This window comes from Lissotriton vulgaris, chromosome 4_1, assembly GCF_964263255.1.
Source record: "Lissotriton vulgaris chromosome 4_1, aLisVul1.2, whole genome shotgun sequence".
In the NCBI taxonomy this organism is placed as follows: Eukaryota; Metazoa; Chordata; class Amphibia; order Caudata; family Salamandridae; genus Lissotriton; species Lissotriton vulgaris.
The window spans coordinates 1,167,740,698-1,167,884,876 of record NC_141691.1 but is presented as its reverse complement, the minus strand read 5'-3'; positions in this window follow the sequence as shown (position 1 = coordinate 1,167,884,876).

Sequence of the window (144,179 nt, the reverse complement as noted above, 5' to 3'; positions counted from 1 at the left end):
ACACATGTGCGGACTGCCCTTGGGAGACTACAGTTGTGCACAGTCTGGCAACTGTGCACTGGAAACCAGGCGCAGAGGGGAATCAGTAGGAGTAGATATTGACCTGGGGTATGCCTTATAATGTTCGTGTACGCTAACAGGGAAAGTCAGTGTGATGTATTTGTTTGCCTGTAGTGATACATTACGTACCTAAAGAGAGAGAGCTGCCTTAGAGTGCAGTTGTGCTTCCTTTTGGTCTACAGAGACCAGTGGCATATCCAAATCGGGTGTACCCTATGTGAGAACATCAATCCTGCAATTTCCAAAAAGATATCTGTATCATTTGTGAGTCATCATGACTGTTTTGTGTCTCTGATTCAGCTCAAGATCTGAGCCCAGGCCTTCTGTGGCCCTGTTGTGTCAGGTTAATTACATTTCTCCCCAGCAGCAAGCACAAAGCCCACCCACACACAAAGGGAGCAATTAACAGTTCCTAATGCAGCTCCTGAAGAGAAGAGGGGTGGGGCAGAAGGAGCTGCATCAATCAATCAATCGGCTGCCACACTATACCAAGCCCACTGAACAAAGGAGGGAGCTTAGACCTTGTGAACCAACACAGGTGGTGACTCCCCTTTAAAAATCTAGTGAAGAAGGCCCTGGCTGTGATGTCAGCGAGGGGCTAAAGGGTTGAGACCCCCAGAGGAGATGTGACTAGTGAGTTCTGGATAATGCCAGTTTGAACTGTCCCAGCAGGTTGTGCAGGAGGGTTGGGATAGTGGTGGAGAGGTGATTTGGCAGCCTAGGATTGACCAGCGGGTCCTGTCTTCTGGAACCTTCCTCTCCCCTTTAAAAACTCTTGCACGAAGGGGAAACTCTCACTTGCTTGGTGATTTCTCTGTGCTTTTCTGCTAGAGCCTGGGGCTGCCGTGGGCAACTGGGGCAGAGAGGGATGGATTGCCTCAGCTACCTCTAATGTTGAGGAGGCATGGGGGCATTCGGTGGAACTGGGCACCCACCCAAATAAAGAAAAAACAGAAAAGGAAAGATTTGCACCTCTCCCAGCACTAAGAGAGAGCTGCTGTTAAAATAAACACTTCTCTGGCTGGAGTGACACATAATGCCCAACAGTGCTTTTTCAGGACATATGTTTTTCCACTTGTGATTGCTCTAAATTAGGCAGAGGCACCATCAAAAAGTCAAGGAAACATGCAGGGGGGGGGGTGAATGAGCTCAGCAGCCCCTTCCAAAAAGCTTTTATGTAGAATTGACCCTTATGTTTGTGAGGACATAAAAACCAGGTCCCCAGTAGATTTATTTTTACTAATCTTTTAAAGCAGTCTCAAGGCTAGAGCGTTGGGTCTACAGTTGGGAGTACATTGCACATTAGGGGCCTGTGTATAGCTAAATTTATGTTAAACTGAATTTTTTTTTAAAAGGTACATGTTGGACAGTGCCCTGTATGTGCTACGTCTATGATTGCATGTTAATATAATCAAAATGTGATATCCTTAAGGGGCTGTTTTTATGATTTCATTTTCAGGATTTAAAAGTCTACAAAAAGCACACAGACAAATGTTTTGTTCATTTTAAAATGATGAATGATTATAATAATGGTGGCAGTGAATATGTATCACAGTGAATATGCTTTATGAACAGCGATAAGGGTATTTACACACATTACTATGATTGATGATTGCATATCTATATATCTATATATATATATATATATATATATATATATATATATATATATATATATATATATATATATATATATTCACTGAAAAAACCATAGGTTTCACACCAGTTATAGTTAGGAATTAGCATTTAAAAAACCTATTAAATTCACTAAAAAAACCATAGGTTTCACATCAGTTATAGTTAGCTGGAAAATTTTACTGACATAAAACCATTGAAATTCAACGTTATAGTTAGTTGGACTCACTATAACTTGCGCGTGTAATGCACTGCTGCACTGCTGATGACGTCACATATTACATCACTCATGACATGGTCAGTGACATCACTCATGACATCACTGATGACACCATCCAGTGAATGTGTGGCTTTCTGAAAAATAAATATATTTTATATATGTATATGTAAAGGTCGATGGAACAATAAATGTTTAAATAAGTGTGTAAATGGATGTTTTTTTTTTTTAAAAATGATTGATTAACTGGCTTATTAAGTGTATCTTAGTGAATACATATATTAACGATTAATGTTTAAATATTTAAATATATGTATCAGTGTTTCACTTTGTGTATAAATGGCTGCATGGGTTGGTGAGTAGCTACATATGTGTGTATATAGATTATTAGATGTTTTTTTAGTATCAGTATGAGTGTCTGTATGGTTTGGTGGGAGTGTTACTTAGCACATAGATGCATCAATGACTGACTCACTGTATGTTTTTTGAAGACGGCATATGTGCAGGACTGTATGGGTGGATGAGTGTGCATATGCGTGTGTTAGTGAGTGAATGACTGTCTCATTAGTGTCTTTATCAGTAAGTACATATGTTTTAATCTAGTGTATGTGAGTATTGATGTATATGAGTGAGTATATGTGAGAGTGAGAGATTAAAAGAGTTCATGTTTAAATAATTATGTGTTTCTATAAGTGATTGTTTAAGAGAGTAAGTATATGTAAGTTTCCTTAGAAGTAAGGTGGTAGTGTGTGTTTAGCTGTATATGCAAATAAATGGATGTTCAATAGTTTATTTGCATGTGTGAGTATGTGTGTGAGTAACGTTTGGATGACTGTCGGTGTGTAACAGGATGTATAGGTGTATTACTACATATGATGAGTGTATATATGTATGAGTGACTATATAGAACTGTTGGTGAATGACTGAATGTGTATATAGATGGTGGAATTATTGAATTGGTTGTTGTAACTGGTATGGGTATCTACATTTTTAAAAATGTTTTAATTTATATTTTTCAATATGTGTTTTCATGGGTTACATTACAGTGAAAGGAGGTCTGTCACTCTGTCACAAGGATGATGTCATCAGTGATGTCATGAGTGATGTCACTGACCATGTCATGAGTGATGTAATATGTGACGTCATCAGCAGTGCATTACACGCGCAAGTTATAGTGAGTCCAACTAACTATAACGTTGAATTTCAATGGTTTTATGTCAGTAAAATTTTCCAGCTAACTATAACTGATGTGAAACCTATGGTTTTTTTAGTGAATTTAATACGTTTTTTAAATGCTAATTCCTAACTATAACTGGTGTGAAACCCATGGTTTTTTCAGTGAATTTCATAGGTTTTTTAAATGCTAATTCCTAACTATAAGTCTCACTTTATAAGTAAGACTGTTAGCGCTCTAGTTGTTTAGAACACTCTGATACATTCTGTCATTGGGCTACAGTTGGGCTATATTTGAGCTATATTTTTTTTTGTCTCTGGTGGCCATCTTTGGGCTACATTGGGCTACATTTGGGCTACATTTTTGCTCTAACATATATAAAGCCCAATGTAGCACAATACATTTTTTTCCAAAGTTAATTTTCGTAAAAAGCACTTCAGAATAGGGCTACCTGTCCCTACAATTTCCCTTTTTTTTTTGTGCGCTCCTGATGCGCGCCCCGGGGAGCGCCCCGAAAAGCGTACTTCTATAAAGTGTCCCGAGGCGCGCTCCGGGGAGCGTCCCGAGAGCGGCAATATCGCGAACGAAAACCTGATCGTGACGTATCGCGTAGCCGCGTCCGCGTGATACGCACGGCGTAAGCGCACCCGGAAGCACTCGAGCGAATACGATCGCGCAACGTAGGCGTCTGACACGCTTACGCGTCGCGCTTCTGGCCGCGCCCCGCGGCGCGTCGCGTAAGCGCGTCGGGTCATGTGACCAGAAAATAACACTTTTCATTGGTTCATAACAGTTTTGGTTTCATAATGATGAAGCCCATGGTCATGTGACCTGTAAATAACACTTTTCATTGGTTCAATAATTATTTTTTTCTAAATTTAGAGAAACCCACCCATTTCTCTCACTAATGATTTGCACTTGGAGAGAGCAAGAGGTGTTTTGTGAATTTTGAACTCATTACTTTCCTGATCTACAGCAATGACTGCAAGGGAGTCATCCAGCAGTGATTCACATGGATTTGTGCAAGAGGACCCTCCTCACCAGAAAACAAAGAACCACTTCATCTGGAAATTTTATGACATCCCTGAAGGACAAAAAAAAGTTAATGCAAGTAAAGTAACTTGTAAAATAAGTGGAAGTATTTTATCCAGAGGCAATCCTCTAAAAAAATACGGCTTTGGAAATGCCAATTTAATTAGGCATGTCAAAAGAAGACACCCCAACAATTACTCCAGGGAGAGTGTCAGGGAGCTGGCAGAGAAGGCACGAAGAGATGGCAGCAGCACCTCCACTGGTGGAGCAACACCTTCAGGTTCAACACGTGCAAGAATGGTCCCTAACGTCCAGCCGGTATTTGCAGGAATAAAATTTTTATGCAAGGACTGTGACGAACTACTCTGTTACGGGGAGCAGAGCGTTGAACTCATTGCAATAAAGAAACAGGAACACCAATGCTCTCCCCGTCCCTAAATTTTCTCATTTTTTTGCTCCTGTTGAGCATTTTTTGAATCCCTGTTTTTGTTTTTCCCCTGTAAAAAATCCCAAAAAAATATAAAATCGTTTCAAAAAGTATAAAAAAAATATAAAACAACAAAAACAAAAAAAAGTTATTTTCAGAACTACCTCCAATTTATAAAAAAATGCTATTTTTTTAAAAAAAAGTGTCATTCTTTTTCTCAATCGTACGCTCATCGGTGCGCGTACCAGGCGCTCCCCCGGCGCAAATTAAAAATACATTTTTTTTTTTGCCCCGTACGGCCCTTTTATGACCCCCACATCAAACCTAGGGGGTCAGGGGGGTGTACCCTGCCCCCTTTTGCTCATTTCCCCCTTTGATTTATACCACCTCAATCCTACCGAGGTACAAGATGGCGGCCGCTGCGGACTGTTTCGAATGTTTACAGACACCCGAGAGCCAATCAGCTTTCCGTACGCAAGTCGCGTGGCGCGCTTTGAGCGCTCCCCTGCGCGCGTACCGGGGCGCGGCTCTAGATATATATATTTTTTTGAACCTAAATTACTCAAAATCCACTGGAGCACATATCTCGAGACATAGCAAAGGCACATCGGGCTACCAGTCCCTACAATTTTGACAAATTAGGTGGAAATCCATTCAGCCGTTCGGGCTAAAAGTGACATTGACCGCCCTATGGAAATTAACATGGGGAAAACGCGTTTTGGGACCCCCCTTTTATCTCGGCCCCCGCTTGACGCATCCCCCCCAAACTTTCAGGGAAGGACTGGAGCTCCACGAGGCCATTTTGAGGAAATTTTCAGGCAGATTCGTCAACCGGCGCCAAAGTTATTTCAAATAGAATTTTGAGATTTAACATTGAAAAAAATCCTAACTATAACTACCTACTGGCGACCGCCAGTAGGTAATATATATATATATATATATATAAAGTGATGTCTTTAACATGTGGATTGTTTATCTTGAACCTTCAACCAAACCAGTAGACTTATTGTATATGTTTGCATGACCCCTCAAGGGGGTCAAACTTGATTATGTAACGTGATCTATGGAATTTTCCACCTTGCAATTTACATATTTATAAACTACTGTGTAGTATTTAGTAGTGTGTATATAATAAATGTACTTTGCCTTTTTCTAAAGAAAAAGCATTGACTGGACAATCATGTATTGAGTGCTATTTTTGTTTGCCAGTGATTACTAGTCCACACCACCTCCCCTGAGTAGGCCTTAGACTGGTCTGCTTGTGGCGCTTATCTGAGAGAGTCAAGCGCTACAATTTAGTGCTTGGTTCCCAGCAAGAATCTTGGACCTATTACTTGTACAAGTCACACAACTAATAACCCAGGGACATATTATCAAGGGGGTTTATCTCCGCTTTTTTGGCTTTAAAAGCCAAGAAAGTGGAGATAAAATGATCTCACTATTACCTAGCTGTCGCTAACACCAGTTAGCGACAGCTAGTAGGAGATAGCGACCATCTTGGGTCCCACTTTGCATGTCAGTGATATTTATCACTAATGGCATGCAAAGTGGGCGTGCCAAGATGTTAGCGACTGGAAGCAGTCGCTAACATCGCTATCTCCTATTACCAACTTTTGGAGATATTCGCACTAAGCGCGAATATCTCCAAAAGCTAACACCTGCCCTGAGCAGTTCTTGGCCATGTTATCCAATGGGAGGTGGATAACATGGCTAAGAGCATTAGCTCGGTAATGCATGAATATCGCTGACTTTTCAGCGATATTCATGCATTGCGGCCGATTTTTATCGCATTTGCGATAAACCTTGGTAATACCAAGGTTTATTTGCGATAAAAATCGCCGCAGCTCAGCTGTAAATTTTTGTCTCTAACCAAGCAATAGCGATAATTATCGCTATTGCTTGGTAATATGCCCCCCAGTTTCCTACAATTGTCTTGTCTTGAAATAACGTACCACTCTTTTCATTCCTGTTTTCATGTTCCCTAATGAACCTTCCCTATTTATGACTGTATTTCTGTATATACTTTTGCCAAGAATGATTCCATATTAATCAATGCTACAGAAGAATATTCAGCATTTTCAATGGCAAAATCAAATTTTGTTCATAAGTAAAATTCTTCTCATTTTCAGGTTATTTGTAGCTATAGCACTTGCTTTACCATTACTTGAATTTGATCTATAGTTTGTTATAGACTCATCATCAGGAAAGGACAAGGTGCTTCCGAAATATGTTCTATCTGATTTCAAAACTGCAAATTGATGTGATCAGTAAAGCCATCTACTGTCTTTTCACTCCTAAAACGAAATGCCTCCCGTTGCCAATAGCTCTTTTAATCATTAACAGCTCTTTATCAGTATCTGAAGAGTTTAACTTTACTTGAGGAAACCTATGAGAAAAGAATGCCATTGGATGGATTTGCCTGATTTCCAGATTTCTTTGCAACATCTCTCCCCTTCTCAAGACGTGAAGCATCCATTTCAACAATAAATAGCAACTCTACGTAAGGATGTCACAAACATAGGTCCAATGGATATGCACTTCTTTAATAAACAGAAAGCTTCGTTAAAAGTCCAGTTATTAGTTTTATATTTTCTGAGAACTGATGGATAAATTCCCAACACCCAGAAATGTTTTTATGCCGTTTATTAATTTGGGAGCGGGCCCCAGAGCTACTACTGACCCTTTTTCTAAATTATCCAAATATCTTCAGGTGTGATAATGTAAGCAACATTCCATTGTAGTAGCAGAAATGACTCATTCATCTCCCTTAGCAAAAAGTTGATAACGTCTCTCTACCACTGAAGGGCGGCCTTAACAGGTAATATGTGTGATTGAAAAGACTATAAATACTAAATTGCATGCAAACAACTGTTTGCAATACTTTACCTCAAGGACTCTGACTAAACAATATGCTCTTCCAAGATCTAGCTTGGTGAAACTGTTTGCATGTCTAATCTCTTCCTCAGAACAAAAAACAAGGGAGAGGAGGCAGATGACATGGTAAGCCTAATGAATCCTTTAGCTACATTCTCTTGTAAATATGTTTTAAATGTTCTATTTTGACTGTGTGAGTGTGTATGAAATAGGGTATTAGTTGAGGGGGTAAGTACTCACTTTGAATAATAATCATAATATTTGATAGGGTGAACAACTTTATGATAAATGAACATGAGCTTAACCCCCTGGTAGCTAGGGCACAGAGCAGAAAGGCCTAACTTAAGAGCAATGCCTAAAATAATGAAAATCGCATAACACATGGATAGGTAAAAGGGCACCCTGGATTTCAGCTCTTCAGGAAATCTTTCCTGGTCATATGGGGACTGACAATGACCCTCCTGTGGGGCACTCCCCCCATTACAGGGATACCAAGGCTATAGGGCAGATACTGCTCTGGGAAAACCACCATACCTACCATCATTGTCTGACTAGCAGTGACAGGGACAAATTCACTGAGATATCCTGGAAGTGACAGCTATCCCCTTTCAGGATTACCAGATTGTCTTTGGGCTCCAGCTTCCAACTAAGGGATATCAGGTCATGCTCTACCCTCTCCTCCACATTGGTTATGCGCATGGAGTGTCTGCCTATGGGTACTTTCATGGAACAGCCAGAGTCACCCTTCTTATGCCCTGACTGGTGGCAGTCATAACACCCGGGAAGGAAAAGGGCTGGAATGGGCTTCGGCCCACTAGATCCTCCTCCCTTGTGCTCTGGAGTATTTTGGGAATCCTTTCTGTTTTATCCTGTTTTTCTTCCTCTCTGTCTCTGCTGAGGAGGAGTTGAACCACTGTTCTTGAGATCACTCCCAGGTATATTTTTGGGATACCCTTGTGTTAATCCATAGGTATATTTCCTTCCCAAGCTGGCTGGATACAATAACTTGGAATGAATTAGGTGCTAGAGAAACTCTGCAAAACAATTACTTTTAATAAGTCCTCAAAGTCTATCAACACATGATTGGTGTGCCTGCTTCTGGCTATTCCTGAACCCTAGGTGATACATCTCAGGGGTCAGACCAACCATGGTGATAAGTTTCCTTCATGGGGGAATACATAATCTGGTCAGCTACCTATAGGGCCAATAGGGTATCCCTCCCTGCAATGGGCATGTGCTTCCACAGACTAGCCCCCTTATCCACATTGAGGACGCTATGCATACGCAGAGCCAAATCCTATGCTGCACACCATTTGTTAATCCCATCTCCTTTAACATAGCTTTGCTCCAGTCTTTGGGGATGTGGACTCCACTGTCACTGCCACCATTCTCACTGGACTCAGTAGCCCAAATTGGCACATAGGTCCAGTTCTCGCTGGCCTTGCTTTTGGGTCAGCAGGACCTTCTTATCCTTCAAGGAAGAGGCCATTCTTTTTTCTTCCAATACCATTTCTGCTTCTCTCTTCTTCTCTTCAGCATTCACCTCTTTTTCTCCAGGACAAGGGTTGCTAGTTGCCTTTTCAGAACCCTCTCTGCCGGTCTGTTCCATACCTCTGCTGGGGTCAGCTTATGAGAGGACATACTGCTACCTCCTATGGGCAAGGCAGGTGACCTGGATCTGGAGGGAACCTCCTTTTCCCCATCTGTATCTGGGGTCACTATAGTCCTACAGAATTTGTTCTACTACTCTTCATTATCCTCTTACTTCTCTGTGGAGGGCTGTAGCATGCAGACTTCCTCCCATGCTCTAATGGCTATCTGGTAGTCCTCCTTCTTAGACCCCTTTGCCAGATTCTGCCCTCTTCCTTACGTAGCTTCCTCAGAGGTGACAGGCTGAGGCCCTCAATGGTGTTAAGATACTATTTGATCCTTTAGAAAAATGAAATTTAGAAAGATCAAAAATGGCAAATTAAAAATCAAATGTCAATTTTTAAAACCAAAAGCTGATTTTGAAGTCAGATTTATAAAAGTTTTTTGATTATGAATTAAATCTTTAGTGGTACTGCAAAACACAAGTCCTGCACCCCACAGGTGAACACTAATGTAAGAAATTGGAGTTTCAGCTGAGGGGTATATGTCCTGACCCCAAGTTACAAACACAATCCTTGTCAGGTGAACCTCTAAATGCACTAAATAAACCTGAGCTCGACCCCCTGATAGCTATGGCACATAGCAGATATGCTTAAAGACAATATGTACAATATGTTTGATGCACTAAACAGTAATAAAGTTGACATGCAGAACAATAAAAATCCCAACTAATTTTTAAAGTTTTAATTAGAAATAGTGCCAAGAAGCCCAAAGGACCAATGACAGTCAATGGCTGTGTTAGAACAGTACCCAGGCAAATTTGACATAGACTGCAATGAGGTGTGGGTTAGAGACAATAACTAGGCTCGTACTTGTCAAAGATTTTACCTTCTGACTTTAGTCCTTTAAGTCCCAATCCATCACATTAGTACACTTTCATAGCCCCGTGTATCCCAGGGCAGGCACTCAGAAATACTCAATAACCTGTCACCACAAGGCATAAACAACATGTACCATAACATCAGGGCATGAACTGCAGCACTTAGGTAAAGGTGCAATACACATGAATGACCTGATCACTATAGAGACATTTATCACATAGATCTAGTCCAACCAGCGCTTCAATTACAAGCTCTATGGTAATGTTGATTCGCCCACGTGGATACAGGCACACCTGCCCTCCTCCTCCTGGGAATAGGAGAAGCCCCTACTTGAGGTACAGCAGCTCCAGTGCTTTCCTTACCTATAATAAGGTAATTTGTCAGGTTCCTGCATGAGTCTGATTCCTAAGAGCCACCGGGACCTCTGCTGAGGTTTCACCCAGTATGAAACCCAAGCAAATACCCCAATGTGGGCATGCACACAGGCAGCAGCCCGCGACCAGTCGGAGCAGCTGCTAAACCAAAACAGTGTTTCAAACTCACCCGCAAAAGCACTTATACAAATGCAGGGGAAGTCTGAAGCCATCCGGGGCCAGGCAAACCACTGACCAGCCCTGCCAACATGAATCTGCCCGGGAGCTTCAGTGCCCCCAAAGGCATGTCCACAGAACTGGGAATGGGGCACATCCGTGTCAAAATCAAGCAGGCTGTAATGGGGTCAGCAAAAAGCAACTGCCCGTATCCAAGTGAGGCAGTTGCTGTCTACACAGCCTCCAAGTGCAATTTGTAATTGGAAGCGCTAGCTGACTCCCCACTCTCCTGGGCCAGACTGACCCCTGAAACTTGGTGTAGGACGGCTCATTTGCTGCAGTCGGGTTGGCGGCCTTGCAAACATGGCCCATGGCATCTCTCTCTCTCTCAGACCGCTCCTGAATCCAGGAGGGTGAGACCGAACAGATGCATCCCAGGTATCCAGGCTGTCTTGGCTTGGGTTGCAAGGCAATCCGTCCATGAAGGCCGCGCTGTGAGGTGCTTCAGTTCCGCCAGTTGGCAGTCCTCAATCTTGCAGAGCCTCGATTGGGGTTGCAAGCAGCAAGTGAAAAAGTGCTGACCTGAGATTGTATCCCGGGACTCGGCCTCTCTTATAAGGGGTGGTGCAGATCCTGATACCCAGTTAGCCAGGAACAATGCTTAACACGTGCCATACTTCAGGATAAGATCACTGAAGCATAATGTGTTCACCAAGCGCTCAGAAATGAAAATGAATGTGCACTTTATCTTCTGACAGAAACAGAAGGCTTGCCAATAAGCCCTGGGAAATCCCTGGGGGCACCAAAGCTGGATTACAGGCAGTAGTCCAGCACACAGGGTCCTTTTGGGCAGGTCAGCACAATAATCAAAGTCCCATGGTGGTTTCTCCTAGCAGCATTATAGCTCCCCCTGGCAATGGGTAGTTTGTAGAGCCGGCAGTGTCTAGTTATAGGTCCTTGAAGGGTCTAAAATCATGGGGCCGCAGCCCCTGTACTTATGCTATCAAAGTCTTTATTTAGGGGCATTTCAAACAAACTTTAGAAGTACACAACCCCCCATTCAATCCTCAGCTCTAGCTCCGGATACTCTACAGGGGGTGGATACAGCATTGAAAAAAGGAAGTCAAAGCCCTATTCAGGCGCTAGTAAAACTCCTCCCACCACTCTAAATGCACACCAGGCCTATTTAGCCCACTTATTAGTCACCCAAGAACAGCAGGACACACCTCAACCCCTGTGTCTGTCTACGATAAATGCACAGCCCCAGCTCCTGTCAGTCTAAACCAGCCTGTGAATACACAATCAGGCAGGGCACCAGGAGTCATAAGCTTACAGAAATGCCTACTTCTAAAAGTGTAATTTCTAAAATAGTCATAAAAAATCTGCCTTCACCAAAAAGCAGGATTTATTGCTACTACCACAGAAGCATATATCAGGGAATTACCAATGCATACTTATGAGAGGAGCAGTCTTACAACAGTGAGAAACAAAATAGGCTGTTTGTCACTACCAGGACATGCCACACAACAAAGGCACATGTCTTACCTTTTATCTACACTTATCCTTCCCATAGGGCTACTCAGGTTCTACCTTAGGGGTGATCTATATGTAGTAAAAGGGGAGGTTCAGATCTGGCAAACACTTTAAATGCCACGTAATTGTGGCAGTAAATTGCACACGCAGGCCCTGCAGCAGGCCCGAGACAGGTTTGAAAGTCTACTTCTGTGTGTGGCACAAGCAGTGCTGCAGCCACACTAGGAGCATTTAATTTGCAGGCACTGGGTATATGGGATACCACAGTACAAGGGATTTCTAGGTAAATTAAATATGCCAAACAGGTGTAGAACAATCTTACCAAGTTCACAGGAGATAGCAAATGCACTTTGGCTTTGGTCAGCAGAGGTAATGGGCCCAGAGTAATAAAACCAACAAACACAGGTCAGAAAAAATACAGGCGGAAGGCAACAAGATTGGAGATAACCCTACAAAAAAAAGGGCCATTCCAACACTAACCCTACCAACTTTGAATATTCGCAAGATGGGTAACGTCTTGGCCACATTACGCCTGTCCATTGGGTACTGAGATGATGTGGGAAGTGTACTATGGTAATCCTTATGTTCTCCCACGACTAACACTAAAATCCAGTTTCAGGCAGTGCATGTACCCACAACAACTTCAAAGACAGAAGTCTGATAGATTAAAACTGAGTTTATGCAAAGAAACAGGGCAAACACAAGAATTGTTTTGGCATCCTGTGTACCTCCTTTGAGGTGTGCCTCCAATATTATATGTAAACCCAGCAGACCTGACAAACAGGCTTTGGCACTATAATGTAAAAAAGAGGCCCACCGTATTTGCGGCCTGTCTGCTGGGGGGGAGAAGTACCCTGCCCAAGAGTTAGCTAACATTTGCCAAAGGCAAGGGGGCCTCTTCGAAGTGGTCCCTGTTCTCATATGAATGTGGCATTCAAACAGGATTAAACACTTTAATGTGAAAATTGATCTTCAAAGCCCTACCCTGCATATTCTGTTAGGTTCAAATTTGGTCACCCTGCCTATCCAGGTCAGCCTACTATTTTTTCCTGGGAACAGGTTCACACCTCATTCACAATTGTTTAAATGGTTATTACTGGCTGGCAGAAATGGGAGAACTAAGTGCATATTTAGATTCCTGGAACTTCAGGAACTGCAAAGGTAACTTAGTCGTCGCAAAGGTAACATTCTAAAAGTCCCCTTTCTGAACTATTTATTAAAAATCCAACTTCACCAGTAAGTAGGGCTTGTAATGAATATGCTTAAAGTCCAAAAGTTACATTTATTGCTGTTTCTTAGCCCGAGATACCCTTTATTTAACTTAAAATTGCATCCCTTTGCCTCACTATGGAACAGCAATCCCTGACATAGTGAAAATAGCTGTTAGGGCATTTTCACTGTAAGGACATGACTGACATTAAACCTTTATAACTCCTAAATTTAAATACCATGCAACCTGCCTTATGGCAATACGGTCAACTTGGCAATGACTTATTATTTATTATTTAAAACAAATGTTGAGGCTTGTTAAAAGGGGTTATGTAACAGGTCAAATTTGTAGTTTTAAAACAGTACTAGCCTATAATGGTAGACCTGGAGATGTTTTGGTGCTACTGCAGTGGGTGGCACATTGAGTACAGCAGCGGACCACTTGTGGCATTCAATTTACAGGTGCTGGGTACATTTAGTAACATACACTGGTGATTTGGGAGTAGATTAAATATGCCAATCAGGAGTATATCAATGTTTACATGTTGGAAGGAGAAGCACAATCATCTTACCATTGGTTATCAGGGAGAAAGTACACAGAGTTCTATAGCCAGCAGCCATCAAAAACACAGGTGCAGCAAAAAGGCAAAAAAGTATTCAGGGTGACCCCACAGAAAAAACACATTACCTACAGAGTTTATACACATGACTACACAATATTGCATATTAGGTTCCAATCAATCTTACAATCATCGTTCCTATGTGTTGGAAATGGTCCTTTTTGCAGGGTTATCCCCAAACTTTTCATTCTTCCTCCTATTTTTTTCTTGATGACCTGTGTTCATTGGCTATAGGACTCTGGGCACTTTACCACTGTTGATCAGTTCTAAAGGGCATATGCTCTCTGTGCAACTTGTTATTGTGATTGGTTGTCCCTGATTGGCACATCTGTTTTACCAGTAGGTCCCTAGTAAATTGCACTAAGTGTGCCAAGACGGGTATACCAAATGCTACTAGTGGGCTTGCAGCACTGATAGTGCCACGCAAATGAGTAGCTTTGAAAATATGTCTCAGGCCTTCCACTACAGTGCCTGCGCGCAGTTTGTTAACTATCATGTCAACCTGGAAAGTGCACCAACTTACCAGGCCTTACACTTTCCTTTTTTTTTACACATAGGACACCCCTGTGGTAGGCCCTAGGTACCCCCTGGGCAGGGTGCAATGTATGTGAAAGGTAGGACATGTACTGGTGTGTGTAACATGTCCTGATAGTGAAATACTGCCAATTTCGTTTTTCACTATTGAAAGGCTATCTTGCCTATATGACCGAATGGGGAATGCTTTGTAACATTTTACGAGCATATCTTCCCAAAGGGATAAGGTAGAAAATGTAGTTTGGTACCCCTGAACTCAGAATTGAATAACACATCTTTTAGAAAAGATGTTTTTTAAATTGTGTGTTTGAAAATGACACTTTTAGAAAGTGGCTATTTTCTTGTGAAACCTTCCTGTGTGTCTCTGCCTGTTTGTGGATTGACTGTCTGGCTCTGGGGTGACCTGGGCTGAGGAGTTGCAATGGCTCCAGGAGTCTGAATGAGTCAACACTAGTCTGAATAGGCTTGATCTGCATTATGATTGGTGGGAGAAGTAGCACTTGCACCTGAATAGGGCTGTGCCTGCCTTCTACAATGCTGGCTCCACCCCCCTGTGATGTGTCTGGGACCAAAGTCCACACTAACAAAGGAAGTTGTAGTGCACTGGCAGAATGCCTCCAGAACTGGTTTGAACTGAGCTCAGAGCCCTTGCACAAAGAGAACAAAGACATTTTGGGGTCTAAGTATCAGACCCAAAACCCCTGAACTTTAGATCATTCCTGGAATTCAAGAGGAACCTTTGCCAAGGAGAAGAGCTGGAGAGACTGAGGAGAAGAACTGCCCTTGATGTGTGTCTGGGGTTGGCCTGCAGTTGCTGTTTCTGCCAAGGAAAGGAGAATAACTTTGCTGTGTGCTGTGTCCCCTGCTTGAAGAAGATCTCCAGGGCCTGAAGTGTACTGACCCCCTGTTCTGAAGTCTCAGGGACACAAAAGACTTCCTGCAAATGTGCAGGTGCTGCTGAACTCTGCCATTTGTGAGTCTCACTCTTGCCTGAGGTGCCTCCTTCCAGTTACAGGACCTCAGAGGTGGGGTTTGCAGCTAATCTCTGCAAGAACCACCAGGAAACATCGCAAAGCGGTGCGCAGTCTCTCGGAACAGACGCCAGACGACGCAAGCCTCGGCGAGTCTCGCGCGGTGACGTGACGTTTCACTGCACAGCCCCCAGCACAGACGGCGCGAAGTCTCACAGAGCGAAGCATCACCTCTGGTGTGTCATGCATCGTACCTCTGAACCAAGTATTTCCACGTGTCACTGGCAGACCAGAATCGTCTTGGATTTCGACACCTCACTTCCCCCCACAGTCTGGATTTGACCCATCACTTCTCCTGGGAGGGAGAGTGGAGAAAAGGTGCCAGGTACCTGGGGCTACTACCCCTACTTTTTGATGCCACAGAGGTTAGAGAGGCCTGAAAGGCTTGAACCCTGGCACTCATCACAGACAGCTATTAGTGGTCACTGTGACTAGCTGTCCTGGTGGACAGAGGTGACCCTGGGAGGGGGGCAGGAGTCACACCCTGGGGGTGGACTGTGGGTACTGTCTACCTGTTCAGACACATCTGTGAGCAAAGTAGGTTTAGGCGCTGCACAGATGGGGTCCACAGGTGAGGAGGAGGGTCCCCCTTGGGTTAGCCTAGTGGGCCCTGAGAGTATGGATAGAGGTATCCAACTGGGTTCAGGAAGGCGTAGAACAGGAATAACCCCTTCTATTCGGGCCATGTTCCATGTTCTGTCGCCCCAAGCAAGGAAGCTCAGCAAGGTATTGATTGATCTACAATGGCTTTAGGTTTGAAGGGGGTTGTGTTGGAAATGTCCCTTTGTGCAGGGCTATCCCCAATCTTTTTGCTTCTTCCTCCTATTTTTTTTCCTGACCTGTGTTTGTTGGGTATAGGACTCTGGGCACTTTCCCACTGCTGATTAGTGCTAAAGTGCATATTCTCTCTGTGTAAATTGTTATTGTAATTAGTTCTCCCTGATTGGCATATTTGTTTACCAGTAGGTCCCTAGTAAAGTGCACTAAATCTGCCAGGGTGTGTAAATCAAATGCTACTAGTGGGCTTGCAGCACTGATTCTGCCACCCACAAGTAGCCCTGAAAAATGTCTCAGGCCCCCCACAGCAGTGCCTGCACACAGTTTGGTAACTGCCATGTTGACCTGGCACGTGCATCCACTTGCCAGGCCTTACCCTTCCCTTTTCTTACACGTAGGACATCACTATGGTAGGTCCCGGGTACCCCCTGGGCAGGGTGCAGTGTATGTGAAAGGTAGTGCATGTAGTGATGTGGGTAACATGTCCTGATAGTGAAATACTGCTAATTTCATTTTTTCACCTATGAAAGGCTATCTTGCCCATAGGACAGAATGGGGAATGGTTTGTAACATTTTACAAGCTTATCTTCCCATAGGGAAAAGGTAGAAAATGGAGTTTGGTACCCCTGAACTCAGAATTAAATACACACTCTTTTAGTAAAGATGGTTTTTAAATTGTTTGTTTGAAAATACTACTTTTAGAAAGTAGCTATTTTCTTGTTCAACCTTCCTGTGTGCCTCTTCCTGTTTGTGGTTTGACTGTCTGGCTTTGGGGTGTCAGAGCCTGAGGAGTAGCAGTGGCTCTAGGAGTCTGCATGAGTCAGCATTCAGCTGAATAGGCCTGATCTGCATTTAGAGTGGTGGGAGGAGTAGCACTTGCATCAGAATAGGGCTGTGCCTGCCTTCCACAATGCTGGCTCCGCCCCCCTGTGGTGTGTCTGGGACCAAGACCAAAACTAACAAAGGAAGTTGTAGTGCACTGACTAGTGCCCACAAATCTGGTTTGAACTGGGCTTAGAGCCCATTGCACAAAGAGAACATAGACTTTTTGGGGTATAAGTATCAGACCTAAAACCCCTGAACTTTAGATCATTCTTGGAATTCAAAAGGAACCTTTGCCAAGGAGAAGAGCTGGAGAGACTGAGGAGAAGTACTGTCCTTGCTGTGTGTCTGGGGTTGACCTGCAGTTACTCATACTGCCAAGGAAGTATGGAATTTGCTGTGTGCTGTGTCCCCGGCGTGAAGTGTGCTGGCTTCCTATTCTGAAGTTTCAGGGACACAAAAGATTTCCTGCAAATCTGATGGTACTGCTGGACTCAGCCATCAGTGAGTCCTACACTTGCCTGAGGTGCCTCCTTCTAGTTACAGGACCTCAGAGGTGGGTTTAGCGGCTTATCTCTGCAAGAACCAGCGCAAAGCATCGAAAAGCTGTGCAAAGTCTCCCAAAAACGGTTCCGCGTGATGCAAGCCCGCCGAGTCTTGCCAGGTGACCCAAAGTCTCACTGCGCAGCCCCCAGCACCGACGCTGGATGGCGGGAAGTCTTGCTGAGCGAAGCATCACCTCCGGTATTTCACGCATCGTACCTGTGCTCCAAGTTTTTCCACGCTTCACCCGCAGATCAGAATCATCTTGGATTTCGACACCTCACTTCCCCCTACAGTACAGATTCAACGCATCACTTCTCCTGTGTGCAGAAGAACTGTTGCCTCGCCTCTCCAAGGACTCCGGAATTGACGCATCACTGTGTTTTCCAACGCTTCCTTTCTCTGCGGCTGTTTGGCCTTTTGAATTTTGACGCATCATCAGGTACTTTGTTTAAAAGTCACGCATGCATAGTTTTCTATGATACAAGTTCGTGAAACCTTTTTAAAGTCATAGTTTTTAACTGTGCGTGTTGGATTTTTGTTGTTTTGGTCTTGGTAAGTTCAGATAAAGATATTTTATTTTTATAAACTGGTGTGGTGTCCATTTGTGATCTTTCCACTGTGTTACTGTGAGTGTTGGTGCAAATACTTTACACATTGCCTTTGGGATAAGTCTGTCTGCTCATGCCGAGCTACCAAGGGGGTGAGCAGGGGTTATTTAACGTGTGTATCCCCTTACCCTGACTAGAAGCAAGGGTCCCTATTGGTCAAAGGTACCTCCTCTGCCAAATAGAGACCTCCATTTCTAACACTATGTGGAAGGAGCATATGTGTTTTCTCATTGTTGTAAATATTACTATGTTACTAGAAGTTTCATTACAATATGGCAAGAGCAAGGCATTAACAAAACCAATTGTTTTAGATACAATCAATCCTGCTGATGCCTTGGAAGGGCGACTCTTACAACTTTCACCTAGTATCCGTCTTAACAATTATCTGATTTCAATTCTCCTATTCTAGCCACCCTATGGATTGTAGATTTATGCAAGGTTAAAGATGGAATTCTGAAAATGATCTTTAACTGAGGTCCAGCTATAAAGTAAAAACAAATCTTTTCACAATGAGTTCCAAACCATGCCAATGCAATTATGTGTGTGTAAAATAGCACTGAACCTGAAGCCACAATAGAACTGTCTATGTTTTAACCTCTCCAGGAGCTTACTAATTAATTATGGATATCTGTAACTATTTAGCAAACTTAGGCCCTGATTTAGAGTTTGGCAGATGGCATACACTGTTGCAAACGTGACAGTTATCACATCTTCCATATTGAAAATGCCATAGATGTAATGCACATGTAATACGGTGGTCGGGATATCCATCACACTTGTGACAGTGTATCATATCTGCTAAAATCTAATTCAGGCCTTTAGTATGCATGTAATTCAGTAACCCTCCTGAATTTAAAAGTCTTGAAGTATTTTCCTTTCAATCCAAGAAAGTCATTTTTATTGGGAATATCAAATGTTCAACATGAGGCTGCATGATATTCACTGTCTAGTTGGGGACTGACAACTTATTTTTCAAGGGACAAGCCATCTTCCTTTACTGTGAAGGACACCAGTTTTCCAACAGTGTTTTTCCTGTAGATGCTATAGTGAATGCATAGATTTGAGAACTTTTAAGTTATTCTCATCAGAATTTAGACATGCTGAAAGAACTGTAGTATCGCTTCCATTTTTGGTGAACATTTTTCACCAGAATGATTGTCTAATTGCAATATTTAGGCCTCATTACGAGTTGGCCAGAGTTCACAACAGAGATACTCGATATCTGATATTAAGTACACCCACTGCTATAAATTCTGCAAAGTCCGACTATAAATGGGAAATATTTGCTCCCAACTGGATTTTCTGGGTGCTTTTGGCACAAAAAAAACACTGATATGTGGAAAATGTCTGTGGGGCTGCTAATTGCTCGTGGAATTGTTGAATTGGGGGAAGGGGCAACAGGCATGCTTGTTGCTAAAAGAGCTTTTGACCCCAAAAATGAATAGATTCAGCAAGACCTCAACAACAAATATCCAACTTTGAGGGATCCTTGGCAGCCATTAGGCTACGGAATTTGAGCTTCCATTTCAGAGCCTAAATCAGAAGGTAAACATATTGACCAGGCTGGCCCAATTGTGTTTTTCTGGCTGAAATCAAGCCTAGGTCCCAGTCACTGGCAAACAGTTTCTCTACAACTGCCCTTTATAATGTTTTGCAACTTTTTGACTTAAAATAACAAAAAATAATAATTCTGGTTATTTCTCCTCATTATTTCCTCTTTCCGCATGTGTTGTATTCGCAGCACAACTAGAAGGAGTAAAATACCACTAAGGATTGTTTTTATCCCCGGAGGTTTCCCTTTTCCGCACAAAACCAATCCTGCACATAATACCGGTACCCTTACATAATGGCGCCGAGTGCAAGGAGAGAGCAGAAATGTTGCATATCTTTGAAAATATGGAGCATTTCTGCTGTCTCCCTTTCACACATCACAGCGCAGTGCAACAACTTTGCGTGCTGTCCTGCGTTGCATGAAACATTAGTAAATGTGCCACTTAGTTTAAATCATTGATAAAATTGCTGTTGATATCAATTAGGTAAATACTGTTTTATTAGATGAACTTTGCTTGCTCTCTCTCCTCTTTGTTCACCTTACAATTCTCTCACAGCATATCTTTTACCCAAGGAGGAGGTAACTTGTATAATGTTAAAATTTGTCACGATAAACCAAGTTCTTACTAAAAAATCATGTTTATGTGATTCACTCTGCAACCCAATTGGTGTTGCTTACGTCATAAACCTGGTAATAAACAGACCTAAATAAATATATCATTTTCTGTTTTATTTTCTATATGGGCTTTCTGAATGCAAAACCTGATCTCAAATGTTAATTTAGTTTTTTTGAGGCAAGGCTGTGAAAGAGGACTGTGCCATTGATAGGTTCAAAAAAATATTGTAAAATAAACATTTTTGAATGAATATGTTAATCACTGCTTCTTATTTTCTAATAAAAGGCACGGTGGAAGTGTAATAAACTGTTTTTGTCAGCCTTATATGCACTGCGGGAGGTTATGTTAGTGCCTAGTCTTTAGGATGTAGAGGGTATAGATTGCCATACTCCAGCATATGGCAATGAAACTCATCAGAGAGACTCCAACAGTAGCTCATTGGCAGAGGTTTGGATTTCGCTGTTTGCCATGCCCAGAATTGGACCTCTTTCACAAGCTGGTAAACGATTGTTCAGTGCCTAGTCATATGGGCAGGGGCGGGTAAGTGACCCTTGACAGAGGGGGGCTATTGATTGGACCGAGAGCCAAAAGCAGTGTGAGGCATTGCAAAAAATCACAATGCCTTTAGGATCAAACTCCAAAGCTCTCAATCATGGCTGTTAACAGATTGTTGTTTATAACGGCCATGTTTTCTTGATGAATGCCGTCTACGCACCAGCACTTCATGGATCCTCAGCCAACTCACCTCCCCAAATCCTGATGCTGCTATAACAGCTGCAGATGATCAGCAGGAGGCAGTGCCACCATTTGCTGAAGCGGACTGCTTTGATGCTCCAGCAGACACTGGGGCCTGTGCCTGCTCTCCACCGATCTGTCTAAGGCAGCTAGATGGAAATATTTAAAGTGGATATGTCAGAATGGCCATCGCAAGGCAGCCGTCTGAAGTGATATGAACACCTTAAACTGGACTGAGCACCACTCCGCTGCTGCCAGTCAGCCAGCTGTAGAGGATACTGCAGTAAGCATTCAAATCCCCCACTTTTGAGATGTCTCTGGATCATAAACATGCCCTATTGCTATACTCTAAAAAGTGTTCTCCAAGCGCTGATCCTCTGCTTGTTCTTGTGTCATAAGGGCCACTTATGTTTCAGACATCATCCCATATATCACCATAATGTGTAATCCACAGATCCTTGTGTTATTGCAGGGGCAGCATCCAATTATGGAAACATGACTTCTTTCAGCAAGATATGATTGTGAGGTGTTCTGCCATTTGTGTGGGGATGTGAATTCATTGGTGATCTCCTTGCAAACTTCCAATGCAAAAATTGTAATTCTATGGAGAATCATGATGTCTAATATGGTTTTATCACAATGGGATTTATTTTGCTTCTATAAGTTTTGCAGGTAGATTCAGGGCTGGACTGGCCGCAGCGGGCGCCGGGCAATCCCCCGGTGCGCCGCACTGGTGGGGGGTGGTTTTGGGCCCCGGGGGCCGTTTTTTGCTATAGGGACATTTTTGCAGCATAGCTGCAAAATCGGCCCTGTACTAAAATGGGCTGAAAACCGGCCCTGGCAAAGAGCTCGGCGGCACCTCCAACCCCCACCGCCCCCCGAGTGGGGAGGGGGGGGCCGGCCGAGCACTTTGCCAGGGCCGGTTGTGGTTCCCAGTCCAGCGCTGGGTAGATTTACAAACATATGCATCCTGTTTCTTCTTGCGTGAAAGATAAAGTTTGCATTGCTGAAGTGGGGCGCAGTGGCAATTGCAAACCAAATATTCTATGGGCCTTTGTTGCTGTAATGCCTAATGCTTGCAGTTTACTGAATGAAGCATCTATGGAAAATTGGCTACAGCCCAAACTGATGTATTACCTTATGCCTGCTCAGAATGAACTGTGGTGTGGTGATGAAATCTTGCTCCTAGATGTTGAGACATCAGAGTAACATGTGAAAGTTTCTGCGTGGGCGTGGCTAGGCAGCAAATGGTATGTTTTAATGCCAGTGGTCAAACGGAATAGGTAAACAGGGTTGGAATGGGAACCACAAAGCAGACCTGGAAAGTTTGTCAGACCAGCTCCCTGGTTTGCAAGTGTGAAGCACAGCTGCTTCTTTTACTGGGGGCCGATATTGCAGCACTGCAGCGGAACCGACCGCGAGTAACAAAACCAACCCCCTCCACGGCAAAACCAGCCTCCACTCTTGCAGCCACCCGGGAAAATGCCCCATTCCCGCTACTGCAAGTCCGGCTGTGTAAGCAATTATCCATGAACTGCAGAACACCAAGTTCCTTCACATGGGCATGGATGGCCTGGAGTAGACAGGCTACGGTGTCAGTTTTACACGTCCAAGATCTTGATTATGCCCAAAACTCCATGTGTTTGGAAACTCTAACTTCCAGTCTTTTGCATTTTTTGCCTATATACCTTCTCTCTCATTCTTTTTTGGACCTAAATATGGGGGCCACAGAGGATTCTGAATCTGTAGCCTTTAACAAAATCTCAACAAAGGTACATGTTGCTCTTATGTGTTTCACATCAGCTGGACTGGTGTGAGGGACAATGTGCATTGTGTTTGGAGTGAACATCTTTTACAGATAAGTTATGAAAACACCTTTCTGGAGATGGAAATATGTGAGAAGAAAGTTTGTGCATGTGTGTTTTGTGTCGTTGTGTTATGGTACTTGATGTGCTCTGTTATGTTTTGCTCTGCTGTGTTTTTGTGCTGCAATATTGCAATGATAAATTGTGTTGTACTGCAGTTGCTGTGTTCCATTCACTCTTTCGGTGCTCTGTGCCATTGTTTTAATTGTGTTTTTATGTTGCGTTGTGCAGTGTACTGTGTCATGTTCTGTTGTAAACCGTAGTGATGATAACAAACACTAACACACGTATAACCACAAGCAGCACATGACTTTAAAGTTTGAAAGACTTTTAACTATTTACTGCTCTCTAAGGTTGTAAAATAGACCTCTCCAGAGCCTAAAATATGTAAGACACCAGGGAGCCCAAACCTGTAGTAGAGACCTGTCTTAAACTTGCTCCTGCACTCTTCACTTTATGTGATACAGTGTATTGTGCCTGGTTGCGATGCTCGCCAGCCATTTGCAGTACTTATGACTTATGATGTCTGCAAATTTCTTAAGGGCTGGATAGCAACACATTACCATTCAGTGATGGCTTTAGGGCCCTGTACCGGTGACATCATACCGGGTGCCAAGCTCGGGGGCGCTTGGCTTGAAAATAACTTACTGGGTTACTGGCACCTGCCACAGAGCTCGCTGTCAGGCGATAGTAAATATGTTAAAGTTGCACTGATGATTAATGTACTTTGCTGGAGAGACCTGAGTTTTCTCTAGTCACAGTTTTGACTCATTATAAAGTAGCACAGAGGGTTATGATGCCTGCTGCAAATCCCAACGTATAAGCGCATATCAGATTATTTTTAATGTAGATACTGCTCATATGTAGGTACTGCTTTTACCACAATGATCATTTTATTACTTGCAGTTCAGTAACTGCACTCCACCAAATCCAAATATAGCACAGTGAGCTACAAACAGGGCCACTGGAATTATGTGGCAAGGGAGGGCCAAATTATGGTACATTGTTGACTTGATTATCCAGCAAGAAGAGGCAAATTATGCAGCATAATGGGGCACATTTTGTGATAGTATTGCTACAATAATTCATCATTTTCCCTCATGGTAAAATGTCTGGGCAAAGATTTCACCTTATTAGCACCTGTTTAACAACTAAAGTGCAACAATGATCAACTGATAGATAACTTGTCACCTTTTGTAAAGGGCTTTCCACTGAACCTGACACATAATGCAGTTTGTGATAACTTTTGATCCGTTTGCACTAGTAACACATTTGTTTGTTAAAATCTACAGATTATGCAACATTATTATGGATTATGTGTCAAATGCGCCAAATCCATAAATATGAACAATCTCATAATTCCAGTGGCCCTGGCTATGAACCGACATCAAAGAGCTGCTTTCAAATAGCAAAGCCTTTATACAGAAAGTAATTGTAATTTTTCGCAGTTGTTCATTGTTCTAAGGTTGCTAATGATGACGCTGGGATTCACATACAGATTTTTCAGACCAATCCTTGGAATCCCTGGCTGACTAGATCTCTGTAGTCTGCAAAGAAGTGTAAAGGGAAGTTCTCTATCTTCATACTTATAGCAGTTTACCAAAGGCCAAATACATCTCAGCCCAAAGGACCACTTACTATGAAATGAAGTTTAAAGATGTATTACAAAGCCAAAAATAACTGAATATACAAGCACCTCAGCAAGAGGTTCAAGAAATAAACCGGCACTAATATAAAGATAATACTACGCAGAAGTCTCAGACAACTCAAAATAAAGAGCAATCTGAGTTCCAAAAGCATTAGACAAGCAATAACAGTTCCCACTGGAAGTCTCAACTGCATCTGTTCCAAAGGGAAAGAAAGGATTAGTCTGTCTCTACACTGACTCTAAGGTGACATCCCTACATAATATACCTCCCAGTCAAGAGGAAAAGGTATCAGCTGTGAAGGCTCCCTGAGAAGCACACTCACTTTTTCCAGGTAAGTAGCCCAAGCTACCGAACTCGTTCTAAAATGCTCCTTAATTTCTCCTGCCTGGCTCCCACTGAGACCCCTTTCTAACTACATTTCCAATTGCACTGCCTTAGACAGACTCAGTCTGACTCCAACCAACTCTAAACCTAACTCCGACTACAACCCTCACTACAACTGCAACTGACTCTTCTCCCTCGGGGCACTTTCCCTAATACAAAACCCCAAAACAGTAGGCCCCCCATGGCACAAATCCTTCAGGCAGGTGCAGCCCCTCGTACTTTTCCAGCACAGATTTGTCTCCTTCCAAAAACTGTTGCTGTGTCCTTGGGTCCCAGACACCCTCTCCGCCAAATGTTGCATATTCCATTCCAATAGACTTCCTTTGTTCCTACTCCTACCAACCTAAATCCTAAAACAATGGATTATTATACCTAACGAGCTATGTGGCCTTGCACCTGCAAAAGAAATGCATGAGAAACAATCTTACACACGCTCTAAGTTACATTTTGAATTCAACTGTGAACAGGAGCCTTTTCCCAAGGGATAACATTCTAAACTGCATCTCTGGTTATGCTAAGAAAATTACTGTTTGGCCTCTGCTGGCAATCTCATGTCTCAGGCCTTTACACTTTTGAATGTATTTCTAATACAACAACATAAACAACACATTTAAACCATTCTAAAACAATATTTCATTACATTTCTAAACATTATTCCTTCTCATGTTAGCATCACGCATTTCTTAAATGGACAACCTATACGTGCAACTTTAATATGGCACTTTCCATTCTAATGCAACAATTTAACCATGAAGTAATAATTTCTACATTATTTAAGACAAATTTTCGAAAATGGCACTACATCAATCTTTAAATGATATAAGCACACATCTACCTATTGCACTGATCCCCGGCCTAGTACTACATTATAAATCACTCAATAACATGGTTCTCTAAATATGCAGGTGCTGACTACGAGTGATTATGATGCACCCCTACAATTTTCAAAACAACATGGCGCTCTATCACAAAAAATGGTTCCTTTGTGTAGTAACACATTCATCATGGTGCAGATAACCCAACCACAGCGTTACATTTTAAAGTCTGTTTTTCTGTTTCTGCAGACAAAGCACCCCTAACACAAAGTCTACCAGCAAGGATGATATGTAACCCTGGCACCTTGTAGCCCTGGTTGTCTTACGTAACTTTTTCTGTACAGTGATTTACGGACTTGTATAATTCATTGTCTTTGTAATATGTGTGTATGATGAAAAGCCTCTGACACACCTCTTTGGATGTGTAGCCCTATATAAGAAATTAAAAGTGAAAGATGGGCTATTAAGAGATGAGAAACACTCTTGGCGAGAGGTAATTAGGCATGTGTATAAAAGAAGGTCATTGGAAGGGTGCAAACAAAGATTGTCGCACCAGGCACCACCAGCGCTAAAACTGACCCTATTGTGACTAGATAAGAATTGAGTAGGCTTAAATTAGCTTTTTTTAATTGGCTTTTCTGCTGCCTGAATATTTCTTTTGTGCATGTGCTCTTTGGAATTCATTACCTCCCCTGGTCACTGCTTCGCATTTCCATTTACAATTCCTTTTTTCCATGGCGAGCCTCTATGCTTTTTGAGAAATCAATTGGTAACACATACTTCTGCACTGCCTTTGTATATTTTCGGTTGCAGAACTTCCACACTCACAGCAGAAATTGTGCATTGGTGGATATGCACATATATGGACACAAGCATAGATTCTCCCAGTTGTGAATAGCAGAAACGAGTGCAATACTTATGTATGACACTTTTGACACATCCGCTTTGCATAAACCATCTCAAGTCCATTCTGGATTTTGTGAATGTTTTCCTAGCTGTCTGACCAGTCTAGTATTCGTGGCTTAGGATCACATTATAACTTCAAGACTGTGTAAGGATTACTTAAAACAATTACAATGATAGCGGGATCAAAGTCTGTTATCATCACTCCCTGCAACATCACCAGGGGCACAGGATGTGATGCACCTTTGGCACATGTCGTATTTTGGTAAAATCATGCCACCAGTCCAGAATTCCATAGTGACCGAACGCACCCTGCTTGATGCCTCCTTTGTGGAGAGTGAAATGTATGCTTTATTTTTCACCATATTCAAATACGTAAATAGCCTATATTAAAAATAAAAAAGATACTTTGTCATATCCTTGAATCAACGCATGTATTGTAAAACCTAGTTAATTGGAAATTAACAATATATTGTACCCTGGATGTAATTTGCTAAACGTTCGCTCGCATGAGGCATTGCTATTTAGCACTGTGCACGCTGAGTCTTTAAAATGGAAACTAAATTGACGCTATCAATTGCGTCTCACTCTGTTTTGCAAATGATCACTCAAAACTTTATCAAATGAGGGCCAACTGTGTGGATCACAGCCTGTTTTTCTTGTTTGATGTTTTTTTTTTAAATATTTGTATTATTGGGTTCAACATACATCCTAACATTAGTGTTATAAACTAAAACCCATATTGTAAAGGGAGTTGTAACCGTAATTATAATTGCATTTATATAGCACTTAGTACCCCAGATGAGGCTTAGAAGTGCTTTGCATCAAGTTTCACTCTAGTCTGGAACCTAAGGTTAGTGTTGGGTGGTCAGCTAGTTTGGCTAATTCTTTTTAAGTAAGTAAGTGACTTGGTAAGTTATTGTGTTCTTGAAAACCTCATGCATGTACTGCTATTTTGTGTGATATAGTTGGTGAATAGTTTGTGTCAAATGTAAGTTGGTCGAATAAAATAGACTAAAGGAAGCTAGAAATGTGGTTATTAAAGGTCATTCAAATCTTAAAAGCATCAGGATAAGTGGGGCAGTGGGGACACAAGATTAGGGGCAGATTTATTGAAATGTTATGCAGCACAGCAATACCAGACACCTTACTGCGCTGCATGACAAGGAGAGGGCAGGAATATTCCATGTTTTACATTATATTGCATATTTCTGTCCTTGTGATGCAGCAATGTGTTCCACCTAACACCAATGGAGGCCGGATTGTTTTTGAGCAAGAAGGAACTCCTTCCTGCACAAAAAACAATCCTTTGAGGTTTTTTCCTTTTTGTATGAGGGCTGTAGAATTCATCATGACTAGAAAGATAAAAAGGCAAGGAGAAATAGTGATATTTCTCCTTCTGACATCGCCACGGGTAAGGCCTAGCATTTTGATGCATTCCCAGGACTACTACTCATGGTAAATCTGGAAATGCTCCATATTCCATGGGTGGATCAATGGTAACCCCCACATTCCACCTATGGAATGTCTCCATGGGGTACATTAACACATGGTAGCGATTTGTGGTGCATTGCTTTGCTCCAGATTCACCAATCCATGCAGGACTTGCGAAGCCTTGTGTGGCGTTCGTAAATCTCATCTAGGTTTTGCGTCACCCTGCGCCTCCTTGCGTGGCACACGGATCATGCAAAACCTTTGATATTTATTTATTTTTAATTATTTAGAAGTTTATAGAGTGCACAGCTACCTCCAACTGGGGTGTCCTGGCGCTATGCCAGCCGACAGAGGTAGAATCCAGAAGGGGACTAAGGGCAGGAAAACAACCAGGTCTTAAGAATGCGTCTGAACGTGGTTTCAGACTCAGCGGTACGTAAAGCGAGTGGCAGGCTATTACAAATCTTGGCAGTGATTATTGCAAAGGCTCTGCCACCCACTCATAACGGCAAAAGTGAGGAGTCACCAATAGGCAAAGATCATTGGATCTGAGAGCACTGGTATGTTGACGTTGCTTGAGTTGAGCTCTGAAGTAAGCTGAGCCCCTTTCTTGGCAGGACCTTAAAGCCAAAACAAGCGCCTTGAACTGCACACGTTTGGCCACAGGAAGCCAATGGAGCTTCCTCAAGTGAGGGGAGATAGAATGGCGTTAAGGGATATTACAAATCAACCTGTCAGCCGCGTTCTGAATGATCTGTACACGTCTTATCAAACAGACTGGTGCCCCAAGATAAAGACTATTGTCCAGATGTAGGTAATCCCAGATTACCGATTCTTAAATACCGAATCATACCGATACGGTATTTAAGAACAGGCAAATGGGATGTAGGTAATTTTACAGAAAAAAATACTGAATCGGTAAGTTTCGGTAATTATCGAATCGGTATTTACCGATTCGGTAATTGCCATACATTCCTATGGGCCTGGAGACCCCTAGGAATGAATGTCAATTACCGAATCGGTAGAAAACGATTCAGTAATTAGGGGAAATATTGAAGGGTGGCAGGGTGTCACTTTGACACCCTGTTGCACCCCTCAATTGTGTATGGGTGCACATGTTGCAGACATACATGCCCTAAGGGCATGTATGTCTGCAACATGGCACTGAAGCAATTTGCATAAAATTGCTTTTTGTTTTTTTTTCTTTATTTACCACCAACTTGTAGTTGGTGGTAAATAATGAATCCCAAAAAAGGGAAAGCACTCATGTGAGTGCTCCTTACATTGCTAATTCCGTAATTTACCGATTCGGTATGTTAAGGTATCAGTAATTTACCGAGTCCTTAAAATACTGAATCGGTAAATTACCGAATTAGCAATTTGGGCACCTACATCTCAGTAGCCTAATTCCGGTCGGTAACGGCCGAAATTCTGTAATTTTGGCCGTTACCGACCGGAATTAGGCTTCCTACATCTGGCCCCAAATGCATAGTTCAGGTGTGAGGTAATTAAGGCATGGACAACGGTCCTGCGGGACTCTAGAGGGAGAAGTGGAGACATTTTCGAAGCATATGCAGCTTACCAAAGCAAGAGGAGGACACCTGACTAATTTGGGATTTACAGGACAACTCATTATCAAAACGGAAGCTGAGGTTTCGAGCTGAGTCCACAGGCTTCGGAGGAGGAATCATTACTGACGGCCCCCAGAGTGCCGGAGAAAGGGGGCTTTTTTGGTTAATAAACAAACCTCGTTTTTTTCCGAGTTGAGCTTGAGTGCATTCAGTGCCATCCATGACGAGATATTACATAGGCAGTGTCTGAAGTTAGCGAATGCCACTTCTGAGTGATCTTCAAAGGAAAATACTAATTGAGTATCATCGGCGTAAGAGATCACGCTCACTTCATAAGACTCTATGAGCGCCGCAAAGGGGCAGAGATGCACATTAAAAAAGAGAGGGCTTAGAGCGGAGCACTGGGGGACCCCACACCTCAATAGTTTCTCGACAGAAAGAAAAGGATGGATCACTACTAGTTGAGTCCGGCCACTGAGACAGGACCTAATCCAAGACTGAGGAGTGCCTTGGATCCCTAAGTTATAAAGTCTCTCTAGTAGAATGAAATGAGAGACCATGTTGAATGCCCTTACATTTGGATTGAGAACTTGGAGTGCATGAAAAGAGTGGGTTGCAGAAAACGAGTGTGGCTGAAAGTGTGTTTTTGAAATAATATCTATACATGAATAAAGACACACATGCCTGAATATGTGCCATTTGGTATCAGGTTCTTTCTGCTTCTGTAAGTTGTTTATTTATTTGTGAATAAAGTCTTTTTTAGGTTCAGCTCTTAGCCTGTTTTCTGACATTTATTTGGTTCTCTATATCCCTTATCATTGCTGGTAAAGAGTTCAACCATTTAGCTGCTTCCACACACAAGAGCATACAATCAACATATTTTTCTTGTAAACTGGAATGATTAGACTAGATGCTCATATACAGCATAGGTTCCTTGGTTGGATGTCTTTGGTGACTTCCTTTCTAAGGAATACTTGACCTTTAAAATATATTGGCTTGTAGACCATATATAGAAGCTTGAATGTTGATGTTCTAGCAACTGGTAACCAATGAAGGTTTTTCAAAGTAGGGGTGATATTGGCTAGTGATTTTACACATAGGAGTAGTACGGCAGCGCAGTTCCGAATTTTTGTAATCTGATCCTCATTGACAAAGGTGAGCCATGAATATAGAGCATTAGCGAGCTCCAATTTGGTAGGATAAGAGATATTGCTGTCTGAACCTTATGAGGGATTCTTAGGTATTGGTATTGGTTTTCAAGGAAAGAAAAGCTGATTTGCATAGTTTATCGATTTAGGGGTTCGTGAACTGTCTAGAGTCCATTGTAATGACACGTGTCCATACAACCTTAGATTTTCTTGGAGATGGACCTAGATTGGCTGGCAAGGTGCATAGAGGATCAAAGATTTTCCAGTTCCCACATTCATTCCAATTACACACAGCATCACCACAGCATTGCATTGTTGATTGTTGATATTAAAAATCAGAACTCAGCTACAGAAACTGCCTTTGCAAACTACAAACCACTATTTTTTTATCAACAAAACAGATGCTTTCCTAACGTCCTCAACTTCTTTCCATTTAAGTTTCTCCTAAACAACCTTCTTTCGTTGCCTTTGCACTTTACCAAATGATTTAGCATTCTGCGGTGTCTTCGCCTGACATTTTAGAGTATGTTCAGCAAACACGCAGCATTTGTGTGCACTTTCCTCTCCTTCCTAGGCTTACTCTTTTTAAAACCCTGAACTCGAAGCAAAAATGCTGATGAAAACAATTTTAATACACTTCACACATGCTACTTGAGGAAATGATCTATGGCAAGGAATTCCAGTGCAATAGTCTTCAAAAGCAGTTTTGCTCACAATTTATCATCCAATAGGGAGAGCCCCGAGGTCCTTGGATATAAAAACATAATTCATGTCAGCAACTGCAAAAGCCTTTTTCCTCTGCGTTGCAACTTGGGACAAAGACGTATCAAAAGTTAGCCTCTGAAATTCCTCAAACTTGAAACTTTCAAATAAATCCCACAATATAAGAGCACATTTCCTTGAATTAATAGTACACAATGTGTATTCATATTGTTGATTTTAATATTGAAAAACCACCTGGTAATTTGCCGGGTTCTGTTCATCGATATCATTGTAACAGTACATCATTTGTTCATCATTTTAACATGTTCTGTTCAATTAGGCAGCAGTTCTCAATGTGTAAAAAAAATTATAACAAAGGTACAGAGGCCTACGTTTCTCCACCAGCCTCCCGCCAGTGCACTAGAATAATCTTCACTGATGTCTCTTCCTTCATCCCCTTCCTATCAACACATTTCATTTCTCATCATCTCTTTCCTGAAGGTGCTTTCACGTTTCGTCCTTATTTTCATATCTTGTTCTACCTCTTTCATTCTCTCTTTCAGCCTCTCGCACTTTTGCTTTGACTCAAAGGCTTATGATGAAAAATAATTTCTGGTCCCCAAACATGAGGTCTGGCTCCCTCGTCGTTCACTGTCAACAACACGCTGATAGTGTATTATATTTATGACGTTATTTTTTACTAAAGCAATTTATGTGGCGATTACAGTGGGTATAACAGATATAATACTTCTCGGTTGCTTTGCCAATTTTGGGTGTTGGTCATTACATGTATGAGGGCATTGTAATATCTGAAAAGTTCATCAGAGAGTGAAAGAGCCAGTGTGGAGACATTCCATGGGTCTTCGTGTCCTGCCCGTTTGAATGTTTGCTGTTCTACAATGGCGTTTATTTCGCTTCCAAAGTTAACACCCTGCAAAGGTCTTCTCCCGTGTTACGAGAACATGTTCCGTCCCTACAATGAGCCACCCAATGGTGTGATAACATGCGCTGCTTTCTCCGCATTCCAGTGTTATTTTGGAATTGGTATGACTAAAAGATCAGCAGGAAAGATGGCTCAGGGAGTTGAGCGCTTGCTGTGGAAATCTTTGGTGAGCTGTAGATCACAAATTCAAAAGACAGCCAAATCGGTCTTTCACTCCTCACAAGCAACTAAATATTATTGATGTATTTATTTATTTATTTTTTAATCTTGTAAAGCGCGACAGCTACCCAAAAAGGGTTTCCCGGCGCTGGGCGGGTAGGGAGTTGAATGGACAGGTGATCAATGCTGATTACTAGTTAAAAAGCCAGGTTTTGGTGAGCTTCCGAAATCGGGCAAATAGAGTAGCAGTCTATTAGGCAATAGTATTAGCTGGTAACTATAGCCCAGAGAAGTGGCAACAACGGAAATTTAAAGTGCTATAAAATTACAGACCCATGGATAGTGTATTTTCTCATAATAAATATCCGCACGTTGCTGCAATAAACATCACACATCTATAAACAAGGGCAAGCAGGTCTTACGGACAACTAGGACAAATCCTTGTTGACACGTTGTTGTTACCTTCTCTATATAACCCTTAGCCCAGACATTCATTCATCAAATAAACCAAAATAAATCTTTTGTTTATCATCCCAATTCTTTGTCAGGACTGGAGACTCCGTTTATGCTTCTCATTTTCTTTACTGAAAATTCTCAGCAGCCAATCAGAAAGTAAAAACCAAAATAAACACTACAATGCCCATAAACGCTAGTGGGTATGACATGCCAACCATACAGTAGACCCCTATATAAGGAGTATAAGAGAATACTATGTCCTCTTTCTTTGCTGCTCCACCACTGGTTAAGTGCATTACTTTGTTCATAGTACTTTGTACTTCATAACCCTTTATATAAAGTTTATGCTTAATCGCTTTGCATTTATTTGCTATGCTCACCTGTTTATGGTATGTGTACTCTCTGTGTCGTGCTGCTCGCGCTCTGGGGCTGGCTCCTACTGTGAGCCTCTAGCGCTGTTAGCGCCCTCGTCTGTTTTCCCCGGAGCACTGCTTTCCCACTGATTTTGCTGCTTTCTATTGCGACTCTGTTTCCGTTTTGCAATTATTTCCCTTTGTGTTCCCTTTACGCGGTTGGTGCGCTCGCATCTGTACTCCACGATTGTCAGCATTTTTTCCTTTTGTGGTTCCCGGGCGCTGATTGTGCGCTTGGCTGCTTTATTGCCGCTTTCCTTCTTCGGTTTTCTTTGGGAGCGCTGTTCGCCTCCCCGACGGGCGCAGGGTGCCTGTGTTGTTCAGGTGGAGCGGGAGACGAGGGTGAGGACGAGCGTCGTTCCGACGCTTTGTCGTTTTTCTGGCATTACTACCTGGATATTTTGCGCATGCATGGCGGCCATTTTGTTTTTTACCAGATTTTGTCCATTTATTTCGTGATTTAATGAGCGCAGGGGCAGCGCTGGTCTTGCTCTATACCCACCTTGTATGCCAACCTTCACTTGACGCTCAGGTCTGCATTTAAAGGCTTGGGCTGTATACTGCTGCATAGGCTTTTCCTAGAGTGGTGTTCTTAGGCAAATCCTCCCTCCACATTCAAATATTGCTGCACACTGTGGATCTTGCGTCCAGGTGTTGCTGTAGCTTGCCTGGGGTGTGCCACTCCCCCTTATTGTGTCACTGTCAGTCCACAGAGTTTACAATGTCTTTTTCTGCGCAGACAGTGCGTATTTGCTCCAAAATATTTCCTCTGGTGGGTTTATTAGTAACTTTTACGTGACATTATGTCTGACTATTACTATGATGAGGGATACTTTGAAGAGGAACCCTCTGGGTCTTTGGAGCATGATCTGGTCAAGGCTCTTGATGTGGGAGTCCAGCACTCCATAAATAAGGCCATGGCTCAAGATTCGACATCTTCAGAAAGGCCTCAAGTATTCCGATCAGATTCCTCTCTCAGAGGAGGAAAGGTGGGAGATGTTATGGTGGCTCGAACATATGGAGTCGTGGAATGGTCAAGCCCTATTCGGCACCACTCCAGAAGTGGTGATTGAATCCGATGCCAGTCGATGGGGTTGGGGAGCCCGGTGCGGTCAAGTGTCCACGGGCGGCCGTTGGTCTCCGGAGGAATTGGATCTCCATGTAAATTGCCTGGAGCTTCTGGCAGGCTCCTTTGTGATTTGGTGCCTCTCGCCCCATCAGACGAATTGTTGCATCCTTCTCTGCATGGATAACATGCTGCGGTTCCTTATGTGAACAAGTTGGGCGGGACCCGGTCCCGTCTTCTAGCAGAAATTGCAAAAGACTTTTGGCACTTTTGCCTTCAGAACAAATTGTTTGTAGTAGAGTATCTTCCAGGGTGCAGAAATCAGGTTGCCGATTGGAATTCCCGACATCTCCGGGATTTCATCGATTGGAGGCTTCACCCTCGAGTGTTCCGATTCTTGACCAAGATGTGGGGTCCTTGCCAGATCGATATTTTTGCCTCCAGACTCAGCAAACAGATTGCAGTGTTCTTCAGTTGGTGTCCGGATCCGGAGGCTCCCGCCACGGATGCTTTTCTGTAAGTGTGGTCTCCAGCTCTTTGTTATGCATTCCCTCCATTTGTGATTATTCCAAGGGTCCTGGCCCGAGCCAAGTATTATCAATCGGAGTTGATTCTGATCACTCCTATCTGGAGGGCTCAAGTGTGGTTCCCAGTACTTCTGGAAATGGTATGTGCGATTCCGGTCCTTCTTCCCCAGAGGTGGAATCTGTTGTTAGACCCTCTCAAATCTCCGCATCCGTTGATAATATCAGGTCAACTCATGCTGGTCGTTTGGCAAAATTCGGGGATCGCTGGAAAGTCCCAGGCCTTTCAAGAGACGCTACAAGATTTATTAGCGAGGCTTGGTCGCCCAACACACACAAGCATTATGCTACAGCATGGAAATGATGGTGTGATTGATGCTCTCATCAGGAGGTGGATCCCATTACATCAGATGTTTCCTTGGTAGTAAACTTTCTTGCATCTTTAGCCGCTTCAGGTCTTGCTTATCGCACTGTCAATAATTTCCGGTCGGCCATCTCGGCGGGTCACGTACCCATTGCAGGCAAACCAATTGGTGAACATCCATTATTATGTAAATTACTCAGAGGTATCCGGTTGGTAAAACCTCCATGTTCTAAATACTCAGAGCTTTGGGATGTCTCAATTGTCCTCCGTTTCTTGGAATCCTGGCCTGTAAACCAATGTTTGTCTTGTAAGCAATTTCTGCCAAGCTTGCTATGCTACTTTGCCTAATTTCCTGCAAAAGAGTTTCTGATATTCGTGCTCTAGATTTAGGGGCTCGCCGATTCACTCCAGAGGGGGTTACTTTTGTGGTCACCAGATGCACTAAATGTAACATCTCTTCTGTCACTTATCCTGCATTTCCTGAGAATCTAAAATTGTGTGTGGTACAATGTATCCGGGACTATGAGGTGAGTACTGCAGGTTTTCGCCGGGATATGGCGGGTCAATTGTTGATTGCTCTGCAGAAACCTTTTTCGCCCAGGGACCAAAGCTACACTGGAAAGATTGGTGCATTGGCTCATGGGCGAAGCTGGTATTAATGTCTCCAAATTTGGTTCTCATTCTGCTCGTGGTGCTATGGCATCCAAAGACTCTTCTGTGGGAGTTAGTTTACTGGACATTATGAATGCAGCTGATTGATCCTCTGATTCTACATTTAAATCTTTTTATTATAAACCTATTGTCAATGTTACATCTGTTGTGGTGGCGCAGTTTGAACAAGCATAATCAGAGCCTCCGATCCTGACAAAGTATTCAAAATTTGTGAACATTCGTGACAAGAATTTTCAATTCTATTAAGGACACGGAGGTGAGGATTATCCCACCGTAATTCGGTACTGTGATGTCTAATTTGAATTGTTTATATACTGCAATGTATATTTATACTGTTTCTTACCCTTCCCTTATGTTCTGGCTCTTCTTGAGAGTTCAGTATTACGGCTTTATCTCTCACTTTCAGGTTCTGATCTCAAGTAAAGTTTGCTGCCTTTCACCTTTGAAGAAGATACTCGTCGTCTACGAGAAGATGTTGTTTTGTTGAAACAGACTTCAAGTTTCGTTGCTGCCCATTGGCCTGTGGATTTCCTTCTTGAATGGATTGTTCTTTCCGGTTGTTACCAGATGTCAGACTGTATTTATTCCTGGACTTAACTGCTATTTCACAGAAAGAAAAAGGATAGAGTATTCTCTTATACTCCTTATATAGGGGTCTACTCTATGGTTGTCATGTGATACCCACCTGGGTTTATGGGTATTTTAGTGTTTATTTTTGTTTTTACTTTCTGATTGGCTGCTGAGAATTTTCAGTAAAGAAAATGAGAAGCATAATCCTCGCCTCCGTGTCGTTAATAGAATTGAAAATTCTTGTCCACCAATGTTCTCAAATTTTGAACTGTTCCCTGCAGCCAAGTCTATCTCTCTTCCCCTCTCTCTTTCTCACTCTCTCTGGCTCTCTCACACACACACACACTCTCACACACACACACACACACACACACACACACACACTTCAACAACGATCAATCAAACTCCTATCATAGAAATCAGGTAATTGTGGTGATGCTGGAGACTGTAATGGCGGTGTTTCAAAAGCAGCCACGACTTAGTGTGAATGTGTGACCTTTGTGATCTTCATCCGATGCTGTATTCCTATGATACACATTTTAAATTAGTAACTGGATGGAAATATTTAGAATAAGGATACAAGAAATAGCCAATGTATTAAATATATTTGAGACATTTTCTTTTTTTTGTTTTCATTTGATCGCACTTTGTACACTTTTTCATTAGAAAGCCAAGTGGTCATGGGCCTAAAACTCTAAAAGGAATCCGTTCTTTGGAAAGGTAAGGAATGCTGAGTCAAGTTTCTAATCTTCCATGACGTATTCAGCAACATGCACTGCGTGCATCCAGTCTGGACAAGCATCTAAAGTCAATAGTTGACATATAACGTGTCTGAAAATCCCGTTTATTTATTTGCTCTTGTAAGATCTTTGAATATTTGAAAATAGCCATAGTTTAAACCCCTGACCCACCCATGCACTGTAACAAAAGACTCTGCCCAGGTTTAATGCGAATCGTGCATAAAGACACTCCACACTATTCTGCTCATATCATAAAAGGTCACTTTTATTAGTAGGACAGCCAAAGACAGACTCCGCACTTAACGTTTGATTTGAAAACCCAAAACTTGTACATTTTCCAAAACCTTTCCCCCAACTGTTTTTATCACCATTCCGCAATGATTTTCCATTATTTTGCCAAAACCCTAAAACCGTTTTAATACCAACTAAAGTTTTCCTTCCAACTTTTCTTTCCCTTATTCACCTAACCCTCCCCCCACCCTCAGAGAGAAAGGATATATCCGCTTGAGACAATCCTAACCCCCAAAACACGCCTAAACAAGAAACACATAACAGAAAAGGAGCACTGCCCATGCTGCCCTAAAGTGACATGTCTTCTTATATAATTTCTTCTTTTTTTTATTATAAAAAAGACAACACAAAAAACTAACAAAAACAAAAAACACCCTATTGATCAACCTAACAAAAACAAAGGGCGGGCGGGTGGGTCAAAAAACTCGCCACCGCCGCCTCCTCACTCGCTGCGAGTGATGTAATCCCTCCCGCTCCCACCCCGAGCGCCGCTAAGCCCCTCCAGCTCCCAGAACAACCAATCGCCTCCTGTGTGAGGCCGCATTGCGCGAAATCCCCCGGGGGGACACTGGCTCGTGCCAAGTCCCCGGGGGACCCATCGCGCAATAAAGACACTCCACACAATTCTGCTCCTAGCATAAAAGGTCACTTTTATTATTAGGACAGCCAAAGACAGACTCCGCACTTAATGTTTTGTTTGAAAACCCAAAACTTGTACATTTTCCAAAACCTTTCCCCCAACTGTTTTCATCACCATTCCCCAATGATTTTAAATTATTTTGCCAAAACCCCAAAACCGGTTTAATACCAACCAAAGTTTTCCTTCCAACTTTTCTTTCCCTTATTAACCTAACCCTCCCCCCACCCCAGAGAGAAAGGATATATCCGCTCGAGACAATCTTAACCCCCACAACACGCCACCCAGGAAAATCCCAAGAGTTTTCCTGCCCCACCCAACCTCTGCAATAAAAGGACAACATTTAAACTTGTGTATTAGAACACCACAAATCAACCCCCCACAACTTTGCCGACACATCACGCAGTTCCATTAAATAAGAAGATTGGCCCATCTGCGACAGGTGCACCCCATCGCACCTGAACAGGTGAAGCATCTCACTTGAAAAATGTTCATGCACCAATACTGTGATACCCATTGACTTACAGAAAACTGACATTGCTCTGTTCAATTTTCTACGGGCTTTTTCCACCGCTGAGTGTATTCTAGCCCCTCTCCATTGGTGTCTGTATACAAATTCAGTCCACACGACCATTGTTCCAACCCAATTATTTTTTATAACTGCTAGATCCAACTTCATTTGTTTAATCAAGGTGAGGCCTGACAATTCCACTAAGTCGTTCTCTCCCAAGTGTAGAACTAGCAGATCAGGGATTCCCCATTCAGCATACAGTTTTGACAGCAAAGGGAAAAGGTCCTTCCATCTCATACCACTCACACCTTTCCACAGGACTTCGTGATCCTTCCCATACAAACCCAAACCCCTACCACAGATTTGCTGCTCCGCAAAAACCGATTACCATTTAACCAAGGAATGGCCCACAATCCATGTTCGTTTTTTCCTGGGGAAATCCAAGACTCGACCTAATGATAAAAAACCCACAATTAACTAATATATGTAAGAGGGATGGATTTCATAAACAAACATATCTGTAACAGCAGTTGGACTTCCACCTCCCAATGCGCTGAAACTCCTCCTTCCCCCAACCCAATCTGGCAGCCTCTGTTGCAGCTCCTATTCTAAAGGAATGTGTTCCAAAGCATTTAGGATTTCCCCCCACCAATGAAAGTCCTTTTCTCAGTACTGATAAAAACTGAAAAACGGACAACTGCCCCCCCCCTGCTCATGGCAAAAAATTACCCCAGAACGGAAAAAATCTGACTTTAAAAAGGAATCCCACTCCCCCAAAGGACAACAACCCACCACCCCACTCGCTCTCAACTGAACCAAGGTCCCAACCCCTGTTTGGTCTGTCCTTGACTGTCTCAACCTGATCCGTAAATCATCCCCATTCACAATCCGTATGTCCGATGTCTGAATCCCAGACTGATTTCTTAACCCAAATAGTTCTGAAATCCGAAAAGCCCCGAAGAACAACCATACCATGCACAACTTGAACCTAACGAATTCCCATTTGCTGTAGCAGCAGCTAGGCAAAACATTTAAAATCCTTTGCAACAACTCAAAAGTAATAGGTTCCCTCAAAGATTTAAAAGCAACTTTGCTACGCCCAAACCCCTTCAGCATCTTCCTCAACAAAAACCCCACCCGAGCTACCTTACCCAACAATAACTGACTATAAAAGGAAATACCCGCAAGCTTGCCGGAAATCGTTGTGTGTGACAAACCCTTGTCTAACAGTTGTAATACAAAGTTTAACATAAACTGTTCATTCTCCACTGCAGCGCCATCCTGATCGTGAGCCAAAGCATAAGATACAAATTCAGACCACTCTTGCTGGTAACTCCTACGCGTGGACTTAGCAATGAACTGCTCCACCAATGCCACAATCCTCACTCCCCCAGGTGCCAGATGGTCGAAGGAATCGCCGTCTTGCATCGTCTACTTTTGGCACCAACAACCGGAACTTCTGCCAATTGCAACGAGACAGAGCATCGGCGATTGAGTTGTTCACCCCAGGAATATGCCTGGCTCTAAACACAAAGTTCAACTTGAGGATTTGCAACATGAAAACACGGAATAATTGTAGTACTCTGACATCTTTTGCCTTTTGACCATTAACCAAGCTTACCACAGCCATGTTGTCGATGTGAAATAACACGCAACGGTCCCTAAACTCCTCTCCCCACACCTGCAAAGCCACTAGTAGCGGAAAGAATTCCAAAAAGGCAATACTGTGGCCTTGCTCCACCCAATGCTTCGGCCAACTCTCTGCGCACCAGCGCCCTTCCCAAAATAAACCACAGCCTTGAGCCCCCGCAGCATCCGACAAAATCTGGACCTGCCACACAGTGTCATCCTCCACAAAATTAATTGACACACCATTAAAATCTTCCAGGAACCTCAGTCAAATGGCCAAGTCTTCCTTCACCTTGTTGGACAATCTAATGTGGTGGTGCGGCAAGGAGGCTCCTGGCAAGGCAAAGCCAAGACGTCTGCAAAAGGTTCTTCCCGCTCTTACCACTCTACAGGCAAAATTGAGGTAACCCAACAGCCGCTGAACCTGCCTCAATTGCAACTTCTTTGCACCCAAATCTTCTTCCAAAAAAATCCTGATCTCCTGCACCTTAGCCAAGGGCAGACGAGCCTTCATATCCTCAGTATCGATCTCAATGCCTAAAAAGACTAACTGTGACGTTGGACCTTCCGTTTTGTCTGGGGCCAAAGGGACTCCAAAATCGCCTGCCATCTCCTGAAAACATGTTAACACTTTGGTGCATTGCTCACTCCCCGCCTGACCTATAAACAAAAAGTCATCCAGGTAACAGCAAACAGCTTCATGTACGGATTTGCGTTTCACACACCATTCCAGAAATGTGCTAAACGTCTCGAACAAGGAACAAGAGATGGAACAGCCCATGGGCAATACACAATAAACATAAAACTTCTCTTCAAAATACATTCTGAGTAGTTCAAAATCCAAAGGATGGATGGGCAACAACCTAAAAGCCGCCTGAATGTCACACTTGGCAAGTTGCACCCCCATTCCAGCCAAACGAACCAAATGCAAAGCATCGTCTACAGAAGCGTATGACACCGCCGTGTCCTCTGCAGAGATGAAATCATTTACCGAATGGCCACCCGGCCAGGACAGATGGTGAATGAGACGAAACTCACCCTGGGCTTTCTTTGGAACAACTCCCAAAGGCAAGACCATCACATTGGGCAGTGGACAGCTATCGAAGGGACCCACTATTCTACCCAGCTCTAATTCCTTCACCAGCTTAGCCTTAACCACATGGGGGAATTCCTTTGCAGACTTAAGATTATCGGCCCAACGCTGCACCCGCGGACCTTGGTAACCTATTCGAAAACCTACCCGAAAGCCCCAGAGCAATTTGACCGCTGCTGGTTTATCCGGGTAATCTTCCAACCAGTCCAGCATGACCTGAAGCTTAACTGGGGTAGGCACCTTTTGGAATAAGAGGTGAAAGGGTCCCCTGCCCCTCTGCCCTCTCCCTTGGTCCCCTTGGTGGTGACTGGGGAAACACTGGAACATGGCATGCCGACCCCCACACTGTGCACACTCATGCTTGAACTTGCAGTATTGGCGGATACAGGTACCCCTATTAAATCCCCAACATGCTCCCATGGCAGGCAACTGTCCCCGTCCCATCCCATCCGCCCCCAATGGAGCGGTACGCTGGAGAAAGGGCCGGTACTGTATTGGAAGGCCACTAGCTATATGTATGGTAGCTGATACCTGAAGCCCCGACATCCATTGGAGCCACAGCTCCTGGTCCACCTCTCCCCATGGTTTATCATTAAACAAGCTCACTCTGGCTCTGAACTCTTCGTCCTAGTTCAACTAGGCATAGCCTCCCGCCTGTAAGTGTGCCCTCCTGATGATGTATATGTACCTAAATAAGGACACCGCCCGCTCTGGGTACCGCTCACAATACACACTTGCATAGATTATAAAGGCGGCCGTCCAATTTTCGATGGTCTTTGGTACATTGGGGCAGCGGGACAACTCTAGCTCCTCCTCCTTTGACCCTTCTCTAGCCTGCAAATCTCCATTTAAGAGACGGAAAACGTCGACATAGTCGTGACTCCAAATTCTCTGTCTCGTCCTTTGCGACAAGTGCATGCCCAAAGGCATGGCCACACCCATATAAGGTAACTTGGTGTGACCACACCCCTGACCCTCACCCAGCACAGAGCTTACTATGGACGTAGCAGGACTTGCACCCCCAACCTGATCCAACTGACCCCCAGACCCACTAGTGGACTGTGGTGTTTCCTGAACCACATTACCCAAATCGCTCTGAACCTTTGCCCTCCCTTCAGGCACACACTCCCTTGGCTCCACACCTGAGCCGCCCACCAAAGGCCGCGTCCATGCAGTCCACCAGTCTTCCTTACCTGACGGCAGCTGTGTAGCCCTTTATTGATAATCCTTCAGTCCATCACGCTGATGATGACCGCCACGCCTTCCCCGATCAGCAGAGAAAACTGCTCCAGTTCTCTGAAATGCACTAGAAGATGTAAGACGACCCCCCCTCTAACCCCAAAATCTTGACCACCCCAGCCCGGAGCCACCTCCCTCGACCCCCAATCCCCATGATTATGCACATTTTCCTTATTAGTGTCATCATAAGCACCAATGTAATCATCATGAAATGTAGTATCATCGCTACTTGTGCCCGGCATAGCACCATCGCCAATGCAGCCATCGTAATTTACCCAAGTGGACACAGGCCTCAGTTGTGAGCGCCCGGCCGATGATTCAAACTCCGCACCAGAATCGCTACGGGTCTGCTGCACAGGACCCAAAGCCGCACCATGCTTTGCCACAAGATTAACACCATCGCTGCTGCAGCAATTCCCCTCCTGTGCTGCATGAGGCTCATTCCCATTGTTCATGACGAGCTCAGCTCGTCATCAGCACAGCTCAACCATGCCTCATGACGAGCTGAGCTCGTCATGAGCATCGAAGGGGTTAACAGAACTCGGACCAACAGACCAATGGCCAGAGTCCACTTATAAGTTCCCGCCGCTCCAGCGAGGAACCGCTCGCAACTTACCCTTTACCTGAGAACTCGAAACTCCAGATAGACACTTCTTGGGTAATTCGGCGTGTTTGACCCAAACCCACTGCCCCTGCTGTGGCCCCTTGTCAGAGTCAATCTGCACTTGAGGACGACCCGGGGGTGGCCTGGACTCTGGATACACCACCACCACATCGTTGTTCCTGTGAAAATTAACACAATCATCCTGACCTCCAACGCCACGGGAACAAGCCCCGGCACTACTGCCCAATAAACCCCCATCATCATGCTGAAAATCACATGGCTGCGAGTCAAAGTTGTCTTCCCCATGCCCAAAATCCATGCCCCCATGCCTTTTCGGAGGCCCCCTATCTTGAGGCAGCAACACTCCTTACAAAACTGTAATCTCCTGAGTCTGAAAGCTGTGTGTAGACGATGCTGGCTCTCCACTCCCAGCACCTACAGCCCCCAAAATATCTTCCTGACAAAGTTCTTCATCGCTGTCACTGGAATAGTCCACCAGTGCATTGGAGGACTCTCCCACCCAAACCTCAGGCGCAATATCCACACTTCTGCCAGTAGCGCCCACAGCATATGCCACAGGGGGCCTCCTTCCTGTAAAAGCAGCGTCATGTACAAAGGAAACCCCTGATGCCTGTGTAGGAACACTGTCTTCCGAGAAGAATTCGCCACCCTCCTGCTCTTCAAACAGCTCCACTTGCTGCTGCCTATTCACCAAGGCAAAGCTGGCCCTTCCACATCGCTTCCCTGCTCTCTTCCTGGCCTGCGGCTCAAAAGCAGCTTGAGTTTCCTTCAAAACGCTCGGGGCTGAAGCAGAGCGCAGTGATACCTTCTTTCCTCTAGAGCTCCTGCCTGAAGAGCGTGCTCGACGCGGTCTAAAAGCTGACGCAGAGAGCTCAAACGCAGTCTCTGAGGAGCGACTAACCCCTGCCCTGCATGCTGCCACCGCGCGACTCACCCCTTCAGCCGCTAAGCGCCGTGGTCACTTCACCTCCACGCCGCCCTCAATGACAGCTCATGGGCGTAATAAATCAGTGCGCCCAACTGCCACCAAAGCTCTAATTGCCTCCCTGGCAATGTCATCCGCCGACATCCTTCCAGGAGTCACCAACAGCTTCAAATATCAAAAACAGCGTTAAAACACACAAAAAATGACGACAGAGGTTAACTTCCAGATGACTTATAACCTCCGTTACACTTTCCCAGCACTGCAGCTGTTTTCTGACAAAATTGTGACAGGAAAACCCAGCTGACGCGCTTCTCACACAAACCTCGCCACCACCGCCTCCTTACTCGCTACGAGTGATGTAATCCCTGCCGCTCCCACCCCGAGCGCCGCTAAGCCCCTCCCACTCCCAGAACAACCAATCGCCTCCCGTGTGAGGCCGCATTGCGCGAAATCCCCCGGGGGGTCACCGGCTCGTCCCAAGTCCCCCCGGGGACCCATTGCTCAGCATGAGCCACAAAAGATGACATGAGAGCGTAACTCGTATTTAATGACACGTTTACAATCCAAAGCATTGTCTGTAAGTGGAATGATAACAAATTAGGGGCGTGGCTTAAACATCTGCAATCTGTGCTTTGCATAGCATGCCGCCTGACTTGTATTGTGCTGCTTCTGTCATTGCATACAGGTATACATACAACAAGTAACATTAGACCTACAACAAGTCGGAGATATGTTAATTGGTGTTGGTTGTGTAAGATAAATAAGCAACAACTATGGCTTCCTTGTAAAGAATATTAAAACTGCTTCAGTTCTGAAATGATGAGATTGTGAAAGAACTATCACGAGTCTCTTTGAAGTTACCTCAAAGGAAGTGCAGGACCCGGCCAGCCCGGCAGGCCCACTTAAAGCCCTGCCAAAGGGTACTTAGCCCCTTCGATGCTGATGACGAGCTCAGCTCGTCATCAGCCACGGTGGTCGTGTGCGGATGACGAGCTGAGCTCGTCATCTAACGCGGATTTTAGAAAAAAGCCACGTAGCGTAAAAATAACCGCCGCAGCGATGCGGTTAAACCAGTTATCAAAAAGCATTCATACAAACACTGAGCCATAACAGCACATATTTAATTTAGTGCAAAGTCGCAAAAGCTTGAAGAAAATGAATCCACTACGTCGGTCGCTCCTCAGATTTAGCTTTAGAAGGATGAACACGTGTGCTGGTGTTCAATAAACCACTATTAGCTCAGGATTGCCAACCGCGCCTGCCTTCGGAAGATCCAGAGCCCAATCACGAACAATGTGCACCTGTGAAAAAAAACGAGTTTCATTCGGTGGAATGCTTGAATGAATCTCAGCAACTGGTAATTGCTCTGGACTTGATGCACAAATCAGATGTTCCATCAAGGGCTGCACATTTTATCATAAAATATTGGGGAAATTGCACAGTGCGTTTTTCCCTCTTCTCAGAAGGGAACAATTTTACAAAATGGGCAGTAATTGATGAAAATGTTAAGAGGCCCGTCTGCGCTAATCACAACAGAGGGCAGGTGTACAAGCGAATGAGCAGGCGTGTAAATCACTGCACCTGTGCTAACAGAAGACGCATGCCACTTCTTGCAAAGGATCACATTGGTCATGCTATGGCTCCAGAGTGCGCTGACAGCCTGGACTGTCTGAAAGCCAAGAATCCAACCTGGGAAAGAATTGAGACGCATCTTCAGTGGACTCCAAAATGGACGACGGGCTCAGTACCAGGCTGTTCTCGTTCTTGGCCTCAATTTTGAATTACTTATTAGATGTAATTGCATTATATGCTACCATTTTTCTCTACACATTATATTCGCAGATTGGCAGTGCCTTTTGAAGCTGTACAATTAGAAATAGCTAGAAAAAAATACAATGATTTGGCACGTCTGCATCTGTAATGGCTTACACCGTGGACAGTTGGCATTCCCGAACACTGCCCTGCCTACTGGGCCATCTGTTAATGTCAGGAAGTGCAAATGATGGATATTGCACACCAAAAAAAAAACGCTGAACATCCTAGTTCAAATGTTTTTGAGATAGGAGCCTGGCTTTGTTTTTGGTACCACAGAATATAAACACGATTTTATGAAGCTTCGTGGTGACTTTGTTGACATGAATTTGTCAGACCAGATTTATTAGAAAAAAGTTTGTTTATTTTATCTGTTTAAATTAGTCCAACCAATCTGCAAAATGGATCTACTAAACCTTTGTTATTTTTCATTGACAGCTGATGACATTTGGCCTTTAGAAGTGCAATGCAAACTTTTCTATGTGCATGTTTTCTTCATTGCTGTCATTTGCTGTTCAAAAAATTATAAAAGTGGTATTCATTTTGTGTTGAAACTTCATGCAAGGTAATAATGTTGTGCTTGGAAGGAAATCATAAGGACCTGTTCTCGTAATGTTGCAAATATTCAAGGGTGATGCTGCTCATAGCCACAATTATTTTTTTTATTCATTTAAATGATGTTATATTTAGCAGTGTGATTTCATTTCCATTTGTATGGAGGTTAAAGGGGTATATTTTAATATTAATTGTAGGTCGGTTTCAAGAGAAAACATGGTTTACACACCACAATTTCTGAAATGTTGATTGGTTTCTGTCATGTTACAGTTATTAGTCGGTCAATGGTGCCACTTCAAGCCATGCAAAGAGCATCTTTTTCTACTCCCCTGAAAGCATAAAATATACTTATTTGGGTTGTGTGCCAGACTTTTCTGAGACTTCAATTGAACATGTCTCTATCACAGAATGTTATTTAATTCCGTCCTTAGATCATTTCTGAGCCATAGTGCTTTGCCTATTCTACTGAGGCAGACTTCATGTCTGCCCTTTTGCTAATTCTTCCAATTCAACTTTTTCTCTTGATTGATGATATATTGATGCTGATTTGAATCGACTAACTCGCTACCTTTTTGCTTTCTGTAATCATTTATTTTGAACATATCTTTGTGGGTTGGACTGTGAATCTTGTGCTGGGTGGGTTTACTTTATTTGCTTTGGACACGCGATCTTTGGGACTTGCATACCCTAGTCCATCAAATCAGCCCTTTGATAATTTATCAGTAATAAATGCCAACAGATTTTGGTAGCAGAGGATAAATACAACACATTTGGGCAAATTCTGTGAAAATGTAATTGGCATTTGCACTTTCAAAAAATGTCAGTTATGGAATCCTGGAATTAATTGTCACAACAGTTGTGTTGGGATTTGCTTCATGTGCTGTTGGGACTTTTTTACGTGAGTTACGTGGGTTTTATGTGTTGTTATGCAGATAGTGATGATGTACTTGAGTTGTCTTGTGACATATGGTGTGGAGTGAGTTAGTTATTCTGCGTGCACAAATCACAGTGTTACTTCAGTGGTGTTTTGTCTTGGGTATGTGTCAAAGTCGAAATCTGCACATCATTGTAAGGTTTTGTACAAATTGCTGAAGTTGTTTTAAGTTGTGCTCCTGATGTTGACATATTAGATTTTTTATGTGATTTGCGAAGGGTTTCTGGGTTCATGTGTAAGTTTAGCGTATTCATGGAAATCCTAGATCTTGAGATAAATAGTAAGGATGTCTGCTGAAAAGGCGTGTGACTGTACATCAGGTTATAGGTTTAAGTCCAATAGGTTTAAGTCCTATGAAACCCTTAACCTCATCGCTGCTAGCCATATTCCCCTGAGGTGCTAGAGTATAATGATACTGTGTGTGGTCATGACGGAATGGTTCCGTCATCAGCACAGCTCCACTGTGCCTCATGACGGAACCGTTCGGTCATGAGCATCGAAGGGGTTAATACTCTAGATGCATAGGAACTAATCAGGCTGATGCAATTAATTTCTTTATGCATGGGGAATAGATGTGAAGATCCAACTTTGAGGGTACCAGTGATCGAGTACTTATCTTGGTGAGATTAAAAGTACAGCCATAAGATAGGTATCCAGGATGTCTAGATGAACCATTGAGTCCTCTTGCAAAAAAAGAGTATCTGAGATGGAAAAAGGTTTCCATCTATCTTGAAATGATACGTAAGAAAGCTATTGAATTTTCATAGGTTTATCTCTGGGTGCATGTTTCTGCTCTTTTTTGGAACTTAAAAAGAGGTTTCTGAGAAAACCTGTGGGAAGATAGATTCTTGAATTGGAGAAGGAAATCTACTGTTTATGAACCAAAGTACAAAGATCTTCTGAAACATGAAAGTATTTTGGAAGATACTTTTATAAGGGTTCTGAATACATTTCGGTAGTATAACCTTAAACTGTGGATAACAACTATGGATCTTAGGTTATTTTTTTGCCAGGCTAAAAGACATGTTGCCAAATGCTTCCCCCATTAAAAATTAAGGCTTGTAATCTTAGTTTAGGAAGGTGACATTTCTGGATCTGATGATGGAACTATAAAATCCTTTAAAGATGTTCCTACCACTGTCAACCCTCCCAAAAACATTCTAGCTGCACCCTTTTCTAAATATAAAGCAGTGCCTTGCCTAGAATTTTGAAAGTCTTTACATACTTGCTCAATTAAACCGTCACCAAATAAATCCCCTTAGCTTGAAGACCTGCCTTGTTAGAAGCCATTGGCCCCCACTTTTACTCAATCTTCAAAAGGAGATCGTTCTGGCTTTGATATGCTATAAAAGAATTAACATTACCTAATTAGGCATATTGCTCTGCAAGGCGAGTTACGTAATTTAAAAGCCAGACTAAAAAAGGTGATCTGGGAAAAGAAAAGACAGATGAATGATGAATTCTTGGCAAAAATAATGTACGATTCAAAATTGAAAAACAGCACCAGGTTCTGGCGGACAATTCATAGTCTCCAACGGCCAGGTCACCATGGAGTAAGCTCATATATAGCAGAGGCAGATTGGGCAAATCACCTGTACAATCACTGTAACGAAAAAAACCAAGAGGGAAACTCAACTGAAGAGAAACCATGGAAAAAGGAGATGAAACAGAATGACATCAACGTAGGAAAGACCAAACAAGGGACTAGCAAAGACATCAAATGGGATGATAAACGGAATAAACAAAAGGGCGAAGATGGGGTAGGAAATACAAGCCCAAAATTAATATCAAATAGCAAAGAAAAAAATACTAATATATCAGCGACTCGGATAAAATCACAAATACTGAAGGGCAAGTCGGAAGGAGCACCAGGTCCAAATGGTATACCTCCAATAATATACAAGCATGACATTGAATTTTGGAGCAACATACTGGTACCAGTTTTCAAGGGCATTCAAGAGCTAGAAATCAGCCTGGCATCCTGGAAAGCTCGATCATAATTCCAATCTACAAGCAGGGCGACAGGAGTAACCCTTGCAATTACCGGATTATTGCCCTAATTGACATAGAGGCAAAGTACTACACCGGCCTACTACTGGAGGTATTGACATCTTGAGCATCGTCAAAACAAATAATCCCTGCAAATCAAACAGGATTCTGTAGAGGACAGGGCACCACCACTAACATCATTGCGTTAACCCTGTTGGCAGACGCGGCAAAAGCAGCAAATAATTCGCTATTTTTATGCTTTATCGATTACAGCGCAGCGTTTGCCCACGTGGATCGGGCCAAACTATAGCTAAAGTTGGAAAAATGGGGGATACCAAGACCTCTCATGAAACAGCTGATTTTACTTTATACCAACACCTGGGTCAAGATCAAGCTGGGAGATGGGATGCATCTCTCAAGGCAGATTAACACCTCCAAAGGCTTAAAACAAGGGTGCGGCCTAGCCCCCATGCTGTTTATTCTCTTCTTAGCAGACCGTCCAGGGGAATTGGACAACACTAAATCACATGCCCCACGACTGGAAGAAATCTTGTAGTCCAATCTCCTATACGCGGATGACCTAGTTCTAATAAGCCGGACTCCAATTGACCTCCAGCACCTCCTGGACACTACCAGAAAATTCTAGCAACGCAACGGATTAAGCATCATCCTAACAAAAACAAAAATCTTGACTGTGAACTACAATAATACCAGGAAAAACACTTGGTATTTGAAAGGGCGGAAACTGGATCAGGTAACAAGCTATAAGTACCTTGGGGTACTACTCGACAGCAGAGGCTTGTTTAAACCTCAATTAGAGACCCTGTATCGAAAGGGCACCATGTGCTATCTCGCGATGAAGCCCCTGAAGAACGTTCTACCAGACTGTACACTTGACCCCCTCCTACAATTAATCAGAGCACGATTACAGTTCATGCTCACATATGGGAGCGAACCAACACATGGAAAAAACGTTGGTTCTAAACAAAGTGATTAGCATTACATATGGAGCATTTTTTCAGCTACCCAACTATGTATCACCTGCCCAAATATGCCTCGAATTTTGCCTCCAGAAGCAGACAGTGGAAAGAAGGGGCACTTACATAAAATGTTGGCACAAGATTCGAGACGCAGAGCAAGGAACCCTAAATGCCCACCTTTGGATAGAGTTGTTTCAACAAGAGCAATCAACAGCCAGAGAGTACCTGTTGGAATCATTAGAGATACTTGAACTGACCGATCTTTGGGAATCACCAGTAGATCATGAGAGCTTTAAAAAGATTGTAACCAAAGTAACGAAAATGATATCCTTAACAGAAGACAAGGAAACTCTGGCAAAGAAGGCACACGGCTGGACAGTGTTGAATGACTACAAAGCACTTAAGCCACAAACTTAGTTGAAAAGGGGAATTAAACAGAAGACAAAAGAAAAACTTTAAAGCTGCGGTTTGGTATCTTACCAATTCTCCCTCACCTGGCACCTTGGAAAGGGAGAAATAAGAGCAGACCTGTCGTCTCTGTAGAATAGGATCCGAGGATCTAATACACATAATTTGTATTTGCCCAAGCTTAATGGACAAAAGGCAAGCTTTATTACGAGCCAAAGGGAACCAGAAGGGCATCAGGACTTGCAGGCAGGCAGTCAAACTGTGTTTTAACCCGCAGGAGACCCAGCTAAAATACCGTCTCTCAAAATACTTTGATACAGTGGCTGGAAGACTGAAGCATCTGCAAAACGCGGAAGCAGACTAGGAGGCAGCTAGCACACCTAATCGAGTAAGCCAACAGCCAAACCAAAGCGGGATGGTTTGCCTACGTTTTTTTGCACCTTGAAGCACAAGCACTTTATTATATCTTGAATTGCCTGAATGCCTGAACAGGTATCCCAAAAACAAACAAAAAAAGGGTATTGGGACTCCGGCCCACAAAATAACACCAATAAACTTAACTGAAAATATGATTTTTACTCACTAATGCATAAAGTGAGACAACGCTGACTTATGTATTTTAAAGTTTGAAAGTTTTTTTTTCTTTTTAAATTGTGAGTTTTAATTAACTGTACAATGAAGATTACTTACTTACATATTGCTCTGTGTGTCCACTTTGATAAATAATCAGGATCAATGATTGTGTCTTCAGAACGTGCCACATCATTTAGATCTTGGATCATCACCAAATAACCAACAATGTTTAATAATTTGTCTTTAAAATTAATCCAGGCTTTAAAATTATCCTCTTCATAAAAATTTGAGACAACAATAACATATTCGTATCTATTACAGGGGTGGCTGTGCTGTTACTGGTAAATTCTGGAAGAGGAATCTCCGACTTCAACCTGAAGAAATCTTGTTAATCATGAGGAAATCTGAGTCAACTCATTATATATTGCCTCGTATGGTCAGAATGGACATATTCTGTGATATTAGGGTGATTAATGGCTGTGGGGTGAAACATGGGTCTTTCCGAAGTAATCAAGACTAGCCTGCGTAGCCTGTACCAGACTTATCTTTGAAGTCATTTTTTATAATTTTTTCTAGAGGCCCAAACAAGTTAGACCCCTTCATAAATAATGTATCCATCTTATCATAATATATCACAATTATCATAAATTGTGTCAATTACCTTACTCACAACAATTGTGTACTGTAGATTCTACACCAGAATGCTAACTTATTTACCTGGAGGACTGGTCTCTGCAGACTCAAACAGTTGGGTCACAGAAATTTAATTAGATTTTGTGACAGATTTAATTGAAGAAAATGCTTCTTTCTATAATAACTGCATGAAGGAACTTACATTTTCCCTGCAATATTATTAATCCTTATCAGGTCCGTGAGAGGTTGAGGATTAGCAGGCAATAATAATGAAATTATATTAGGGAAAAAAAGGATTCTCAACAAATGTTCAGAATTTCAACCACAGCGTCTCCAGTATTAGCTACACTTCTGATGGTTTAGCTACATAATTATGTCAATCTGTTAAGTTAGAATATTGCAGGACTTGCCTCTAAATCTAAGGACCCAAATTGGTATTCTTTTATTAAGGGGTTTCATTAGATGTGTCTACAAGAGACTTAGAAGACCGCAAGGACTAATAGTTTTATTACCACAAGGGGGGGGGGGGATGTATGCCAAGGGTGCATACTTGCCCCTTTTTCATTTTCTTTGTACATAATGGGATTGAACAGGAGACAGGGGCAGCTAAGGTAGATTGTCCTTATATTAGTTTCTGCCCGCTTCAAGTACTTGGATCACTAAAACAATATCGATGTAAAAAATATCGAGTTACAAAAATATCGAGGTAAAACTATAGAATACCAAAATATCGACCTCCTATCTCCAAACAGGTAAGTACAAAAATATCGAATCAAAAATATCGATGTAAAAAATATAGTTAGTCAAAATATCGAATTATTAAAAATGCTTTAAATTAATTAAAACAATGAAATAATACATATAATTAACTTAAACATACTTAAACTACTTAAATAAACTTAAAATTAATAATTAATTATTATAATTTAAAAAAATTGTTTACAAATTAATTTGTTAATACATATATATATATATATATATTCACAGAAAAAACCATAGGTTATAGACCATATATAGTTAGGAATTTGCATTTACAAAACCTTGAAAATTCACTGAAAAAACCATAGGTTATAGACCATATATAGTTAGGGATTAGCATTTAAAAAACCCTATTTTATTTGCACAAAACCATTGAAATTCCATATATAGTTAGTTGCACTAACTATATATCGCGGACCCGCAATACACTGCTAATGATGTCACATATTACATCATTCATGACATGGTCAGTGACATCACTGATGACATCACTGATGGCATCTCAAATGACATCACTGATGACATCACTGATGACATCACTGATGACAACACCCAGTGACTGTATGTTTCTGTAAAGTTAAAATATGTCTTACATATTGAAGAATGAGTGGATGTAAGTGTCTGGATGAAGGATTTAGTAGGTGCATGACTGACTGTATGAGAGAATGATTAAATGTGTCTCACTGAGTGTATGGGTTAGTGATTAAAGTGTCTTAATTTGGCAATCATTATTTATGTTGTTCTGTAAACTGCTGCATGTTTAAATCAGTAGCTATATCAGTAAATATATGGGTTATTGAATGGTTGCCCAAGTATTTGTATGGGAGACTGAGTATGTGTGTGGGTGGCTGGGAGGTGTATAACTCTGTGCATAGATGTGTGAGCAGTTGATTCCCTAGGTGTATGGGTTCAAAAGTGCATGTAGAAACAGCTGTATGGACAGTTGACTGTGTGCATGAGTATATTGGTGAGTGAATGGATATCTCAGTGCTACATGTCAAAGTAAGCACTTATGTAAAACACACTCCATGTGAGAGTTGACATATATAAATAACTGAACATAAGAGCCAGTGAATGTGTGAGTGGCTGTATGAATCATTGTGAACTTGTATCAAGGATTGTATAAGAGAGTAAATATGTGTTACTATATGTTTGAATAAGTAAGGTGTGTATAACTGTATAGTTGAGGAAATGGAGATGTGATTGATTCTTTGCATGACTGACTAGGTGTGTGAGTAACTCCATGGATGTGTGACAGTCTGTGAGTGCCTGTTTACACTGAGTGTATCTAAGGTTATATTAGAGTCTGAAGATGTATTATCACATAAATGATATCATCAGTGATGTAATCAGTAATGTCAAATGAGATGTCAGTGATGTTATCAGTGATGTCATTTGAGATGTCATCAGTGATGTCATCAGTGATGTCATTTGAGATGTCATCAGTGATGTCATCAGTGATGTCACTGACCATGTCATGAATGATGTAATATGTGACATCATTAGCAGTGGATTGCGGGTCCGCGATATATAGTTAGTGCAACTAACTATATATGGAATTTCAATGGTTTTGTGCAAATAAAATAAGGTTTTTTAAATGCTAATTCCTAACTATATATGGTCTATAACCTATGTTTTTTTCAGTGAATTTTCAAGGTTTTGTAAATGCAAATTCCTAACTATATATGGTCTATAACCTATGGTTTTTTCTGTGAATGTCATTGGTTTTTTAAAAGCTAATATCTATAGCTGTAAAATATATTCTTTATTAAGTGACGTATCACGTAGCCCGTGAGACGCCTCATGATGATATCGCATAACCATGACGTATCGTCTCTGCAGCTCAAACCAAACCCAAAACGTAAGCGCGCCAGAACACGTTTAAAGATATATATATATTTTTTTAACCTTAATTAGACAAAATCCACACGTGCACATATCACAAACGTTCAAAAAACACAATATGTCGGACTCCCATTACGCTGCCGGTTAGCTGCCCGGTTAACGTACCAGGAAGCACCTTTTCCGCGAAAAATCGCAATTTTTTTTTCTTTTGCCCCGCAGGGAACTTTAATAGCCCCCTCATCAATCCTAGGGGTTCAGGAGGGGTCTGCCTTACCCCTTTCATTCATTTACACCTTTTTTTTTTCCACCTCTTGTCTCTCGATCCCACAGAGAGACAAGATGGCGGCCGCTCCAGACTGTTTACAATGATAACAGCCAATCAGCTTCTCCTCAGACTCCCGTTACACTGCCGGTTAGCTTCCCGGTTAGCTGCCCGGTTCGCGTACCAAGACGCGTCTCTACGGCGAAAAAATCTGATTTTTTTTTTTTTTTTGGGCCCCTCGTGGCTTTATAATATCCCCCTCATCAATCCTATGGGGTCAGAAGGGGTCTACCTTGCCCTCTTTCCTTCATTTCCCCCTTTGTTTTGGTCTCCTCTTGTCTCTCGATCCTACCGAGAGACAAGATGGCGGCCGCTCCAGACTGTTTACAATGTTGACAGCCAAACAGCTACTCCTCAGACTCCCGTTACACTGCCGGTTAGCTTCCCGGTTAGCTGCCCGGTTAGCTGCCCGGTTCGCGTACCAAGACGCGTCTCTACGGCGAAAAAATCGGAATTTTTTTTTTTTTGGGCCCCGCGTGGCTCTATAATATCCCCCTCATCAATCCTAGGGGGTCAGAAGGGGTCTACCTTGCCCCCTTTCCTTCATTTCCCCCTTTGTTTTGGCCTCCTCTTGTCTCTCGATCCTACCGAGAGACAAGATGGCGGCCGCTCCGGACTGTTTAGAATGTTGACAGACACCGGAGAGCCAATCAGCTTCGCTTCGCAAAGTTCCGATACGCGAAAAGTTCGCGAACCGGAGCGCTTCCCGGAGCGCTGTTACAGATATATATCTTGTTTTAAACGTTAATTTCTCAAAATCTACTGAAGCACATATATTGAGACCTAGCAAAGGCACATCGGGCTAACAGTCCCTACAATTTTGCCAAGTTTCGTGGAAATCCATTCAGCCGTTCGGGCTAAAAGTGAGGCCAACCGCCCTATGGAAATTAACATGGGAAAAACGCGTTTTGGGACCCCCCTTTTTTCTCGGCCCCCCCTTGACGAACCCCCCCCAAATTTCCAGGAGCTGCTCAGAAACAAAATGTGCCATTTTCCTGAAAATTTCAGCCAATTCCGTCCACAAACGCCAGAGGTATTAGGCATAGAATTTTCAAAAGTTCCATAGAGAAAAAATCCTAACTATATATACCTACTGGCTATCGCCAGTAGGTAATATATATATATATATATATATATATATATATATATATATATATATATATATATATATATATATATATATATATATATATATATATATATATATATATATATATATATATATATATATATATATATATATCGCTCGACTCTCCTCAGAATCCACAAGAAAGAGGCAGCACTGGCGGACCAAGATTAAACCTGGGTTTAATTAGAATGAAAAGAAAAGCACAGACGCGTTTCGGCGTGAGCCTTCGTCAGTGTGTCATTCATCCACATCTTGCAATCCATATTATCAACAAACAAGTTGTGAGCATTGTCATGGACATAGGACTACACCCCTTAAGCCACTGTGGGCGCCATCTTGGAATGGTGTTCTATCCAAGGGTCTTTTCTGATTTAAACATGAAGTAATCATGGTTAAAATAAAGCCGTGGATCGGCTTGTGTCCTATGACATATATATACAATGCTAACATAATCAAAACAGTGCAAAAAACATAGGAAGTAACACAAATCCTCAAGCACATGAAAGAAGAGAATTAGTACCTATCCTATAAAAGCAGGTGAACCAAATTAATATATCATGATTCGTCATAATTCCTAGATAGTGCTGTTTACAGGATATATAACAGAAAAGTACTCTTTAAATTCAAAGGACTCGCAAAGGAAAAATGTATTTACACTATTTACAAAAATCAAGTAGGACTGAACCACGTCTTGGTGTGTGTTAAAGTAAGAGTTGTAACTAGGTTGCCAAAATGGATACTCTCAGGTCACGTTTATATGTGATCATCCATGTACTGCAGTATCATCCGCAGTGAAGGAGACAAACCTATGTTTCAATATTATACCCTCAATCCTATTATCTACACATACATATACAGATTAAATCTCATACTTATCACGTACAGTGTATACATATGCTGGTAGGGATTGTATGTCTATGTACATATTTACACATCTATGGTGGTCCATACTCGATTTCATCGGGGGACAAAAGTATATATGTGTCATTATTTACATTTTTGTTCAAAATTCAGGTTAACAAGGTATACAGAAATTCCTAAATCAAGTTCATAGATCTCAGAATTGGAGAACTGCCGACAGAACAAATTTGGAGAAGTACTCCTGATCTTATACGGTTCACGTTCTTATTGTTCCAAGGAGCATGTCTGTTCTAGTTGGATTTGCATTACAGTATATATGGCTTCCTATCGGGAAGGACAATTTACTCCTCCTATGGGGTTACTTGCCCAAGTGATACGCTAGTTCCTCCCCGCTGTTGACCCCACCAGGTTGTTTCGTAGATAAATCTACAATATATCTGGACTCTAGTCTGCGGAGTCTCCTCAGCCTATCGCCTCCTCTTACATTCGGTGGAACAATGTCCAATCCGAAAAATCGGAGTTGCTTGCGATCTTTGCTATGCTCCTCTGCAAAATGCCAGGCGACCGGATATGAGATGTCTACTTTCTCGATCGCCCGTTGGTGCTCCAGGATCCTCAGTTTGAGCTCCTTGATCGTGCTGCCTATGTAGCGTAAGCCACACGGACAGACCAAACAATAAACCGCAAACTGGGAGCTGCATGTAATGAAGTGCTTGATCGGCACTTTCTTCCCGGTATCAGGTATGTCAAATGATAGCACCCGTTTGCTGCCACTGCAAGCCTTGCAATGGCCGCAAGGAAAGAAGCCTGCCATCCGCTTCAGGGAGTTAGCTTTTGGTGTTGGTTTGTCAAGGTGGCTAGAGACAAGCATATCACTGAGTGACCTAGCTCTGCTGAATGTGATTAAAGGGTAGGCAGGTAGGTCATCTGCAAGAACACTGTCGGTTTTTAGAATATTACAATTCTTTGTGAGCATTGCTTTCAGATCCCCTGCTCCTTTTGAATAAGGAGTGATGAGTCTGAATTTGCCCTCGCTCTTATTGGAATTTCTGTTCCTACCAACTACAGGAGTCTCAATGGCCAAGAGTTGCGATCTATGCATCTTCCTTACTTTTTTTAGGCTATTGGTAAGTAAGGTGGTGCCGTAACCCCTCATGGAAAATCTCTCGATGCATTCTGAGGCGGCCGCCTCAAAATCGGAATCCTTTGAGCAGTTCCTACGGATCCTCAATAGCTCTCCGTAGGGAATACTGTTCTTGAGTTGGGTGGGATGACTACTGCTGGCAAAGAGTGTAGAATTGCCAGCAGTGTCCTTTCTGTGCAGGGTGGTATGCATCTGATTGTCTTCAATGTACACTCTCAGGTCTAGGTACTCCGCTCTCACCGGACTAACCGAGCCCGAGAAGTGCAGATTGAGATCGTTGTTATTTAGAATCCTGATAAATTCCTCTGCCGAGTCCATCCCTCCATCCCAAACAATAAACAAATCGTCAATATAACGATACCAGCATTTGACCTGCCCTGTCTCAGTCCCTGCCGTACAGCTCCTGGGTACCTCCCACCAGCCAACGAAAAGGTTCGCATAGCTGGGAGCAAAGCAGGTACCCATCGCCGTCCCAGATGTTTGGATATACATCTGCTCCTCGAAGAGGAAAATGTTATTGGTCAGGCAGAACTCAGTGGATTCCAAAATCATTTCATTATGGCATGCATATTTCATTGGACGTTGACCTAGAGCATGCTTTATGGCTTCCAGACCCTGCCTGTGATCTATACGGGTGTAAAGGCTGGTTATATCCAGCACCATGAGCAGTATCCAGAGTTCCATGTCAATTCCTGGATCTTAATCAAGAAGTCTTTCGTGTCCCTTATATAAGATTCTAGTCGTGTTACTAAGGGAAACAAGATGTTGTCCACGAAGCGTGACATGCTCTCGGTCAAACTCCCAATTGATGATATTATTGGTCATCCCGGAGGGTTTTCCATGTCTTTGTGAAGTTTGGGGAGATGATAAAAAGTTGGTAGCATGGGGGTGTGGTTCCTGAGAAAGAGGTTTTCGTCCTTGCCGAGCATATTATGGTTGTACCATTTTTGTACTAAGGCATCATATCTCATTATGCTTGTTTGGTAGATGGCATTCGTGCATTCCCTGTAATAGTTGTTGTCTGCAAGTTGCCTCAGGGCTTCAGCTCGGTATAGTTCTCAACTCATAAGAACCACGTTGCCCCCCTTGTCAGAGGGCTTGATGACTATAGATTCTTCATTCATTAACCCCATCAAAGCTTGCCGTTGGTCCTCGGTGATATTGTTGGTTGAGATTGACGGTTTAGATTTTCTGTACGCGGTCAGGTCTCTTTTCATTGCCTCTGTGAAGACGTCTATAGCGTCCCAAGATGTTTGAGGCACAAAGGTCGACGCGGGCTTGAATGTGCTCTCCTCTCTCTCTTGTTCGACCCCCTGGAGAACTGCCCGTTGGGCAATGGACAGGTTTGTCTGTTGTTGTTCTAAATCCTGCTCCAATCGTAAGTCCTCTAATGCCTCGATAGCTGGCAGATCTTTGGCGCTAAGTATATCCATTTTGTTAGTTTTGGGGCCCTTCTTGGTGCTTCTCAAGTGTGGGCGCATTTTGAAATGTTTATGTAGCTTCAGCTTCCTAGTGAATCGAAATAAATCGATCCTGGTTTGTGTATATTCGAGGTCATTTGAAGGACAAAACGTGAGACCCAGACTCAAGACTTCCAATTCGGCTTCCGTCAATCATTTATTTGTCAAATTCACTACAGTTAAGCTGGTTTGATCGGTATTTGTTTGTGGATTCATAGTTCTTATTTCTTGGCTGTTTGGCGGCTCGTCCATCGAGAGGTTCTTGCATTTCCTCTGCCTGTTTTTCCCGCCGCCTGCCCTCCTCGTCCTCCTCCTCTGGCCGATGTTGCTGTCACATTGGCATCTGCATCCGCATATATATTACCTGCTGGCGGTCGCCAGTAGGTATATATAGTTAGGATTTTTTCTCTATGGGATTTTTTAAAATTCTATGTCTAATAACATTGGCGTTTGTGGACGGAATTGGCTGAAATTTTCAGGAAAATTGCACCTTTTGTTTCTGAGCAGCCCCTGAAAATTTGGGTGGTGTTTGTCAAGGGGGGGCTGAGAAAATGGGGGGTCCCAAAACGCGTTTTTTCTATGTTAATTTCCATAGGGCGGTTGGCCTCACTTTTAGCTCGAACGGCTGAATGGATTTGCATGAAACTTGGCAAAATTGTAGGGACTGTTAGCCCGATGTGCCTTTGCTAGGTCTCAATATATGTGCTCCAGTGGATTTTGATAAATTAACGTTCAAAAAAATATATATATCTGTGACAGCGCTCCGGGTAGCGCTCCGGTTCGCGTACTTGACGCGTAACGGAACTTCGTGAAGCGAAGCTGATTGGCTCTCCGGTGTCTGTCAACATTCTAAACAGTCCGGAGCGGCCGCCATCTTGTCTCTCGGTAGGATCGAGAGATAAGAGGAGGCCAGAACAAAGGGAGAAATTACCATAAGGGGGCATAGTAGATCCTCCCTGACCCCCTAGGTTTGATGTGGAGGCTTTAAAAGCGTGTGGAGTGCCCGGTACGCTTTTGTGCAATGGGCAGTGGTAATCTAAATGATGAGGAGGGGGGGGCATTGTTCAAAGCACATCAGCGTGCATAAACACGAAAATGTTTTTATCTACCACGTACTTGACTTATCTCTTATCTCTCTGAGATGCATTCCCTTGTGTTTCGGCAATGGTAGTCTGTTCATTACATAGATCGCCCGAGGGCGGTAGTACAGACCGCGCGTAGGAAAGGGTCAAAAGCCAGGGGTATAGGATTATGTAACAAGCGAGCCATTTAATTGAAAAAACTAAACGTGGAAAACGGTTGCAGGATCAGTGAAGGTTGAATTTATAATTGAAAGTATAACAGGATCACTTACAATAAAATCGTCCATGCGCACACCATGGGCGAGTATTATGGGTAACATTGTTTCGAAGCTTTATTAATACAATAATCAATAATGAAAAATCGACATCAATAGGGTTGTCCGTATTCCCAGTCAGTACCCTTCCCCGCCCGCCATGTGCACAAAGTCTGCATACATCCCCACATAACGTCAAGGCTAAGTAACTAGAACGTCATAAGGAGTTGCAAGTCGCTCCCATACTGGCGCCATTTTGGTCGAGACCAGGCAGGTCCAGAGTATAGTTCAGTGTCTCCAATAAGTAGCGGCAGGACCAGAATCCCTTTCGGCAGTTCTGGCTTCGTCATTACGAGCACTAGAAAACAAGACATTCTGGGCAATACCACCCTTGACGCAGCCCTTTATTCTACAAGATGGTGTCTTTCAAAAGCCAGGGGTATAGGAGTATGTAACAAGCGAGCCATTTAATTGAAAAAACTAAATGTGACAAACGGTTGCAGGATCAGTGAAGGTTGATTTTTTAATTGAAAGTCTAACAGGATCAGTTACAATAAAATCGTCCATACGCACACCATGGGCGAGTATCATGGGTAACATTACTTCGAAGCTTTATTAATACAATAATCAATAATGAAAAATCGACATCAATAGGGTTGTCCGTATTCCCAGTCAGTACCCTTCCCCGCCCGCCATGTGCACAAAGACCGCATACATCCCCCATAACGTCAAGGCTAAGTAACTAGAACGTCATAAGGAGTTGCAAGTCGCTCCCATACTGGCGCCATTTTGGTCGAGGCCAGGCAGGTTCAGAGTATAGTTCAATGTCTCCAATAAGTAGCGGCAGGACCAGAATCCCTTTCGGCAGTTCTGGCTTCGTCATTACGAGCACTAGAAAACAAGACATTCTGGGCAATATCACCCTTGACGCAGCCCTTTATGCTACAAGATGGTGTCTTCCATTCAGAAAATATTGTTGGCAGCATTTTGAAAGGAAAGATAAACGGCCGTTCTCCTAGTGAGTCTCACATTGTTACATTTATGAAGAATGTTAAAGAGTAGTATGTTGAAAATCTGAAGCCATCGTTCTACAAACTCTCAAACAGCCTTGGATGGAAAAATCCTGAAGAATGTACAAACTGAAAACCAGTTTTTGTCTGCATAGCATCAGCAGCAACACTTGAGTCAGCTTTGTGTGAAGCCGTCATCTTGATCCAATCAATACCGTCCCCCTGCTCACATTCAGGGACCAGGCCGCATTGCGAGGGCACCGCAGGACGTGTCTTCAGGTCAAACGGATTGTGGGACAAGGTGCAGAATGGAAGAGTCACCAAAAGGCAATAAGTTCCGCCGGACACCGGGAGCCGGCCGCCTATGTCGGGGGCGATCTCAGGCCACACCAGGGCAACAAGACTTGGGGAGGAGGCAGGAGCCAAGCGCCCCCTCCCAGTCCGCGCCACCACACCGCCCCTCGGGGGCCACCGTCAACCGGTTCAGGGAGGCACCGCAGCAGCGGTTCTTCAGATCAGTGGCTCTCACCGGCAAGGCTCCCCTCCGTTAGCAGCGATCGTTGGCGCTGTGGTTGCGGCCGGAGGCCCCGCCTAGTCAACACCCCGGCCTCTCCATGTCGTAGGCCGCAAGAGTGGGCGAAACTCAGCTGGCCGAGCGAGACTTGGGGAGGGGGCAGGAGCCAAGCGCCCCCTCCCAGTCCGCGCCACCACACCGCCCCTCGGGGGCCTCCGTCAAGCTGTTCAGGGAGGCACCGCAGGCAGCGGTTCTTCAGATCAGTGGCTCTCACCGGCAAGGCTCCCCTTCGTCAGCAGCAATCGTTGGCGCTGTGGTTGCGGCCGGAGGCCCCGCCTAGTCAACGCCCGGCCTCTCCATGTCATAGGCCGCAAGAGTGGGCGAAACTCAGCTGGCCGAGCGAGACTTGGGGAGGGATAGGAGCCAAGCGCCCCTTCCCAGTCTGCGCCACCACACCGCCCCTCGGGGGCCTCCGTCAAGTGGCTCAGGGAGGCACCGCAGGCAGCGGTTCTTCAGATCACAACAGAGTCTCATGCTCGATCGATTGAGTTGGCAGAATCAGGCAACAAGAAGGTGTGGGAGGGGGGCACCTCTTGCTCAACCACCACCTGAGGAGGTGGTACTCTCTTCCTAGGAGGTGGTGGTGGTTGTGGGGATGCACCAGCTGAATCTACTACACTTGCTATTGCTAAGTGATGAAAAAAGGTCTTCCTCTCACAAAGATGAAAGTCAGAGTGAGGAAACAAGGAGGGGTTTTCATCATTTGGGACAAAAAATAGTTCTAAACCAATGAAAAGTGTTATTTTTAGGTCACATGACCTAGCCTTACATCATTAGGAACCCAAAAGTGAAATGAACCAATGAAAAGTTTTATTAACAAGTCACATGACCTGTTATCCCTATGTTACGCGCTCCGCGCCGCACCCCGGATCGCTTCCGGGAAGCTGCGCTTCGCGCCTCGCGCACCGGAGCACTTCCGGGTGCGCTAACGCGGCGCGTCATATGACGCATTACGCAACAACGCGATACGTAGCGGTTACGCGACGCGTCACGATGTTGTTTTCTAACACGGCAGTTGCGCAAACAGAACGTTTAGGGGTTGTTCCTAATGTTTCTATTTTAGCGAGGTCAAAAAGAGATCCCATTAGTGGCCTACTGATTTTGCTTGATTCCTTTTGTTTTTTTCTAACGATTTTTCACTATCTGCAAAGACTAAACAGAGTATTGCGACTCTGTGCTTGTTTGTAAATAGAGAATGAACCAAAGAGAACCAATTCCAAAACAGTAAATGCTTGGATAACAATCAATCAAATGGAGAGGGAAGCAGGTACGACGGATTACAACAGGGGCAAAGGGCTGCATTACCTACCCTTCACTATCTGCAAAGAGAGAATACTCCAAAAAGAAAAGACGGGGGGGGCAGCGTTCAAAGCACATCAGCGTGCATAAACACGAAAATGTTTTTACCTACCACGTACTTGACATTTTAAAGCTTTTGATATTTGCTATTAAAAAACCATTGAAATTCACTGAAAAAACCAAAGGTTATAGACCATATATAGTTAGGAATTAGCATTTACAAAACCTTGAAAATTCACTGAAAAAACCATGGGTTATAGACGATATATAGTTAGGAATTAGCATTTACAAAACTTTATTTTACTCACACAAAACCATTGAAATTCCATATATAGTTAGTTGCGCTAACTATATATCGCGCACCCGCAATCCACTGCTGATGATGTCACATATTACATCATTCATTACATGGTCAGTGACATCACTGATGACATCACTGATGACATCTCAAATGACATCACTGATGACATCACTGATGACATCTCAAATGACATCACTGATGACATCACTGATGGCATCTCAAATGACATCACTGATAACATCTCAAATGACATCACTGATGACATCACTGATGACATCTCAAATGACATCACTGATGACATCACTGATGATATCATTCATGTGACAATACAATGCATCTCCTCACACTTTATTATAACCTCGGTTACATCCAGTGTAAAATACAGAATATATTTTTTTAAACCATTGACACACCAATACTAGTTACTACATACGCACTCACTGATTCCTATGTCTACACAGAGATTCACTCATTCACCCATACAATCATTCATACATACAATCACTCATCTTTACAACACTATCATATGCACTCATACACCAATACAGACACTCACACTCTGCCACTCATCCATGGAGTTACTCACACACCTAGTCAGTCCTGTAAAGAATCAATCACACTTCCATTTTCTAATCAATACAGTTAAACATAGAGTACCTTACATTTTCAAACATATACTAACACATACTTACTCTCTTATACAATCATTGATACAAGAACACATTGATCTGCACAGAGTCACACATCTCCCAGCCAGCCACACACACACTCAGTCTCCCATACAAATACTTCGACAATCAACCAATAACCCATATAGTTACTCATGTAGCTACTGATCAACACATGCAGCAGTTTACAGAACAACAGACATAATGATGCACAAATTAAGACAGTTTAGTCACTAACCCATGCACTCAGTGAGACACATTTAATCACTCACTCATACAGTCAGTGACGCACCTACTAAATCCTTCATCCATCCACTCATTCTTCAATATGTAAGACATATTTTAACTTTACAGAAACATACAGTCACTGGATGATGTCATCAGTGATGTCACTGACCATGTCATGAATGATGTAATATGTGACATCATCAGCAGTGGATTGCGGGTGCGCGATATATAGTTAGTGCAACTAACTATATATGGAATTTCAATGGTTTTGTGTGAGTAAAATAAGGTTTTGTAAATGCTAATTCCTAACTATATATGGTCTATAACCCATGTTTTTTTCAGTGAATATATATATATATATATATAAACATAATATTAATCAAATATTTACAATATTTTTACCGTAGGATATCAGAAAGTGTAAAATTTACTACAACCACTTCATTAAATGCAACAGTAGAGAATGCATTGGATAGCGTCGGGGTAAAAATGACTATTCCCACTACAGTGAGTGCAAAAGTAGGGAAAGCGTTGGATAGCGTAGGGGTAAAAATTACTATTCCCGCTCCAAAGACTGCAACAGTAGGCAAAGCGTTGGATAGCGGGAGGGTTAAAATTACTATTCCCACTCCAGAGAGTGCAACAGTAGGGAAAGCGTTGGATAGCGTAGGAGTAAAAGTTACTATTCCCACTCCAGAGAGTGCAACAGTATAGAAAGTGTTGGATAGAGTAGGGGTAAAAATTACTATTCCCACTCCAGAGAGTTCAACAGTAGGATAAGCGTTGGATAGCGAAGGTGTAAAAATTACTATTCCCACTCCACAGAGTGCAACAGTAGGGAAAGCATTGGATAGTGTTGGGGTAAAAATTACTATTCCCACTCCAAAGAGTGCAACAGTAGGGAAAGCATTGGATAGCGTAGCAGTAAAAATTACTATTCCCACTCCAGAAAGTGCAACAGTTTGGAAAGCGTTGGATAGCGGGAGGGTTAAAATTACTATTCCCACTCCAGAGAGTGCAACAGTAGGGAAAACGTTGGATAGCGTAGGGGTAAAAATTACTATTCCCACTCCAGAGTGCGCAACAGTATAGAAAGCGCTGGATAGCATAGGGGGGTAAAAATTACTATCCCCACTCCAGAGATTGCAACAGTAGGGAAAGTGTTGGATAGCGTAGGGGTAAAAATTACCATTCCCACTGCAATGAGTGCAACAGTAGGGAAAGCGTTGGATAGCGAGAGTGTTAAAATTACTATTCCCACTCCAGAGAGTGCAACAGTTGAGAAAGCATTGGATAGCGTAGGGGTAACAATTACTATTCCCACTCCAGTGAGTGCAACAGTAGGGAAAACGTTGGATAACGTAGGGGTAAAAATTACTATTCCCACTCTAGAGAGCGCAATAGTATAGAAAGCGTTGGATAGCGTAGGGGTAAAAATTACTATTCCCACTTCAGTGAGTGCAACAGTAGGGAAAACGTTGGATAACGTAGGGGTAAAAATTACTATTCCCACTCCAGAGAGCGCAATAGTATAGAAAGCGTTGGATAGCGTAGGGGTAAAAATGACTATTCCCACTTCAGTGAGTGCAACTTTAGGGAAAGCGTTGGATAGCGTAGGGGTAAAAATTACTATTCCCACTCCAAAGAGTGCAACAGTAGGGAAAGCGTTGGGCAGCGTAGGGGTAAAAATTACTATTCACACTCCAGAGAGTGCAACAGTAGAGAAAGTAAATACTTCATATATAAATAAAAATAAATTAAATATTAATAGCACATACAAATTAATTAACAATAATTAACAATTTTATATAATATAATAATTCATCAATTAAAAATACCAAAAAAATAATTATTACAAATAATTACCTATTAATACAAATTATTTACCAATTAACAATTAATTAACAATTAAAAATGTATTAATAATTAAAACAAAACAAAACCAAAAAATAAATACCAATATTTATTTATTCACAATTAAAATACTTCCCACCCTATTCCCCTATAAACCCACAACACACTACAGAAAAAAAATAATACAATTAATATAATTAATAATTAAACTATTAATTAAAATGTAATATCAATTATATTTTTATTAATTACCAATTAAAAATGTATAGATCAATTAATTCAAAATAAATACCAAAAAATAAATTTAAAATGTAATTAATTATAATTAATTTACTTCCCATCCTATTCTCCTATAAACCCACAATTTACATAATTATCAATTAATCAATTAATTAAAATGAATTACAAACTATATTTTAATTAATTACCAATTAAAAATGTAAATATCAATTAATTCAAAATAAATACCAATAAATACATTTAAACATTTAAATAATTAAATGTAAATTACTTCCCACCCTATTCCCCTATATACCCACAACCCACTACAGAAAATACATTAATAAAATTAACATAATTATCAATTAATCAATTAATTAAAATTATTAACAATTATATTTTAATTAATTACCAATTAATTATCAATTAACTATTAATTCTAAATAAATACCAATACTTAAATTAACATATTTAATTAATTATAATTAAATTACTTCCCACCCTATTCCCCTATAAACCCACAACCCGCTACAGAATTATATTACGCAAAAATTAAATACCATAAAAGTATTTAATTATAATAATTTATAAAACAAATATACACTTTTCACAAATATACTAAAATAAAAAAAACTTTAAAAAATTAATATTAACTTACTTACCTCAAATTCGATATTTTTGTTGTCTATATTCTGTCATTCTATATTTTTGTTGTCTATATTCTGTCATTCTATATTTTTGCTGTCTATATTCTGTCCATTCGATATTTTGTCCATTCTATATTTTTTGATTCAATATTTATGCTATTCTATTCGATATTTTTGTAGTCTATATTCTGTCCATTCAATATTGTGTCCATTCTATATTTTAAACTCAATATTATTGTAACTCAATATTAAAAACTCAATATTTTGACTGTATACCAAGTACTTATATACGCGGAAGAAGCTGTACTGATGGCTAGGATAGCCATGGGCCTTCAAAGCCTTTTTGAACTCCTTTGATGGTTTTAAGAATAGGCTGGACCTGTCTGTTAACCTTACTAAATCTCTTAATATGGTGGTGGAACCCAATCTAACAAGATCTAAATCACTTAGCATGTGCCAACATGTCTTTACAAAGGTTAATGCATTTCCTTATTTGGGTGTGTTGTTTCATTGTAACATGAGTTGGTAACCCTTAATCACAGAAAAGAAACATGAGTTTACTAGGACCAGCGCAGCTATATTTAGCTTTGTAACAAGAATGGGGAGTAGACCGCTAAGGCATTATTCAAGAAATACCATGCTAGGTCTCTCTTTAAGGTATCCTATGGGAGTGATATTTAGTGTCACATGGCTCTCAATGATTTCCAAACTGTGGGAAAAAATTCCGTAGACACCTGTTGTGGGTGCCTAAAAGTACGTGGACGTTTTGTGTACATGAACAGTTGGAAGACAAGTATATCAGCAACCAACTAGCCCTTCGCCCTTTGCTGGGATGTATTCAGAAATGATCCAAGGAGGAATGTAGTCTGAATAGGCTACTATTGAAGGACTACCTGTCACTTGATCATGCCTTTAAAATCCTCTGTCTCAAGTATATAAAAGATTAATTGGGGATGGGTATGGTGGTGCTATTTTGGTACCCCAAGGATATACTTAAGAAGAATTATAAATGTGTGAAGGACGACTTCCTAGAAATAAAGGAGTCCGAATTGCTAAAATCCACCGTCCAAACGTATGTTATGTTAACCAGTACTCAGGACATGGAGCCTTATTTAGCATTGGGGAAAAATACCAGGGAAAGATTTCTGCTAATTTGGTTTAGATTTAATTAACTACCTTGGCTGATACCAAAATATATCAAGAATCACATGTGTAATAGGAACCTCCAGCGTTTCCACTAAAGTTTCCAAAATATTGTTTTGCTGATAACATGTAAACGACTGTTAACTATTTCTAAAAGAGCCCTATTTGATTCCTGGATGATTTCCATTCAAAAGGTACAAGAATATTCATTTCATTCTCCTGTCTATATGCCATTAGCAAGGCTTGATCATAGTTTTATTAGCAAACAGTTGTCCCAGTCTTTAACGCAGAGATTGGTGTGAGTTTGATGCTGGTCTATGACATTGAACTCGTTCCATCCAGTAATGATTCTGGTAAATGGAGATTCAGCAATCACTACTGAGTGGTCAGACGAGTTTTTGGCATTTAATGGAACCAGGGATACTTTTCTCCAAAAAATTTCGGATTCATTCAAGACAGCAGAAAAAGTATTTATAATGAATTTTGTCTCACAGAACATCTTCGAATAAAAGTAGAACTTTAAAGGATAACATTTGAAATAGGAACATGTATATTAAACCACGAATTCTAAAACAAACATCATTAGGTAATTTGATACAAGATAATTCCTGGTTAATAAAACTACATAAAAATGCTTTATGTTTTCTTCAATGAACAGAGAAAAGATAATATGGGGAAAATAGAGCAGGTTATAATACTTGCAAAGTAATTGAAAGCCAAGAAAGGACAGGCTAAACAATTGACTCATAAGTGCATGCGAAGGGCAGGAATGTTTTCTATTAAAAAAAAGGCATTCCAATTTAGTTTGTATCTTTTTATAAAGATTTTTATACATAAGAAACTATCTCTAGCACAGATATTCAATCATTCAATAAAACCCCATACACAAATGTTGGTTTAAAGCATGATATATCCTAAGATAAAATTACCCAGTTAATTATTATGGTCAGATGGTTTTACTGTCGATCTTTATTTTTTTATAGTGTTTAATTCTCATATTATTCAACACAGTTATTTTTTTACGGACAATAAATACAATGGTGCTTTTTTGGAATCAATGCTATGCCTCTAAGAGAAAGAGGGTTCAGATCCTATGCTATATAAAAGTTATACTCCTATTTATTCAGTAAATGTTGACTTTAAGAGCTTTGTGTAAAGGGTTTTAGGCCATGCATTTATAAACTTACTTAATTTAGGATCCTGATTAACACAATTGGTCAATCGGAACATTTTGGTTTTTATAAAAGGTTTATTTTTTAGACTGCATAAAAATATTTTTAGCATAGCAATATTTTATAACATAGGAAAACTAAAAACAATGTTCTCACGCACAATGTATAAAGCATTATAGAATGTGGAAAATCATAAAATATGGCCTCAGATAAAGCTAATTGTCAATGGATTTAAAAAATAATTCCTAAAACACCCTCAGAGCTCTTTAGTCAAGGCAAAAATATTTGAATAACGGTGATTAAACAAACATTATCAGGTCAGTTTTGTATCTTGGCTGAGTTCTACAACAACATGGGCCATTGGTGCTAACATCAGCAAGTATTCAATATACACATTATCTAAAGATATTAGACTGCAAATCCTAATGACAATGTTCTAGCGAATGAGTAAAGGAGGAAAATAAGAAACGGGAGTGAAATAGAAGGTCTTTTTAGGCAGTGCAACAAGAGTGATGCAATGGGGAAGGAAATCACTAGACAAAGGGAGTGTGCATTGCACTAAAATATTTCCATATGTAAGCTTTTGTAGAGGCTCAATTCAAGCGTCTATTACCTACTGGCTGTCACCAGTAGGTAGTTCTAGCTAGGACCATGTTTCCTAGGAAAAGCGTTTTTTGATTTGCCCACATTGTTGACGCTGTTTGATAAATCTTCACAACATTTTCCCAAAAAGAGTGCCACTAATTTTGACTGTGCATGGAAAGTTTTGGGGTGATCCATGAAGCCGGGTGTTAGACCTGGGGTTCACTAGTGTGTTGAAGTAGGTACCTTATGCCACATAGGGACCATTACTTCCACGTCAGGGAAAGGAAGGACACCTTCTTTGATTGCCCCTGCTCACCCCCTTGGTAGCTTGGCACGAGCAGCCAGGCTTATCTTCAAGGCAAGTGTGTAAAGTATTGGTAACCACGCTCTCAGTAACCCAATGATAACACCACAAATGGACTCTACACTCACAATATAAATCCAATATATGCGTATTTGTAATATTCCTCCTGGACGGTTATTAGGCCATCCAGCCCTTGTAGGTTCTGGCAATATTAGTGAGCAATTCTAGATGATCCACTGCAGTCCTAATGCAATGCTATGCAGTTCATAACACTAGAATCAGGCACTTCACAATGTAAAAATAATGCAGTTCGTTATGCAACAATCAAGCAGTTCGTAATGCCAAAATAATGCAATGCCTAATGCAACAATCCTGAATTTCGTTATGCAAACTAATGCAAAGCGTAATGCAACAATCAGGTAGTTCATTATGCAGAAATAATGCAATGCGTAATGCAACAATCAGGCAGTTTGTAATGCAGAAATAATGCAATGCATAATCCAACTATCAGGTAGTTCGTAATGCAGAAATAATGCAATGCGTAATACACTAATCAGGTGGTTCATAATGCAGAAATTATGCAATGCGTAATACACTACAGCACCGATTGTGGTGCTTTAGACAGTCTTTAGACAGTCTCTCAACCACTCGTACTGACTCCGTCAACAGATGCCCACTACACGGGTATGGGTAAATCAAAGTGAAGCTCCATACTCTGGCCCTGGTACTGCCGCTCCTCGGCAAGTACCGGCCGTGACGCGAGCTGAAGCAGAGGCTCGGGCTGCAAGAATGGGAGAGGCCAAGAGCGGGCCTCTCTGAGCCTGCACCCTACCCCAGGTGGTGACACACGTTACCTGGGGGTGTGATCTCGCTCTCCTCTCCTCTTCTCGCGACTTGGGCCTACGATGCAACTTTGTGGATTCCGGGAAGTTGGCAATAACAAAGATCTCAGGCTGTAACAGGGCACACGCACACAGTGTCGCTGAGACTCACTTGAGCTTAGGGTATGCACAATCACAGGGCAATCCTCACGAAGGTCTCAGGCTGCAAGAAGCACACGCTCACAGCATCGCTGAGACTCACTTGTAAATTCCGGGTGCAGACGATCACAGGACAATCCTCAAAAAGGGCTGAGGCTGCAAAAACCACAAGCACACAGCATCGCTGAGACTCGCTTGGACTCCAGATGTGCACGATATCAGAGCAATCCTCACGTAGATCTCTGGCTGCACACAGCATACGCACACAGCGTCGCTGAGACTCATTTTGACTCCGGGTGCAAACGATCACAGGACAATCCTCACGAAGGTCTCAGGCTGCAATAAAAGCACACACACAAAGCGTTGCTGAGACTAACTTGGACCCCAGGTGCACACAATCACAGGGCAATTCTTACCAGGGTCTCAGGCTGCAAAAAGCACATGCACACAGCATCGCTTAGACTCTCCTGGAAATGTTTGTGCTCCTGAGGTTCCACAACAGGGATCCAGCTCTTCTCTGGCCCTTGGGGTTCAGTTACTTCAAGACACAACCTTTTAAAGTCCTTTCAAGCAGGGGGACACAGCACCCAGCAAAGTCCCTTTAGCCTCTCCTTGATTAAATCAGCAAACTGCAGGCCTGCCCCAGAACACACAGCAAGGGTCAGTCCTTTCCTTTAGTCTCTTCAGCTGGTTCTTCTTTGGCAGAGGTTCCTCTTGACCACAAAGTAGTGTCAATCCTTTTTAGTCTTGAGCAGTCCAAGGTTCAGGGGCTTCAACTCTCATAGTTATACCCAAGTCAAGTCAAGTCAAAGAATTTGTATAGCGCACTACATACCCAGAGGGTTTCAAGGCGCTTAGGAAGGGGGGGGATTACTTGTCAAATATCCAAGTTTTAAGTTGCTTTCTGAATGCTAGGTGGTTCTGGGTAAGGCGAAGGTAGGCGGGGAGTGAGTTCCATGTTCTAGCAGCTAGGTATGAAAAGGATCTGCCTCCCATGGTGGTCTTGTTGATGCGAGGTACAGTGGCGAGGGCTTGGTTGGAAGAACGTAGTTGGCGGGAGGGGGTGTAGAAGGACAGTTGTGAGTTGAGGCATTCTGGACCGATGTCGTAGAGTGATTTGTGTGCGTGGGTAAGCAGTCTCAAAGTGATTCTCTTATTGACGGGAAGCCAGTGGAGGTCTTTAAGGTGGCCAGAGATGTGTTCGTTGCGTGGGATGTCTAATATGAGTCTGGCTGAGGCGTTTTGGATTCGTTGGAGTTTCTTCTGGAGTTTTGCGGTAGTACCTGCGTAGAGGGTGTTTCCATAGTCCAGTCGGCTCGTGACCAGAGCGTGGGTGACTGTTTTCCTTGTGTCGGAGGGGATCCAGCGAAATGTTTTTTTGAGCATGCGAAGAATGTTGAAGCAGGAAGAGGATACGGCGCTGACTTGTCTGTTCATTGAAAGTGAAGAATCCAGGATGACGCCTAGGTTCCGTGCGTGGTCTGTCGGGATGGGTGCTTTTCCGAGGGCTTCCGGCCACCAGGAGTCGTCCCATGCAGATGGGGATGTACCTAGGATGAGGACTTCTGTTTTGTCTGAGTTCAGTTTCAGACGGCTTAGTTTCATCCATTCGGCAACTTCTTTCATTCCTTCGTGTAGGTTAGTTTTGGCGGTGCTGGGGTCATTGGTGAGAGAAAGGATCAGTTGCGTGTCGTCCGCGTAGGAGATGATGTTGAGGTTGTGTTGGCGTGCGATGGCCGCGAGGGGGCTCATGTATACGTTGAAGAGGGTGGGACTGAGAGAGGATCCTTGTGGTACGCCGCAGATGACTTCAGAGGCCTCTGACGTGAATGGTGGAAGACGGACTCTCTGGGTTCTTCCGGTGAGGAATGAGGTGATCCATTCAAGTGCTTTTCCTTGGATTCCGATGTTATTGAGGCGTTGTAACAGTGTTTTGTGGCAAACTGTGTCGAATGCTGCAGAGAGGTCAAGGAGGATGAGGGCGACGGTGTCACCATTGTCCAGTAGAGTTCGAATGTCGTCTGTAGCTGCGATGAGGGCGGTCTCAGTGCTGTGTTTTGCTCTGAATCCGGATTGTGAGGGGTCGAGGGATTTGTTGGCTTCGAGGAAGGCGGCGAGCTGGTTGTTGACAGCTTTCTCGATGACTTTGGCCGGGAATGGTAGGAGCGAGATGGGGCGGTAGTTTTTGAGTTCGGTGGGGTCCGCTGTGGGTTTTTTCAGAAGGGCGGTGAGTTCAGCGTGTTTCCAGTCTGCCGGAAAGGTGGCGGAGATGAAGGAGCAGTTGATGACGTCTCGGAGGTGCGGTGCTATGACGGAGTCTGCTTTGTTGAAGATGTGGTGAGGACATGGGTCTGTGGGAGATCCTGAGTGGATGGAGTTCATTAGGCGGATGGTGTCTTCAGTGGAGATTGGGTTCCAGTCGTTAAGGGTGTTCGCCGGGGGAGGATGATCAGCAACTGGTAGGGTGGGTTGGTTTCCGGGTTGGTTGTCAAAGCTGTTGTGGATGTCTGCAATTTTGTTGTGGAAAAATGAGGCTAGGGAGTCGCAGAGGGTTTGAGAGGGGGTGATGTCGTTGGAGTTGGCCGAGGGATTGGAAAATTCCTTGACGATGTTGAAAAGTTCCTTGCTGTTGTGAGCGTTGTTGTCAAGTCGATTCTTGAATGCTGTTCTTTTGGCCTTTCGGATTAGTTGGTGGTGAATGCGGGTGGCGTTTTTGAAGGCGTCCTTGGTGCTGATGGTTGGGTCTTTTTTCCAGGTCTTTTCAAGGGTGCGGCAGAGTTTCTTGGACTTCTTGAGATCATCATTGAACCAAGAGGCCTTCTTGCTGCCAGGTTTGTTTTGACGTTTTTTCAGTGGCGCTAGGGTGTCAGCGGTTTTGGATAGCCAGATGGTGAGGTTGGCGGCGGCTTCGTTAGCGTTGGATGAGAGGGCTGGGGTGTTTTGAAGGAGCGAAGCGGAGATTTGGTCCGTGGTGATTTTGTTCCAGTTTCTTTGCAGGGTAGGTTGGAGGTGGATGCTGGGTTTTGGTTTGTTGTAGGTGAAGTGGACGCAGCTGTGGTCAGTCCAGAGGAGGTCTGTGGTGTGGCTGAAGGAGACATGGTTGCTGGATGTGAAGATGGGGTCGAGTGTGTGACCTGCGATGTGGGTGGAGGTGGTGACAAGTTGTTTAAGTCCGAGATTGGCGAGGTTGTCCAAAAGGGTGGCGGTGTTGCGGTCGTTGTTCTTTTCAAGGTGAAAGTTGAGGTCTCCCAGAAGGATGTAGTCTTTGGAGGGGAGCGCGTGTGGAGTGATGAAGTCCGTGATGTCTTCACTGAATTTTGCGCGGGGTCCAGGCAGGGAGCGAGTGGGAGCGGCCGCTGAGTACAAGATCCAGACGGTCACAGAGGTAGACGAGGACGGGGCCTGCAGTGTGATACTAGTGAGTGGGAGGGTCAGCTGGGAGGCGGGCGCGGGGAGGAGACACGGGGAGAGGGTAAACACAACAACAACAGCAAATGGCGGTAGGGTAGCGCGGGACAAAGCAGGGGCACAGTCGTCGTTCAGAAATGCCTAAATTAAGTTAAGCGCAAATTAATTAATTATTTTACCGCTACGTAGGAGCACAGATAAATAAATAAATCAATGTAAACGATACCAGGCGCTAGGAAAACGCCGAGGCACTTTCTCTGGACAGGCAGGGAGCGAGTGGGAGCGGCCGCTGAGTACAAGATCCAGACGGTCACAGAGGTAGACGAGGACGGGGCCTGCAGTGTGATACTAGTGAGTGGGAGGGTCGGCTGGGAGGCGGGCGCGGGGAGGAGACACGGGGAGAGGGTAAACACAACAACAACAGCAAATGGCGGTAGGGTAGCGCGGGACAAAGCAGGGGCACAGTCGTCGTTCAGAAATGCCTAAATTAAGTTAAGCGCAAATTAATTAATTATTTTACCGCTACGTAGGAGCACAGATAAATAAATAAATCAATGTAAACGATACCAGGCGCTAGGAAAACGCCGAGGCACTTTCTCTGGACAGGCAGGGAGCGAGTGGGAGCGAGTGGGCACTGACCCCAGTCCAAACCAGTTCTGGGTGTCTCCCTGCCAGTGACACCTTCTTCCTTTGATAGTGGGGGTCTGAATTCTTAATCACTCAGCAGGAAATGTAGCCATTGTTTTATGAAGGCAGCCCATGCCTCTTCACCTCTAGGGGCTACTCCTCCCCCTGCACACCAGATGCAGGTCACCCTGTTGCTGTCTCACCTCCTCCCCTGGGTCACGCCATTCCCCAGATTTTATCACTTTCAGATACAGACAGTCAATCCACAACCAGGCAGTGACACACAGAAATGTTAGAGCACAAAAACCCAGCCACTTCTAAAAGAGTGGTTTCTAAACACACATTGCTAATAAACAACTTCACAAAAAGATGTGTTATTGAATTGTGAGTTCAGGCACACTAAACTTCACCTCTCCATCTTAACCCTTTGGAGGATAGGCTGGAAACATATTACACAGCATCCCCATTCTATCCTATGGGCAAGATAGCCTCTCAACAGTGAAAAACAAAATGGAGATCATTTCACTGACATGACATGGTATACACCTCAGTACATGTTCTGCCTTTCACATGCACTGCACCCTGCACAGAGGAGTACCTTGGACCTATCATAAGGGTGTCTGATGTGCAGAGAAAGGGAAGAATAAGGCCTGGCAATTAGGTACACTTGTCAGGACAACATGGCAGTTTAACGAAATGCGTTCAGGCACTGCAGTGGCAGGCCTGAGTTCTCTCTTTTAAGGCTATTTGTGTGGGTGCCACAATTAGTGCTACAGGCCCACTAGTAGCATATGCATCACCAGCCCTGGCACACATAGTGCACTTTACTAAGGACTTTACTAGTAAGCCAAACACATCAATCATGGAAATCCAATTACCATCACACTTTACACAGGGAGCACTTGCACTTTGACACTGATCAGCAGTGGCAAAGTGCCCTAAGCATCAAAGTTGGTCAACTAAATCCATCACAGCATCAAAAATAGAGGAGGTAGAGGCAAAAAGTCAGGGGTAATCATTCCAAAAAATGCCAGTTCTAACACCAGGGCTGAAAAAAGGGGGTGGTTAAAAAAGTGCATTTCTCATGTAAATTCCCATAGGAGATTTGGACACAATACAGCCCGAACTGCTGGACAGTAATATATTGCATTTAGCAGAAAGGTACATTTTGTTAGGAAGATCACACTTTCAGTTATTTGGTGTAAATCCGTTAACTAGTTGTCCAGAAATTAAAGGAAATCCAAATCTGTATATCTGTGACCGTGACAACTTTGCGAATAATAACAAGCTCGTACAGAGATCTGCAGAGCTGTGAGTTGCTGCCAATACTTCAACCAGGAAGTGTTGGCATCCAACTTCAGACTTGTCTTTAGCCAAGTCTCAATACAAAAAGTTAAAAAAAGTAAAGGGAGCAGGGTAGGAATACCTCCCTGGCTCACATGCATTGGCCTCCATGAATATAAAGCAAAAAATACAAAAAACACAAGTGTGGGCGCCTGCATTCGTTTTCAAAATGGCCCCCAGGTGCTCCAAGTCCAGAAAGCATTTTATAAAAAAATAGAGGTGATGTAATCAGTGATGTTATTTGAGATGTCATCAGTGATGTCACTGACCATGCCATGAGTGATGTAACATGTGAGGCCATAAGCAGTGCATTGTGGGGTAGTAAGTTATAGTTAGCTCAGGTAACTATGACTGCTGAATGTCTCTGTTTTTTTAGGAGTGAAAGCTGAGCCTAACTATAACATCCCTGTAACCTTTGTTTTTTCAATGAATTTATATATACTTTCATATTCCATCAAGCAGAACAGCGCAGACGTCCTCTCTGTCCAGTTAGGCACTGTGGGCAAGCCACAGTGACCTCATATACAGATTTTGGCTAGCATTAGGGCAGTGGTCATCTATCAGCATCATTGAGAGATAGTGATCCTCAGGTAGTCACTTTACCTTATTCAACTTATACATTGTCCAGTGATAGTTCTGCAAGATTTTGAAATACAAACATTTCAGTTGTGTCTGTCAAAGTTCCTGTTATAAAACAGGGGTAGACCCAATATAGTCAACGGACCTGGGTATTCAGTAGTGTAGACAACAAATGGTCCCTGACATACTTTCACTAATGAGAACAATCACAACTTTTAATATATGTTTTTGACTCCACAAACACGACTCAATCTATGGTTTCACTGACATAGGTGATGCTTGCCCACAGCCTCAAAAATCATTTACAATAGGTACCAGTAACAAATTAAAACCAAAAATAGGGGGGTTCAACTGGGTAACACATTTAATATATCATATGTTGACGAATGAGAATCAATGTCTCTATATACACATATTTACACAGATCATAAGACAAATTACATTTTCTTCTAAAAAATGAGAGAATGAACGTGCACAGAGAGAAGAGAATAAAGTGAGTGCTCAAGTGAATGATCAAGAAGATCAGAAAAAAGTGTAGGTCATTTATATACAAGGAACAATGAGCCTGTCCTGGGTAATGCTTGTAAAAAATACTTCTTTTTTACTCGCTAGACGCTATCTACAATTCCTTGGTTCTCATTGTTCCTTGTATATAAATGACCTACACTTTTTTCTGATCTTCTTGATCATTCACTTGAGCACTCACATTATTCTCTTCTCTCTGTGCACGTTCATTCTCTCATTTTTTAGAAGAAAATGTAATTTGTCTTATGATCTGTGTAAATATGTGTATATAGAGACATTGATTCTCATTCGTCAACATATGATATATTAAATGTGTTACCCAGTTGAACCCCCCTATTTTTGGTTTTAATTTGTTACTGGTACCTATTGTAAATGATTTTTGAGGCTGTGGGCAAGCATCACCTATGTCAGTGAAACCATAGATTGAGTCGTGTTTGTGGAGTCAAAAACATATATTAAAAGTTGTGATTGTTCTCATTAGTGAAAGTATGTCAGGGACCATATGTCAAAGTTCCTTGGCAAGACCACTCAGCAGAGAGCGCTATTTGTCAATAGTATATTTTGTGAACAGCTGAGTTTGCCAGTAATGTTAATAGTCTTGATCACTGGCTTGGAGAATAACTCCAAGATTAGTACATTACGCAGCCCTAACACAACTCATCTAACCATGCCACACCTCAACACATAAGTGAGTATTTGGAAAAGTCGGAGGAGAAACTGAACCCAGACGACCTTCCTTTTCATGCATTTGACTAGTTTTTTTTATTTCATCCCATGAGAGGGGGATGGTGATACTTCTTATATGAAGTAAAAAGTGATTTTAGAGACTCAGAAATAATGTCTTTTGTCTGTCTTAGGGCAGCACAGAGCTGCACTTCGGATAACAAGTCCTGTTTTAAATAGTAGCAGTATGCCATTTCGTCTGCATCCCAAGCACAGAAAGTAACTGGCAGAGATTTACTCTACAGCATGTCAAACCCAGGGTTGTCCCCTCGAAAATGAGTGTTCCTTGATGGCCCATAGTGCAGGAGTAGTCCAGTCGGGATGCAGTACATTATTTAGGAAACATGCAGCGCTAAGCCATTAACGCTCATATCTGACAAACGTGAGTCTGCAGGGATGCCTGCTGTGTGTTGTTTAGCTGTTAAATCTTTGTCTTCTTCCCATGGATATTAAGGTCTTTGTGCCTTTGTTGGTGGTTAGCAGAATATTTTTGAGGATAGAAATGTGTACATCCATAGCAATTAACTGTCCGGCGGGGCATTCACTATTTTGACCACTTGTACACATGTCCATAGAGACAGTTGTAGTGAGGACAATATGGTAAATGTGTAACAGCCTTTTTTAGATAAGTGGTCAAAAGTTACCCACAAATATTCCTTCAAGCCTGTGTCAAGGAGAACCCCCAGGTGCTAAAGATTAGATACCTACAAACAACAGTGGCCCTTGAGCAATCAATCAGGAGATTATTAAATCCAACATGATGATTATTGACCCTATTCTGAGCTTGCAATATGTTAGCTCACAAACTTATTTCTATCAATAGGTTTTATCAACAGAACATGTTGGGTGATTGAGTCCTCTAACAGTCCTTGGGCCAGGCCAATGGTCTTGGTCCCAAAGGCTGCTGCACCAGGTGCCACGCCAGAACTCCGGTTCTGTGTGAACTACAGAGGGCTCAATTCAGTCACGAGGACTGACGCGCACCCTATTCCCACAAAGCTGATGAGCTCATCGATCAGTTTGGGGCTGCCCGGTACCTCAACACGTTGGATCTAATGTCTGGCTACTGGCAGATCGCCTTGACTGATGGGGCAAGAGAGAGGTCAGCATTCTCCACACCAGATGGGCACTACCAGTTCCGGGTTATGCCCTTTGGGGTGAAGAATGCCCCTGCCACCTTTCAGAGGTTGGTCAACCAGGTATTGGTTGGACTGGAAAAGTTCAGAGCTGCCTACCTGGATGTCATTCCAGTGTTCAGCACCAGTTGGGAAGAACTTCTGCGCCACCTCTGGGAAGTGTTGATGGCGCTGAGGAGAGCAAGCCCCATGATCAAGGCGAGTAAGTGCCAGATCGGGCAGGATTCCATGGTGTACTTGAGACACCAGGTTGGGGCGGCCAGGTGGCACCCCTACAGCCCAAGATTGAGACCATCCTGGCTTGGGAACCCCCCAAGACCCAGACAGAGGTGAGATCCTTTTAAGGACTCACTGGGTATTACAGGAGGTTTGTCAAGGGGTATGGCAGCATCGTTGCCCCCTTTACAGAGCTGACAACCAGGAAGCAGCCCAAGAAAGGTTTTTGGACTGACACCTGTCAGAAAGCTTTTGAGGCCCTGAAAAATGCCATGTGCACGATGCCCGTGCTCCTGGCAACCAACTTCTCAAAAGAGTTTATAGTTCAAACAGATGCTTCAGAGCATGGTGTGGGGCTGTTTTGTCACGGATAAATGAGGAGGGCCTAGATCAACCCGTAGCCTTCATCAGTAGGAGGTTACTTCCACGGGAACAGAAGTGGAGTGCAATTGAGCGGGAGGCATTTGCTGTGGTCAGGGCACTGAAGAAGTTGAGAACATACCTGTTTGGGACTCACTTCCAGGTTTAGACAGACCATAGGCCCCTCCGATGGTTGATGCAGATGAGGGGTGAGAATCCAAAGCTGTTGAGATGGTCCATTTCCCTACAGGGGATGGATTTCATGGTGGAACACCTCCCTGGAACAGGACACGCCAATGTTGATGGTCTGTCCAGATTTTTCCGCCTTAGTAATGAGAACTCCCCGGAGGTAGGGTAGTTCTCCCCACATTTCAGCTGGAGGGGACACATGTTAGACCTAGCAGTGTTGGTGTGGGTCTCCCTTCCATTTTTGCTGTTGCCTCATGTGTTTTCGCTGGTTATAGATGTTTTGGGCACTGTGCCACTGCTATTCAGTGGCACTGCTATTCCATGGCGGAGTGGGAGTGCAAGGACTCCCTATGGTAAATTGATGTATGGATTAGTGAGTCCATGATTGGCTGGTTTGGTTTACTTGTCAGACCCTAGTATAGTGCACTGAGTGTGCCCAGGGCTTGTAAATCCAATGCTGCTGGTGGGTTTGCAGCACTGGTTGTGCCAACCACAGAAGCAGCCTGTAAAAGTGTGTCTCAGGTCTGCCATTGCAGAGCCTATGTGCAGTGTGGTACTGCCATGTTGAGTGGGAAAGTGCACCCACTTGCCAGTCCCTAAACCTTCCTTTTTCTGCATAATAGTCACCCCTATGGTGGGCTCAAGGGCAGGGTTCATTATAGGTAAAAGGTAGGACATGCCCTGATGTGTGTGGCATGTCCTGATAGTGAATTACAGCCATTTTCGTTTTTCACTATTGCAAGGCTACCTGTTCCCCATAAGCCAGAATGGGCAGTTTGATTATAACACCTTATAATCCTAAATGACTCAAAATGATAAATTACATATTTTAGTGAAGTCAGTTTTAATATTCTGTGTTTGAAAATACCACTTTTAGAAAGTGGGTATTTTCTTGCCTAACTATCCAACCCTGCCTCTGCTATGTTGTGTATTCCTTGTCTGGAGTTTGAGTGACAGGGGCTGGGGGATTCCAGGAGACAGGGTTAATCAGCACATGGTTATTTGCATGTAGATTGATGGGAGGAGTTGCACCTGGGACCTGAATAGGGCTGTGCCTGCCTTCCACAATGCTGGCTCCACCTCCTGTGGTGCTTCTAATGTCCCTGGCCCACACTGTCAAAGGAAAGAAGGAGTTTTCTCAACAAAGTGCTCCATGACTGCACAGAACTGGTTTGGACTAGGCGCAGACACTCTCTGCCTCCAGAGACAAAGGATTTGCTAGTATAAATATAGGGACCCGGACCCCAGAACTTTAGTTCCCTTTTGGGAAACAAGAACCTTTGCTGAGGAGAGGAACCAGAGAAACTGAGGAGGAGACTATCCCTAATCTGAGTGCTGTTTGGGGGATTGGCCTGCAGTGGTTGCCTAACTGCCAAAGAAAGGAGAAAGGACTTTGTGCTACTTTCAAATCAACTTGTAAAGGATCTCCAAGGGCTTCAGATAGAGATTGCCTCCTGCTGAAGTTTCAAGGACAACAGACTTCACCAATCAGCTCCCCTGTCTTCCTTTGCTGATAATTGAAGTGCTTGCTATTGAGCTGGGCCTTCTGAGAGACTGAATGTCGCTGGGAGCTAGAAGCGCGAATCAAGATTAAGAAGCGTGTCACCACCGCAGCCTTTGTCGTTGCATCACCGGAGAAGTGTGTCGCTGTTGAAGCAGACGCTGTCATCACCGGAAAAGCGTGCCGCCGCTGTCGCCATCGCATCACCCGAAGTGCTTTGCATCACCGTAGCAGAGTGTCGCCGTCGCAGCAGATGCCATTGCATTGCCAGAGAAGTGTGTCGCAGGGCCTGTCATGCCTCAGAAGAATCGTTGAGTCGCCGCACAGCCTTAGGGCGTGCACGCATCGTTGTCTCATCAAGAAGAAGAAGCCATTTTGTTTCATTGCACTGGATCTTCATCGCATCACTACTTTGCGGGCCGCATCACCAAGAAAGCGCAGTAAGAAACCAATGCATCACCTCCCCATGCGGAGAAGAACTGATGCATCCCCTATGCAGCAGTAGGGACCCGGCGCATCACTGTGCTTGCGTGTAAGGAACCGACGCATCACCTTCCCTGCATCACTTTTGTTGTATAGCGTTAAGCATCTAAAGGTATATTGAACTTAAAGCATCCCATTTTACATCTAAAGAGAACTAAGCTAATTCTATTATTTTTAAAGTACAGTATTGTGGATTCTTGTCATTTGTGGTCTTGTGTTAAGTCTATATGAAATACTTATTTTTATACTACAACTTGTGTGATGTCCATCTGTAGTGCTGTCACTGGGTTACTGTATGTGTTCACAAATGCTTTACACACCGCCTCTGAGATAAGCCTTTCTGCTTGTGCCAAGCTATCAAGGGAATGAGCATGGGTTATTTTAGGAGTGAAACCCACTTACCCTGACTAGACACAAGGGTCCCTATTGGGTCAAAGTTACATACCTCTGCCAACTATAGACCCCCGAACCTAACATTGTTGTACATAGTTTACTCATTTCCTGATGTCCAAATTTAAGAAGAGCTTGGTATTGCAATGGCTTGCTGAGCATGGTATGGGAGTTTTGCAAGTGCAGAAGATCAACAAAGTCAGCTAGCATATTGAAATATAGTAGTGATGATGTTAATTAACTGTTCCGCAAATAGGCCAACAGGTGCATGTTTTGGCACATCATATGTATGTACACTTCAGTCTCTTTTACCGACATGTATCATCCAACAATGTCAACTTTGTAATTTGAATACTTACAACCTGAAGGGTAACATAGTACTTAGTTATTCATATGTGCTGTTCTTCTATTGCATATAAATGTGTGTGAAGTTAACTGGATTGATTTTCATGTTTTATTTTGTAGCTGGACCCCCAGCACATGGGTGGTGAGATGGATAACTTCAAGAACCCCAACTTCACCAAAGAGTGCCTTTATCAATGCTAAATGTGAGTGCAAGGATTGAGTGTAATGCCAGATGCTGTGTGACTTACCAGATTTAGTGTGCATCCCTTTCACAGATAAATGTTTGAATGATGATTAATATGTCAGGTAAAGTGGATGTTACGTTTTGCATGTGTATCAGCCTCTGACTTGACAGGGGAGCCATGATCACAGTGGCAGACTATGTGATAAAATGTGGCATTAAATACACTTCTGAACATGACCCTGGTTGTGGAGAATTCAGAATGCATGTCAAGCGCACATGCTATGATTTGGGAGCATGCAATGAGTGGTGACATGGTCCACCATGGACTTAAAAAAGTTCAAAGAGGAAGTGATGTGAGTTACCTATCCAGTGCCCTTTGTTACATGTCACACCTGCCAAGTGTCCAGTAAAGTCAGCAACATGTCCTGAAATGGCTCCTTGCCATATCAGTTACGGATCTATGACAGAATTTCGACTACAAAAATATCGACCTACAAGAATATCGAGTCAACAATATCGAGGGCAAAAATATCGACATCCTATCTACAACATGGTAAGTACAAAAATATCGAAAAAATAATATCGTTGTAAAAAATATCGATGTTAAAAATATCGATTTTTTTTTAATATATATAAATGTAAAAGTAAGTATATAACACTAATAAATAAAATATACATATTTAAAAGTATCTAATAATGTTTAAAATTAATAAATAAAACATATATATTAATAATACATAAATTAAATATATACAGTAAAGATATAATATATATGTACTGAACAATAAGTATTAATAATTAATTTACTAATTTCTAAATTAATGAAATATATTCTAATTTACTAATACATGTACAAACATAAAACAATAACATACATAAAATGTAAGTAATATAAAAAATAAAATAAACATGTGATATTTTAACAATTAATTATATAAAACGTTGGATAGCGTAAGGGTAAAAATTACTATTCCTACTCCAGAGAGTGGAACAGTAGGGAAAGCGTTTGATAGTGTAGGGATAAAATTACTATTCCCACTCCAGAGAGTGCAACAGTCGAGAAAACTGACCCTGAACCCAAAAACCACCCCTTTACCCACGAACTGAAAACTGACCCTGAACCCTAAAAATACCCCTTTACCCAAAAACTGAAAACTGACCCTGAACCCTAAAAATACCCCTTTACCCAAAAACTGAAAACTGACCCTGAACCCTAAAAATACCCCTTTACCCAAGAACTGAAAACTGACCCTGAACCCTAAAAATACCCCTTTACCCAAAAACTGAAAACTGACCCTGAACCCTAAAAATACCCTTTTACCCAAAAACTGAAAACTGACCCTGAACCCTAAAAATACCCCTTTACCCATGAACTGAAAACAGACCCTGAACCCTAAAAATACCCCTTTACCCATGAACTGAAAACTGACCCTGAACCCTAAAAATACCCCTTTACCCATGAACTGAAAACTGACCCTGAACCCTAAAAATACCCCTTTACCCATGAACTGAAAACTGACCCTGAACCCTAAAAATACCCCTTTACCCAAAAACTGAAAACTGACCCTGAACCCTAAAAATACCCCTTTACCCATGAACTGAAAACTGACCCTGAACCCTAAAAATACCCCTTTACCCATGGACTGAAAACTGACCCTGAACACTAAAAATACCCCTTTACCCATGAACTGAAAACTGACCCTGAACCCTAAAAATACCCCTTTACCCAAAAACTGAAAACTGACCCTGAACCCTAAAAATACCCCTTTACCCATGAACTGAAAACTGACCCTGAACACTAAAAATACCCCTTTACCCATGAACTGAAAACTGACCCTGAACCCTAAAAATACCCCTTTACCCAAAAACTGAAAACTGACCCTAAACACTCAAAAATACCCCTTTACCCAAAAACCCAAAAATGACCCTGAACCCTAAAAATACTCCTTAACCCAAAGTTAAATAATATTATTTAATTAGCAATTAATAATTAATTAACAATAACAATAAAGTAAATATATTAGCACATAAGCTGTAGTTAATATAATTTAATAATTAATATCATTTTCCCCAATTAATTAATTAACAGTAACTAAAAATTATATATATAAATAAATTACTCTAATAATGTAATTAACTAACTAATATTATTTAATTACCAATTAATTACTAATTTAAAATATGTACAAAATTATATTAATTAATTAACTAATTAATATTAATTATTTGCCAATTAATTAGTTATAAATATTTAAAAACATATATTAATTAATTAATTATTATTAAATTACTCCCCACCCTATTCCCCTATAAACCCACATCCCGCTACAGAAAATATATATCAATTAATGAATTAATTATTTCCCAATTAATCAATATTAATTAGCAAATAATTATAATAATTAATTAATCCTACTAATTATTAATCAACTTACCATAATTAAATTACTTCCCACCCTATTCCCCTATAAACCCACAACCCGCTCCGGTACTAAAACATCAAATTTCCTTAAAAATTTCTATATTATTATAGAAAATGTATACACATATAATAGTAATTATTTTAAATACTTAAATTAAACATATAACACATACATAATAAAAAACTGTAAAATAATACAAATATCGATATTAGTGTCATCGAAATTATTAACATCGATATATATGCTATCGATATTACTAACTTCGATATTACTTACATCGATATTAAGTATTTCGATATTACTTACCTTGGGTCGATATTCCGTCCTACGATATTCTTGCCTTCGATATTATGCTGCTTCGATATTTCAGACTCGATATTATGGTAGGTCGATATTTCCAACTCGATATTTTGACTGTCTACCATCAGTTACACTAAGTTTTGAGGCAATACATGTACTTTGCAGACACTGGATATCTTAATAGGCAAATGCCTATGGCATAAAGGTCATTGCAAGATGCAGAAGGCACACTAATGATCAGTAGAGATGACATGTGTCCCATTCCTTGGCTACCAAACAGCAATGTTCCCAAGCAAATGTAGCACTGACAATGTCATACCTAGGTGTGACAAGGAGTTGCAATTGCATTGTGCTACAATTACCCTGCCTTCGTAATTTGGACTTAGTAAATTTTATGTGATAGATAATAGACATGAGTGTGCTCACTCTAAGCTGCAAGATGGATTTTGATTGTAGGAGCTGCTACCGTAGAAGTTGCAAAATTAATATTGTTTCATGGTCTTTGTACCTGTTCTTACCCTTTGACTGACAGTTATCCTTATTGCTAAACAGACAACAAGACCCCAGAGCAGCTGAGAAAGCATACCCTAAAGAAGGAGTGCTATTCCATCTCAGAGAGTCGCCAAGGCATATAGAGCCATGAGGAAGCGTTATGAGGAAAAGGAGAGTTTGGGCAAGTGGACAAGCTTTCCGCTCGGACCACCAACACTTGACAAGGGGAACTCTGGCACAAACGGACATTCCAACAAAGGTACCTTCAAGGTACCTCCACAAGCAGACCATCCTAACCACTTGGCCCCACACCCCAGGAAAAAGGAGAGCCTAGCTCTTTTGAACTGGACATCAATAAGGACCTTTCCAATTTGAAGTTGCAGGCGGTCGTTTTAGAGGATAAAATGGACCAGGCATTGACACTACTCCATGAACTCAAGCAGGCAGTGAGAAGACCCAAGTGACAATAGCCAGAGGAAATATTTCTGTTCTTCCCCCTGTATATAGTTTTAATGTTATACATAACGTTTTTATAGGTTAGTTAGTGTAGTGATATTGTGGGGATAGTGTCAGTCAGTCAGTCAGTCAAAAAGCAATGTTTATTTAGACCTTAGTCTTTACACAATTATAAAACTAATTACAATAAAAGATAAAAACAACACAATTTATACACTCTTAGCATTAGAATTGATGAGATCTCAAAGACGGAGCACCGATATTCACTTTTCTGAGCAAGACCACACAGCTCATTATAAGAATTACATATTGCATAAAACACTTCACTATACTGCAATTTATCTATTTTAAATAGTTATATTACCCTTTAAAACAATTTAAAATCTCTAAAATAAGGCTAGTTCTCTCTAAGGAAATTTTTTATTACTTTAATATAGTTCCCCAATGCGACCGCAATCTCAAGGTTAGGCATTTCTGTTAGTAGATCTACTGCCTGTGTTCGTAGCCTAATATCATATTTTAGAAATAATGGACGGAGGTATCATTTGCTTTGCTCTAATACTGGTACACAATCTAACAAAATGTGCAATATGTCACCTTTAGTTCCTAATATGCACTTACAATAACCATCCTGATGCAACATTTTCATTTTTAATTCATCATTTGCCATCCAGGGGTTTATACCAATTCTCGTGCTTAAGATCTCTTGTCTATACCAGTAGTTTGATAAAATATCCAAATAAGGAAACCAGTTTTCCTTTTGCCATGAGTCCCTCATAAATTGAACATATTTTTTCATAACCAGATATTTCATATCTTCTCATTTGGAGACTTCTTGGCTATGATTTCTAAGATCCTTCTTAGTGAATTCTACATTTATATTCTCACATACCGATAGTATTTTCTTCCTTGTGTACTTAGCCCAGTTTAAGTTGCTTGATTGGATCTCTTTTCTGCACCATTTTGATACCTTCTGACCTGTCTCTATATGCAGACGTTTTCAAAATCTAATAAAGGCCATCTCTGCCTGTATACTCCAGGCAGTCGTGCCTATCTTGGTTCTTATTGCTTGAGTGTGGGAGTGTCAGAAGTGTCGTCAAGCATTTCCTTCCTCATGATTCCAATCGGATTTACCACTTAAATATAAGACTTCTGCTCCATACAGTACTTGTGGAGGTACCATTGCGCTGAATGCCTTTAACTGCGGTCTGTGGGACATATCACCAAAGTCCTGATTACATTTTTTCAGTCCACCGATTGACGTAAAGGCTTTGGCTTTCTGGGCTTTTAGATGAGTATACCATTTTAAGTTTCTATCAAACCACAGCCCCAGATAATGATATTAATTCACTATTTCTAATTTAAAATCCCCTAAAAACCAATTAAATCTAATAGTTTTTTTCCAAAGCATAACATTTTTGTTTTTTCCCTATTTACAGTTAGAAATTTGTCATCACAGTATTCTCTGAAAACATTTAATTTTCTTTGGAAGCCAATTTCAGTTTGATCTAAGATCACCAGATCATCTGCATACAATAGGCAGGACACTTTCTTTTCATCAATTCACGGGCTTGCACTTCTTTTAACCTCTAGGGTTGCCGGTAAATCAGCTAAAAAGATGGCAAAAAGTAGAGGAGCCAACACACAACCCTGTCTAAGGCCATTCGCGATTGCTATTTTTGGTGTCAGTGACCCTTCTGTGTCTCTGATTACTTGTGCCAAGTTTCCGCTTTGTAGCTCTTTTATTATAGCTAGCAAACCTTCAGGGATATTTTTGTTTACAAGGGTTTCCCAGAGGTACTTCTGGTCAACTGAATCAAATGCGACTCAAAAGACCACAAAACAGCAGCACAGCTTACCAATTTGCTCTATCGACTTACGTGCCGTTGCCGTACAATTGAGAACTCCTTCACCCAGTCCTTTAGTCTATTCAGAAATATTTTTGCAAATACTTTTTCCCCTGTGTCTAGCAAGTTGATTAGCCTGTAATTAGCGTTCATATTACCTTTATTATGAACAGGCCTTATTACCGCCCCCTTTCAATTCTTAGGTATTTTCCCTGTATCTAAGATTACCGTAAACATATGGGAAAAAAATTTCATCCACCACTTTATCTGTGACTATATTATTATTGCTGGGAGGTTGTCTGGTCCTGCTGCTCGTGTTAATTTTAATGTAATTATTGTATTTTCTACGTTCTGTGCTGTGCAATCCAGTTTTAGTTTTTCTATTATCTCTTGCCAGGGCTGGGGCACTTCTACTTCTACGAGGGCCATATAATTCCCGCAAGTATTTCTCCCATGCTGCCTCATCTACTATGCAGTTCATTGCACCCACTGGGTGATCGGCTGTAAGCATGGGCGAATTTTGCGAATCTGGCGTTCACGAATTTGCGTATTTGCGAATTCCCAATCCGCAAAATCTCGCAAATTTGCGGATTTTTTTTGTGTGTTCGCAAGGGTTTTGCCAGTTCGCGAGGGTTTTGTAACAGTTCGCAATTGCGAACTTATTTGTCGGCTCGCAACGGTCGCAACTTTGTTGTTTCTACGTCTGGTTCATCATCACAGGTTCACAGCACCCTCTGTTACATCACTGCCACCCTCTGATTCATCACTGTAGATTATGGGGGGGAAAAGCAAGCACACCTGCCCTGCTTCAACTGGCATGAATTAATTTCTGGTTCATCACTGTAGATTATGGGGGGAAAGCAAGCACACCTGCCCTGCTTCAACTGACATTAATTAATTTCTGGTTCATCACTGTAGATTATGGGGGGGAAAAGCAAGCACACCTGCCCTGCTTCAACTGACTTGAATTAATTTGGGGTTGATTAATGTGTAACAGAATTTAAACTTCCTGTCTGGCACCTGCTTCCTTATCTGTAATTTGCTTTCTGTTGCAGTGCAATTTTTTTTCCCTGGACCTTTGTGGCCTACTTGTAGCTATTCTATGAGCCTGCTGTGAGGGTCAGAGCAGGGTCATAGAATAGTTGCAAGTAGGCAACTGAACTCTGGAGGGGCCCCTCAGGAAGCACTACAGGGAATGGTTACTAATGATGAGTTTGAACTTTTGCACCTGCTGAGTGCTTTCAATTTTGCAAAACTTGTTTTTCTTTGGGGCACTTCCTTCCTCCCACCCCCCCCCCCAAAATGGACTCCTTGCAAAAAAAGTGCAGGCAAATGTCAACCTGAGGAGTTATTCTGATAAAAATCATCATTTTCAGAAGGTTTATGCTGCTTGCTGGTGGATTTCTTGTGCAGAATTGCAAATTTTGTAATTTCGGGGGTGCGAGATTGTTGCTGCCCGCCGCATCTACATGTTCGCAATTGCGAACTCTCGCGATGCGTCGCCAAACTCCCGCGGGATCCCGCAGCAAGATCCAAAATGGAGCAGCACTCACAAAATATCGAGAAAAAACAACTCAGCAAACGCTGAATGACGGTAAGTGAACGCCGCACGCCGCAATATTGTATCACCAAGCAAATAAATCCGCTGCGTGCAAATTTGCGGATTTTCAGTAAATTCGCAAGAGTTCGCGGATTGCGAATTTACCGAAAATCCGCAAAATCCGCGAGCGAAACGGATTTTCCGGCCATGCTTAATCGGCTGCTGCTTTTACCAGCCTCCAGAATTGCCTAATATTCTTCGATTCGATAAACTCCAGTAAGTTTTCCCAACATTTATCTTTGTAGACTCTTTTTGCATTTGAATTAACTTTTTATATTCTCTTTTACATTTTTTAAGACAGTTTTGTCTCTTCAGATCGTGTTTTTTACTAATACATCTTGTTACTTTCTGTATCTCTCTTTTTTTCTTTAGGCAGTCTACTGAGAACCATTTAGGTAATCTAACTGGATATATCTGTTGGATTATTTTATCTTTTTTTAATTCAATTCGAAGACATTACACCACTTGAGCTAGTTTTCCCTCATACCATTCCAAGTTCTGGCCCCCTATATCTCCCAAGTCTACTTTCTGTTGGAATTTTCCTAGTTTTACTACATACTCTTCCGTTAGTCTGGTAGTCACTCTTTTGGGATATTCATCCTGTTGTGGAATTACTTTTTCTCGGGGTATCAGATTTCCCTCTTGAATCTTCAGCTGCAGGGGCTTATGATCACTGCCTTCTTTCCGAAGTATCTTAAAATCCCTTATAAGAGAAAAATTCCAGGCAAACATAAAGGCATAATCTATTGGACAGTTTTGTGTGCCAATTTTAAATGTTTTTTCTGCTGGGCAGTCTGGTCCAAATCTGCCATTCAGACAGAATAATCCCTTCGTCCCTAAATAGTTTCCCAGATCTTCATCCTGTCTTGAGGATTCACAGGTTGGGAAGTTGCTTGTTTTATTTCATATGCATCCAGATCTACCTTCTTTGGGTTCAATTTATGATTAAAATCCCCTAACAAATAAAATATATCCAAACCATACATTTCTCATAAAGTGTCTATATCATCTTTAAAATGTGCCAGCTCAATTCCGTACTCCATAGCATTCTCCCATTGCATATACACGTTTATAATGATTACATTTTCATATTTGTTAGCTAAAGTCATCAACGTTAGTCTACATACCAAGAGCCATTTGCATTTTACATTTATCGAAGTCACATTCTTAGATACTTTTGTAGACAATAGGGTCATAATCCCCCCTGCCGGTTGTCCGAACCGTTTTTTCCTGGCCGGACGGTGGAGCTGAATGAAACCATCAAAAGTTGGGGTTATGTCGCATAGCCATGTCTCTTGCAAACAGATGATTTACACATTCTTTACTTGCATTTTTAGTCATTCTTGTTTTGTTATATCTCCAAGACCGTTTATGTTCCACAATAGGAAATTAAGGCTATGCGACACCCCTACATCCTATTCCACCTCACTTAACCCTCCTTCTTCGTACGTATCCTCCTTATACTGCTGGGAGGGACCAGCAAATCTGTAACTTTGACTCCAGTTACTCCAAGAATTATCAATTACAGAATTATTAGTTACTACATTCAGAGTACTTCTCCGCTCTTCTTTTTCCTCCAGTAACCTCACCTGTCTCTTTCCGAGACCTGCATGACATTTTAGAAAGTCACTACCAAAATGGACATTTCCCTCTAATTCTATCTCTGGGATTAACCGTATACCTTTCTGCTGTATATCCCTCCCGCTTTCCAAAGTGCCAATTTTACCCGATATGAGTAGACTAAAACTATTGTGATTTCCTTTCCATTTGAGTTTTCTATGAAGCCCACCTGTCTTAGGTATTTTGTTCCTATTCCCCTCAAACTTATACATTTTAAAAATGAAAATAGGATTTGGGATCTATTTAAGGGATGGATCTTCCTTATTTTCTTTCCCCCTTTTTCTAGCTGATAGGGTTTAAAATACAGCCATTTATTACTTCCTATCTCTGTCCCTGTCTTTGGGGCTTCTATACCTGGCTGCCTGGCGTTCTTCCACATAACATTCCCTAGATTACTTTTCACTTCTGTCATAACTCAATGAGGGTCCGCTTTTTCTTGGTTATGATTCTTCTGAAGATCTATAGTATATCCTGCATTATTAGTTTTTAGTTTGGGTTTTGTTTTTAGTTGGTCCCTTACTATTCTGTTTCTGCGTTTGAAATTTGGGACCCTTCTTCTCACCCTCAGCTCTAAGGGAATTTACACATAACGATGTTGGTGCTGGGAGTTTTAAGATTGTCTCTTCCTTCTTACTCCTTTTTCTTTGCATTGTTTCTGTTTTGTTTTCCTCTTTCTACATATCCCTCTTTTTGAATGACCCCAAATGTTCATGAGGCTATATCTAGAGTTTTCTCCTCTTCTTTTTACCAACATTGGGTATTTAGAAATATATACGTTATGTGGGGTTTCTGCAGTTTCTATACTCCCCCTCTCCGCTGTAGGAGGTGGGTCTACTACTAGTCTCATCATTTGTGGCATTTGACCTTTAATTCCTTGCAACTCCTCCTCAATATTTTGTAAATAGGACTTTTGCATTTTTAGGACCCCGATATTTAGCATAGTAACTTCTAGTATCCCCTGCAAGGTTTTCTGAAGCATCACCAATAAATCCATCATTGAGGAGGTAGGGATAGCAGAAATGTCTAGGACTTGTAGGCTGATTCTCTTGGGATCTTTTGTCCCTTCCATTCTCGATATTTCCGGCTGCATTTGTTTTCTGCTTGCTTTTGCCCTTTGTAACGAGGTATTTAGTAGGTCCCCCTGGTCAATTCTCAGTCCATGACTATTATCTTCCATCTGACCAGAGGTCTCTGGTTCCTGCTCTTGCAACAAGAACAGTTTGGGGGATGAGGACAGTTGCGGTGCTGTTGTTAAATCGTCTTGACTTCGGAGGGAATGGTTTATCAGGAATGATGCCTCCAGTATTTCTGCAGAAGGATCTACTATCCCAACACTGTTCTGTTGCGCTAGTTCTGCATCCATGGGCTTCATTTGTGGTATTGGGTTCTCCAGGCCTACATACTCCGCAGAAATACCCTTTACACCATAACAGATGTTGGCACGGAAACTGGAAAATGCAAAAGACAAGTTTATTAAGACCCCATGGGGTGGTGGTACATTCCTACAGCACCCTTCGGTAATGCAAGAAGTATCACACCGAACATTGGTGCAAATCCTTCTTTTATACAGTTTTACAGTAATAAAAATGTAGGCGGAATACAATTACAGAGTTTTAGGTACATATATGGTCAATTTTGGAACACAGCCAACTCATGGGAGGAGCTATAACACCACTGGTCAGTTTGGCAAAACATTCCTAAGTGATGACTGTTCAATCTAAACTGCGCATGTGTGAGCTTGACCAATACTAAAAATAGCCTGTTGCTGGGCAAACTCGAGTGGTCAGTGGTACAGAGGAAGGACAAAAGGACATGCTGACCACGAGGCAACTCATTCAACTAAAATGGCCGCCGATACATACAAAATGGCTTCCGATAACCATAGTCAAGATAAGGGGAAATACGTGTAGCAAAGCTTAACGCTAACCCGATCACTGTCAAATTACGACAGACGACCCTTTTAGCGTTTAGCTGAAGCTACCTCATAGTGGACATAATCAGGATACTCATCTTCAATATCGATAGACATAATTTGTGCTACTTCTTTATGAATCATCTGTTCATTTTTAGCAAATGCTCGTTTGGATGGAATACAAGCAGAAAGGCACATAGAACATAATACAGGGCCACACTGGATACAGAGACATAAAAAGAATAATATCCCAATTATTACACATAGAATCGTCAGCAACTTCCAACCCCAAGTACTAAGTAATGACCAAAACACCCCGAGAATGTCCATGTACCATTATCAGGATGTATCTCAGCAACAATTTTATGTAATTTAGATATTGCATCATACACGGAAGGGGAATTATCTGGCACGTATACACAACAACTACTTCCGATAATGCGGCATGCTCTTCCACGATCAGCTAATACTACGTCTAATACCATACGGTTTTGGAGCGTTACAATTCTGGTAATCCGAAGCTCCTCTGTTAAGTTTCCTAAAGCGAAAGCTGTATCATTAGCAACAGCTTCTACAACACGAGTCAACCGTCTTATTTTTCGACTGTTCAAAGCAGCTCCAACAAATGAAAAGAGGCCTAAATTAAAATCGACATATTGTTGTAACGCAGTGTCAGTCTGATCAATATCTTCAAGGACTAATGCCCTCTTCGCCCTATTCAATATAAAGTCATGATACAGAATACAGTTATTATGATACATAGGTGGGGCAATAAACACTGGGGGTAATACAAAAGATATATAACATGTTCTTAACCATCCTATAGGAAGACGGTGATAGCCTTTATTTCCACATATAAAATACGTATTTCGGGAGGCCACAAATGAAATGCCATTTGGAGTGTCAAAGGTAAGAGTGGTGTTACATTCACTTCTGCCTACTGGGATTGTACATTTATTACGAACACAAAGATCAGCTTTGGTATCGATAACAGTAATCACATGTGAGCTGGACATATTTACATTCCTCTGATTATTATAAACTCTTGGTGCTGACACATTGTCGGGGCGGTATTCCTCCCATTCAAACTTAGTTCCTTCAGCTTGCGGATAACCATCTCGATCGTTGAAACAGATTTTGTTGAGTCGAAAAAGCAGCCCACCTTTCGTTGGCCATGGCAAAGTGAATAAGAGTGTGTACCAGGCATTGCAAGAGCCATTATGGGAAAACGGGAGTGGGATAAGTGGTGTGCCCCCTTTCTTTTGATGTCCAGGCAACATCCCACATACCCAGCAGTTCGAAGTGTTAGTCATATTGTGGGTGTGATGCAGAATCTGAATAAAGCTGTTATTCAAATAAGTCTGTCTATGTCGTTCTTCATGATAAGGCAGAGTAAAATGGAAATGTTCCGATGGAATCGGGGTAGTTGGCAATAAATGTTCTCTTACTGGCACCAAAAGTTCTACTACCCAAGCTATCACAGCTATCACAACAATTGTCAAAACAAATAGTACTGCACCAAGAATTCTCTTGTCTCGCACTGCAGAAGATGCCATAGTTCAAAGTTCAAAATGTCTCAAAAAACACAACTAAAAAATAAAAATATGAGTGCTGAGCTCCGAGGTAGCCGTTGGTTTCTTCTCCGAGATTCAAGACGGGTGTCACTACACTTGGCAGAACAGATCCCCCCCCTTGATATTCCCGGCTTCCGTTTCACAAACCCCAGAGCGGTAACTCAACCAGTCTCGCACAAAAACAACTGCTTATCGTGGTCGTAAGTTGTATCTCTCTCTTCCAGAAACAGTGTGGTCCGGAAAGGCTCCCTCCAAATCGGCAGACATTACAGCTGGGCTCTTCTCCTCGTCCAAGATGTCTCAATAATCAGACAGCACAGTTGGGCTCACCAGATCCGGAGAGACACGGCGGCAGTGAGTGGAGTGCACCCACCGCTTCCTGTTGGTGACTCGCACAGCCGTTCGAGTTGCGAGCAACACCTGCTCGGGGCCACGCCACCTCGGCTCCAAGCTGCTTGTTCTCTCAAAGGATCTGATCATCACATGGTCCCCAGGACGAAGATTGTGAGCCTCTCCAATAGAATTGTCGGGGAGCGCTTCTCGAACCTGTTGATGAATAGAAAGTAAATCATTTGTTAATCGTGCCAAATAATCATTCATCATTATACAAGGCACATCATGTAACAATCGAGGTTTAGGAACTCCCCATATATTCATAGGCCTTCCAAACACCACTTCATAAGGTGTGAGGCCAGTTCGGGAATGGGGCACTGATCTGATGGATAGTAATGCCAAAGGCAGAGCATCCGGCCATTTCAAAGACATGGATGCCACAATCTTTGCTAGCTTTAATTTCAGAGTAGCATTATATCGTTCAACAAGACCTGCTGACTGTGGATGGAATACAGCATGACATTTCTGCTGAATTCCCAATCCCTTCATCACATATTCCACAATTTTCCCAACAAAATGAGGACCATTATCGCTCCACAAAAATTTACTAACACCGTAACGAGGGAAGTACTCTTTGAGCAAAACCTTAGCTGTTGTCAACGCTGTATTATCCTTCGTGGGGAAGGCCTCAATCCATTTACTGAAAGCACACACCACCACTAAGACATACTTAAGGTTATTACAATGCTCAAGCTGAATGTAATTCATTTGAAGTACTTCAAACGGTGCAGTAGGTGGAACAAACCCTCCTTTCGGAGTATGCGTCCCTTTCGCAGGATTGTGCTGCAAGCATATCAGACAGGTCTGCACTACTCTTTTGGCCGTGTTGGCAATCTCAGGATGCTCCCAAATTTGCGTTAGCAATCGAGAAATTGCAAGAGCTCCAACATGTGCCAATCCATGTGTCATTTGGACCATCACTTGCAAGTAAGCTGCAGGCAATTTCCATTTTTCCATATCTTTGCTTCGCCAGCAACCCTCATCATCCAGCACTCCCTCTACTGCCCAGGCTGCAAGTTCTGCTTCAGACGCTGATTTCTGAATGTCTAGTATCTCCTCTCTAGCATTGTACCATCGCTCAGCCTGTGATTTCACTACATACATTGGCGCGGCATTTCGTAACATAGCCGTTTCTCTTGCTATGCTATCTGCAAAAGCGTTTCCTTGTCCCACTTTGTCAGTGACCTTTTTATGTGCACTGCATTTGATTATCACCACTTTCTTTGGACAAAGTAACGCATTCAAAAGATCACGCACTAGTTCTCCGTGCATGATATGTACTCCATGCGAAGTCAAAAACCCACGCTCTCTCCAGAGTAGGCCAAAATCATGCACTGCTCCGAAGGCGTACCGGCTATCAGTGTAGATGTTCACACATAAGCCAGCACTCAATTCACATGCTCTTGTTAAGGCTATCAGTTCCGCTGCTTGGGCCCATTTCTGTGGTATTCGTGCTGCTTCTACCACTGTCTTAAGTGTTGTGATCGCGTATGCTGCGGAAGTTGTACCAACTGGCAGCCTCAAACACGATCCATCAACCCACAGTTCCCCATCCACATCTGAAAGTGGCGTATCCTGTAAGTCGACACGACCCTTTGTTTGTTCTTCAGTCAGAAAAACACAATCATGGTGTTCTTCCTCCTGACCCTCAGCAACTGGATACGGCAATAAAGTAGCAGGGTTCAGAGTAGCACATCTCTTTAGTGTGATGTGGGGGGACAACAGTGTGAGCTCATATCCTGTTAAACGTGCGCTCGTGAGATACTGAGTTTTTGTTTGGTTTAACAGAGCATCTACCGCATGGGGAACTAACACCAGCAATTTGTGTGACAAAACTATTCCCTCACTCTGACGTATGGCCACTGCTGTTGCTGCAACTGCTCGAAAGTATCCAGGTAATCCTCGTGCCACAGGATCAAGTATTGCCGAAAAGTATGCGCAGGGCCTCTGCTTATCCCCGTGTATCTGCAGTAACACTGACAATGCACACCCATCTTTCTCATGTACGTACAACGTGAAAATCTTCGTGTAATCCGGTGTACCTAACACTGGTGCAAAACAAAGGGCTTGTCTCAATTGTTCAAAAGCAATCTGACATTCATCTGTCCATTCAAGAGGCATTGGTGTAGTTTTGGACAATAATGCTAACAAAGGTTTTATAATGTGCGAAAACCCCATTATCCACTGTCTACAAAAGGACGTTAAACCTATGAAGGCACGCACATCTCTCTGAGTACGGGGGACTGGTGTATCTAAAATTGCTTGAATTCGATCAGATGTTAATGCACGTCCCTCCTTAGACAAAAGATGACCGAGGTAGGTCACCTTTGGTCTACAATATTGTAGTTTTTTCCTAGACACTTTGTGATTATTCTGAGCAAGAAAAGAGAGCAAAGCAAGAGTACTCTCCTAATAAAATATCATCGACATACTTGATGAGAGCCACTCCCGACAGCAAATCAAAAGAATCAAGCTGTCTTTTTAAAGCCTGGCTATAGATGCTAGGACTTTCTGTATAGCCTTGAGGAACTCGACAAAATCTATACGATTTATTATTTAATGTGAAACCAAATAGATATCTGCTATCAGGATGAATGGGAATGGAAAAGAAGGCGTTTCTTGAGATCTATTACAGCAAACGTGGTAGCAGTGGGTGGAATCAAAGTAAGCAAGGTGGTGATATCAGACACCACCGGGTACTGGGGCACTACAATTTTGTTAATTTCCCTCAAATCAATAATAAATCGATAGACTTTGTCATCTGTATCTTTCTTTAAGATCGGAAGAATCGGGCTGTTACAGACATTGTAGGGAACTTCCTCCACTACTCCTGCGATAATCAAATCCTGAACAATGCGAATCAAGGCAATTTCACCTTCCCTAGAGATTTTGTATTGTGGTACATGTGGCAAAGACACACCCTCCTTAACAGTTATTCGAATAGGTGGAATGAGCATCTGTCCCACATCCGTGTCCGATGTAGCCCATAACGTGTGTGGGAGAGAGGCTAATGCTTCAATTTCTTGCATAGTACATAGTCTTCCTACATCCGGATAATTGTCATTCAAAATAACCCGCACTCCTTCAGGAGCGCAGCGTATTGTTGCTCGAAAATATTTAAGCAAATCTATGCCCATAATATTGTCTGGGGTATTCGGCGACAATAAAAATGGGCACGGGCCAAAGAATCTATCAATGTAAAACGTAAGAGGTTGTGACAATGGGCTAAGAGAGGGTGTTCCATCGAACCCTGTGGATGTAATCGTTTCGCCAGACAGGGGAGCCCTTGGAACCAAGTTTTTAGACAGAGCACTACGAGTAGCTCCTGTATCAACCAAAAACTGATCAGTAGAACCCAAAACGCCCGCTGATACATATGGACCTCTTTGATCTACTGGCACTTCAACCGATTCCACACCCCATCCTACGCAATCCTATGCATGTACATAGTCCTGAGACTCCGCATTCTCACCCTCCGATATCTGGTACTGATTCCGTCGATCAAAAGTATTATGATCATCCTGACCACGACCCCTCACCTCAAACCTACCACAATCCCTTGCTCCACCTCTCGCTCCCGAATAACTATTCCGTGTCCTTCCACTTCCTCGACCACGCTGATTACGTTGTTCACGAATCACCGGACAATCTGAAGCCCAATGTCCAAACTCTTTACAATATGCACATTGATCCTCAGCAATGTCGGTACGACCATAAGACGTGCCATACCCTCCTCGCTTGCCTCTATCATTCCCTCTTGGCTGTGTAGCATGAACCTGAGCCAACATCACCTTCGTCTTTAACTCCTTCGCCTTCTTATCAGTACTTTCTTTAGCCTCGAATTCCTGTCGTTCGTAATACTGAGCCATAGTCAACAAGGATGCAGGGGTCGCCGTGGTCCAGGAACTTTCACTAGTTTTCAAACATTTTGCAATCTCCGGCAGGAGATTAGCCACATACTTATCAACAAACAAATGCCTACCTGTATCATCCGTTATTAATTGCCCACTGTAATCATGAAACGCTTCTTCGAAACGTGAAAAGAAGTCAGACACCGACTCATCCTGTTTCCGTTTGCAAGAGGCTAACATAGTCCAATCAATCTTTTTAGGGGGAACAAGCGTTTTTAATTTATTCAAAATAGCTGTTGGAAGATCTAAAATTAATTGACACGGCTTACATGCAGGCTCCCTATCTAAATCGGCTTGGACTAAAACTTTCCAATTCGCTCCCAAAATCGCTTCATCGTCAAACTTACGAATCACTCTCCACATATCAGGGGACAATATTAACCCAAAGAAAAGATCGATATCAACTAGTGTCATAACACATGAAGAAATAGCCCCCTCCACTCCTTCATAGAAAGCTGCCGGATTTTTACGGGGATCGGGTAAAGCATTTTTCAATGCCATAACATCTGCTCTATTCCAAGGTGTATATACCCAATTATATACAAAATAACCCTTTGCATCCCCGGACAATTTATCATCACTTGTACCTTGCCCTTTAGGGGGAACATACAAAGGTGCCGCTTCACGCATAGGCATAACATGAACTGTAGAACGCTTATCTGCTCCAAAGATAGAACACTCTTTGGATTGCTCCATCGACCCCGGCGCAGGCACGTCTGATGCTTTTCGTGCTTCCCGTAATCTGGACGCCTCATCCCGTAGCTGGACCAACCGTCGGAAATATTCATCCGCATCTGCAATAACAAATAAACCTTTACTCATATTCTCACGATGAACTGATATATCCTTAGGCTCTAACTGGTTGAATATTTCCTAAATCGTTCTACAACTTCATCTCCAAAAGCGCTTAAAAAATACAACTGTTCTCGCTCTGACCACTTACTCATTTCATCTTTAATCTCTGATATAGTTATTTTGTTCAAATTAAGTTTACGAGAAAAACTGCGCAATTCCGCAGTTACACTAGCAGATAACCTCATACTCCCACTCCCTCTACCATCGTCGTCCGAGTCCTCGTCCGGAGCCGTAGGTAAAACATACGGAGGTGGGCACCGATCTAATAATGAAAAATCATCAACTTCATTAGTAAGGACAGGATAAAGCGGACGCCGAATAGGAAATTGACCACTCGTTTGTAAATTACGTTTCCGTGCCTCCCTCTCTTTCTTCTCCTGCAGCTCCTTCTCCTCCAGCTGTAAAGCCTTTTCTCGAGCAGCCTTTCGCTGCTCTTTTTCCGCCAAGGCTATTTCACGCTTCATTCGTTCACGCACTGCTTTCTCCCACATTCGTACACAATCAAACATATCTTGTCTAGACCTGCGCTGAAACAAACATTGTTCCACAAACTGAACCTTTTGTAAATCAAACGACCCATGTAGTGGCCATTGCAACTCGGGATCAGAGATGGTGTACTTATTCCATAATTTACTGTATAATATAGGGGGAAGACCGAATTTCACATACATCTCCCGATTGGGAGTCCCCTCTGGGGGAGCCGGCTGAGATTCATTTAATCGATAAGTGGTTCCATTTCCAAGACAGCACATTCCTCGAAGTGTGCTTAAAACAGGCATGTCAAAATATCACGAAAACGTGATACCACAAAAATGGCACTTAATATACTCCTCACAAATGTGCCGTTCAAAAAAAAACAAATTTAGAGAAATATCTCTACATGCCTGCCTATGTGAAGTGCACTGCACAAATAGTTCAAATCATAGGATCAAATGTTAGCTAACTCAAAACATAGTCAACGAGCCTCAGTAAGCGTCCGTAGACTATCTTACCAATCACAAGCTTACCAAAATCTCAGATATCCAGATTCCAACTGCCAAGGTCTTTAATCGAATCAGCCAAACCGGCACTGTACGACAACTCGAACGAACAGGATCTCAGTCGAGGACCGGCGCCACCTGGAAGGTCAGATCAGAAGGTAAGGAAGAAAACACCGTGGGTGCCAAGACTCGGGTCACTCAGTGGCAGCGTACGCGTCCATGGCGAGTTTCCAATCCTTCGTCACGACCTCTCCTTCGGGCATCCGAGTCGCCGATGGTTCCCTTCGTGGTCACCAATTTGTGGTATTGGATTCTCCAGGCCTACATACTCCGCAGAAATACCCTTTCCACCATAACAGATGTTGGCACGGAAACTGGAAAATGCAAAAGACAAGTTTATTAAGACCCCATGGGGTGGTGGTACATTCCTACAGCACCCTTTGGTAATGCAAGAAGTATCACACCGAACATCGGTGCAAATCCTTCTTTTATACAGTTTTACAGTAATAAAAATGTAGGCGGAATACAATTACAGAGTTTTAGGTACATATATGGTTAATTTTGGAACACAGCCAACTCATGTCAGGAGCTATAACACCACTGGTCAGTTTGGCGAAACATTCCTAAGTGATGACTGTTCAATCTAAACTGCGCATGTGTGAGCTTGACCAATACTAAAAATAGCCTGTTGCTGGGGAAACTCGAGTGGTCAGTGGTACAGAGGAAAGACAAAAGGGCATGCTGACCACGAGGCAACTCATTCAACTAAAATAGCCGCCGATACATACAAAATGGCTTCCGATAACCATAGTCAAGATAAGGGGAAATACGTGTACCAAAGCTTAACGCTAACCCGATCACCGCCAAATTACGACACATTGATAGATCCGATAATTTGTAATGTTTACCCACAAAGTCCTTTATGGATTTAGAGGCTAACATACTTCCATTGTTTTCTTGCAAGGATTCTTTACCAATTCTCTTATTTTTACTCTTTTGGGGTACTCCTTTATTCCTTTCTCTGGGGCTGGCCTGGCTCACCTGGCTCTCTTCCAATGTCCTAATATCCCAGGAAAGCTCTCTCCTCCCAGGGCTTTGCTCCATAGGCTCCTTGCGAGTTTTCTGCTTCGTTTCTGGTGCCATAGTTCTCTTCCCGTAGATGTAGCAAATGTGTTTAGTTTTTTTATGCTCTTATGTACCCCTATTTTGCTGTTTACTTTATCCCCGTCTTTACTAGCCCCCTAATCAACCACATTTGAATTAGTGGATACTTAGGAAGGCATTGGGGTCTTGCAAACAATTATGCAATCATTCATCCACTTACCTCTGTTGTGCCTTTGTCCTGCCTTTGTTCTGCCACACCTGCCTAATTACATTAAAGTTCCTAAACTTCAAAGTCTGTGCCTTGTACTAATTTGGCGTCCTGCGAGCTCTCCCTTGCTTCCTCACTTCTACGAGGGAGTACTCCAGCAATGAGCCCCCGGTACTTCAATCCGTCTCCTACGGGCCACTTGGGCACTTTACTTACAGCCTTAACCACCTTCTCCTTCCTTCCAGATCCAGGCTGAGTGTGCTCCCTTTATCTGACTTCTCCTTCCCACAATGCAGAGCAGAGCAGATAATCGTTATAGTTGTATTAAATGTAGAGGCAACATCTTTCCATCGGAAGCCTCTCCTTGCAGCTTCCGCGGTCTGCACGACTTCCGTGGCACTTTTCCCCGCTTTGTCGCGGAAGTTTCACTTTATTCACTGCGGGACCCGATGTTTTCCTAGGGTCCGCCAAGTCTTTAATTAAAACTGGTTTGTGGCATGGCGTGGCTGTCTGTCCATCCGCGTCCCGCGACTCGCGGCTCGGTGGGCGGTCCTATCCGATGCTGGTTGCGTCTCTCCGTAGCGTGGCGGCAGGAAGGCGGCAACAACAGAGGTGGGCAGGCGGCAACTGTAACAGTCTGGGGATAGTGGTTTTAGGCGTTGTGTAGGGGTGGGTTAGAATTTTAGTGGGTAGGAGTGCTTTGTGTATTTTCTGCGGTGGGGGCTCATGTATTTTATATGTGTATACAAAAAATCCAACATTTTTTACAAAATTGTCCTTGTGTGGGGGATTAATGTTTATCATGTCATGCTAAACTTTTAGAGTAAGATAGCTTAAGTTAAGGTAGTTTTGGATAGTATATAGGATGAAATAGTCTAGATTAGGTATGATTAGTAAGTCTAGGGTAGGTAGTTTGATAGTTTTTAAAATTTCTATTGACATTAAATGTAATTGTTTGCTACATACAGGTCCACATTATGATTTACTGTGGGGGAATTTGCATGTGTGCTCAGGTAATGGTATGTACATGCCTTTGTCTTTGCCAGCAGTGAATTGCAGCATGTGTGTCTAGGTGTCTTACCTATGGACAGGGATCTGTCAGGCTGGCCATGGCTTCACATTGTCCATCTGCAGACAATGTTGAGCAGTGCATGTGGGAATTATGATGGAAATTGCAACACATGTTCACATACGATTTCCCTGTGCGGATACATCATGCAACATGCTTTGGAGTGATGTTGTGGTCATACATTTGGCCAAATTATAGGTTTCTGGACTGACAGTGTCATGGTGGCCCCATACACACTAACACTTGTATTGTTCATTTGTCAGCTCAATGTTGCTTGCTTGATAGTATTTATGGGTAAACATGACACAACATTGACTGCATGACAAAAGTTGAATTTCATGCTTGCAATCTTGAGTAACCACTTGCCATTCAACACACACATAGAGGTCACTAAATATGTTTCTGTCCCACTGAATAGCATTGTCCCTGACTCCAAACAACACATGTGTATTTGACAAGTAGATGGTGTCTTTGCCTCACAAACTGTATAATAGTTAACTTGGCCTTTACTCCAGCAGACAGAAAACACACAGGTAGTACTAAATGCATGTATTTACATGTGGAAATGATGAAGCAGCTCACAGGTAAATGTCATTGGACAACAACCCCAAAAGATGTTTTGAGGCAGTGAATGTCCAGACAGAGTTCATGTGGGGAACATGTCATTGGACAGGTGGAGGAGAGAATTGCTTAATTGAGGAGGATGGCCACAATGTTATGAGGGAAGATAGGCCACACTGACCGTCCGCAAATTGTCAAGGTGAATAGGGATAATTCGAGATGAGGACAGTGGCAGCTGATTTTAGGAGAGCGTGGTGATGTGTGGTGGTATGATAGGTTAGAATGTTTGTGTGGTACATAAAGAAATATATATAAATATGGGGGACATATCACTTGTTTTGATATATGATTTATTTTCAGAAGTAATTAAATACAGTAATGTAATGATCATTGATATCAAGGGAAAATACTGTGGAATACTTGAAGCAATGTACATTTTTAACAAAGCAAATAATAATGTAATAGAATAATAAAAAGACAAATATTATAATGAAGAAAGGTTTCAGAATGTTGAATGTTTGGTATTTTTGATGTGTTTTGGCTTCCCCCTCTCTCCCAGACCTAGAAGTAATACTCAAGGGGGTAACTATAGATATTTAAGGGCAACTGCCCTAGCTAGGAGCATAGAAGCAGTCTTTGGCTTTGAGGCCAGACTACCCAGCAAGCCAATCAAAGAGTTACTAAAGATTTAGAAAGCAAAGTATTGCCCAGGTGCCACCTATGGGGCAAATGTCTAGGGTCTTTGTGACCTACTGGGGCTGAAAAAAGTGGAAAACAGTTACATAAAATGGTTGCTTGTGGTGCCCAGGTCCATTAGCAATTGTATAGGCAACAAGAAAATTGGGCTAAGGTATATAAGTGATTTTCTTAGTGTTAGACCTGTCATTATTAGGGTGGTCTTCTCCCAAACTTTTTGCTTTTGGCCTCCGTATTTTGCTGAATCTATTTGTTAGCCTTAGCACCCTAAGCACTTTACTCTGCAACCAGTGCTAAAGTACATGTGCTTCTTCGCTAAATATATTTAATTTATGTATACAAGATTGCCATATTTAATGAATATGTAAGTCTCTTGAACATTGTATAAACACTTGCGGGGAAACTGTGTATGGGAACCTGTAAGCTGGGGGGGTGAAAACCGAGTGCTAGACTAGCACTTCCTGGATTACTTTCGCAGGGTGCGGTCTAGTTGTTTCAGGAGGTGGAGGAGTCAAAATGGGAAGCTGTGTGAGCGCGCTCGACCCTTTGACGCAGCAGTCAGCTACTTCTCCGTTTGAGTCTTGTAACTGACTCTACCGTGTTAAGGAATGCTTGTTTAGAATTGAATTTGCACAGTATTTGTGGAGTGTTTTTTAATTATAGGCTGAATCTTTTTAAAAATGTTGGAAAGTTTATTAACCCTTGCGGGGAAACTGATTTGTGTATGGGAACCTGAACGCTGGGGGGGTGAAAGCCGAGAGCTAGACTAGCACTTCCCTGATTACTTTCGCAGGATGTGGTCTAGTTGTTTCATGAGCTGGAGGAGTCAAAAAGGGACACTGCGTGAGCGCTCCGCTGGCGCACCTAAGGTAATCCCATCTGTGACTGTCAGCGTCCTGGAGGCGACCGGCACCGGAGATGCTGCCCGACGCCCATTAGGCAAAACTATCGCTCAACAGGTAAATCTGAACTACAGCAGAGTGAGGCTGTTAGCATTGGATATGAGGGGGAACTTTAGCACTCATTCTACTCCATCTGTAGATACTAACCATCGTTCATGTGCAAACTGTAACTGGGATGCACAACCATATAATAAGGATAACTTCTCCTACAGTTTTGCAGGAGACACAGCATGCACTTACTAACTACGACCTGTGACAAATGGAGGCAACTTGAAGGCAATCCTTTTGGATGCTAGATCAATGAAAAAACATGAGCTGGAACTATATGATCCCCTTAATGATATAAATCCCGATATAATGTACATCACTGAAATTTGGCTTCATGCGGGATCTAACCCAATTATTGTAAATGCTATTCCCTCTGATTACCTAGTTACTAGGAAGGACAGGGTTAGTGGGAGGGGGGATGTGCCCATTAATTATAAAAACTCCCTCTCTTGCATCTACTTACCCATGGCAGAGGGGGCAGAGAGCCTTGTTTCTTGCCTGACGTTGTCTGCTCAGCAATCTATGGCCGGTGTAGTAATTTATCGACCACTGGAACCAGTTGGCCAATTTTTGGAGTCCCTTGGACCCGCTCTGTCCCCTATTGCAGCTAGATACAATCATTGTGTAGTTCTGGGAGATTTTAACATACATATGGATCAACTGGCAGATCATGAATCTATGAAGTTATATGAATCTCTTAGCACCCTGAACCTCACTCCTTATGTCTTGTTACCCACTCATGAAAAAGGCCACACACTGGATCAGATCCTTTCATCTAGTAAGATTGTAATTGACCCTCCCCTTCCCATCATCTGGTCTGACAACTTCCTGCTTACCTTTTACATCGGTAAAGAACCGGGGAGCCCTTCCTGCCCATGCAAACCAAGGGCCAGTAGTTTTTGAACTTATGCTTATTTTACGCCAGACGCAGTGGTACTATATTGAGACAGCACCCGATTCCTTTTAATGGCCAACTGGAGGAGAATGTTGACCTACTTGAAGGCTGGCTTTTGAAGTGGGCCACACTACTGGCACCACAGAGAATGTTGGCAGCTAAAACAGGTTGTGCTTCGGCCCCTTGGTTTACGGAAGAACTTAGAAAAAGTACGAGTGCATGCAAATGCTTGGAAAGACTATATAGAAACAATTTTCATCCCATAAAGAAAGTCACTTATCAACTTGCTTTGAAGACCCATTTTACCAAAGTACGAGAGGGAAAGAAAAGTTTTTTAGCATCTAAAATAGAACAAGCAGGTGGCCAAGATGGCGGCGGAGTAGGACATGTTTCCCTGTCCCTCCGGCGCCGTCTGACATTAGCTTTGTTCATCACCCCTCCTGGTGCCCATCAGAGTTGGACGATAGGTTCTACGGTGCATACTGACCCCCCTGGCACCGGCGGTGCGCTTCTTTCCATGCTGGGAGGTAGCTTTCTGGTTTTGCTGGCCTGGTGAAGCTATTCCGCTGCAGCGATCTCCTGCCCTGCGGTGCCCCGGCTGTTTAGGAGGGCGCCAGACGACACAGCTGAGGTGGCGACTTGCTGCCTGGACAGCGGCACCTATTGCAGAACGGAGGAAGAGTGAGAACGGCGGCAATGCCCGCGCCGCAACTGCTATTTTGTTGTGCCAAAACTCCAGCCTGACCCGGGAGAGTGGAGCCCATGTGCACGGGCGGCCCAGCGACGTCTGACCATTATGAGCCTCGCTGTGCGCCGGCAGTGATCGGACCCTCAGTGTGCGAGTCTGTGCTCCCTCACCGCAGCTGAGAGGGGCCGAAGTGCTCGAGGCCCAGAAGAATCCGAGGTGAGGAGCGGAGGGGCGGCAGACACTGGGTCTTTGATCTTGGTCCGAGAGTCGGCTGATGGTGTGAGGCCTGGTTGGTGGAGGGGGTGTGGGGTCTTACTATGTGCCTGGACCTCACTTTACACCACCCCTCACCTGGCTCAGAGACAGCATCAGGCACCATGTGGTGAGAGCTGGGACCGAGAGTGCAGTCTGTGCTGAGTGTGTCCCCCATAGCGGTGAGGCCAGAGGAGCTGTGGCAGCTGTGGGCCCCCCAGGTGTAATCATTAATTGGGCCTTGCTGGGAGTCTGTGGCCTGGGAGACCTACGCTGCTGGGAGTAGCAGGCCTACCTTCGGCCCGCGAATCGGGGACCAATGGTCGTGGTGGTTTCCCCTCTTGAGCTGTTTCTCACTTGTGGAGGAGTGCTACTGAGGCCTTCTGCCCTGTGTAGAGACCGGTGACCTGCTTCCATGCGTGAGCAGCCGGGGGCAGCAAGGGATAGAGAACGAGTGCCTGCCCCCCAGTAGGGATACCTGGACCGTGTATAGGCAGTCGGTGTGTGTTGTGTGGCGTGCATGGTGGGGGGGGCCCTGCTGCAGTGTGAGGTGCTCCCTGGCTGAGGGTCTACATAACCCCCCACTTCAGAGCATTTTGTGGGCCAGATCTCCCACTGCACCTCCTGCCACTGACTGAGGGGTGACTTGTGCACAGGGAACAGTAGGGGCCTTAGACGAGCAGGTGGAGGCCCGACTTGGCTGTTCCTGGCTTGCGTGGCAGTGCCTTGGTGGGTAGATACCTGGGAGCGGAGAAGGTTGTGGGGGCTACCCCCCGCCCTGGATAAATACCGCTCAGTGTGAATAGGGCTCTGGCGCTGCTGGAAATTGATAGTATCATTGGCTGGGTGGTACTGAGCTCTAATATCTTGCTGACTGGCTGTAGCTCTGGGCCTGGGCCCCACCAAGAGTGTGCCCTTTCAGTGGTTCCTGAGGGGCTGATATCGCCTGTGACTTGCTCACACGTTACTACGACGGCATGTATTCCTCCAGGAACAGGAAAGATAAGCCTTTGAAGGATCTCCTGCAGAAATCGGCAGGTCAGTCCACCTCTCAGGCAGACGCCAACTCGCCGCAGTCTGAGGACAATGATAAACCAGCAACCAAAGCTTTTATGATTGAACTGTTCTCTGCCATTAAGGAGGATATTCAGGAGCTCTGCTCTCAGCTCTCCTCTGACCTGTGGGAGGTGCGGCGAGATGTGGACCCCATTGGGGAGGTGGTAGCAACCTTGGAGGAACACGACCTGGGACATGAGGACGATCTCCACCAGCTCCAGCAAGATGTCATTCACCTCACGGAGCAAAATCTAGATCTCCAGGCCCATGCAGTTGATTTAGGAAACCGCTCCCTGCGTAACAATATTAGAATTCGGGCGGTGCCTTGGAAGGGGGATGGAGATAACCTTTGTGAGTACGTCAGCTAGCTTTTCCGTCAGATCTTAGGAGTAGGTGAGGACCAAGTCCATCAGATGGACCGTGTCCACCATGTTGGATTACCAAGGAGTGCAAAGGCTCCCCCACCAGACATACTGGTGTGTGTCCACAATTTGCAACTTAAGGAGCGAATCCTTCGCAAAGCCAGCAACCTCAACCAGGTGCAGTTTCGGGGCCGTCAACCGGAACTTTTTCAGGATTTAGCGTCCTCCACCCTTGTCAAACGTAGGTACTTTAAGCCCATCACTACCCATCTGCGTGAGCAAGGCATCCCCTACTCATGGGGTCTTCCGTTCTGGCTTATCTTCAAGCACCATGGCAAGCTTCTGCAGATTTGTTACCTAGACACCGCCTACGATGCCCTAGGGTTGGAACCGTCCTCCTCTCAGCCTGGGAACACCAGAAACCTCCAAGATGGCGCAGGCGCTCCTCCGACTGGCAGCATGACACGAAAGACCTCCAGCCTTCTAAACCAGATGCTTCTGCGAATATGCTGGAAAGGGTGGCGTCTGTTTCATCTGTAGCGCAGGTGACGGATAATACTGGCATACCTTGAGCTGCACACAAATGGCATCAGGTGGGCTTTTTTCCGGTGCCAGAGGCGGTAAAATTCCGTTGAGGCTTTGTACCATTGGTCAACCCTTGTATGGTGGATTTCCTGCATCAGGCGTGTTACGTTACCCAGAATGGCGCCATGTTCCACTAAACGTTTGATCCATGAGACAGACTGTTGTCCCTGTACAAGACTTCTGAGTTTCTTTCCTCGTTATGTCCTCTTGCATTTTGGTTTAGGAAATGGGGTTTTGTTGGGGTTTTAGGGTTACTTTTGGGACTCCACATCAGTTCTCAGGCAGGTATGGCGGATGTATGGTCCGCGGTCACTGCATGCTTACACACCTCGTACCTCTGGTCTTGGGCGGCTAACTACCTACTACTTCTCCCCTGGGTGCTATGGGTAGAGACTTAAAGGTTATGAGCCTGAATCTCGGCGGACTGAATAGCCCTGTCAAGCGCTTGGCCATCCTTTCCCTCTTGGAAAATGCTGAGGGAGATGTGTGTCTGCTTGAGGAGACCCATCTCCTCTCCAATCAAACTAAAGGGATGAGAGACAAGCGCTTCCCGCTACAATTGTGGCCCTCGGGCCCGGCTAAGAAGCATGGCGTGGCAATCCGTTTTAGCGTGTGCGCACATTGCAAAGTACTATCCCATGTGGCTGATATTAAGGGTAGATTCCTGTCTGTCCGTGTCCAATGGGGGGATACACAGTTAACGGTTGGGTCGCTATATGCTCCGAACGAACAACAAGAATCCTTCCTGCGCTTCGCCCTCTCTGAGGTTCTGGCATCTCCTGAAGCCTCGATCTTGGTGGGTGGAGACTTGAACATAGTGATAGATGCAGGGATGGATAGGTCTGAGCAGTGGTCACATCAGACAGGAGCGCTGTCGCAGGGGGGAAACAATGGCTGATTGATGGTGGATTGCATGATGTGTGGCGTGTCCAACACCCTACTGAGCGCGATTAAACATACTACTCTGCAGCGCACAAAACCTAAGCATGCCTAGACAATTTTTAGCCACAACCTCTCTCCTGCCTCAGTTGTCTGCAGCAGATATCACCCCCGCTCTCTATCAGACCACACCCTCAACTCGGTTCAATTTACTTCTCACGGTAAATGCCCGCTGGCCACCGGCTGGCGCCTTCGTGACTCCCTGCTCCACTCCGAATTGGTTGTCACCCGAATACGGGACACTATAACCAATTACCTGCCCGATAATGACCAGGAGGGTACACCTTCAGTGGCGGTATGGGAGGCCTTGAAATTGGTGGTGCGGGGGAAGTTTATCGCGCTTGCTGTATCATTCACGCCGCTACGCAAAGATAAGCGCACAGAGGTAGAGAGAGAGGTGGGAGCCCTAGAAGCAGTGCACAAACGGACAGGGGCTCCAAGGGTTTGGAGAAAGGTGGAAACAAAGCGGAGCATGCTGAAACACTTAGTCTTAGATAGAGCTGAGCATACCCTTCTGCACTTACCGTAGCGGGGACAAAGGGGGGAGGATGTTGGCGCATAGACTAAGATCGAGGGTGCAGATGTCAGCTATTCAGTCCATTAGAGACACCCAGGCAATTGAGCATACCACAAACACCCTTATTGTGGATTCCTTCCGTCAGTTCTATCAGTGCCTGTATAGGGGGAGGTGACAAACTCGAGGGGATGACGGAATATCTAACGTCCTGTAACCTTACACCTCTGTTTAAATCATCGGCCGATGCTTTGGATGCGGCTGTTCGCATAGAAGAGGTCATATCAGCAATAGCTTGTTTGAAGATAGCCAAATCCCTGTGGCCGAACGGTTTCTCCGCTTTGTTTTATAAAACCTTTTGTGTGGAGCTGGCGCCTCTTTTAACATGACTTTTCAACTCTTTTCTCGATACTGGGGAGGTCACGCCCTCCATGTCAGAGGCAGCGATCACGGTCATCCTTAAGCCAGGGAAATATCCTAAAGACTGTGGCTCATATCGGCCGAAGCTCTTCGCTAGTATCTTGGCGGCGTGACTTAGCCCCCTGATGGAGAGTATCATCGATCCGGCCAGGCCGCTTTATTCCAACACAACAGGGTGGAGGTCATACCAAGCGCCTTCTTCACCTCATAGACCTAGTCCACCGGTCTCGGGCCAAGGCTTTTTTCCTTCCATTGACACGGAGAAAGCCTTTGACCGGGTGGACTGGGAGTATCTGTTTGCAGTCCTGCGGGCCTTTGGTCTTGATGATAACTTTGTGCGGTGGGTTCAAAGCCTCTTTGCAGCTCCTAAAGCGGAGGTGAAACTGAACGGGTGTTTTATCTGCCCTTTTCCCCATTTCCAGAGGGACCCGCAGGGGTGTCCCTTATCCCCGCTACTTTTTGCGCTCTATATGGAGCCTTTTTCCCCAAAGCATACAATCGAATTTGGATATCATGGGAATCAAGTTTGGCGCTGACACCCACAAAATGAGTATGTATGCCGATGATGTTATCTTATCGCTTACCCAACCTCACTGCACATTGCGGTATCTGGCTGCGGAACTCCTTAAATTCGGAAAGGTCGCAGGGTTGAAAATGAAAACTTTTTGAAATAGCAAGTTCTAAATATTTCTGTCCCTGATGATGAGGTCCATGATTTGCAACAGGACTTTGCCTTTCAGTGGGTACACTCTGATATTACATACTTGGGCATCAGGCTGACTTCCTCTATCACTTAAACGGTCTCCCTCAATTATAATTTATTGGTGGATCAAAAGACCAAAGCGCTCTCCGAGCAGGGGCTCCTTAATAAATTCTTGTGGGGTAACAAGAGACCGAGGCTCGCATTATTCAGTGTCACCTCGCCGAAAGCAGTGGGGGGACTGGGCTTCCCGCTATTGAGTGCTTATCATCAAGCGTCCTGCCGCTGCTACATCACGGAATGGAATAGGCCCTTGTCCAGCAAACACAGGGAACTTTATGGACCAAACAGTAGCTGGCTGCAATATCTGACATGAACTGTGGCTTCTGCGCAAACAAAGAGCATGGGGCCTCTACTCTTCACCGGTGACCTCGCCAACTCTCAAATCTTGAGATCAATTAGTGCAGCGTAGGGGTTGGACTATGTTTCCCTCCCCTATGACGCCTATTGTGGACAATCCTGACTTCCCGCGGAGGTGCGCATCCCCAGTCTTTCATCGCTGGAGGGAGGAGGGATGCAAAAGGGTGGGCTCCCTATTTGATCTAGATGACTTGATCCCCTTTTCTCAATTATGCATGGACTATTTTAACCTGCCGAAGTCAGACACCTTCCATTACTCGCAACTGGCACACTGGGTGATCCAACCTGTCGCTTTAATCTCTCGCCCCTTGATGGCTTTAAAAAAATGGTCAGTCTGCAAGAAGGATGACCGTAAGCTCATATCTGAACTATACGCGATGATCCTGACACGTCCTGAGAGGCAGCGTACCTAGGCGCAGGTTCGTTGGGAGATTGAACTAGGTTGCCCCTGATGCACAAATAATGGGAACACATCTTTTATCGAGCCCACCACACTTCCTCCAATACAGCGGGTGCAGAATTTGCCCATCAAGTGGTCTCATATTGGTATTATACACCAGCACGTATAAAGTCCTGGGACAGAACTAAGTCAGGCCTCTGCTGGCGGGGGTGTGGCCTTCCTGGCACCCTGATACACCTGCTGTGGCACTGCCCGAAATTGGTGCGATATTGGACAGCAGTGCTTGATGACCTTGATGATGCATTCCAAATTATGCTCCGCGGGGCACCTGAGCACGTGTTTTTGGGACTCCCCCAACCCAAGTCCTTCCCTTTGCTCTCGCTGAGGGGTAGACAGATAGCGTTATCATTGCTCATGGCACAACAGGTTCTTCTAGAGCAATGGGGTTCCTCGACTACACCTGACCCACGGGACTGGATTCAGATGCTCTGGCACCTCTTAGCAATGGAGCGCCTCTCGCTTAGCATAGATGGGAAAGGGTCAGAATATGCGAAGATATGAAGTCCATTTCTGCAGCTCCTTTCCAAGGAAATGAGGGAAGTCACATGCCCAAAATGTCTACAAATTCTGCAGCTTATTTCTTTGGACCAGTTGGGGGCCACAAAAGTATTCTGAATTACTCTGAGGTGTGACCGGCGGCTATGGGGTGGTAGGATGAAGAGTTAAAGACTGTTGCGGAGGGGTTGGGGGAGGATTTAGGGGGTGGAGGGGCTGGGTGTTTGTCTATTTTCTTGTTCTTTTCTTTTATAAAAGTGGTACCTTAGCAGTTGCCTTGTATGTATGCTACGGGCGGAAGCTTTTCTTCTCGGGTCGCCCACTGGGCTGTAGACGTGTACGCTGTGTACTGACCATAATGTTACGCTCCACCGGCCTTTGGATGTAAGCAGCTGAGCTGTGTATATTGATCCTATACCACGCAATAAAAGATGATTGATTCTAAAATAGAACAATCAGGCAGCAGAAGTTTTGAACTGTTCAAAACAGTGGATTGGACTAACCGTATGGCATAATATTTTTATAACAAGATAACAAATATTCAGGATCTCTTTAAAACTTGGTGCAAAGCTAGCAACATTAGCCTAGGCGCAGCGGTCTCTACCAACCCTAGGGTAGGCGAGACTCTCTGTGAGTTTCCACCTATCTCAAGGACTACGTCACGTAAAATAATGCAAGCACTGAAGTCTGGTTCCCCCATGGATCCTTGTCCGGCCAGAGTATGTCTCTATTGCAGATTTGATAAATCCAGCTGTTAATCTAGTTCTTAATGATTCTCTGTTGGAGGGTGCGGTGCCTGAGTTCTGGAAACATGGACGAATCCTGACACTTTTAAAAAAGCCCTTGGCAGACCCCCTAAGACTCAGCAACTATTGACCCATAATGCTGCTGCCATACTTCTCCAAGGCATTGGAGAAGTATGTGAACATGGTGTTTACTGATTTTATTGAGACCACCCATGTTTTACACCCTAGCCAATCGGGATTCCGATCTAATTCTTGTACTGATACGGTGCTATTGGAAGTCTCTGACACTATTAAAGCCACCTTGGATAGTGGAGGGAAAGCGGTATTGATATTGATGGACCTCTCGGCGGCTTATGATACCGTGCCCCACAAGCGACTCCTGCATAGGCTTCAGGACTGTGGTATCGGAGGCACAGGGTTCAAGTGGTTTGTTCCTTTCTCGAAAGTCACCAGCAAACCATATGGTCCCCCCTTTTTTCTGCCCCTATTCCTTCGATGAGGGTCAGAGGGCCTCAGGGTTCAGTCCTGAGCCCGACCCTGTTCAACCTATATATGGCTCCATTGGCACTCCTGGCTGAGCATCACTGGGCTAAACTTATATCATAAGCCGATGACACACAGCTGCTGTTCACCTTTAAGAAAAACATGACATTGAGAGGGGAGGATATTAACAACTGCCTGTCCAAGGTGTTCTCTTGGTTCAGGCTTAACCAATTATTAATTAATTCCGATAAGTCCAAAATCATTTGCTTCGGCCACAGTCCTGATGTAGAATGGCATAAGTGGTGGCCCCAAGACCTGTACCCCCCACCTGTCCAGTTACCACTGTAAAAAATATTGGTGTAAAAATGGATGTAGACATGTCCATGAAGACACAAGTACAATCGGTGGCCGCCAAATGCTTCGGACTATTGAAAATGATGAGGACATTTCTTCCCCTCCTGCCAGTACCTCATAGGAAAACAGTTGTCCAAGCACTGATAACAACTCGGCTGGACTACACCAATGCTCTGTATCTCGGCCTCCCAGACTACCTGCTAGGCCGTCTGCAAGTGGTACAGAATGCGGCAGCTAGGGCCCTTTTGGCTGGTGAATCCTAGAACTCATATGACCCCCCTCCTAATATCTTTGTACTGGCTCTGGGTGCAAAAAAGTGTGATTTTCAAGGCTTTGGTGTTGGTCTTTATAGCCCTTCATAATATTGGAGCCCCCTGCATCAGGAGGAGAATACAGCCATATGCTCCTGTTAGATCCCTGAGATCGTCAATGCAAAAGCTGTCTGTCATGCCCAGGTATGTCCGTTCTCGGTTGGGTGGGCGCACGTTCCAGGTAACCACCACAAAGCTGTGGAACAACCTGACACTTTTCTTAAGACAGGTACAAGCTCTCCTCAGTTTTAGAAGGAAAATAAAAATATGGTTGTTTCAATGAGAAGCAGCATTCCTGCAGCTCAATTTGTTCTGTTAAAAGGGTTAGGCCAGCGCCGGGACACTCGCTTGAGTAGCAGCACGCTTTATAAATACCCCCTATAACATAACCTACCCTGGGTCTGTAAGTTAAAGGCTACTAGTGGGCCTGCAGCACCGATTGTGCAACCACAGAAGTAGCCTTTCAAACCTGTCTTAGGCTTGCACTCATAGTGTCTGTGTGAGCAGTTCACTGCCACCTCAACTTGGCATTTACAACTACTTGTCAAGCCTTGAATTCCCCTTTTACTACATATACGTCACCCATGAGTTAGTCCCTATGTAGCCCTGATGGCAGAGTTCTATGTAAGTACAAGGTAGGACATGCACTATTATGTTTTGAATGCCCTGGTAGTGACAAACAGATGAATTATTTTTTCATTACTGTGAGGCCTATTCCTCTTACAGGTTAGCATTGGGAAATACTGTATACACTAGTAAGCGGTAATTTCTGTATTTGTTTGTGTTATTTATGGAATATATGCACTATTGACATACTAAAAAAGAAGAAACTTTTTATACTTGTGTGATCAGAAAACAAAAAATAATAAAAATATATATTTTTCAATATGAAATGTTTAGCGTACTTGATTTGACCATGTAATTGTTATGTTCAGTGTCAAGCCCTAGGTTAATCACCCCTTTATGTACATCCTCGGGACCCTCTAACTAGGGCCTGTATATCTGGAGGCAGGGTTATTTCCTTTTCTTTACATTGGTTTTCTCCCCCCTATTCCTGCCTTATCATTAAGTAACCCACGGGGAACCCCCTTCTTTGTTCCTCTGACCCATTTAAGTCCGATTCTACTGGACTTATAACTGAAGCTCTTTCAGAACGACTGCCATGTGGCTTAAAGGACTCAATTGAACTACTGATCTGGAATGCCTGTTTTTATACTTTCTGCCCTGCTGCTCTCTGACTTTCCTGAAGGAGAGATGGAATCTACCTTCTATCCAAGTGTACTCCAAGGGCTTGTTGGCTTGCCTCTTGTTGTTTGAAACTCAGGGATATCAAAGTATGTACCTGGCTTCTGTGCCTGACTCACTGAAAGTGTCCCAGATACTTGCAAAATGGACTGCAACTCATCTCCAGACTGGGAGTAGCAGAACCGGTGCATCGACCTGATTGCGGAAGTAAAACCGGTGCATCATTTCTGAACCAGCGCTTTGCCTTCAGAGATCGACGCATCGGACAGAATATTGCCGCCACTGCTTCTTGGAGAGATAAATTACTTTTATTTGATTTAGTTTAAATCATGAAAGGGTGGCACATCCACCAATATACACAATGTGTAAGGACAATTATATCAATGCATTAATTAACATAAATCTCATCAAATTTACAAATATGATTATATCAATGCATTAATTAACATGAGTTTCATTAAAATTTACAATAAAACATAATCATCAACCTCATAATTGCCCAGATGCATCAAAGTACTGTTTTGCGATTCCTAATTTGCAAATTAGGAATCTCAAAATGGTATGCATCATTTTTTTCGCATTTTTTTTGTGATTCGGTAAAAATCTCAATTTTTACCGAATCGCATAAAAAATGCGATTTTCAAATTGCGGATTCGCAATTCCCATTCATTCCTATTGGCTGAAATGCCCATAGGAATGAATGGGAATTGCGAATTCGCAATTTGAAATCGGAATTAAACAAAGCCTTTCAAGGGTGGAGAGGGGGGTCCAAAGGACCCCCCCCCTGCACCCATGAAATGCACTTTTACATGTAAGTTACATACACACATGTCCTAAGGACATGTGTGTCTGTAACTTAACAGTTTAAAAAATGCATTTTAGTGCATTTCTAAACAACTTTGCAAATTACCACGAAGTTCAACTTCGTGGTAATTTGCAAATGCAATTTTTAAAATCGCAAATGTTTTGTCAATGATGCATTGCTTTTAAGGAATCGCAAATTTGCGATTCCTTAAAAGCAATCGCATTTTTGGAATTCGCTAAAAATAGCGATTTTCCAAAAATGCTTGATGCATCCCAAAAAACAATTTAGGAAGTGCAAACGGCCGATATTTGCCATTCACACCGTTTGCACTTCCTAAAAAGGTTGATGCATCTAGGCAAAAATGTACTAAAATGATTACATCAATGAATTAATTAACATGAGTCTCATTAAAGTTTTCAAAAAAACAAGTTTAAAAGGATAGAAGTGGGTTTTTTGATGTAAAAGAAGACTAGTACCGTAGATCGAATCGAGTGAAACTTGGATAAAGTGCTTGGTGCTGTAAACTAATAGTCTACAATAGAAAAAAGGCTCAATTATACTTTGGACTACTACCGTTGTAGATTTCCTAATATTTCGCAGGATAGAGTCTAACTGGCAGTCCCTCTTTTCCAGTTATTTTGCTGTGAGAGTCAAAAACGTTATTGCCTTACACACCAGTTTTACTGTTGAGCCTCCTAGGCATTTGATTACAGCAGTTCTGCAGGTCCTTATTTGTTCTTTGTTCAATAGTGGCCGTAGAAGTGTTTTCCGTATGTGTGATAATACCGGACAAATACATAGTAAGTGAAGTATTGACTCTTCTCCTTGGCCACACAGGCGGCAATCTATTGTGATCCAAGGCCGTTTGCATTTTGGAGTGAGGTCCTTTGATGAATACACACCCAATCTCAATAAGATCAGCGCCTAATTTTTTTGATTTGCGAAATGCTCTGTCAGGTATGATTGAGGTATTAGCTTTTTGTATGCTGGCATTACCATCCAAGTAACTAAACGGGTCTGGCGTGAAGCACAGTAAGGCTGCGCCAAATCAGAAGTAAACAAAAAAACTTGCCAGTACTGTGCAGCAGTTTTCAGAACAATAGGTGAAAGAGCTACCAATCGCTCCTTCCCAAATGACCACTCTTTCAGTCAAAGTTTGTAGTAGAAAATTTGTTAATCTTTAATTTTTTATTTTTAGAATTTGGTATTTTTTGTTTATTATTTTGTTTTTTATTTTTCTTATTTACATCTATGTACAATAAACATTATTGAACAATACGGAGGAGTGAAACATATTCATGGACAGGGAAAGTGGTCGTGGGAGTGAATTGTACAAACATTAACACAATACTCAAAAGAAAACATATACACCAGACAAAAAGTGAAGACTGATCGATAACTGGGGGGACGGGGGCTGTGGTAGTTGGTGGTGTGATTTTTTCAAAATTATTAAGGGAATTGAATTCTTAGATTCCAATACAAGGTTGAACCCAAGTCCTATTTGCAATCATAGGAATGGTATAATGCAATTAATGAGCTCAAAACATCAGATTAATAACAAAGGCCAAAACACGTTTTGCAATACTTTTTCAATTTCCAGTTGTTAAACAAAGATTGGCCTAAAACCACAAAAGTGGCACCACAATCAACTAACACCTTGGTCGACGCGTTTCGAATCCTAGTCTATTCAAAGGATTCTCTTCAGGACCAAACACATTTAATCTGTAAAAAACAATAAATAAAAACAGTCTGTCAGTAAACTCATTAGAGAGGCTCTCAACTTTCATTCGACATCAGCATACTTTCAGTGGGTTACCTGTCAAAGATTTTAGTAGAGCTTGAAGGTGTGATGAACTGCAAAAAAATTACAAAATTTGTAATCAGAATCGGTTTACTGGAATCTTGCCCCAAATCAAAGGGGAAAGGGGGTCTGTGATACTCACTGGCAGAAATTGTTTGTCGTGTCCTAATCCAATTAGGAATATCCAACAGGTTCGGATCATCAAGCTGTTTTTTGGAAAGCCTTGTGATTAAATCTGAAAAATGGGATAATGAAGGCCATTAGCGTACCGAAGTTGACTTTTAATGCCGTCAATAAACAGAGGTATCTTTAGTATAGTCTAGAACGAGGTGTGGCGTTGATGTAACAGTCACGGAACCCGCTATATTGCTTTCGCCGTTAAGAGATTATGGGTCGAACTTGAAGTTGTAAAAAGTCCAACTTAGGTCAGTAAGATTTTACCTGTGGCTAGGCGTCCATCTCCTCCAGGCTGAGTCGCAATCAGGTGTGTACGCGATAGAAGTCGTTCCGGGTCTTCTCATTTTATAAGGAGAGTGCTTCTGGGTTCCTCTGTGTATGTTTCATGGGATTTGTAGTTCAATGTGGTTTGCCATCAGCAGATTTAAAATGCTTCCGGGTTCCTCTCTGTATATTTCATGGGATTTGTAGTTCCGTGCGGTTGGAAGACGGCAATTAAGATCACGTGAAATTTCAGAAATGTAACAACGGTAGTATAAAACGATGCTTTCTGTCAGATTATTCTGTGAGAATTAGGAGTTTCAGGCGAGACCTCATGGTCTTAACTATAGAAACAGCCCAACGACTATCAAAATCCCAACTAGAAGAAATCCAAAAAACTAGAGACTGTAATAAAATCGAACCCGTTGATCCAGGATTCAAAGATCTTACTGGAACAAGTTGAGAAAGAGATACTTGAATTTAAGGATTATACTGTTCAACAAAAAGACAATAACTTTGAGAGAGATAAACCTAATTTCACCTTTGAAAAAGCTTATCCGTATCTCCAACAAGAGTTCTATACTAGACCTGAAGCAAAACGTTTTTTATCCGACAATCAAGGCAGATCTCGTACTAAATACCTCACCTTTTCTGACACTTCATCTTCAGGAGGGAGTGACTCAGAAAAAGGGACCTCCCGCCCGCAATACAATCAAAGAGGTGGCTACCAAAGAAACTATCAACAACAGTATCAAGCGAATTACCAGCCCAACTACCAAAACCAACAACAACAACCTTTTTTAGGACAGGGCCAGCAAAAGCCCCGTGGAAAAACAATATTCAACCAACCATGGGAGATTTCAACAAGGAGGCTAAACTACAAGAATTAGTACCATACGAAAAGTCTTCAATCTACAATCCTTCAAAAAACGTTCTAACTCCGGCAGAAATTAGTGTCCTAGAAAAGGGACTATCTTTCGTACCATCTAAATTCACGGACTTCGTTCGATTGAAACTTGAATTTATAGAGTTTTGCCGAAAAATTAGATTGCTTACATTCTTTGCTGACAAAGAAACTCTACTTCAATTTGAAACAACTGGGTTCAAGAAAAAATCAAGTTTTTGCCCGCCGGCACATAAGATACCTAAAGAGGTGATGTACTTCGAGAAAACTATTCTTTCAGCCTTGGCTGCCCAAGAAAAGAAGAGAAACGGATATACTAAACCTAATTTGTCTCAGGAACAGAAACTGGCTTTGCAATCTATTAAACGAAATGAAAATATCATCGTCAAACAAGCCGACAAAGGCGGATCGATTGTAATTTGGGGAACAGATGAATACATCTTAGAAGCAACTAAACAACTGTCAGACCCAAAATGCTACCGAAAAATCAATTCGGATCCGACTCTAGAACTACAAAAAGAACTTGGCCTGATTCTCAACAACGGACTTGAACAAGGATTCCTTGGCAAAAATGAATTTAACTTCTTATCGAATAAACATCCACGGATTCCATTGTTTTATGTACTCCCAAAAGTACATAAAAACGAAACAACACCACCGGGCCGACCTATAATTTCTGGATGCGATTCTTTATTTGAACCAGTCTCGAAATTTATAGATTTCTTTTTGAAGCCATTCACACTTACGGTTAAATCTTTTCTTTTGGACACCACGGACTTCGTAACAAAACCGGATCAATTACCATTTACTGAGAAGCATGACCTTCTAGTGAGCATGGACATAGTATCACTCTATACCCAAATCCCTCAAGATCAAGCATTGGAGGTATTAGAGATCTTTCTAAACAAACGTGAGAGCCCGTCGAAAATCCCAACAGAATTCATACTGAAGTTGGCCAAACTAGCATTGGCAAAAAACTATTTCAAATTCGGCAACGATTTCTACTACCAGATAAAGGGGGTCACCATGGGCTGTCCTTTTGCCCCGGAATTGGCGATCCTCTTTATGAGTCAATATGAGGATACTTTCATCCATAACAACAACCCTTTCCACCAGTGGATTGGTGGATGGGTACGATATATCGACGATGTCTTCTTTACATGGTCAGGGACTCCGGAACAACTAAATCAGTTCCATGATTGGATCAATAATAGGACAGAGGACATCAAATTCACTCTCCAGACCTCTGAGACAAGAATGTCCTTCTTGGATGTTGAAGTCTACTGTGCTAACTGACAACTGGTTACCACTTTATTCAAAAACAAAACTGATCGCAACAAGGCATTGGACTTCTCAAGTAGCCACCCAAGGAGTCTAAAACAAAATCTTCCAGTAGGACAGTTTCTGCGCATTCGCAGAAACTGTACCTTTAAAGATGAATTCATGGACCCCGCCAATGTCTTGAAGGAGAAGCTCCTAGCTCGCGGCTACCCAACCAAATTACTTAAACAAGCGATCAAAAGAGCCTGGTGGACGCCACAGGAAGAATTGCTAGTTAAAACTCAAAGAAGTCATCAACAACGCATTGTTTGTGTCTCCACATATTGTCCTTCATCCAACGTTCTTAAGAAATTGATCCATCAGAACTGGCATCTACTCAAAGATCTGAATACTCAGCTCACAGAAGTCCCCCTTTTCGCATACAGAAAAGATAAAAGCATCGCTAACCACATCGTCCGAGCAGCTATCCCTAAGCCAAAAATACCGACATTACGTGACTATGTCAATCTTCCACCTATTACTGGTCACCGCAAATGTGGTACATGCCTCTGCTGTTCTTCTACTATAGAAGGAAATCTGTTCCAACATGCAGGGATATTGTTGAAGCATGATCAATTTACCAACTGTAAAACAAGAAATGTGGTCTATGGCATACTATGTCCATGCGAAAAACTATATATAGGCAAAACAACTCAGGAAGTTCGACAAAGGATGTCCCAACACAAGTCCAGAATAAAGAAAAAAGTCCTCACAGCCCCATTGGTCCAACATTGGATCGATGAGTCGCATGGAGAACAAGACTTTAAATGGACAATAATATCCAAAATAGACCATGACCCAAGAGGTGGAGATGTAGAGGCCAAGCTACGACAACGAGAAGCCATGCTGATTCTGAAATTTAACACCACTATACAAGGCCTGAACGAAATGTCCGAACTTTACAGCCTGTGATATCACTTTGCCTGAAACTCCTAATTCTCACAGAATAATCTGACAGAAAGCATCGTTTTATACTACCGTTGTTACACTTCTGAAATTTCACGTGATCTTAATTGCCGACTTCCAACCGCACTGAACTACAAATCCCAGGAAATATACAGAGAGGAACCCGGAAGCATTTTAAATCTGCCGATGGCAAACCACATTGAACTACAAATCCCATGAAACATACACAGAGGAACCCAGAAGCACTCTCCATTTAAAATGAGAAGACCCGGAACGACTTCTATCGCGTACACACCTGATTGCGACTCAGCCTGGAGGAGATGGACGCCTAGCCACAGGTAAAATCTTACTGACCTAAGTTGGACTTTTTACAACATCAGGTTCGACCCATAATCTCTTAACGGCAAAAGCGATATAGCGGGTTCCGTGACTGTTACATCAACGCCACACCTCGTTCTAGACTATACTAAAGATACCTCTGTTTATTGACGGCATTAAGAGTCAACTTCGGTACGCTAATGGCCTTCGTTATCCCATTTTTCAGATTTAATCACGAGGCTTTCCAAAAAACAGCTTGATGATCCGAACCTGTTGGATATTCCTAATTGGATTAGGACACGACTAACGATTTCTGCCAGTGAGTATCACAGACCCCCTTTCCCCTTTGATTTGGGGCAAGATTCCAGTAAACCGATTCTGATTACAAATTTTGTAATTTTTTTGCAGTTCATCACACCTTCAAGCCCTACTAAAATCTTTGACAGGTAACCCACTGAAAGTATGCTGATGTCGAATGAAAGTTGAGAGCCTCTCTGTTGAGTTTACTGACAGACTGTTTTTATTTATTGTTTTTTACAGATTAAATGTGTTTGGTCCTGAAGAGAATCCTTTGAATAGACTAGGATTCGAAACGCGTCGACCAAGGTGTTAGTTGATTGTGGTGCCACTTTTGTGGTTTTAGGCCAATCTTTGTTTAACAACTGGAAATTGAAAAAGTATTGCAAAACGTGTTTTGGCCTTTGTTATTAATCTGATGTTTTGAGCTCATTAATTGCATTATACCATTCCTATGATTGCAAATAGGACTTGGGTTCAACCTTGTTTTGGAATATAAGAATTCAATTCCCTTAATAATTTTGAAAAAATCACACCACCAACTACCACCGCCCCCGTCCCCCCAGTTATCGATCAGTCTTCACTTTTTGTCTGGTGTATATGTTTTCTGTTGAGTATTGTGTTAATGTTTGTACAATTCACTCCCACGACCACTTTCCCTGTCCATGAATATGTTTCACTCCTCCGTATTGTTCAATAATGTTTATTGTACATAGATGTAAATAAGAAAAATAAAAAACAAAATAATAAACAAAAAATACCAAATTCTAAAAATAAAAAATTAAAGAATAACACATTTTCTACTACAAACTTTGACTGAAAGAGTGGTCATTTGGGAATGAGCGATTGGTAGCTCTTTCACCTATTGTTCTGAAAACTGCTGCACAGTACTGGCAAGTTGTTTTGTTTACTTCTGATTCGGCGCAGCCTTACTGTGCTTCACGCCAGACCCGTTTAGTTACTTGGCTGATTTTGCGGGCGCCGGCCCGCGAGGTTGTTTTGAGAGACACCTAAGGTAGTCTCTGTTTCTGATTAGGCTGTTTCCACCGTGTGTGGACCGTGGAAAGTATCCACCCTGTTCTTCTATTATCACACACATTGTTCTTTTCTATCACTACACTTTAGTTATTATTATTATCATTTTTTTCTTACTTGTATGGATGTATGAGAGTGTATTATCTGAAAGCTCTATCCAGATAGGCTTCATCAAACAATCCAATCTGTAGATAATGTCAGAGGAACAAACATTTGCATATAGCGAAGATCACATTAAAAAACTCTTGAGAGACCCTCCTTCGTTCGGCTCTGCTTCGCTCAGCAACTCTGCTCAGATCAACAACGAATCAGACAAATTGGTCCGCCTAAAGAAAAAACAAATAAGGACAGATTTGCATGGTCACTATTTACTCCAACATCTTAGGTCAGGTACTATGCCATCTGGACTGATCGTGAAAAACATACCGGTGATATTCACTGAGGATAGTGTGTATAAAAAAGGCTTTAGTTTCATAGAGACCAAATGTAGCCGAGACCTCATGGTCTTAACTATAGAAACAGCCTAACGACTATCAAAATCCCAACTAGAAGAAATTGAAAAACTATAGACTGAAATAAAATCGAACCCCTTGATCCAGGATTCAAAGATCTTACTGGAAAAAGTTGAGAAAGAGATACTTGAATTTAAGGATTATACTGTTCAACAAAAAGACAATAACTTTGAGAGAGATAAACCTAATTTCACCTTTGAAAAAGCTTATCCGTATCTCCAACAAGAGTTCTATACTAGACCTGAAGCAAGACATTTTTTATCCGACAATCAAGGCAGATCTCGTACTAAATACCTCACCTTTTCCGACACTTCATCTTCAGGAATGAGTGACTCAGAACAAGGGACCTCCCGCCCGCAATACAATCAAAGAGGTGGCTACCAAAGAAACTATCAACATCAGTATCAAGCGAATTACCAGCCCAACTACCAAAACCAACAACAACAACCTTTTTTAGGACAGGGCCAGCAAAAGCCCCGTGGAAAAACAAGATTCAACTAACCATGGGAGATTTCAACAAGGAGGCAAAACTACAAGAATTAGTACCATACGAAAAGTCTTCAATCTACAATCTTTCAAAAAAAGTTCTAACTCCGGCAGAAATTAGTGTCCTAGAAAAGGGACTATCTTTCGTACCATCTAAATTCACGGACTTCCTTCGATTGAAACTTGAATTTATAGAGTTTTGCCGAAAAATTAGATTGATTACATTCTTTGCTGACAAAGAAACTCTACCTCAATTTGAAACAACTGGGTTCAAGAAAAAATCAAGTTTTTGCCAGCCGGCACATAAAATACCTAAAGCGGTGATGTACTTCGAGAAAACTATTCTTTCAGCCTTGGCTGCCCAAGAAAAGAAGAGAAACGGATATACTAAACCTAATTTGTCTCAGGAACAGAAACTGGCTTTGCAATCTATTAAACGAAATGAAAATATCATCGTCAAACAAGCCGACAAAGGTGGATCGATTGTAATTTGGGGAACAGACGAATACATCTTAGAAGCAACTAAACAACTGTCAGACCCAAAATGCTACCGAAAAATCAATTCGGATCCGACTCTAGAACTACAAAAAGAACTTGGCCTGATTCTCAACAACGGACTTGAACAAGGATTCCTTGGCAAAAATAAATTTAACTTCTCATCGAATAAACATCCATGGATTCCATTGTTTAATGTACTCCCAAAAGTACATAAAAATGAAACAACACCACCGGGCCGACCTATAATTTCTGGATGCGATTCTTTATTTGAACCAGTCTCTAAATTTATAGATTTATTTTTGAAGCCATTCACACTTACGGTTAAATCTTTTCTTTTGGACACCACGGACTTCGTAACAAAACTGGATCAATTACCATTTACTGAGAAGCATGACCTTCTAGTGAGCATGGACATAGTATCACTCTATACCCAAATCCCTCAAGATCAAGCATTGGAGGGATTAGAGATCTTTCTAAACAAACGTGAGAGCCCGTCGAAAATCCCAACAGAATTCATACTGAAGTTGGCCAAAATAGCATTGACAAAAAACTATTTCAAATTCGGCGACGATTTCTGCTACCAGATAAAGGGGGTCACCATGGGCTGTCCTTTTGCCCCGGAATTGGCGATCCTCTTTATGAGTCAATATGAGGATACTTTCATCCATAACAACAAACTTTTCCACCAGTGGATTGGTGGATGGGTACGATATATCGACGATGTCTTCTTTACATGGTCAGGGACTCCGGAACAACTAAATCAGTTCCATGATTGGATCAATAATAGGACAGAGGACATCAAATTCACTCTCCAGACCTCTGAGACCAGAATGTCCTTCTTGGATGTTGAAGTCTACTGTGCTAACCAGATAAAGGGGGTCACCATGGGCTGTCCTTTTGCCCCGGAATTGGCGATCCTCTTTATGAGTCAATATGAGGATACTTTCATCCATAACAACAAACTTTTCCACCAGTGGATTGGTGGATGGGTACGATATATCGACGATGTCTTCTTTACATGGTCAGGGACTCCGGAACAACTAAATCAGTTCCATGATTGGATCAATAATAGGACAGAGGACATCAAATTCACTCTCCAGACCTCTGAGACCAGAATGTCCTTCTTGGATGTTGAAGTCTACTGTGCTAACGGACAACTGGTTACCACTTTATTCAAAAAGAAAACTGATCGCAACAAGGCATTGGACTTCTCAAGTAGCCACCCAAGGAGTCTGAAACAAAATCTTCCAGTAGGACAGTTTCTGCGCATTTGCAGAAACTATACCTTTAAAGATGAGTTCATGGACCACGCCAATGTCTTGAAGGAGAAGCTCCTAGCTCGCGGCTACCCAGCCAAATTACTTAAACAAGTGATCAAAAGAGCCTGGTGGACGCCACGGGAAGAATTGCTAGTTAAAAGGCAAAGAAGTCATCAACAAGGCATTGTCTGTGTCTCCACATATTGTCCTTCATCCAACGTTCTTAAGAAATTGATCCATCAGAACTGGCATCTACTCAAAGATCTGAATACTCAGCTCACAGAAGTCCCCCTTTTCGCATACAGAAAAGATAAAAGCATCGCTAACCACATCGTCCGAGCAGCTATCCCTAAGCCAAAAATACCGACATTACGTGACTATGTCAATCTTCCACCTATTACTGGTCACCGCAAATGTGGTACATGCCTCTGCTGTTCTTCTACTATAGAAGGAAATCTGTTCCAACATGCAGGGATATCGTGGAAGCATAATCAATTTACCAACTGTAAAACAAGAAATGTGGTCTATGGCATACTATGTCCATGCGAAAAACTATATATAGGCAAAACAACTCAGGAAGTACGACAAAGGATGTCCCAACACAAGTCCAGAATAAAGAAAAAAGTCCTCACAGCCCCATTGGTCCAACATTGGATCGATGAGTCGCATGGAGAACAAGACTTTAAATGGACAATAATATCCAAAATAGACCATGACCCAAGAGGTGGAGATGTAGAGGCCAAGCTACGACAACGAGAAGCCATGCTGATTCTGAAATTTAACACCACTATACAAGGCCTGAACGAAATGTCCGAACTTTACAGCCTGTGATATCACTTTGCCTGAAACTCCTAATTCTCACAGAATAATCTGACAGAAAGCATCGTTTTATACTACCGTTGTTACACTTCTGAAATTTCACGTGATCTTAATTGCCGACTTCCAACCGCACTGAACTACAAATCCCATGAAATATACAGAGAGGAACCCGGAAGCATTTTAAATCTGCCGATGGCAAACCACAGTGAACTTCAAATCCCATGAAACATACACAGAGGAACCCGGAAGCACTCTCTATTTAAAATGAGAAGACCCGGAACGACTTCTATCGCGTACACACCTGATTGCGACTCAGCCTGGAGGAGATGGACGCCTAGCCACAGGTAAAATCTTACTGACCTAAGTTGGACTTTTTACAACTTCAAGTTCGACCCATAATCTCTTAACGGCGAAAGCGATATAGCGGGTTCTGTGACTGTTACATCGACGCCACACCTCGTTCTAGACTATACTAAAGATACCTCTGTTTATTGACGGCATTAAGAGTCAACTTCGGTACGCTAATGGCCTTCGTTATCCCAATTTTCAGATTTAATCACGAGGCTTTCCAAAAAACAGCTTGATGATCCGAACCTGTTGGATATTCCTAATTGGATTAGGACACGACTAACAATTTCTGCCAGTGAGTATCACAGACCCCCTTTCCCCTTTGATTTGGGGCAAGATTCCAGTAAACCGATTCTGTTTACAAATTTTGTAATTTGTTTGCAGTTCATCACACCTTCAAGCCCTACTAAAATCTTTGACAGGTAACCCACTGAAAGTATGCTGATGTCGAAGGAAAGTTGAGAGCCTCTCTGTTGAGTTTACTGACAGACTGTTTTTATTTATTGTTTTTTACAGATTAAATGTGTTTGGTCCTGAAGAGAATCCTTTGAATAGACTAGGATTCGAAACGCGTCGGCCAAGGTGTTAGTTGATTGTGGTGCCCCTTTTGTGGTTTTAGGCCAATCTTTGTTTAACAACTGGAAATTGAAAAAGTATTGCAAAACGTGTTTTGGCCTTTGTTATTAATCTGATGTTTTGAGCTCATTAATTGCATTATACCATTCCTATGATTGCAAATAGGACTTGGGTTTGAGGTTCCGTGACAATTGTAAGTGGTGTTTTTGACTCGCACGAATATGGTCGAGTCTGGTATCTACGAACCGCAAATGACGAGTTTAGTAAGTGTGCGCAGTTTCGCTGTGCTAACTTAAACCGTTCGTTTGTTACGTGGGTTTTTCATCTGTACCCACGGGTTCCATCTTAGATACGGCATCCATTTTGTCTCTTGCCCTCAAGTAGCCAGCGAACGGACGTTGTCCGCTTCGCGACCCTGGGGCTCCCAAGATATTTGCGGAAGACACATGTCCTTTGTAAGTGTCTTTATGATGAGGGGGATGATACTGTAAGGCAGATGGCCCCGCTCGAGGCTCATCTCGCCGTGCCGGTTTATTGTCTCAGCCGTGCATCTCATTAGGCACGTCCCTTTGATGCCTGTAGCTCGTGTTTCCCGATACCTCCCCTTTTACACCCTTTCCAATCTCCCCACTGTTTCCATCTTCCTCCACACCTGTTCTTGTTCCTTCTTCGATCTGTTTTACTTTGATTGGAATGTACTAATGGTGGGAAGATGGGTTTTTACAGTTGGGAACCGCCAAATGTTTCCGCACTTATGTTCCGGACCTTGTATGTATCAAAGTGACCAAAGCGACCCCTCTGGTGGATAATTGTGGGAACCGGGTTGTAAACCTTTGTGTGCTATGCAAACCTATGGGAGAATTCTGTATAAAAGGAGCGATCCACAGAACCAATTTGAAGCAGTCTCCCCGAACTACACTCGTTGTACTTCCTGTGACTTCTGTGTTTCCCTGCAGCAAATAAACCTTGAATCTTTGACGCCGAAGGAAGTGTCCTGTGTCTGTCATTCGTACGCCGGAGCAGGTTACCCACGAAGGTTTCAGGTGTTGTCCCCTGGCACCGCTGGGTCTTAAAGAACCCAGTCCTTCAGTTGGCGCCCAACGTGGGGCTGCATCAGTGGTACCGGTCCAAGCCCGACGATCGTGAGGAACTTCGTGTGAAATCTCCGAGGGAAGGTGCACTCCGCTTCATCGATCCTGTTGTCGAAACAAGTGGCCCGAAGACTTTTCCCGCGAAGATTCCCGCCTCCTGACGGCTGCGACGGACTGCTGCCCTGACTGTAGACCTGTTTTGGCGCCTGGCGTAGACCTTGGTAGAGCGAGACGACTGACGGGCCTTCCTGGTGACGCCATCGATCTTTGAGTTAAGTATTTGTGGGTCGCTCCCAGAGTTCTTGGTTGTGGTTGCTTCGTGGTTGCATGGTTCCATTGCATTTGTAGTTCTTGGTACTTTGTTGTGATATTTGACGTCTGCAGTCGCCAAAAACCGAGGGTTTTTGCTCTTTGCAGGGACTTGGTAAATCCCGTAACCCTTGACGTTTGTGAAACTCGGCTAGTGTGCAAGATGCCTGGTCGCAGTACTTTGTTTAGTTGTTTTAGACGTTGTGGTGCGGATTCCCGACTGGAGGACTCGTGTCCGATACCTCCGGTTGGAACTCCGACTTATGAGCTGTACAGTAAACACGGGCTCGGCCCGATTACCTTTAATGATTATTGGATTCGCTATACTAAGAAGGATGGTGTCCTTAGTTGGCCACCTCATGGTAGCTTTGAGACCCCGATCTTAGATAACCTAGAGGCTAAATTGTTCGAGAGAAAGTCAAGGCCGGCCATGTTTGATGCCTTTCGGTTGTGGCGTAAAGAAGCCCGACAGAAAGAGATCAGACAGACTAAACGAAATCAGAGAGATGGTGTTGCTGCCATTGTGAAGAAAGCGGAGCAGTTTCAGCGTGACAAGGAGGTTAAGGAAAAGGAAGTGTTTGATAGGCTACAGCGTATGACTATAGATAAATGCTATCCTGCTTTGCCTACGGAGTCAGAAAAGAAGGAAGAAATAGTTGAGGATCCTTTAATGTCCTATCTTATGAAGTCGCCACCACCGTATGTACAGGGTGCCGCAGCTCCTGTGGTTCCCCCTGTACCTGTTCTTCCACCTATTCCTCCGCCTGTTCCTCAACCTGCACCCGTTCTTCTGACTGTTCCTGCTCCTTTGCCTGTTGCTATCCCTACTGCTCCTCCGCTTCCACATACTCCTGCTCCCGCTACTGCTCCTGCTCTGTTAACTCCTGCTGTTGCTTCTGTCTCTACTCCTTCGCTTGTTAGTCCTGTGTGTTATACTTCTCCCTCTACTCGTAGTCGTACTTCTCCTCTTGCGGCTAGCTTCTTTCATTCTCTCGGACCTGTTCTTGGATCCGCTGGTTCAGATGGTCCTCAGAGACGTAGTCAGCTTCCCGGTAACAGGGAACGTGCTTCGCTATATAATATGGCGATGGGTTGGATGACACATCCTCTTAGAAATCCACCACGTACTGTACTTGATACGTTTTGTCAATTCAATATACCAACACAAAGATACGTGTTCGAAGAAATGTGTAAGGTCCTTCGTGATCAGATATCGGCTGATGCACCTGACGAGGTGCTGACCGCTTTGTCTGATCTACAGCTACAGTTCTCGACTGGACTGATAGTGGATACCAACGTTCAACGTGCTGTTGAGCGGTTGCTATCTTTTCGTCCCACTCTTATACCTCAAGCCCTGTTTGTTGAGGATGTTGAAAGACAGTCAGATGAGTCTGGCCAGTTTCCTATGCGTGAAGTTCCACCAGTGTGGATGCCAGGTAATCCTGCAGCTCAACCTCCGATCTTGCCGTTCTTTCAGAGAGTATGGATACATCTCCCATGGAAACGATCAGAAGTTTTACAGGTGAAGCAATCTTTGCCTGACCCTCGCAAAAATCCTGCAGGGTATTATAAAGAATTATCGCAGCTCGTAGACGCTACGGTAATGAATCTTGCCGATATTGACATGCTCTTTGGTAATGTTGTACCGCAACCGGTGTGGGCTAAGATTCGTCAGGAAAATCATCCGAATGAATTAGGTGGTGATTGGGCTGCCATTATAGCGGCGGATGGTCGACAAACTGGTGGTGCTAAACCCGAGCAGTTGATTGCTGCTCTTCCTCAAAGAATAATCACGCTAATGAAAACTCTTATGCCAGCTATGAGGGTGAATTGGGACAAATTGTCAGCTTGCAAACAGAAAAAGGACGAGAGTGTCTCTGATTTCTTCACGAGATTTGAGGAGGCATTCATTGATCACAGTGGTCAGGATATGAGCACTGAGGGTGGTCAACGGTTGTTTGTGGACAAATTTGTCTCTAACTTATTGCCCGATTTGAGCAATAAATTGAAAAACTCTGAAAGTGCGTGGGCCGTTTCTACCTCAGCTCAGATACTGGCCACAGCACAATATTACGAGAATAGAGAGAAAGAAGAGAACGACCGTGCTGATAAAAAGACGAAAGAACTTAAAACTAAAGTGTTGTTACAGCAGGCCTATCCCCCGCGTTCGAATCAGAATGCTTCGCAACAAAATAGATCGCAGCCACAATCGAATCGATCACAATCCCGAAATGACTCCTCTTTCCAAAGATCTTCGTTGGGGTACAATCAATGTGCCTATTGTAGACAGGAGGGTCATTTAAAATTCAATTGTCCTGCTCTAAACGATCGTAATAGCGGTAATTCATCGAGAGGAGGTCGTGGTGGTTCACAGCAGACATCACGCGGTAGGGGTCGTGGTGCTCAGAATGACCGTTCAGATAACTCATCAAATTCCGATAATTGTTTTGATCAACGTGGATCATCGCAAGGACGATCTGCGCAGTACAATGTAGACGATTATTACGTCGATCAGGGAACTGACGACAGTAATTACTAGGACAGCCATAGACAAGGAGAGGGAGTGGTATCAGTTCCGGTTGATCAGAGAGGGCCTTACGTCGCAGTTGCTACATCGGGCGTCGTTGAGCCTTTTCTGTTGGACACTGGTGCAGCGAAAAGTTCTATTATGCATTCGAAACTCCCTGGCGCACCTTTGTCTGGCTTAACAAATGTTTCCGTTGCATTCTCTGGCGCCCCCGTTAGCAATCCAGTTTCACGCCCTTTGCCCCTTACAATTGGGCCTCGTGAGCTAGAAGCTCCGTTGATTTTGACTACGGGTTGTGGTGAAAATCTTTTGGTTAGTCAAAGGGGAAATCCCTGGAGTCGACTAATCCACTAATCACTATTGGCCTTTCCTGTTGGAGAAGAAAAGGTCACAATATGCCATGGGTATTTGAACAAACGTAAAATTAGGTTTCCACAAAGAAATAGTCTCGTTTACAATCTAGATTTATTAAAATTACATTCAATTAAACAATAAAAACAGAGTAAATTCATACAGTTCTTACAAAACAATTTTAAAATCCAAGATTAGGTACCTTGGAAGGATAAAAGTAATTATTCAACAATGTTACACAAACACAATATTACGGTACACGATAAATGGGGAGACAATCAAAGTATGTTCACAGTAAATAGACAACAAACTAAACATAATCACAAAAACCCCTCATGTATAAGTGGCCCACTTGATATCTATGCCACTATATTTCACCAGATCCAATGGCCTTAGACAGTTTGGTTACTCTAAAGCTTTAGTGGAAAGATGAGATACCCATCTAAAGTTTTACCCGGCCCTATCTGGATTCTTTTAGACAAAACAAACAGTGCGTCGACGCGTTTCGGTGCTTTACACTTGATATTGTGGCACCTTCCTCAGGACTTCTTTTTTCTGGGGTTTCGGGGAACGGATGGATACACCGTATCTGTGGATATATTAGGAGAAATGTACGAAGTCAATTATCGTGCATGAAACCTGTGTCGCATTCGCTATGTGGGCTGGAGTGCTAGAATTAACAAATACCCAATCTGACTTCACACTCTTAGTTTTAACTGCCATTGCTCTCTTGACAATTTATAATGCCTGACACCAATCCGTTTAGTCAAACAATACATTTGGTCACTCATTGGTGTATAAAACGGCTCAATTGTGTTCAATTTGTCCACTGCTATTACTGTGGGACAATCCCATTTCCCAAGTAGCAAACAAGCAATTCACATATGAAACCCTCCAAGTCTTTTTCATTGTGGAAGACCTACTGATATAGGAGGGACTGATGAACCATAGGACCTGGGGGATTGGATAAATATAGATTCTCACCCTCAGGGTCGTGTAGGGAACGTTCCAAGATGGGGTCTACTTGAAGTCTCGCTTTAGTTTCCACAGATATAGTTCTTGGAGCCTTCTGTCAATTAACCAAAACTTTCATTAGGGATAAGATGAAATCTCCTATCCTCTACTCGCTAGGAGGTTCTTTACATTCTCATATTTACCTCTCTCCTACATAGGGAGCTCCTTGTTATGGGGTTCCTTGATTTTTTGTTTGTCAGGCGTTTGCCCACTTGTCGTGTATCTGTGGTAACAAAGTACATTACACTTTTTTACTATACTATTTCTTAAATACAACTTTGCACTCTTCGCATAGTTTTATAATGGTAGTGTCTTACCTCAAATGTTTTTAAAACGTTCTTAGAACGGACATACAAAGTCGTTGGTCTACTCCTGAACTGGATGTGTTCTGTTGAATAAAGACAAGTATAACACCGTCATGTGTTTTTTGTACTGCAAGATATTCTGCTCTTAGCTTTGTAGGTAAACCTGTGATTTAACTGGCACCTTTCTATTTTTCGCATTTTAGTACTTGCTCCTATTAGTTTCCGTATCTCCTGCTTGGTACCCATAGTGCCCGAATTACCTATTTGGTACCCGTGGTGCCCAAATTCCTATTTATTGCCTCTAATTTCTACTGTTTGGATGGACCATATCTTTGTAAAAGTAATTAGCTTTCCCTATCCCGCTAAGGTTTAAGTCTCTCACTCTAGGTACTCAGTAAGGAGTAAATTCCAAGAGATGTCCCCACTCCATACCTTTAAAATGTGTGGAATTGAGATTATCCCCTGTTCAAGTTACCTACAGGGCATTATATCCTTTCCTTTAAGTTATATTGTGAATAGGTCACCCTACTCAAAAGAGGGGCATAGGGGCTTGCTCTGCACTTACCGGATTAGCGCTGTTGTCTGCTTCTGCCTCGTTCCTTCACTCGATCTAGTATGTGTTGTTTGGTGTGTGTTTTTATATCTACCCTTAATTGATTGAGTGTCCACACCTGTCAAAGAGGAGCGCTGTTAGCGCGCTACCGATACCGCTGTGGACGTGGGCGCCATCTTTGAACGGTGTAGGATGCCTACTAGTGTATCAAAGGATCTGCCCGTCTGTTGTCTCTCTAAGTGCACACTTGGCACGAAATGTATCTACTTGTATCTCCCATTTGTACAGGAAATATACGTCGCCCGTGTATGAAAAATTGCCCTCGCTTGCTGGATTGGCATAATAGCAGTATACAATAGAGCGTTTCTGCTGCCTTAGTCGAAATGCTCTCGTGTTGTATTCCGGACTGCATTTATTTACAAATTATCCGAAATAGTACTCTCAAGTAGCGATTCTAGGGTCCTGGTCTCAATATTGGTAGTCCTATTTGGACCAATGGGTCGCTCCGATATATCCACTCACTGTGGGCGCCATCTTGGACTAGTAATTCGTGTGCTTATTGGCAGTGTTCCCACATCAATTATGGGTGCAAGAGGGTTACAGATTCCCATAAAAGTGATACCATTATTCTTAAACTCCAATGTATATATATGAAAAAGGGTCCCTCACTTGTTTCAGAACTTGATTCTAATATATATAGTGCTTACAGTGCTGTCTACCTATGGTACAGGTTAGTGAAAAGTTAGTCACTGAGTGGGAACGGCTTCCTAAATGAGAGCCTCCCATTCTTCCCTGGAATTTAATCCTTTTCTGATGGTATTGAATTTAACCATATACCATTGTTCCTGTAACTTTCGTCTCTTTGTACTATCTCCTGATCTGGTGAGTTCCCTGATTCTTTCCAGAATGACCCATCTGAGGTCCTTTATTTTGTGTCCATTTTCTTTCCAATGGGCCACAAGGGGGGCATTTTCTTTGTTATTATTTATCGCAGACTTATGTTCCCCTATTCTAAGCCTCACTTCTTCCCGAAACAAAGAGAAGCACTGTAAGCACTATATATATTAGAATCAAGTTCTGAAACAAGTGAGGGACCCTTTTTCATATATATACATTGGAGTTTAAGAATAATGGTATCACTTTTATGGGAATCTGTAACCCTCTTGCACCCATAATTGATGTGGGAACACTGCCAATAAGCACACGAATTACTAGTCCAAGATGGCGCCCACAGTGAGGGGATATATCGGAGCGACCCATTGGTCCAAATAGGACTACCAATATTGAGACCAGGACCCTAGAATCTCTACTTGAGAGTACTATTTCGGATAATTTGTAAATAAATGCAGTCCGGAATACAACACGAGAGCATTTCGACTAAGGCAGCAGAAACGCTCTATTGTATACTGCTATTATGCCAATCCAGCAAGCGAGGGCAATTTTTCATACACGGGCGACGTATATTTCCTGTACAAATGGGAGATACAAGTAGATACATTTCGTGCCAAGTGTGCACTTAGAGAGACAACAGACGGGCAGATCCTTTGATACACTAGTAGGCATCCTACACCGTTCAAAGATGGCGCCCACGTCCACAGCGGTATCGGTAGCGCGCTAACAGTGCTCCTCTTTGACAGGTGTGGACACTCAATCAATTAAGGGTAGATATAAAAACACACACCAAACAACACATACTAGATCGAGTGAAGGAACGAGGCAGAAGCAGACAACAGCGCTAATCCGGTAAGTGCAGAGCAAGCCCCTATGCCCCTTTTTTGAGTAGGGTGACCTATTCACAATATAACTTAAAGGAAAGGATATAATGCCCTGTAGGTAACTTGAACAGGGGATAATCTCAATTCCACACATTTTAAAGGTATGGAGTGGGGACATCTCTTGGAATTTACTCCTTACTGAGTACCTAGAGCGAGAGACTTAAACCTTAGCGGGATAGGGAAAGCTAATTACTTTTACAAAGATATGGTCCATCCAAACAGTAGAAATTAGAGGCAATAAATAGGAATTTGGGCACCACGGGTACCAAATAGGTAATTCGGGCACTATGGGTACCAAGCAGGAGATACGGAAACTAATAGGAGCAAGTACTAAAATGCGAAAAATAGAAAGGTGCCAGTTAAATCACAGGTTTACCTACAAAGCTAAGAGCAGAATATCTTGCAGTACAAAAAACACATGACGGTGTTATACTTGTCTTTATTCAACAGAACACATCCAGTTCAGGAGTAGACCAACGACTTTGTATGCCCGTTCTAAGAACGTTTTAAAAACATTTGAGGTAAGACACTACCATTATAAAACTATGCGAAGAGTGCAAAGTTGTATTTAAGAAATAGTATAGTAAAAAAGTGTAATGTACTTTGTTACCACAGATACACGACAAGTGGGCAAACGCCTGACAAACAAAAAATCAAGGAACCCCATAACAAGGAGCTCCCTATGTAGGAGAGAGGTAAATATGAGAATGTAAAGAACCTCCTAGCGAGTAGAGGATAGGAGATTTCATCTTATCCCTAATGAAAGTTTTGGTTAATTGACAGAAGGCTCCAAGAACTATATCTGTGGAAACTAAAGCGAGACTTCAAGTAGACCCCATCTTGGAACGTTCCCTACACGACCCTGAGGGTGAGAATCTATATTTATCCAATCCCCCAGGTCCTATGGTTCATCAGTCCCTCCTATATCAGTAGGTCTTCCACAATGAAAAAGACTTGGAGGGTTTCATATGTGAATTGCTTGTTTGCTACTTGGGAAATGGGATTGTCCCACAGTAATAGCAGTGGACAAATTGAACACAATTGAGCCGTTTTATACACCAATGAGTGACCAAATGTATTGTTTGACTAAACGGATTGGTGTCAGGCATTATAAATTGTCAAGAGAGCAATGGCAGTTAAAACTAAGAGTGTGAAGTCAGATTGGGTATTTGTTAATTCTAGCACTCCAGCCCACATAGCGAATGCGACACAGGTTTCATGCACGATAATTGACTTCGTACATTTCTCCTAATATATCCACAGATGCGGTGTATCCATCCGTTCCCCGAAACCCCAGAAAAAAGAAGTCCTGAGGAAGGTGCCACAATATTAAGTGTAAAGCACCGAAACGCGTCGACGCACTGTTTGTTTTGTCTAAAAGAATCCAGATAGGGCCGGGTAAAACTTTAGATGGGTATCTCATCTTTCCACTAAAGCTTTAGAGTAACCAAACTGTCTAAGGCCATTGGATCTGGTGAAATATAGTGGCATAGATATCAAGTGGGCCACTTATACATGAGGGGTTTTTGTGATTATGTTTAGTTTGTTGTCTATTTACTGTGAACATACTTTGATTGTCTCCCCATTTATCGTGTACCGTAATGTTGTGTTTGTGTAACATTGTTGAATAATTACTTTTATCCTTCCAAGGTACCTAATCTTGGATTTTAAAATTGTTTTGTAAGAACTGTATGAATTTACTCTGTTTTTATTGTTTAATTGAATGTAATTTTAATAAATCTAGATTGTAAACGAGACTATTTCTTTGTGGAAACCTAATTTTACGTTTGTTCAAATACCCATGGCATATTGTGACCTTTTCTTCTCCAACAGGAAAGGCCAATAGTGATTAGTGGATTAGTCGACTCCAGGGATTTCCCCTTTGACTAACTGTCTTCCTACCCTGTTCCCTGGTGAAAGTGGGGTACCCTCTCCTTTTTGAAACCAGTGAAAATCTTTTGGGCCTGGATTTGCTTAAACGTTTGTATGCAACTCTGTATTGTTCTCCTGCGGGTGTAAAGCTTAATTTAGGAGAGAGGGTTGTCTCTCCTATGTACTTGTCTCTCCATAAGCTTCCACCGGAATTGAGTTCTCTTCCTGCATCTTTGTGGGCAACAGGTCCCAATGACGTGGGCCTGCTTGACATCTCCCCTTATGTTGTTCAGTTGAAATCTAATGTGCGGTTGCCACGTATTCCCCAGTATCGTATCTCTCTTGATGGTGAACGAGCATTGTTAGCGATCATCTATGATTTGATCGAGAAAGACGTAATTGAAGAAACACAGGGAAACGTGTGCAACAGCCCTGTACTGCCCATTCTAAAACGTACTGATCCTTCGAAACCACCTGTTTATCGTTTTGTTATCGATTTACGGGAGGTGAATAAAATTGTGATTCCTCAATTCCCCGTTGTGCCTGACATCACGGCACTACTGACTCTGATTCCAGCTTCTGCATCTTGGTTTTCTTTGATTGATTTGAAGAATGCGTTCTTCAGCATTCCCATTGCAGAAGAGAGCAGAGACCTTTTCGGTTTCTCTCTTGGTGGACGCAGCTTCCGGTTCAAACGCGCTCCTCAGGGCTACTGTGAGAGTCCATCGATTTACAGTCAAGCCTTGAAGGGTCAACTGGATGCGTTTTCATTGCCGGCTGGTGTGGCCTTAATCCAATACGTTGATGACTTATTGGTAGCTGCAGATACTCAGGACATTTGCAAAATTGCTACGGTGTCGTTGCTGCAACATCTCTGCGATTTACATCACAAGGTGTCACCTTCTAAACTCCAATATTGTTGTCAAGAAGTAACCTATCTAGGTCACTTATTGTCAAAGGAGGGAAGGCGGTTGACCCCAGAGAGAATTGCAGCAATTGCGCGAATGGCTGTGCCAACAACCCAAAGAGATGTGCGTGCCTTTCTAGGTATCACGTCGTACTGCAGGCAATGGATTCCAAATTTTTCATTGCTAGCGAAACCATTGGTAGCTCTCACGTGCAAGGATGTTTCAACTCCTTTACCATGGATGGAAGAATGTCAGAAAAGTTTTTCTGAATTACGTGATTCATTGTGTTCGGCCCCTGTGTTAGGTACTCCTGACTACAGTAAGCCGTTTACATTATATGTTCACGAGAGGGAAGGTTGTGCTTTGAGTGTCTTAACGCAACCTTTTGGTGGTAAGCAACGTCCATGTGCATATTTTTCCTCGACCTTGGACCCGGTAGCTAGAGCATTGCCGAGTTGTTTGAGAGCAACAGCGGCAGCTGCGGTGTCCATCCGACAATCAGCAGGACTGGTCATGGATAATATGCTTACGGTGATGGTTCCGCATGCAGTCGACACTCTTTTAAATCGTACGAAAACTCAGCACTTGACGAGTGCAAGGTTGTCTGGGTACGAGTTGACGCTGTTGGCAAGCCACATTCAGATAAAACGTTGCAATGTTCTGAATCCGGCGACTTTGTTACCAATTAGTTCAGAGTCAGATGAAATAACAGAACACAACTGTTATTTGAGGACAGAAGAGGAAACAAAAGGTCGAGTGGACCTTAAAAACACTCCTTTGGAAGATCCAGATGGAACGCTGTATGTGGATGGTTCATGTTTTAAATTACCGAATGGCGATGTGACTACTGCATATGCTGTTGTAACGTTGAATACTGTTGTTGAGGCTGCAAGATTAAATCAGAATTCTGCCCAAGCTGCAGAGCTGATCGCTCTAACTAGAGCGTGTGTGTTAGCGAAAGGGAAACGTGTGAATGTGTTTACCGACAGCCAATATGCTTTTGGCGTCGCCCATAGCTTTGGACGGTTGTGGAGAGAGAGAGGTTTTCTGACATCGCATGGTACGAAGATTCAGCATGGTCAGCTTGTGAATGATCTTTTGGATGCACTTACGTTGCCTAAGCAGGTAGCAATTGTTAAATGTAGCGCGCACCGTAAGGTGACGGATGATGTTGGTCGTGGTAATGCGTTTGCGGATGAGACTGCTAAGGAGACTGCCCGGAACCTTAGCACTCGAATGTATGTGACGAGTTCGGTTAGGTGGCCTACCGAATCGAGTATGTGTGAGGACACTATAGAGAGTGTGAAAGCAATTCAGAATGAGGCCACTGAGACTGAAAAGACGAAGTGGAAAGAAAGTACGGGAAAGTTGGATGTGAATGGTTGTTGGGTTGATTTGTCGGAACATAAGAGATGGATGTTACCGGATGCATATGTGCTAGCTGTTGTGACAATGGCGCATGGGTTAGCACATATTAGCGTGAAAGGTATTTGTAAGTTGCTGTCTCCTGTGTGGAAGAATGATGGTATCACGAAATGTGCTGAACGATTGGTTAAGAATTGTATGGTATGTATGTTGTACAATCCTGGTAAGGGAACCCCAACTCCTCCTGGTAGTTTTGCTCCCCCTTCAAGTCCCTTTGAGGTGATCCAACTAGACTTCATCCATATGGAGAGATGCAATAACTTGAAGTACGTTTTAGTTGTGGTTTGCGCATTCTCCCGATGGATCGAAGCCTATCCCTTCAAGGACAACACTGCTTTGTCAACTGCAAAAATCCTACTGAAGGAATATTTTCCTCGGTATGGAATGCCTCGGATTGTATGGTCGGATAACGGAAGTGAGTTTGTGGGGAGTGTGATGAAGAGTGTGTCTAAGGGCCTTGGAATTAATCAAAAATTCCACAGCGCCAATCATCCCCAGTCAGCTGGTTTGGTTGAAGGGTATAACGGCACCCTTAAACTGAAGCTAGCGAAGATTCAGGCTACGACTGGTCTCTCGTGGCCTGACGCTTTACCCTTAGCATTACTGTCAACAAGGGCAACCGTACACTCCCGAGTAGGGCTCAGTCCCTATGAAATAGTGTTCGGTCGTCCTGCAAATGTTTGGGGGGTCCCTAGGCCGGGTGTGTTCTGTGATCTTGAGTACCCAATGTTGATTGATTATCTTCATGACTTGACTGCTAAACTGAGGTTAATTCACCAACAGGTTTACGAAGCATTGCCGACGCAGACGGAGGGTCCAGGCCACCAGCTCCAGCCCGGAGACTGGGTGGTGACGCGCAATTTTACGCGCAAGAAGAATTTGGAGCCCAGATTCACTGGACCCTACCAGGTCCTCCTTGCCACGAGAACTGCTGTTCGTCTAGAGGGTCGGAAAAACTGGGTGCATGCCACCCATACAAAAAAAGTCCCTATTCCGTTGCCGGCAGACTCGTGGGTGAGGAGAGGCATTGCATCAACTGAAACCGAAGGATTGCCGGCGTTTGTACCTTTCAGCGACGCACAATCTGTCGGAGAATCCTCAGTGCAGCAGAAAGACACTGTTGAACATTTGTCATCAAAAGACTCAAGACCAGAACATTCAACTGATCAACAGAACGCTGTCTCTTCAACGGATCCTTTGTTTGACGAACAGACACGTCCTGGGAAAACTCGATACTTTTTGCGATCCAGCACTAAAGACTAATAAAAGATCCTGTTTTGTCCCTTGACAATTGCATTATCCCGTTTTCCACGATCAGTTTGAACACTCGTACTTTTGTAATTATTTTTGTTTATATATACATTGAGTTTCGTTCTTCATATTTTTGCTTCCACAGCTGAGAGACATTTTGCATACACATAATTGTGAATAAAGGCCGTAGGGCCGCGCGTGTACTTCCTTCTGGTTAGTAGGTCTTGACACTAGGTTAAAGACCGTTGGTTCCTGGGAACTCCTAGGGATTGACTACTGCTACACAGAACGAAGTGCGTCAAGAAACGTTGCGGACGGTCGTAGGGGATGGCATTTTCGAAGCTGATGGACTTGGAAGAAGCTCAGGCGCAAAGGTTCAAGCTACAACAACTTAGTCGTACCAAATGTTTTATGTTTCAAATTTTCGTATTGCTTTTGACTGTTTCTGCATTATTGGCGGGTGGGGTGTATTACATGATGTCTTGCTTCTTATCTCCTGCCATACCTAATCCTACCCCTGACCCTAAACTTACCA